Source organism: Harmonia axyridis, chromosome 4 (assembly GCF_914767665.1).
Source record: "Harmonia axyridis chromosome 4, icHarAxyr1.1, whole genome shotgun sequence".
Lineage (NCBI taxonomy): Eukaryota > Metazoa > Arthropoda > Insecta > Coleoptera > Coccinellidae > Harmonia > Harmonia axyridis.
In genome coordinates this window covers 6895595-7039773 of record NC_059504.1, presented here as the reverse complement: position 1 = coordinate 7039773, position 144179 = coordinate 6895595, and the positions used below count along the sequence as shown (strand labels likewise).

At 33.7% G+C, this 144179-nt stretch overlaps 11 protein-coding genes across 27 annotated transcripts in view; 5 read left to right on the top strand and 6 right to left on the bottom strand.

Annotated features, from left to right (window-relative positions):
• Positions 1-9408, bottom strand: part of LOC123678414 (phosphatidate cytidylyltransferase, photoreceptor-specific-like) — a 9908-nt gene extending 500 nt beyond the window's left edge. The window contains exons 1-3 of one of the 4 annotated variants that reach the window (XM_045615432.1): positions 9389-9408; positions 2193-2363; positions 1-724 (exon numbers count right to left, since the gene is read on the bottom strand). The exon at positions 1-724 is cut by the window's left edge and continues 500 nt beyond it. In XM_045615432.1, coding sequence (XP_045471388.1) covers positions 1-724; positions 2193-2211 — 743 coding nt within the window. In that variant the 5' untranslated portion in view covers positions 2212-2363; positions 9389-9408. Of the gene's footprint in view, positions 725-1149; positions 1325-2192; positions 2364-2422; positions 2573-9388 lie in introns of those variants that run through there. The other 3 variants (XM_045615430.1, XM_045615431.1, XM_045615429.1) reach the window with 3 other exon arrangements.
• A 30341-nt stretch (positions 9409-39749) lies between these two features.
• LOC123677779 (protein Wnt-10a-like) lies at positions 39750-47862 on the top strand. The gene is made up of 4 exons (XM_045614479.1): positions 39750-39837; positions 41780-42054; positions 46794-46972; positions 47066-47862. The coding sequence occupies exons 1-4, from the start codon at positions 39750-39752 to the stop codon at positions 47397-47399; spliced, it is 876 nt and encodes a 291-aa protein (XP_045470435.1). The 3' UTR covers positions 47400-47862.
• A 655-nt stretch (positions 47863-48517) lies between these two features.
• On the top strand, positions 48518-55213 carry LOC123677523 (HEAT repeat-containing protein 1). Its single transcript, XM_045614093.1, has 4 exons — positions 48518-48657; positions 48915-49517; positions 49574-50127; positions 50279-55213. Exons 2-4 carry the CDS (start codon positions 48915-48917, stop codon positions 55122-55124), a joined length of 6003 nt encoding a protein of 2000 aa, XP_045470049.1. The 5' UTR covers positions 48518-48657; the 3' UTR covers positions 55125-55213.
• A 367-nt stretch (positions 55214-55580) lies between these two features.
• Positions 55581-82175, bottom strand: LOC123677524. Its single transcript, XM_045614094.1, has 9 exons — positions 82021-82175; positions 80257-80399; positions 77440-77608; positions 71738-71844; positions 68008-68199; positions 65697-66071; positions 57298-57357; positions 56356-56440; positions 55581-55777 (listed from the first exon to the last, which is right to left on the bottom strand). Exons 2-9 carry the CDS (start codon positions 80318-80320, stop codon positions 55705-55707), a joined length of 1125 nt encoding a protein of 374 aa, XP_045470050.1. The 5' UTR covers positions 80321-80399; positions 82021-82175; the 3' UTR covers positions 55581-55704.
• A 4171-nt stretch (positions 82176-86346) lies between these two features.
• On the bottom strand, positions 86347-95953 carry LOC123677475 (gustatory and odorant receptor 24). The gene is made up of 6 exons (XM_045614010.1): positions 95536-95953; positions 91641-91963; positions 90159-90551; positions 90021-90092; positions 89636-89725; positions 86347-86537 (listed from the first exon to the last, which is right to left on the bottom strand). The coding sequence occupies exons 1-6, from the start codon at positions 95906-95908 to the stop codon at positions 86430-86432; spliced, it is 1359 nt and encodes a 452-aa protein (XP_045469966.1). The 5' UTR covers positions 95909-95953; the 3' UTR covers positions 86347-86429.
• A 1393-nt stretch (positions 95954-97346) lies between these two features.
• Positions 97347-109623, top strand: LOC123677474. Of its 2 annotated transcripts, none has more exons than XM_045614009.1 (14): positions 97347-97499; positions 98872-99057; positions 99114-99189; positions 99248-99493; positions 99646-100148; positions 100917-101158; positions 101471-101732; positions 102761-103060; positions 103316-103567; positions 104242-104556; positions 104646-105183; positions 106746-107085; positions 107147-107307; positions 107363-109623. In XM_045614009.1, exons 2-14 carry the CDS (start codon positions 98878-98880, stop codon positions 109264-109266), a joined length of 5319 nt encoding a protein of 1772 aa, XP_045469965.1. In that variant the 5' UTR covers positions 97347-97499; positions 98872-98877; the 3' UTR covers positions 109267-109623. The 2 variants fall into 2 exon arrangements, with proteins under 2 accessions (XP_045469965.1, XP_045469964.1); XM_045614008.1 differs by lacking the exon at positions 97347-97499 and adding an exon at positions 97636-97821.
• A 1775-nt stretch (positions 109624-111398) lies between these two features.
• LOC123677888 (chromobox protein homolog 3-like) lies at positions 111399-113406 on the bottom strand. The gene is made up of 3 exons (XM_045614618.1): positions 113262-113406; positions 112783-113089; positions 111399-112283 (listed from the first exon to the last, which is right to left on the bottom strand). The coding sequence occupies exons 2-3, from the start codon at positions 113083-113085 to the stop codon at positions 111594-111596; spliced, it is 993 nt and encodes a 330-aa protein (XP_045470574.1). The 5' UTR covers positions 113086-113089; positions 113262-113406; the 3' UTR covers positions 111399-111593.
• A 1314-nt stretch (positions 113407-114720) lies between these two features.
• Positions 114721-117379, bottom strand: LOC123677887 (putative neutral sphingomyelinase). 2 transcript variants are annotated; one of them, XM_045614616.1, is made up of 5 exons: positions 117060-117379; positions 116832-117005; positions 116329-116512; positions 115843-116000; positions 114721-115673 (listed from the first exon to the last, which is right to left on the bottom strand). In XM_045614616.1, exons 1-5 carry the CDS (start codon positions 117095-117097, stop codon positions 115037-115039), a joined length of 1191 nt encoding a protein of 396 aa, XP_045470572.1. In that variant the 5' UTR covers positions 117098-117379; the 3' UTR covers positions 114721-115036. The 2 variants fall into 2 exon arrangements, with proteins under 2 accessions (XP_045470572.1, XP_045470573.1); XM_045614617.1 differs by lacking the exons at positions 116832-117005; positions 117060-117379 and adding an exon at positions 116576-116803.
• Positions 117380-118513: 1134 nt separating this feature from the next.
• LOC123677677 (B-cell receptor-associated protein 31) lies at positions 118514-119618 on the top strand. The gene is made up of 2 exons (XM_045614344.1): positions 118514-118660; positions 118710-119618. The coding sequence occupies exon 2, from the start codon at positions 118753-118755 to the stop codon at positions 119440-119442; it is 690 nt and encodes a 229-aa protein (XP_045470300.1). The 5' UTR covers positions 118514-118660; positions 118710-118752; the 3' UTR covers positions 119443-119618.
• Positions 119619-119709: 91 nt separating this feature from the next.
• On the bottom strand, positions 119710-127087 carry LOC123677676 (protein DDI1 homolog 2). Of its 4 annotated transcripts, none has more exons than XM_045614341.1 (6): positions 126722-127087; positions 125779-125976; positions 123707-123865; positions 123285-123517; positions 123039-123231; positions 119710-120641 (listed from the first exon to the last, which is right to left on the bottom strand). In XM_045614341.1, the coding sequence occupies exons 1-6, from the start codon at positions 126978-126980 to the stop codon at positions 120421-120423; spliced, it is 1263 nt and encodes a 420-aa protein (XP_045470297.1). In that variant the 5' UTR covers positions 126981-127087; the 3' UTR covers positions 119710-120420. The 4 variants fall into 4 exon arrangements, with proteins under 4 accessions (XP_045470297.1, XP_045470296.1, XP_045470299.1 ...); XM_045614340.1 differs by having other exon boundaries at positions 123707-123961; positions 126722-127085; XM_045614343.1 differs by lacking the exon at positions 126722-127087 and adding an exon at positions 126348-126506 and having other exon boundaries at positions 123707-123961; positions 125779-125957.
• A 474-nt stretch (positions 127088-127561) lies between these two features.
• LOC123677561 (protein AF-10) lies at positions 127562-142922 on the top strand. Of its 9 annotated transcripts, none has more exons than XM_045614154.1 (16): positions 127602-127754; positions 128698-128921; positions 129999-130078; positions 130285-130449; positions 130900-131097; positions 132145-132151; positions 132212-132768; positions 134047-134407; positions 135159-135330; positions 136448-136825; positions 137929-138106; positions 138294-138456; positions 138514-138684; positions 139724-139931; positions 140017-140182; positions 141307-142922. In XM_045614154.1, the coding sequence occupies exons 2-16, from the start codon at positions 128813-128815 to the stop codon at positions 141355-141357; spliced, it is 2964 nt and encodes a 987-aa protein (XP_045470110.1). In that variant the 5' UTR covers positions 127602-127754; positions 128698-128812; the 3' UTR covers positions 141358-142922. The 9 variants fall into 9 exon arrangements, with proteins under 9 accessions (XP_045470105.1, XP_045470110.1, XP_045470109.1 ...); XM_045614153.1 differs by having other exon boundaries at positions 132142-132151; XM_045614149.1 differs by having other exon boundaries at positions 127562-127702; positions 132142-132768.
• The last annotated feature ends 1257 nt before the right edge of the window (positions 142923-144179 follow it).

Here is a 144179-nt window from a genome sequence, read left to right as displayed (position 1 = left end):
GGGCAGATGAAATGGTTGTATCTGGACAGGAAGTGAGCCAAGGCTATCGTAGAGATGATGGTCCCAACAATACCTCCAAGAAACCCTTCTCGAGTCTTGTTTGGAGAAAGGTGGATCAAAGGTGTTCTTCCCATAACTTTTCCGAACACATAGGCGAAGATATCGTTCAAGATGACCGAAGCTAGTGGAATAACAGCCCAAACCATACCTTCCAACGAGCACTTCACCAAGAGATACGTAGGCAATGTTATCACCACCAACAAAACGTGAAGTATGGCCAGTAACCTGAATCTCTTAATATCATACTTCCCAGCCAGGTTTATCACGAACATCACTATCCCGCCAAAATACAAACAACACCCTTTGAATCTACTATGGTCGAAGATGAACGAAAGATAACGATCCTTTTCGAAAACACTCTTAAACTGTTCACCAAAAGTTTCTCCGAGTAGGGTGTAGTTCCAAACGATGAAGAAGTACCAGGCTGTCATCCTAAACTTCGGTAGACTCGGGTTCTTGTTGATCGTGTAACATATGGTGAGGATCTCCTTGTAGCACATCAGCTGGACCATGAGGATAGTGGCTGCTACTGCTAGAGAACCTTGGTAGAGGATGAATAGGAAGGAGCTCATCATCAGCAGGCCTGCTTTGACTCTTTGTTTCCAGTTAGGTGTCACCTTCTTTTCTTCAACATATTCTCTTTTCCGGAGTTGGTCATGAACACCTAGAAAAAACATTGTGAGTTTAATTTGGATACTGGTAAGTCCATGGATCAACCTTACTGGTAGATCTATACAGCTGAATAATCAATATGCCAAAAACATTCAGATTAATAAATATCTCTTTTAGTAAAATGATATTTCCAGAATTACATAATCATAAATCTTCATATATTATGTTTTCTTACAGTTTATTTTCTTATTATTATAGGTAGATGAGTTCACCAGAAAGTCTTCAATGTATGTGTGGAAGAATGTATTTAGAAACAATTGAATTAATAATTATCACATGTATTTCGTCTTGACATCATAATATATCGAACTATAACATGGACATATCAAACCAAATATAAAACCATAGAGCCTTATATTTCGAAAACTTACCAACTGTAAAAAAGTTTTTTTCAATTAAATTCGTGATTCTACGTACGTGTCTTTCGCTTTGGCATCATAATTAGCTTCTATCAAACCATCAAACTATAACTCGGACATTTCAAATTAAATATTAAAACCACCATTCCACCTGAACTGAACAAAATTTAAATTCCCTAACTATTAGGATGAAATTTATAATATTCGAATTCTGGCATCGGTCAATTTCATTTTATTCTACCACTTCAGGTAACTCCGTGAATGTGTCAGTTGTTTGTGCATTTCAGATAAAAGACATTAATATATCGCTCCATTTATTCTTATCTAGAAATTGCCATTATAATTTTTGTGTAGGTATCATAGTACGTGTAGGTGAAGCAAAATTGTTCTACGCAAATTAAATAATTTTAAGACCCATTCATCTTGTGTTAGTCGAAATCGCCTAATTATTGAAATGATAATTAATGAAGTGGAAATGGAAGTCAATAAGAATCATAAATCAATTTGGAAAGAATTATATATTTGGGAAGTTATCAATGAGCGGAACAATATGAGAAATATATAGGGCTGGCAAGTCTGTATCCTGGGATGTAATATCAATGTGTTAGAAAGAAATGCATAAAGAAAGTCAAACAGAGAGCGAGAACGTTTTGCCCTTGTCAGTTGGCAGTGAAAATCCAATCAGAAATAAGAGGAGAGTATATCTCTCACCTTTGCATCAGTTCGTAGCATAGCCTCTGCTAGACTGAATCATTTCGAAAACGTCCCTGTCCTCTTAGCGATTTTGGAAAAAGAATTGTTCAAATCACTTCATCATACTAGTATATGTTCCTCGCATTAGATTTATACAATATCAAGACGTATAGCCAATATTGTATAGGGTGTTCTATTGAAAATATGATGATAAAGGACTCAGGATTACTGATTTTTTGATGATTTTTTCAAAAATGTTATCTATACCACCGAATAAGAATTATAAAGATTCCTAATTCCAAAAGCATCAATATATTAGAATTATTAAGAATGATCCCCATCAATTGAAATAGAGTACATAATTAAGAAGGTTCGACCTATATCTTCTAGCGAATATAAATCACTCACTTCTATGTAATGAATCCATAACACAATCTTCATTCTACAGCACTGAACCCATACTCAAGAAATCACAAAATATTGATTGATTCTATTTTACGACATGGCTTCAATAGTAGTAGCAGCGTTATCTGTAATGATCCAAAGCATTCGATAGTGTTCCAAAAGTAGACTGTTTACCTAAAAATTAAAATATATATAGTGATTAGATAATATGGAACACCTTGCAGATGCCAAACCTTTATGATTTCATTGATTACTATTTCGATAAACTACGTATCACGTTTCTAGGAATTATTAAATGACTTGTTTTCTGACTTAAGTCAATACTGAAATAATCATTGTGACATTTTTTTTTTATGATAGACGTTGGAAAACTGTATCAAGTATGGCGATGATGGGCTAGCGAATGAATTGTTCGGTTTTATCAACATTTTAATACATCATTCCGTGTTGATAACACAGATATTAACCTCATATCTACAGGTACTTACACTGTGTAATTATAAGTAACCCTTTTTCGAATATAACATTTTTTGACGTGTTATTTCGAATAGCTTCCGTTCGGAAACCTTTGTGATAACCAATATTGTGAGTTCCGATATCAAAATTTGTTATCACACAGGTTTGGCTTCATGTCAGTCAGTCTGTGTGTCCGCACATTCTTGTGTAAAAAAACAATAATCGCCAGATCTGGACAATAAGGTGGGTGGCCTAGCAGTTGGAAGCGCAATTCGTTCAATTTGACAATTTGGAACAGGGAAAAGTCTTGATGGAAAATAATGATTTTCCTTTGAAATTGAACATGTTCTTTCTTGATTTTTGCACTCAATCATTCCAATAACGTTTTTCCTTCAGTGTTGAAGGTATTACCTTCATCAAGAATGTCGATGTGAATATAACGGGTGTTTTTTTTCGAGGTATATAACTTTAAGTTGGCATTACTATTCAAGATGACTACCGATTCAACAGCTGTCAAGTGATTTATTCTCAGTTTGGTTTGGCAATTCACCATCAATAGACTCACGCCTGAACAACGCTTGCAAATAGTGCAATTTTATTTCTAAAATAATGGTTCCGTGCGGAATACGTATCGCGCACTACGTCCATTTTATTTTGTTTAGCGATGAAGCGCACTTCTGGTTGAATGGCTACGTCAACAAACAAAACTGCCGCATTTGGAGTAGAGCTAATCCTCAAGTGTATGTCGAAACACCGTTACATCCAGAAAAACTGACTGTTTGGTGCGCTTTATGGGCTGGTGGCATCATTGGTCCGTACTTCTTCAAAAACGATGATGGCCAGAACGTTACAGTCAATGGTGATCGGTATAGAGCCATGATTACTAACTTTTTCATTCCTGAATTGAACAACCATGATGTCCAGGAGCTGTGGTTCCAACAAGACGGCGCAACATGTCACTCAGCTCGTGCCACAATCGATTTATTGAAAGACACGTTTGGTGACCGCCTAATTTCACGTTTTGGGCTTGTGAATTGGCCTCCAAGATCTTGTGATTTAACACCGCTAGGCTACTTTCTGTGGGGCTATGTAAAGTCATTGGTCTATGCGGATAAGCCACAAACCCTTGACCATTTGGAAGACAACATTCGCCGTGTTATTGCCGATATACGGCCACAAATGTTGGAAAAGTCATCGAAAATTGGACGTCCAGATTGCACTACATCCGAGCCAGCCGTGGCGGCCATATGCCAGAAATCATATTTGAAATGTAATGCCACAAGATTATCTTGCGGATAAATTAAATTCATGTCAATCGAATAAAATCCATCGTTGTTTTATTGCAATTTAAAGTTCTATAGCTCTAAAAAAAACACATTTTACATTTTCACAATGTATTTCTGCAAAATTTGTCACGAATATTTTTAAAATACTTTAGTGCTTTATAGGGATGCCAATTGTTTCGCGGAAAATGAAAAGTTACCAAATTTGTTTTTCATTCTCAAATTAAAAATAATGAAATACTAGATACCAAGTAGATTATTGTTGTCTTTGGTATCTCTTAAATTGATATCAAATCAGAAAAAATCATATGTACCAAATCAAAGATACGTTTCCCCCACAAGCCCCCTCAATTTTCAATGAATTTCCTTCCACATCCTTCACCGCCTTCCAACCAATGAACCGTACCACAAAATCATTTTTCTCCGAATCTGTCTACTCTAATTCAATCATCACTTTTTCTGAATACCTTTGTCAGCGCGGAAACGACCAGCGAGCAAACAAGAAAAAAGGGCCCCCACCATGTATAAAAGCATAATAAAGAAATCAATGGCTGTGGTAGGTAAGCATATGAAAGAGCCAAATAATAGGCGTTAGAAAATAACATCGAGTCAGAAGAAAGGTCTGGCCACGGTATAAGGCTTATTTGTGAATTATTACCGTGGATATTGGGTTTTGGACGGTTCAATTAACCACGGTGCTGGCCAGTGGCAGAACAAGCGAGGGGTGCCCCTGTCGGATTAAAAGAAATATATCTGACACAAAGCCGAATTATGCAAGTCAGATATTGGGTAGATATGGACCTTGATATTCATTTGGGGGCTATTCTTCATATCCCGAGAACTGTTGGTTCGCTTTGGTTTTGCTTATTATCTATGTTTATATCCTTCATCTAAGAGTTATACCTAAGTATACACTGCTGGACCACAAATTTGGACATTTATATTTTGCATTTTTTTTTATTTTATAGGTGTTGAGGGGCTTTTAATGGGGAGGAAGTTAACTATGATAGTAATAGTATATTATTTCATAAAGAGGAGAAGTGACAGTTTTCATGGCAAGTCTGTGTTTACCCACCGAAAGTAGTGAAATAGAAAACTCCCCGGTCTACCATAGTAAAACACATTTTTTTTGGCAAAATTCGGTTTTATTATTCAACATAGTTGCCTTCGAGGACGATACAGTGATTATAGCGATCTTCCAACTTTTTGATACCATTTTTGTAGTACGATTTGTCTTTCGCTTCAAAATAGGCCTCAGTTTTGGCGATTACTTCTTCATTGGCGCTAAATTTTTTTCCAGCGAGCATTCTTTTGAGATCTGAGAACAGGAAAAAGTCGCTGGGGGCCAGATCTGGCGAATACGGTGGATGCAGAAGCAATTTTTTTCATTGATTTGTGACACGGCGCATTGTCTTGATGAAACAGCACATTTTTTCCTTCAAATGGGGCCTTTTTTAACGATTTCTACCTTTAAACGATCCAATAACGCTATATAATAATCGCTGTTGATGGTCTGCCCCTTTAGGAGGTAATCAATGAATATTATACCTTGCGCATCCCAGAATACTGATGCCATAACCTTGCCAGATGACTGTTGTGTTTTTCCTCGCTTTGGATTCGGTTCAACGTGTGCAGTCCACTCAGCTGACTGTCGATTGGACTACGGAGTGAAATGATGGAGCCTTGTTTCATCCATTGTCACAAATTCACGCAAAAATTCAGGTTTATTCCACTTGAAGAGCTTCAAACTTTGCTCAGAATCATTAACACGTTGTTTGATCAATTGTGAGCTCGCGAAGCACCCATTTTGCAAACAGCTTTCTCATGTACAAAGATTCGGTAATGATGAATGATGATGTACACGTTCAGATGATAACTTCACAATGTCTGCTATCTCGATCAACTCCATTTTACGGTCATTCAAAATTATTTTGTGAACTATTTTGATTTTTTGTCGGTGACAGCCTCTTTTGGGCGTGCACTGCGTTCGCCGTGCTCATTTCACTACGTTTTAACTGTATTTTTTTCCTTCCAAAATCAATATTTCATTCTCACACGAAATTCTTTTTTTTATCTTTTTTCAAATAACTAAAGTTGCTACACTCACAACGCAATATCTCACAAACTGATAGTCGGACTGCTGTCAAATTTTGACACGTATCGTTTGAAGGTTGGTATTAACTAAAAATCATATGGATTTAATATTAACGCCGCCATCTGTGCATCAGACTGGGGACTTTTTAATTGGCCTTATACTTTGCACAAAGCATTGATATATTTTTAAAATATTCGTAAAAAAGAAAAACCTACCAAAATCATTTCAAAAGAGGTAAAAGTATAATTTCGTGAAATTCGTCGTACAGTGCTGCCCTCTACTCAGTTGCTTCGAAGAAAGAAAAAAGGTGCAAAGTTTGGTCATCACAGAAGCGCCAGAAGAGAAATGAATGGGTACCAAAGTTTGTTTGATACGCGAAGAACCACGAAGTGGTAATCCCTCTTAAGCTAAATTATCAATTATGTCAGACGTAAGAAAGATCTTCTCCAGGTACTCAACTAATATATCACACAGAATATAACCCAAATTCAGTCTTGACCTTGCAAATAGCACCTCGTACAACTCCGTTAAAAATCTATAATTATCAATGAAGCTGGAAGATGTGCCAGAGAAATCATTTTCCTGTCTACCTTCATCAAGCGGTCAAAATAATTTCTAAACTTTAGGAAAGACAAGTGAGTAATAGATCATCTGAACCGTGATTATTCGTGAGAAAAATTCTACCAAAAATCATTACAAAAGACGTAAAACCATAATTTCGTGAAAGTCGTTTTACTGTGCTGCCCTCTACTTATTTGCTTCGAACAAAGAAAAAAGGTACAAAGTTTGGTCATCGCATAAGCGCCAGTGGAGAAATGAATGGGTACTAATACGCGAAAAACCAAGTGGTGGTAATCCCTCCCAAGCTAAAATATCAATTATGTCAAACGTAAGAAAGATCTTCTCCAGGTACTCAACCAATAAATCTCATAGAAAATATAACCCAAATTCAGTCTTGACCTTGCAAATAGCACCTCGTACAACTCCGTTAAAAATCTATAATTATCAATGAAGCTGGAAGATGTGCCAGAGAAATCATATTCCTGTCTACCTTCATCAAGCGGTCAAAATAATTTCTAAACTTTAGGAAAGACTGGTGTGTAATAGATCATCTGAACCGTTGCGAAATTCAACAGTTAAACCTCTAATGAAACGGTATTGTGTGAGGTCTTGAAGATTGTTCTCACAACGTGGTGAAGAAGGCACCCATCCACTCGGACATCGTGGACCATACAAAAACGTCGGACCGTGCCTAATCGAACCAACGTCGATAAATTCAGTAGCGGCGCGGTGATTCGCTAATATTAAATCTTAGGTGTTATCAAAGGTTAGACTTTCTGAGTAATGTCATTTTGTGGATAAGAAAATTTCCAAGGATTCGATGGACATAAAATTGAATTTACATGTATGAGGCCAATTGAAAAGTCCCCGGTCTGGTGCCCAGATGGCGGTGCTAGTATTAAATCCATATGATTTTTAGTTAGTACCAACCTTCAAACGATACGAGTCAAAATTTGGCAACAGTCCAACCATTAGTTTTTAAGATATAACGTTTTGAGTGTAGCTACTTTTGTTATTTTAAAAAAAGATGGAAAAAAAAAAGAATTTCGAGTGCTGAAAAATATTGCTTTTCGAAGGGAAAAATAAAGTTGAAGCTGAATCTTGGCTTGATGAAGAGTTTCCGGGGTCTGCACCAGAAAAATTAACCATTATTGATTGGTATGCTAAGTTTAAACGTGGTGCAATGAGCACCGAAGACGCCGAACGCAGTACACGCTCAAAAGAGTCTGTCACCGACGAAAAAATCAAAAAAGTTTACAAAATAATTTTGAATGACCGTAAAGAGAAGTTGATCGAGATAGCAGACATTGTGTAGATATCATCTGAACTTGTACATCATATCATTCACGAATATTTATACATGAGAAAGCCTGGTTCAAAATGGGTACCAAGCGAGCTCACAATCGATCAAAAGTAACAACGTGTTAATGATTCTGAGCAATGTTTGAAGCTATTTAAGTTTCCGGAGTCCAATTGACAGTCAGCTGTCAACCGAAAGGTGGGAAGCAACAAAACCGACAAAGTCAGCTGAGTGGATTGCTCACGATGAACCGAATCCAAAGCGAAGAAAAACAAGCGTCAGCTGGCAAGTTTATGGCATCAGTATTTTAAGATGCGCAAGGTATAATATTCATTGATTACCTCCAAAAGGGCCAGACCATAGAGAGCGATTATTATATAGCGTTATTGGATCGTTTAAAGGATGAAATCGTTAAGAGACGGCCCCATTTGAAGAAAAAGAAGGAGCTGTTTCATCAAGACAATGCGCCGTGTCCCAAATCAATGAAAACAATGGCAAAATTGCATGAATCGGGCTTCGAATTGCTTCTGCATTCACCATATTTGCCAGATCTGGCCCCCATTAGCGACTTTTCCTGTTCTCAGACCTCAATAGAATGCTCGCTGTAGAATGTAGCGCCAATAAAGAAGTAATCGCTGAAACTGAGGCCTATTTTGAAGCGAAAGACAAATCGTACTACAAAAATGGTATCGAAAAGTTGGAAGCAATAATCGCTGTATCGCCCTCGAAGGCAACTATTTTGAATAATAAAATCGGATATTGCCAAATAAATGTGTTTCCCTTTGGTAGACCGGGGACTTTTCAATTGGCCCGTTAGGGTAACAGTTTCAGGTTTCATGTTGATCGCATCTCCAGAACCAGAAAAAATTAAAGGAAAAAATATGAAAAAAAACATTCAATACTCAATGGCAGCAGATCTGACAGAATAGACATTTTGCGTGTATGCACAGGGTGTTCATAAGTTAGAAAATCGATGGGATTGAAGGCCTATGATCATCCGAGTTTCGATCTCGCCAGAAAATTTTCAACTCGAAAAATTTTCCATTAGAAAATAAAAAAAATCTTTCATGAGAATAATATACCTCCTTATTGCTTAATCCTATCACGTAGATCACGAAAGTGTTCGCATTTTGGCGATTAGTCTATCATTTCAGAAATTATAGGTTATAAAATGAAATTTTCAACAAAAATTAATAATTTTTTCGAGGCTACCACCTTCTTTGGATACAATATACGGACTTGAGTACTCCTCACGTTCTAGATCGAAGCTCGATAATGTTTCTGGAAGTTTCCGAAAATAAAAAGATAGTTGTCGAACATTTCTGCAGCTGAAGATTCCGTAGGTTAAAGTTTGGTTACTACAACTTAGAAAATAAGATGTTGACTTCGGTTTTGGATTGGAATTTATTTGAAAATTTGAATATTGCCTTGTAATTTTGATCATTTTCTGATATCATTCTGATTAATCGTTAAAAAAAGTAAGTAAGTAAGTTCGAAAACTCACCAATAAAATTGATCCAAGAATATAGGAAATGCACAAATGTTAACGTAGGTTTATGGATGCAATCTTGCGTGAGTGATGACAAGGAGACTTTGATTACAAGTAACAACAATAAAATTAGTTTGTCCAACAGTAACTTCACAATTATTCTATCTACCACGTTCCATTCGAGAGTTAGGTATCATATATCTACACGGCGGCCGACTGTAATAAAGAATTTTTTTGACATTGAATTCTTCATCGGTCTATTGAACCCGATCATTTGAAACTTTTAGTGACTCAAAATTTAAAAAATGCAGATTTTTGGACAAAAGAATTTACTGTTCACCTGGAACAAAAAATATTTGGCCTCTTTATACTCTAAATCTCAACTCCGATCAAATGCTTTTCAGGTTTTCTGAAAACCCTACCGTCTCTTTTACAAAAACTGTAAGAGCTTTAAGCATGAATTAAGTACAAATATTTGTTGCCACTCTGCATTGATCCTCTTTGTCCAAGAGCATAATTTATGAATGAAAATCCCTGCTATTTCTTAGCAATTTTCAAATAAAGTTGATAATTTTCACGAGGCTGCAACCTTTTCTGGATACAAGAAACGGACTCCAATCCGTATCTTGTTCTAGATAATAGCCCAATCTTCAAAAAACGTTGTTATTTGAGGGGTCTTCAACAAATATTTTAGGAGATATAACGATTTTTGTATGAAGATGCAATTTTGTACGGTTTTTCTTCGAATTCAAATTTCCCTTAAACAATGGGGTTGAGATTGACGGTTTCCTTATTGATTGATCTGATTACGTAGATCAGATATTTGGTATTGCAAAAATCAAATCAAATAAACCATTATTTCACTGAAAAGAGGCTAGAATAACAAATCCCTTCTTACAGAACCGTCAAAACGGAAAAACATCAAGATTGGAAGCTATAAAGATGTCTACAGCTGATTCAAACGAACTCTCGGTTCAAGTATCATGTTATATTGTTTCATGAACATGCAAACAGTGATGTCAGGGGTGGCGGAGGTATTCAAAGGCACGATAACATAAGGACGTATCAAAAAGAATTAAGTGGACGTCTAGAGTCCTGACAGCCCCTCAACTTAGTGGCGGTACAGGATCTACAATCGGGATCGTCGACACAATTATTAGTACAAAAGGATGCTTCTCGTAATTAGCTGGTGTTTCACACGTAGCAGGATTCTGCTTTTATTGGCTAGAAGACAGTCTATTTCACTATGTGGTTTGATGATTTTTTTTGTTGGAAAAATGTTTGGTCTAGGAATTCGAAATTGCAACTGGAAAAATTTATACATTTCTGAACACTCTGTGTTGAGGATTCACGGTTTGGCTTGATTTTCAAGCTACTTGGCTTAAGCATGACTTGATTTCAAGTCTTCAATAAAAAACTGATGAAATGAGAAGGAACCTTGCAAAAAACACTTATTGTATAAGAGAACCGTAAATATCAACTTTTTGAAATAGAAACATAGATTATATCACTATAAATCATAACAAAATAAAAAAATGAAGTTTCTAAATATTGAGAAACCTCCAGGCTTTGTTTGATTTTATAATTTTCCATCCAGGATCTAAGACATATGAGGCATCTTATAGATTTCTCGCCTAACAAATTGCGGGTTTTTGTAACTGTAAGAGCAGCTCTGCAAAATTGTCTTTCAACAGGAGCTGAAGATGCTTGAGTAGATAAAAAATCCTTGGCCATTTTGGCTAAATTTGGAAAGATATTTCTGAAACTACCAAAATCTACCGATAGTTTTCATAGAAATGTGAGAAAACTACTAATGAAGTCACATAATGCTTCAGTCTCTCGGCGCTCGAGGAATCCTCTTATTTAATCTAAGCGCGCACGAGATTGCAGAAATATATGCTGTGCCAAGCGGTCATATCAAACTCAAGTAATATCAAGTCAAGCAATAAATATCTAAAATCAAGTCAAGTTCAGCTCAAGTATGTAATTTTTCACGAGCCTGATTTTCAAGTCGAGTAGTTGGTTAAAATGTCAAGTTACTTGGCTTGATGAATCCCTAGTCTGTGTCTACAAATCCTTATAACAGCCTTAAGGCATCATTCAATAAATCACAGTAAAGAAGGACACTTTTTTCTTGAAAATTCGACTTCATTGGTCTACTACAACACCCCTTTAACATTTCAATACCCTTTTCTGTGGAAATATTCATATTTGTCCCCTTTAAAACCAAATTTATTTCCCTGGATCCCTGGAAAAATGTTTTGAAGTCTTAAAAAACCAGTGATCACCATATCTGCAGAATAGGCTCTGGAGAAACAACAAAGTTGGAAGCGCATTTAATAATTTGACCATGGTTTTCATCGATTTGTAGCAGCATATTTGCCAATAGATTAAACTCATTTTATCCATTTTTCAAACAACAACGAATGTAGAATCACTGAACCTTTAATATTCATACCCAGACTTAAAGTCAAAATTTATATCACTCGCATCTTTTGAAGCTTAGTTCTAACGAGAAACAAAGTAGTATCGCACTGTCAGTGCCATCTGTGCGCTAGGGCCGGAACTTAACTCCTAAAATGGTATGGTTTTTTGTGAATTTCAACTTTTGAAGAGTGAAATCTAAAGTTCCTAGCACGTCATTGCTTTCCTATTTTTTTTTTTTTTTGTTTCATTAGACACTTTCTTTATAGTACCTACTATACTTTTTCAATAGAGACTAGACAAAATTAAATTTGGAATTAACAAATTCAAATTGGTAATAATCAAATTCATATTGGGACTAAACACATTCGAATTGGTGATAATCAATTCGAATTTGGGACGACATTTTTTATTTGGTATTTAATTTGAATTCACGAATCACGCACCCAAAAAAACATATAAAATCGAAAAAATCAAAACTACCCCAAAAAGTGGGTTTTTCTACAGAGACAGATAAAATATACCAATTTTCAACTATCGTTTGAGACAGAACGGTTAGTCGGACAAAAAACCGAATGAGAAAAATTCAAAGGAAATTTTATATAGGTACTTCGTTTTTGTATACGAAGAGCATTCACGAAAAATTGATATTTTCCCAAGAAATGTTTTTTTTTGTTGCTTTTTTCTGAATTTTCTGTCACGAAATTTTGGGGACAAACCATTGATATGCCCAATAGATATATAAAATCGAAGAAATCAAAACTACCCCAAAATTTCTCAGTGGGAGGCCCTTGTGATCACAAATTGACTGGACTAAGTTAGCATACAGGTGGTCCAGATTTTACATAACTTCGGCTCTGGGTAGAACAACTCTTTTTATGCAGAAAAGTTTATATAAACATATATCCTGACAAGCTTCGTTTTCGAGGTACATTGAAGATTGAGAAAAAATAAGTTTTTACTTATGGTAGTAGTATTATTACATTCATTCTTTTAGTTTTGTCTCCTGAAAATATTATGCAGTGACGTAGATATTGGGGTAAGATCATCTTTTTCCTTTTGAAAATCTACACCACTGTCTTCTTTTTTTTTCAACACAACTTCACTAAGAAAAAAATTTCCTGAATTTTATTTATAGAATGTACCATTTTAAGGATAATCGAGTACAAAACAAAAACTATCCTCGAAAATCTAAAAAAATTAATTTTTCAAATTTTCTCATTAGTGAATAAAAGAACAAAAATTAACCTTATGGTGTGAAAAAATTTCCATTTCAAAACACAAAAATTCCCCACATTCTGATGCAACCATAGAACTGATCACTTTAAAGAACGAGCGCTCAATAAAAACACGATGAAGAAAATAACACCAGATTTCAAATAATCCTATATGACATAGTTTCACGAATTGTAATCCGCATAGCAAAACGAGAAGAATCGCCAGCATCCATTTAAACACAGAATGAAAGTGGTATAATTGCCCCTATATGGATAATGAGCTCCTCTCAAGATGACCAGGTAGTAATGGCAGCAATTTCAAATGTACCATTCAGAATTAATGCCAGTTGATGGATTGAAATGGAAGGAAATACCATCAAACAACTATCACATCAGCTGACATTCACTTCAAATCCTAGTGTTCTCGGGGCAAACAAAATAGAGTAAGGTCTACGCCCCCCATGAGTGTAATTCCCCCCCTCCCCCTAAGGTGGGCAGCCACCCCATCTGGATGCGCGAGAGTAACACCCATCCTTCTCTGTTCTGATTACCGACAAAGCTGGTCTCTTGTTTTCCTGTGTCTCTCAGTGAAGTGCCGATACTGTACTCTATGACTTCCGGGTTCAAATCTCGTAGGAAAATCGACCCAAGCGTTTACGAGTTATTGTGAAAACTGTCACTCGATTCTGTGAAAAAAAAATTCCGAACTCGAAAACTCAGTGTTCTACACTCCCGAAAAGGATATACAAAAAACTTCAACGTGTGTTCTAAGAGACGTCAAACTTACCGTTCATCTTAAACACCCACCTACTTGGATAATTATAAGGATACTGTAGACTTTTTACTACATGTTAGTCTTACATGGCACCTAACAATCAATAAAATCCACCTACTCAAATAAGCTTTTCATTAGAAGCTGTAAAATTTAAATACCTACCAACTACAAATACTTACTTGCAATTACAGTATCATTTTCGAGATCCTAAAATTTATAATTGCTGTTTATGCCTACTGACACAATTGAATTAAAAATCTTTTAAGTGAAATTAAGACCTTATTTCCCAATTTTTGAACTGGAAGTAATTTACGCGAATCATGATAAAGGCAACTTTTGATTGCGAAGATGTTAAGGACTAGAAAAAAGGATTTGTTCATCGAAAAGTTTGACGAAATCACAGTGCAATGCAGCAAGGATGTTACTAGATTATTCTGGAGTAATTTATGCGTTTTTGATGTTAATTATCGCTTCATGGTGAGTACCTACATTGTTATTTATGTCTTATGGGATTTTATTATTGAATTTAATAGCTTTTTTGTTTTCTGTAATTGAATAACGGAACAATCATATCATCTTAGGATTAAACTGTATGATAATATGTATACATTTTTACGTTGCAACAATGGAGTTTCTTAATTGAAATTGTACAAGTACAAAAACAAGTTATTATTTCGTAAGTTATAATTTTATTTTATATAATAGATGATCAAAACTGACACCAATAGATATGAATATGAATTTCCATTATGTGATTCACTTTCTTGTAAATCATCATTAACTGATGCTGAATAATATTGGAATCAACTTTAGTAACTTGCTGTAGGTAGTTCTTACAGCAATTGTTAATTCAGTCCATGTTATTCAGAATAATCAATATAAATTAATATTCTATGAGGAATCTCCCAGTTTCCAAAAATTAAATAATTCAGTGCATCACTTCATAGAGACTCATATAGACCTGTTTCTAAGCAGAGTTTTCTCTTTTAAAATCTTATTTCGTATGATTTTAATAAGATCCTAAAAAAATGAAAATCTACCACTGTTTTCTGCTCCAAGGCAATATCTAAATTTCAATGAAATATTAAATGTTAATAGTCTTCAGATCTCTACTCACAACTCATTATTTACAAAATGGTGAATGCGATTACAAAATCCACTAACAAGGATTTTTTTTTGCAATTTCGATAATAATTGTTATTTCTCTCACCAAATTCTTCAATCGAAAACTAACTGAACGTACATCAAATGAGGTAGTGTCAAAATTTTTGAAATGATAATCAATGAATAGGTCAAGAATAGCTCTAAACTAAACTATACATACTCTACTGCATGTCTCGAAACATTAATCTGCTACATTATTGCTTTCGAGGACTCAAAGTAAAATACTTTCTGTTGAGGCCGATTACTACTGAACTATGAAGATGCCTTTCTTTTCTATGTTCATTTGATGTTACGTAATCCCTAAAACACCTGCATATTCCTAGAATCTTTTACATCAAGATCGTCCACTTTCAATTGTCGTAATTCTTGCAAAGCAATTATTATCACTACTTTTCATGATTAGAAAGCTCTCATCTGGTTCTCCTCTTACTTTCATGAGTATTTAGCCGTCATTTTGACGCTTCAGGTAATCCAGGAATTTTAATATTTGTAATAAATGTTTCCATTCTAATTCAGTTGAATAGGAGAGAATTTCATCCGATATAAGTCGTAGATATTAGCAAGAGAATGCAATGAATCTTTTGAATGTATTCACTTTTACGTATTTTGAATATTTTCATTAGATCCTGGGATATACAGAGTGACACAACTTGAGTAGACTTGGAAAATTCGATTTTATCCGAGGAACTTTTGAATTGGCATTTCAAATTGGCAATGACATAATCTATAAATTTCGATAATTCAGTATTCTTCTGCTAGAAAAATTGAGTGTACTTATCTAGCTACTATTGTCAAGGAGTTCTTTTCTTGAACAAAATTTCATTGTCCACATTACCAGTACTGCATGTACGAGTACTTATTGGATTCACTCATAGAGATTTACTTGATGGAACTTCATTTCAATCGAAATTATATTCATTCTATTAACTCTATTAACTGAGAAATTTAAGTGGTAAACAGATTCATGTCCAAATTTGAAAAAAATGATTCAGGAGATCTGAAAATATAATATTCTCTATTCAGCCCATGTTTTTTTTAAACATTACCTACGTAGGCTGAGGTTTAAATCGCTATGCTATAAGTTATACAGTCAACGTTCCAAGAATTGTAATAGCAAATTTCATGTATTGAAATGATTCAAATAGTTCATAACTGAAAATATAATAATTTTCAGTTTTATCTAATAGGTATTCGCAAAAAAGTCAGAATTGGTATTTATTTATGATGAGAAATTATGAAACCCCGATTTTTTCTTCATGAAAATGGTTTTTTGTTATTCCTTTAGGTAAAGAAAATTCGAGCTATTTCAATAATAACAATACATTAAAATCAACCGATTCTACAGTCCATCAGATCTGTTTGAATCAATGCAAACTGATGATAACTAGGATTCACAATAATTGTTTACTCTGCATGTCCAAACTGTAATCACCGAATTCTCCTAAAGTTTACTCGAAAAAAAATTGAGAATAACCTGTAAAAAACTGTTTATTTATGTGTGAGTTTTTCGGGTTAAATATTTCATTCACACTTTCACTCAGATTGCAATCTTGGCGAAAGAATGTTATCGAAGAATTCGAAAACAAATCTTGCAATTTTGAGACTGCTGGACGAGTACAAATCGACTTTTGATAACTGGGGCAAAAGTGCAATGCACACCATTCATTTTTAATTATATTTCTTCATAAATATAGATTTATGCTGCAATAAAAGAATTTTTTTGGATGACACTCTTTTTTCTGTCAATTAATTTCATGAATGCACCCTAAAATTTTTTACATTTTTTTATGATATTGATATTTCTTGGATCACTTGCAATAATCGATGATCAATCCATTAGATTCAAGAATATAAATTTCGGAATTGTCATCATTTTCATTTCAACACCTTCGAATTACCAGTTAATTCTTCATATTCATAAAGACGTCAATAGTTGACAAATATTCAAAGAGCCATAAAAACATTTAAATGATTGATGAATGATTCAACAGTTTATATGACTATCGGCTCATCGATGTAAACAATATTATTTTATGGGTGATTGTAAATATCATTGGGAAGCAAATCATAGAATACCATCTTCAACAGATCGATTTTATCAACAAGAAATTTGGACCCAGAACTTATACACAATTTCCAGAAAAATCTTTTTTTCTCTCTTGCAACGAAGCTATTATTCTGAAATATTTCAGACCCTATGAATTTTTGCAAAAATTCTTATTCTAAACTTTTCATAGCACCTTCCCTTCATAAGATATCCAACTTAAAATTTTCAACATGTGATATGCTAATTTTGAATGAAATCTATAGGGTGATCTTTTTTTGTACAGTGCCCGCTTCTTTCCTTCTAAACATTTTTTTTTTGTTGGACCACTGGTAGTTTAAAAAAATGTAAAAAGAAACGTTGGTTCCGTACTACACTTTATCGCAAGAGAATGCAATGAATCTTTTGTTTTTTTTAGAGCTATAGAACTTTAAATTGCAATAAGACAACGATGGATTATTCGATTAACATGAATTTTATTTATCCGCAAGATAATCTTGTGGCATTACATTTTAAATATGATTTCTGGCATATGACCGCCACGACTGGCTCGGATGTAGTCCAATCTGGACGTCCAATTTTCGATGACTTTTTCCAACATTTGTGGCCGTATATCGGCAATAACACGGCGAATGTTGTCTTCCAAATGGTCAAGGGTTTGTGGCTTATCCGCATAGACCAATGACTTTACATAGCCCCACAGAAAGTAGTCTAGCGGTGTTAAATCACAAGATATTACAGGCCAATTCACAGGTCCAAAACGTGAAATTAGACGGTCACCAAACGTGTCTTTCAATAAATCCATTGTGGCACGAGCTGTGTGACATGTTGTTGTCTTGTGTTGACATGTCTTGTTGGAACCACAGCTCCTGGACATCATGGTTGTTCAATTCAGGAATGAAAAAGTTAGTAATCATGGTTCTATACCGATCACCATTGACTGTAACGTTCTGGCTATCATCGTTTTTGAAGAAATACGGACCAATGATTCCACCAGCCCATAAAGCGCACCAAACAGTCAGTTTCTGGATGTAACGGTGTTTCGACATACACTTGAGGATTAGCTTCACTCCAAATGCGGCAGTGTTGTTTGTTAACGTAGCCATTCAACCAGAAGTGCGCTTCATCGCTATACAAAATAAAATGGACGTAGTGCGCGATACGTATTTCGCACAGAACCATTATTTTCGAAATGAAATTTCACTATTTGCAAGCGTTGTTCAGGCATGAGTCTATTCATGATGAATTGCCAAACCAAACTGAAAATAAATCATGCTGTCAAATCGGTCGCCATCTTGAACAGTAATACCAACTTAAAGTTATATACCTCGAAAAAAACACCCGTTATGTTCATAAGATCCTGGGATATACTGAATATACAGAGTGACACAACTTGAGTAGACATGGAAAATTCGATTTGAACCGAGGAATTTGTTAGAATTTTCATTCCACCAATGATTTCGAGAAAGCTTAGTGATTTTCTTTATCTCAAAAGTCTCAGTGTTTTTCACCAACTTCAGTAGACTTAAAATCGAAATCAATCATGATCCCACAAGAAAGCAAGAAAGAATTTTAAATTTTCGAACGACCCTAAAACCTCCAATAATATCCCACGAGTAATTAATTGAAAATTATCTCCCAATCAAAATACGAAATGAGATCAGATAAAATGATGTAGGGTAGCTCCACCAATCCATCCTCTCCCTATCTACGTCTTCCCAAGAACAAGTTTTATCAATTATCACATTCAAACTATTGCACATAGCACATCGACCGAGAATAATTGAGCAAAGGCCGTTTTTTCGGATATTCCATTAAATCAAACCAGTATTAAATGGTCCTTCTCCTCTCGGATCGGCAGCAGAACTCTTAACGCGGCCGATGCATCGGCATTCCATCCTGTACATTCCATTCTTGCCCGTAAAATGTGTAGACAGATGTGGGAAAATGCCCGAGACCGAGCGCACTCGGTCTCTGGTGTCGATTGTGATGAAAACTCGTAAAATACTGACCCTGAATGGTCTCTGCGGTAGGAACGATCTCACACTGTTCGAGGTTTTAATGCGAAATTGACAGCAACATTATTATCGGCCGATTTTTAAAAGTGACTGTATTGCCGATAAACAAGCAGAATATGGAAGAAAAATTCAGGTCGCGGAGTCTGGAGCTTTTTAGCCTTAGTTCAATCATGCATTAACTGCACCCTTAGGGATCAGTAGATAGGAATATATATGGTGTCCAAGAGTGTAAACGGAGAAGGAATAGACGAGCACTCAGAAGCTTCTTCCTTCACATAATTTTTTGTCTTCTTTTTTTTTCTATATTCTTTTCTATGGTTCTGAGGACGCTATTGACTCGAAATTATGCACGAAGCTTGATATGATTACCTATTTTATTCAGAGTATCAATTTGGAAAGGTACCATCTTTAATATCTCGGCCCCTATGCAAAATCAGAAAAAAATACAATTCATGATTGAATGGCATAACCTAGTGAACAAAAATTCACAAAGAATTAACGAAATATTACACATAATTACCATTTATTGTGTCACTCCACTTCTATTCGAAAACCCTTTGAATACAATTTGGAAAGGTATCATCCAGTTCAAGATTCCATTGGCGTTTATTCTGCAAAAAGGCGTAAACCTTTGGGAGGCGTTCCAAAAAGCATAATTCTATTTGAGAATCATCAATAACTAGAGCAAATCAAGCAATTTTGAAAAATGTTTGCACCAATTCAAAACTCATAATATCATTGAACATTTAACAATGAGTTACTTGAAATAAGAAGTCTCTCTAAAGCTGAACAGTTGAAGAATGTGTTTAATTTCAAAGTTCAATTTGCGGAATACTATCGATATATTTTTAAAAATGGAGACGATACGTTCAAGTTCACTATCACGTCATTGTTCACTCATAAAATGAAATGAATCCGACCTGTATTTTGGAATTCAAAAATACAGTTGATTAGCACTGAAATAGCAGTGGTATTGAACACCCTTAATCCTTACTCTAACTACGGTAGGCTCTGAAGCGATCTGAATCAATAATATAATAAGTGCATGTTTGATTTTCCCCTTCAGATATACAAGGTGTTCCTTAATTGAAGGTGCAAAGGAAAATGAGAGATTCCTTGGAAAGCTTGAAAGCTGGAAATTGGAATATCTATGTTAAATTTGAGTTGATATCTTATCAAGGGAAGGTGCTTCGAGGAAGAATCAAACATTAACACCCTGTATCTCGAAAACAAAGCGTTTGCAAGCCTATATGTTGATAGGACTTTTTTCTAAAAAGCATGAGCTCGGAACCGTGAATATTCGGTTTGGTCGTCGACGTGAAAGCATGGACGGAATATCCCCATGATTTTCTGCGCTTGGGATTATCTTAATGAACCCATTTTTCGTCTCCAGTCACAATGCGATGCAGAAATCCCTTCCGTTTCTGACTTGCAAGCAGCTGTTCAGAAGCAAACAAACGCCGTTCAACATCTCTCGGCTTCAACTCGTATGGCACCCAATTTCCTTGTTTTTGAATCATTCCCATGACTTTCAGGCGTTTTGAAATGGTTTGCGTCACTCTCAATGATCCTGCCAATTCTTGTTGCGTTTGACCCGAGTCTTGATCAAGTAATACCACCAATTCTGCATCTTCGAAAACCCTCTCTCTTCCACCGTCATGCTGATCTTCGAAGTCGAAATCACCGTTTTTGAAGCGTTGAAACCACTTCCGGCACATTCTTTCACTAATAGCTGCCTCACCATAGGTATTTGAGAGCACTGGATGAGGTTCAGCCGCAGATTTCTTCATATTAAACCAGAAAATTAAAACCACCCACAAATGACGAGAATTTGGCTCGTAAGCTGACATGTTCAATCGAGAATAACTTTATGATGCAGACCCAAATCGACTTATATTTCGATGGCTTTCTGTTTACAAACACCTAAGCTTATTGTATGACATCTACGATCTATTTATTTCGACTACAACTTACAGCCATTCATTTCAAAACGGCGGAAGCAAAGTTGTACACCTTAAAGATGGACTGTTTCATATGATCCACCTTGTATAACTCAGCAAAAACCTTACACGACTAAAGTAGATCAATATAATTCTAAAGAAAAAGTCCGTTTTTATCATCGTCTTTCAACCTTTATGACAATATATGGACCGTTCGCATGAAAATGACCAGAGCAACCCTGATTTTTATGACGAAATAAAGGGAAAGGCATTGCACGCAAACATAGTTACCAAAGAATCCGCTTCATACACTATTTACATACATTATGCCATTACCTCTACCATAATAATTGTAATTCAGGGAATAGTAATTAGATATGTAAGCGATATTCAGCAAATACGGTGATTTTCAACAACAAATGTATCTTGTGCCTATATTTATTATTGCTCCGTGTTAACTAGAACGTTTCACGAATTAACATTTTATACAAGTTACTCCTGGAATTGATGGTTTCAAATGAAAGGTAAGGAAATAAGCTATTCGTGTCCTTTATTTTTACTACACTACAGCAAATTGAATAACAAGAAAACTATCGGTAATATATTCACACAAAATTTTTCATACTCTGATCATCACAATTCAACGGGATATTATTATACTTCCTTGGTTATTTAAAAATGTTTTATAATTCTGGATTGCATTCATCAAAACGTAAAACTTGCAATTAAGAGGGAATACCATCATGTGACTGCTCTGAAACGAAATTCGTAAAAATATCTAACAAAATCTTTACAAAAAACAATCAAAGTTCGTATAGTGCTGCCCCTACTGAATTAATTCGCGAATGGGTGCTTCTGTTAATATTCACATTATTATTCTATTCAAGTAAAATCTTTTTCAGTGAGCAGCTACAACATAAATTGTCTTCAGTGGTCTCTAGAATGAATTATACACTGTGTCCGTAAAGTATGGAACAAATTAATTCTTAGCTAAACAGACCATTTTAATGAAAAATCCTGAAACACGTCGATTTTTTATTTTAATTTACCGTATTTTAAAATAATAATCTAATATACAGGGTGAATTACTTTCGAGTAATGACGTCACCGTCATTTTTTTTTTAAATAGAAACCCCCATTTTGTCTCAATATTCCGATTACTCTAGCTGAGCTGATTCCAAAAATGTATCACATGTTGATTCCAATTGGTACAGGGTGGACAAAAATACAATAGTTTTGTGTATGCTCATAAAGTAACGCGTAACATTCTTTATTAGTTATATTAACAATATTATCAAAAATACTTATTGTCTAGCAGCAATAAACAAATAATGACATTTCACAAAAAAAACAGACGACTATGTTTTTTTTAAATTGATAAGAAATAATTTCTTTCATATTCTGTCTGCTAGACCACAAGTACCAAACATGTTTGGAAACAGCTCATTTTTAATAGTCTAAAAATGTAACAAACTACAGGGTTTACATTCAAACCAATTGCCGCTAGACAATAAGTATTTTTGATAATATTGTTAATTTAACTAATAAAGAATGTTACGCGTTACTTTATCAGCACACACAAAACTATTGTATTTTTGTCCATCCTGTACCTATTGGAATCAACATGTGATACATTTTTGTAATCAGCTCAGCGAGAGTAATCAGAAAATTGAGACAAAATAGGGATGTTCCATTAAAAAAATGACGGTGACGTCATTACTCGAAAGTAATTCACCCTGTATATTAGATTATTATTTTGAAATACGGTAAATTAAAATCAAAAATCGATGTATTTCAGGATTATTTCTTAAAATGGTCTGTTTAGCTAAAAATGAATTTGTTTCATACTTTACGGACACAATGTATTGTTTCAATTTATTCAATACCCTTCATAAATAATGAAGGCTATCAACAATCAACAAATCAGAACAATTTCGAGACGAATCAATCTCAGTGATCTGAGGAGCTTTGATATTATTATTATTATTATTAAGGTCAAGACGGCCTTGACCTCAGTATCCATTGTTTCTATTGGAATTCAATTAAATCTTTCAAATTGCCTGCATAAGTTGTAAATTGTTATTATCTTTTCAGTGTCAACGCCAAAATTCATAAGCAAATTTTTTATCATCAATACATCGACAAGACGATATGCTGGACTATTCCAGGGTTGACCAAACAGCAAGTAGAGTTATGTCACAAAGAGCCGGATACCACTCTAGCAGCAATGAAGGGTCTTCAGCAAGCAGTCAGTGAGTGTCAGCATCAGTTCAAGTCACAACGATGGAACTGCTCATCGTTGGTAACCAAAGCGAAATATCCATTCACAAGTCCACTCTTCAGAAAAGGTAAATATACCTATCTTTCTTTTTTTGTTGCAGAGAAATCCCCTTTGTTTAAAATGATTCAAATTTTGTAATTTTGTTACGTCAGAAATTGATTTCTCCCATAAAGTAATAAACTCAGATAGAGGGAGTATATGCAATTTTTACATGTTCCCAACATGGTTAGATTACGTTGTCGGATTGTGATATATTTTCAAATCCACAATTTTACTATATCGTTATGAATGTATATTATATCGAATGAATTATATTTATTCGAGTAATTACCGATTGAATATGCAAATTTGAATATTTGGAATCCGAACTTTTCCTAATTGTCGAATTTATGATAAGCAGAATATTCATCATTTTCTGTATGTACCTGCTGAAATCCAAGGTTTGGCAACTTTTGCTCTCCTAGTGTCATAGGTTGTTTCACATCGTTTGGTGCGCTTGAAGTTTGTTTTCTGAATTTCTGATATATTCAGGTATATATATTTCAATATATTTTGAGTAAATATGAAACGTTGATTCACTATGGGACATAAGAAGTGCGTTCTTTGTGGAGAAACTCGCGAGTTGAGTGAAATATCGTATCACTGATATGGTTTCATTTCCGCGCGCTTCATGTCAAATTTGAGAGTTCAGGTTGGGGACAAAACTCGCTCACTGAAAATGACATATGCTTCCTCTATCTATGTTTATTACTCTGAGCTCATCACCAATCGTTATATCTGTCAAGCTGACGTCAACTGATAACATTTAGACATTGAGCGATTTCGAGCGAATGACCCCTTTTGATCGTGGTTATTGTTGGTTTTGCCCTTGGATTTGGTCTTTTAGGAATAACCAACTTAGGCTTGAATACAGTGTGAGTTATAGTCCACCATTCCGTTAATGTAGGTCAGGGTTCTCTGTAATCAAAACAAATATCACCAACTTTTATTTCAACATCATCCTTCTGTTAGTTAGTTAGGAATATTTCAATAGTTCCAACTTTCGTCTAAAGGTTGTATTTTACGAAACTTCAAGAAACTGTACTTTTTTGAAAATTTCAAGCGTTATCGAGGAAGAACTTGAAATAAGGAATAACCGCAATTTATAACTCAGTTGAAGTAGTCTGTGACTTCCGGGAAACATAGGAAGAAATTGATATTCGGTGTTTCGATAACTGAATTTGACTTTTCATGAATTGTAATTAGTTGTTCGTTGGATTGACTACTCCACTTAGTTAGAAATTTCAGTTCTTCTTCGATAACTCTTAGTGTTTTCATTTTAGGTATTGGGTTTGCTTGAGTTAGTACCCTCTTTTTTTTACGTAGAACGTAGAACTGACTGAAAGAATAAAAATTATAGGTTGTGATTCGAAAATCTTGAGTTTTGATAAATTTGAGTTGTCCAAGTTCATGATCTTCTTATAAACACCCTGCATATTTTTCGTCCAATCCAAAAACAAACTTATAATACTACGTATTGGTTTGTTCTGCAGAAATTGTCAAAAAAAATTTGTGTGTGCTATTCGCCAACATTTTTTCAAAATAATAACATAAGCACATGAACCATTGAGTTTTTACCCAAGATATGGCATATTACTGAAATTGTTATCAAAAATGCTATCTAATGATGCAATAATATACTGGTTGCGCAATTTGAAATAAAAAAGTGGTAGTCTGTTTGCGGTATAACAGGAAGTTGTAGAGGTCTAAAAATAGTTCAGGGAAAAATATAATTGTCTCAAAACCCAATATGCAAATTTTCAGCACCAAATTACGATAAATTTTCCATGTAGTCACCCTTCATAGGTATCTACATATAGATTGAGGTCGATATAGTTGAAATATTAGAATACTATGACGTAAAAAATATTCCATGGCTCTCCGCAATTCTGAAATCAGCTTCATTCAACCTCCAGAGCCCCAAGAAGAGCGAAAAGGATCGAAAATCGCTCCTTCAGAGACATCGAACCTAAATCAATGTGATTTCGATCGACGTTGACATTGACATATTCAAAATCTCGAACGATCGCTGAAGGATTTATGAAATTTCAACCTGGTCACACGATTGAAATTTAAAGTGGACGTCCCTCCCGAGACATTCTGATTAAAATTGCTATGGTAATAGGTTGCAATTTATTTCGAATATAGAATGGCTTTGACGTTTGTCCAGCAGCAGCCATGCATAAATACATGTGCGATCAGTTTTGAATAGGATCGCAAACTACTCTTGGTGATGAGAGAAAGAGCAGGCCAGACAGGTGCAGGGGCGTAGGAAGAGAGAACGTGCCCTGGCTGCCCCATTGATTTGGGGCACTTTGATTGTTCAACCATCTACCCTTTCACTCACAACCCCGTTATCTAATAAGTAATAACAAGATTATTTGAACACATCAGTTGGTATCTTGTCTGCCTGTTTCGATTTTGGATTATGATTAACAGAGCGCGAATAAAAAAGCATCAGATTGAAGATTAAAGCTCAGCAATTCCTCAGAAGGAGAGCCAATTTAATTATTTCAAAAATAGAGAATCTAATAATTTTCTTGAGGCTGCCACATCTTTTGGGCTCAAGATACAGACTTGAAACTTCAACATGTTTTATATCAGAGCTCGAACTAATATTTCAGGAAATATAACGATTTTTGTAAAGACAATCAAATTTTAACCAAAAATAAAATAAAATAAATACATGTGCGATTAGTTTTGAATAGGATCGCAAACTACTCTTGGTGATGAGAGAAAGAGCAGGCCAGACAGGTGCAGGGGCGTAGGAAGAGAGAACGCGCCCTGGCTGCCCCATCGATTTGGGGCACTTTGATTGTTCAACCATCTACCCTTCACTCAAAACCCCGTTATCTAATAAGTAATAACAAGATTATTTGAACACATCAGTTGGTACCTTGTCTGTCTGTTTCCATTTTGGAGCATGATCAACAGAGCGCGAATAAAAAAGCATCAGATTGAAGATTAAAGCTTAGCAATTCCTCAGAAAGGGAGCCAATTTAATTATTTAAAAATAGAAAATCTATTAATTTTCTTGAGGCTGCCACATCTCTTGGGCTCAAGATACAGACTTGAAACTTCAACATGTTTTATATCAGAGCTCGATCAAAAAAAAACGTTTTTATTTGAGGGGTCTGTGACCAATATTTCAGGAAATATAACGATTTTTGTATAGACATTCAAATTTTTACCAAAAATAAAATAAATACATGTGCGATCAGTTTTGAATAGGATCGCAAACTACTCTTGGTGATGAGAGAAAGAGCAGGCCAGACAGGTGCAGGGGCGTAGGAAGAGGGAACGTGCCCTGGCTGCCCCATCGATTTGGGGCACTTTGATTGTTCAACCATCTACCCTTCCACTCACAACCCCGTTATCTAATAAGTAATAACAAGACTATTTGAACACATCAGTTGGTATCTTGTCTGCCTGTTTCGATTTTGGATTATGATTAACAGAGCGCGAATAAAAAAGCATCAGATTGAAGATTGAAGCTCAGCAATTCCTCAGAAAGTGAGCGAATTCAATAATTTCAAAAATAGAAAATCTATTAATTTTTTTGAGGCTGCCACATCTCTTGGGCTTAAGATACAGACTTGAAACTTCGACATGTTTTATATCAGAGCTCGATTAAAAATAAACGTTTTTATTTGAGGAGCCTGTGACAGGAAATATAACGATTTTTGTATAGATATTCAAATTTTTACCAAAAATAAAATGAAATAAATACATGTGCGATCAGTTTTGAACAGGATCGCAAACTACTCTTGGTTATGAGAGAAAGAGCAGGCCAGACAAGTGCAGGGACGTAGGAAGAGAGAACGTGCCCTGGCTGCCCCATCGATTTGGGGCACTTTGATTGTTCAACCATCTACCCTTTCACTGACAACTCCGTTATCTAATGAGTAATAACAAGATTATTTGAACACATCAGTTGGTATCTTGTCTGCCTGCTTCGATTTTGGATTATGATTAACAGAGCGCGAATAAAAAAGCATTAGATTCAAGATTAAAGCTCAGCAATTCCTCAGAAAGGGAGCCAATTTACTTATTTCAAAAATAGAAAATCTATTAATTTTCTTGAGGCTGCCACATCTCTTGGGCTCAAGATACAGACTTGAAACTTCAACATGTTTTATATCAGAGCTCGATCAAAAAGAAAAGTTTTTATTTGAGGAGCCTGTGACAGGAAATATAACGATTTTTGTATAGATATTCAAATTCTTACCAAAAATAAAATTAATACATGTGCGATCAGTTTTGAATAGGATCCCAAACTACTCTTTGGTGATGAGAGAAAGAGCAGGCCAGACAGGTGCAGGGGCGAAGGAAGAGAGAACGTGCCCTGGCTACCCCATCGATTTGGGGCACTTTGATTGTTCAACCATCTACCCTTCCACTGACAACCCCGTTATCTAATAAGTAATAACAAGACTATTTGAACACATCAGTTGGTATCTTGTCTGCCTGTTTTGATTTTGGATCATGATCAACAGAGCGCGAATAAAAAAGCATCAGATTGAAGATTAAAGCTCAGCAATTCCTCAGAAGGGAGCCAATTTAATTATTTAAAAAATAGAAAATCTTTCAATTCTCTTAATGCTGCCACATCTCTTGGGCTCAAGATACAGACTTGAAACTTCAACATGTTTTATATCAGAGCTCGATCAAAAAGAAACATTTTTATTTGAGGAGTCTGTGACAAATATTTCAGGAAATATAACAATTTTTGTATAGATATTCAAATTTTTACCAAAAACAAAGTAAAATAAATACATGTGCGATCAGTTTTGAAAAGGATCGCAAACTACTCTTGGTGATGAGAGAAAGAGCAGGCCAGACAGGTGCAGGGGCGTAGGAAGAGAGAACGTGCCCTGGCTGCCCCATCGATTTGGGGCACTTTGATTGTTCAACCATCTACCCTACCACTGACAACCTCGTTATCTAATAAGTAATAACAAGATTATTTGAACACTTCAGTTGGTATCTTGTCTGTCCGTTTCGATTTAGGATCATGATCAACAGAGCGCGAATAAAAAAGCATCAGATTGAAGATTAAAGCTCAGTAATTCCTCAGAAAGGGAGCCAATTTAATTATTTCAAAAATAGAAAATCTATTAATTTTCTTGAGGCTGCCACATCTCTTGGGCTGAAGATACAGACTTGAAACTTCAACATGTTTTATATCAGAGCTCGATCAAAAAGAAATGTTTTTATTTGAGGAGCCTGTGACAGGAAATATAACGATTTTTGTATAGATATTCAAATTTTTACCAAAAATAAAATAAAATAAATACATGTGCGATCAGTTTTGAAGAGGATCGCAAACTACTCTTGGTGATGAGAGAAAGAGCAGGCCAGACAGGTGCAGGGGCGTAGGAAAAGAGAACGTGCCCTGGCTGCCCCATCGATTTGGGGCACTTTGATTCTTCAACCATCTACTCTTTCACTGACAACCCTGTTATCTAATAAGTAATAACAAGATTATTTGAACACATCAGTTGGTATTTTGTCTGCCTGTTTCGATTTTGGATCATGATCAACAGAACGCGAATAAAAAAGCATCAGATTGAAGATTAAAGCTCAGCAATTCCTCAGAAAGGGAGCCAATTTACTTATTTCAAAAATAGAAAATCTATTAATTTTCTTGAGGCTGCCACATCTCTTGGGCTCAAGATACAGACTTGAAACTTCAACATGTTTTATATCAGAGCTCGATCAAAAAGAAACGTTTTTATTTGAGGGGTCTGTGACAAATATTTCAGGAAATATAACGATTTTTATATAGATATTCAAATTTTTACCAAAAATAAAATGAAAAAAAAAACATGTGCGATCAGTTTTGAATAGGATCGCAAACTACTCTTGGTGATGAGGGAAAGAGCAATCCAGACAGGTGCAGGGGGGTAGGAAGAGAGAACGTGCCCTGGCTACCCCATCGATTTGGGGCACTTTGATTGTTCAACCATCTACCCTTCCACTCACAACCCCGTTATCTAATAAGTAATAACAAGATTATTTGAACACTTCAGTTGGTACCTTGTCTGCCTGTTTCGATTTTGGATCATGATCAACAGAGCGCGAATAAAAAAAAGCATCAGATTGCAGATTAAAGCTCAGTAATTCCTCAAAAAGGGAGCCAATTCAATTATTTCAAAAATAGAAAATCTATTAATTTTCTTGAGGCTGCCACATCACTTTGGCTCAAGATACAGACTTGAAACTTCATCATGTTTTATATCAGAGCTCGATCAATAAAAACCGTTTTTATTTGAGGGGTCTGTGACAAATATTTCAGGAGATATAACGATTTTTGTATAGAAATTCAAATTTTTACCGATTTTTCCAAAATTTAAAGTTGAAATTTTCTTAAACTGTGTTGGAATTAACGATACCTAATCAGCCTTATTTTGAACTCACCCGAAAATTTTATAAATGAAAAATTATGCTCAAATTTTCAATACCTAACCCTTGAAAAATTTTGTTTCGACGAAAAATTAAAAGTTCCTACATGGGAATTATTCTTTCAATTGATACGATATCGTAGATCACGAAAATGCTAGCAGTTGGGCGATCATCCATTGTTTTGGAAATAATAGGCTATGAACTGAAATTTTTGAAAAAAAAATGTATTAACTTTCTTGAGGCTTCCACATCTCTTTGGCTCAAGATACAGACTTGAAACTTCATTATGTTTTATATCAGAGCTCAATCGATAAAAAACGCCTGCGTTTGAGGGGTCTGCGACAAATATTTCAGGAGATATAACGATTTTTGTATAGAAATTCTAATTTTTCCAAAATTTCGAGTTGAAATTTTCGTGAGATTGATTGAAACCTCAGAGTTATAATCATTGATAGAGGGAGTATACGGTATACGTCATTTTCAGTAAGCGCATTTGACCCCAACATGGAAATTTGACATGAAGAGGGAAATGAAAACATCTCACTGATACTATATTTCACGGATTTCTCCACAAATAACACACTTCTTATGTCTGATAGTAAATCAAAGTTTCTTATTAGCTCGAAATATATTGAAGTATATACCTCAAAATATCAGAAATCTTTCAAACCACATGAAACAAGTTTTGAACTGAGCAGTCGCGTGGTGGTGTTCACTCTTAAAGTTCTTCTTCTTTACTCAGTAGGTATCTCGTAAAACTGCCATTATTTCATCATGCAGAATCACCCCCTGAAGTTAATCTCTTCGGCTGATACCTTGGAAACGCCACTGTTTGACGCCACACAGGGTCCAGTTCAGCATCTCCTCAGGATCTCCAGAAAAGACATTCAAATATCTACCTGACAATTGAACGTTGGCTCTTAAATAACGCGTACTTTATTCCATCGATAAATCTGAAAGGAACGCACACGTAAAGGCAGCTACAAACAAGGCCTGGCGGAGATAAAAATTTTGAGGACAAGCACTATATAGGGTATTGGCTACTGTTTTATAATGCGGCATTGAGAAGGAGGGAATCGTAAATCTCGAAACCTCAGCCCGCGATGCGCCTGTCGAGAAACCTACAGCTCGCAATTGCACTTCGAGAAGCCAAGGAAGATGGATTGCGATCGGTTTGGAGATGCTAGTAGGCTGAGGGAGATGTGCTACTGTCACTTATATTGAGCAAAATCCCACATTACGAATATTACCTAAAAATCCCTGAGAAGCAATCTATTGAAATGTTAGAAGCTCAATTTCCCCAGCTGAAATCCAGCGACAATAAGTCTTAAAGACTTAAAAAATATCAATGGCGAAGTGGGGATAGTAACAGGGATGCACTGCGGCTTGATTTGATAGTCGAATTAATGAATAGAAGTGTATTATACAGATTTCAAGTCTTTTTTCATAAAAGAATGGCAAACAATTCGGGAAAAATACTACAAAATTGAGAAAAATGAAAACATTAGTACCTACATTTAGGGATATGTGCTTCTGTCACTCATATTGAGCAAAATCTCACATTACGAATATTACCTGAAAACCCCTGAGAAGCAATCTATTGGGATGTTAGAAGCTCAATTTCCCCAGCTGAAATCCAGCGACAATATTAGTATTAGTCTTAAAGACTTAAAAAATATCAATGGTGAAGTGGGGATAGTAACAGGGATGCACTGCAGCTTGATTTGATCGTCGAATTAATGAATACAAGTGTATCATGCAGATTTCAAGTGTTTTTTCATAAAAGAATGGCAAACAATTTGGGAAAAAGTACTACAAAATTGAGAGAAATAAAAACAACTGAGGGATATGTGCTACTATCACTCATATTGAGCGAAATCTCCCATTATGAATATTATCAGAAAACCTCTGAGAATCAGTCTATTGAGATATTAGAAGCTGAATTTCCATGAAACCCAGCAACAATATTAGTATTAGTCTTAAAGACTTAAAGAATATCAATGGTCAAGTGGGGATGTACACAGAGCTGCGCTGCGGCTTGATTAAGTAGTCGAATTAATGAATAGAAGTGTATTATACAGATTTCCAGTCTTTTTCCATAAAGGAATGGCAAACAATTTGGGAAAAAGTACTACAAATTGAGAGAAATAAAAACATCAGTACACTGAGGGATATGTGCTACTGTCAGTCATATTGAGCAAAATCCCTCATTATGGACATTATCAGAAAACCTCTGAGAAGCAATCTATTGACATATTGGAAGCTTAATATCCATGAAACCCAGCGACAATATTAGTCTTAAAGACTTAAAGAATATCAATGGCCAAGTGGGGATGGGCACAGAGCTGCGCTGCGGCTTGATTTAGTAGTCGAATTCATGAATAGAAGTGTATAATACAGATTTTAAGTCTTTTTTCATAAAAGAATGGCAAACAATCTGAGCAAAAGTACTACAAAACTGAGATAAATACAAACATCAGTACACTGAGGGATATATGCTGCTGTCACTCCTATTGAGCAAAATCCCTCATTATGAATATTATCAGAAAACCTCTGAGAAGCAATCTATTGAGATATTAGAAGCTGAATTTCCATGAAACCGAGCGACAATATTAGTATTAGTCTTAAAGACTTGAAGAATATCAATGGCCCAGTGGGGATGGACACAGAGCTGCACTGCGGCTTGCTTTAGTAGTAAAATTAATGAATAGAAGTGTACTATACAGATTCCAAGTCTTTTTTCAGGAGAAAATGACAAACAATTTGAGAAATAATACTGCAAAATTGAGAAAAATAAAAATAGCAATATACTGAGGCATATGTGCTCCTGTCACTCATATTGAGCCAAATTTCTCATTACGACTATTTCCTGAAAAACCCTGAGAAGTAATCTATTGTAATGTTAGAAGCTCAATTTCTATGAAACCCAGCAGCCATGAAAGTATTAGTATTAGTCTTAAAGACTAAAATAATATGGAAAACACCTTTCCTTTAGATTCCCTATCAAGTCAGGTTCAAGCAAAAATCACATGTTGGAGGCAAAAACAATTAGATTTATATGGACACCAACACATTGTGGTGTGAATGGAAACTTATGGACAGATCAGCAAAAGAAGCAAGTCTTGAAGAACCTCATTGTATGTACAAGTTTGGAAAATACATTTGGAAATATCAAATATACCGTCTCCATTTCGGAGATTGGCTATCATCATTGCTATTTTAACCTTGGAAGCTACGGCTTTGAATATGAAAATATAGGATAACCACAAATTATTCCAGAGATCAATCATGGTCCAGTGGAACAGTGCTACAATCAAAATATCTGCGTGATACGATATCCAATGAACGACTGTTCTGAATGGCAAAGTGGGGATGGTCACAGGGCTTGGAAGAACCTCATTGTATATCGGGTGTCCCAAGGTGAGTGGCCTATTAGATTATTATGGAAACTATTGATGGTGAAGATTTCAAATTTTGTGGATAGATATTTGGCCATGTAAGGTACATTTTTGAAATAATTTCACATTTCCAGTGTTGCCGGATGTACGACAATTTGGCAATAACTTTGTTATTTTAAATGGGATATCCGGTATTTCTATTTTTTTATGATACTCCATAAAATATTAAATCTATTCACTCTTACTTTTTCATCCCTATCTTTAACGGTTTTTGAGTTATTAATTATTTTTCGAAATTTTAGATCAAATTGGCGTATTACAAAAATGACTCTAGTTCGCTCAATATTTTAGATTTAAGTCAGAAATTTTGCAAGTCGCTAGATATTGATCTGATCTGTGTTACTGCTTTTGAATTATGGTTGTCAATAATACAGGACGGACCAAAAAAAATCATCATTTGCCAAGTTACAAAATTGTAAAAAAGTCTATTTTTTCAAATTAGACACCTAGTATATTTTTCAATTTTCGGAATCAGTACAACACACTCTACAATTTTTCTATTCACGTCCCTATACCTATCTCAACTGGAGTCCGAGTTATATGCGTTATATGTGTATATCTTTCTTGAGCCATTATTTATAGAAAAACCTCGGAACAATACACCTGTTAGTCAATAATTGTTTATTTTAACACTTATGGATTTAACTGATTCATTGATATATCCATCTATGAACGACATAGAGAAAATAACAATACAAAAGAAATTAACGCTTATTGAATCAATGTGAAATCTAATAAACGCATATAACTCGGAATCCAGTTGAGATAGGTATAGGGACGTGAATAGAAAAATTGTAGAGTGTGTTCTACTGATTCCAAAAATTGAAAAATATACTAGGTGTCTAATTTGAAAAAATAGACTTTTTTACAATTTTGTAACTTGGCAAATGATGATTTTTTTTGGTCCGTCCTGTATTATTGACAACCATAATTCGAAAGCAGTAACACAGATCAGATCAATATCTAGCGACTTGCAAAATTTCTGACTTAAATTTCAAATATTGAGCGAACTAGAGTCATTTTTGTAATACGCCAATTTGATCTAAAATTTCGAAAAATAATTAATAACTCAAAAACCGTTAAAGATAGGGATGGAAAAGTAAGAGTGAATAGATTTAATATTTTATGGAGTATCATAAAAAAATAGAAATACCGGATGTCCCATTTAAAATAACAAAGTTGTTGCCAAATTGTCGTACATCCGGCAACACTGGAAATGTGAAATTATTTCAAAAATGTACCTTACATGGCCAAATATCTATCCACAAAATTTGAAATCTTCACCATCAATAGTTTCCATAATAATCTAATAGGCCACTCACCTTGGGACACCCGATATATGTATATTAAAATGGATTTTACAGATGCCAAGTGATATTTTTTTTCGTAAAGGAATGGCAAACAATTTTGGAACAGATGGGTACGGTAAAATTCAGAGAAATAAAAACATCAGTACCAAAGATACAGACGTATACGCAATCATGAAATCGAAAAAACGTAGCAGTCACCAGACTGAGAATTCAGGGAAAAAAAAGGATAATTTTTCCCTGAATTCATATAAATACTCTGTATCATTTGTAGAGCCATCAGTGTCTGAAGATGCACTTAATATAAGTACGAAACTGCGCTTTTAAACAATGTAATCCTCATACTGTCAAAACCTATTTTATTTGTAGTGAAAACATAGAAAGTATAAAACTTCTTTTAATCAATTCATAGAAAATTTCTATCAATTAACAGTAACGTTATTCCATAGAGAATATAGAGTAAAAAAGTTGTTCTTTATAGTGTACAATTTTCCGCCTCATCCAAACCATTACCGTATTCCTCCGAGAAGGCACATCTCAAATAGAAAACAGTATTCGATAAACTTGAAATGGACGGTTTACAACTTCAATTTGTTACCGACAATTTGCAAGCGTTCAGTAGTACGTCGACTCATTTTTCCGCCTTTTGCGGTGTTTGTCTCATGTTTTTTCCCGCCAAGCGTGTAGAATCTAAATAAGAGAACCTCACATTTCGTATATCACTACAGAGCCTTTTACGATCTACGCAGCACACAAGAACCGTATCATTTGAATTGGTTTAGTGGTAATGGCTTGTCTATGGTCGAATGTCTATGGTCGACCACCAGCACTGATTATATAATATATCCCTCTATGGTATTGTCTCCGACAGTGTTTCCAACTGAGAGGATGCGATCTGCTATTTGTCATTCTAATCTATCAGAACTTATGTTACGAGTTTTGTTTTTACTTGTTGCTCCTTACAGGACTCTGTCAGTCAATGTTTAAATTATTTGTTATTTAACGTGAGAAGCCGATATTTACCCGATTTGGTACTGCGAAACGGATGGTACTCATAAGAAGGTTACTGCAACAAGCAAAAATATTCCACCATCATTCTACTATTCAGTTATTCAATTTTTTTTGTGAGTGCGTCCCGTTATTCTCACTAAAAAAGCATATAGTTTTTTCGTGGTGAGACTGAAACTGGTGAGACTAAATTTAAGCAATTTTAGTCTAATCAGAAATGCGCTATTGTTTGTTTTAATACATAAATTTCTTATCAAACTAAGAAATTCATCGAAAGTTTCAGTTTCAACGGCAAATCAAACAAGTGCCCATCTATAATAATCTGAGAACTTCAGATGATGAAAATATTCGGTGGCCACCAAAGTCTCCGGATTTAACACCGTTAGATTTTTTCCTTTGATCAAATTTAAAGAATAAAATTTATTAATATCAAAACATTATCTATTACATTTTTTCCCTGAAACAACAGCAGGATTTTATTTGAATAGGTACGTGTATATTCGAAAGAAATCAAGATATCAAGGAGATATAAAAACTGAAAGATGGCGAAAAGGATGGTGTAATGAATTTTCAGAAAATTGAAGAATAAAATGAATTAAAGTTCTTTCATAGGAATATTGTATCATTTTATTGATTGATTCGAAGGTAGAACATGAAAATACTTGCAGTTGGGCGATCAGTACATTATTTCAGAAATTATAGGTAAAAATCCGAAATTTTCGAGACAAAAATTGATAATATTCCCGAAGCTGCAACTTCTCCTGGACTCAAGCTACGCCCTTGAAACCTCAGTATGTTTTAGATGATTTTTAGAGACAAATTCAATTTTTTCCCAAATTTCGAGTTCAAATTTCATTTTATTGATTGATTCGACTATGTAGATTACGGAAATGCTTGCAGTTGGGCGATCAGTATATAATTTCATAAATTATAGGCAAAAATCTGAAATTTTCAAAGAAAAAATTGATAATTTTCTCGAAACTACCACTTCTTCTGGACATGGGCTATGCACTTGAAACCTCACTATGTTTCAGAGCGGAACTTGAAGTTTGAAAAACGTTTTTATTTGAGGAATCTGTGACAAATAATTCAGGAGATTTAACGATTTTCAGAGGCAAATTCAATTTTTTTCCAAATTTCGAGTTCGAATTTCCTCAAAACCTAACCTGGAATTTTTTTGTCGAAAATTTTCGTGAAATTTAGAATTAAGAAAATTTAAAGAAATTAATAGTTCCTTCATGGAAAATTTTACCCTTTCATTGAATCATTCGGTTACTTAGATCACGAAAATGCTTGCTGTTGGGCAATTAGTCCATTATTTTTTGAATTATAGATATTTTCGAATAAAAAATTGATAATTTTCCCGAGGCTGCCACTTCTCCTGGACGTGAACTACGCTTTTGAAATGTCACTATGTATAAGATCAGAACTCGATCTTCGAGAAACGTTCTTATTCGAGAGGTCTATGACAAGTATTTTAGGAAATATAACGATTTTTGGATAGATATTCAACTTGTATAAACAAGCTATCAACATTTCTGGAAAACTTTTCTAGTGTTTGTTTTAATACCAATGAAATTGTCTTCAATTCAGCGTAAAAACAATCGAAATCGATGAAAAATTACGAAAGTTCTTGGTCAACGTACTTCAGCAAAATTTTTAGGTGATCGAGTTTTTCACCGGTGAGTGTAGTTTGTACAAAAATGATGAAATTTCTAAAATGCATATTTTATTTCAAAGATGAACGGAAGCACAGTGCGTATTTACATCCTGAAACATATTCAGAGCCTCTTAAATAGACAGCTCGATGTAATTAGTTGGCATTTCCCAATTAAGTATCTCTTTTATCGATCATTTATCGAAAGGCCAAACGAACGTACGCAATTTGGTTTACATAGTAATTGATTTTTTCGTATCTACTCTGCATTGTGATGCCTTGTAAAAATGTCAAATATGCCCGTAACACCAAAAAGGAGCCTTTAATTAATTGTTTCGCAAAAATCAGACGCAATCGGGCACCAATCAAAATGCTTCGCCTTTGTGAAATACAAAATGGCAATAAGAATGGGTGTCACGTTTGGCGTCTTTCGAGGAAACCCGGTGACAATTAACGAATTATAAAGAGCCTCAACAAGTGCTGGACACTTTGTTATGTAATCGCTTCTCGTCTTTTTATATCTTTGCTTGAACAGGTGGATTGATAGCTTTTGACGGTTATGCTTTTGTCGCATCGGGCCTTAAGAGTAATTATCACTCCGTTTATGCGTTAGATTTCTTTTTGACATCTGATTGACATATGCTGTTTTCTACAACTGCTATGAAAAGTAGCGTATTCTTCATAGCTTACTCAATTTAAAAAGTATGTATTGCTCATACTGTGGGAAATATTATTTCTCACGGCACTTTGCCCACACCTCGCTTGGTAGACCAATGAAATTGGGCTTTTGAGTCGTTTCTATGGAAACGCAATAAATTGGCACATACTGTCAACGAAGGCCATTTTGATATGAATCAAGTCCATTACTTGATTTATTGAAATTTGTGTAGTTGAAGGAAATGTTTCTTGTGCAACAAGTGGGAAAAGTTCAACTTTGTTGTGGCACGAGCCTGAAAGGTGAGTGCCGCAAACACACGAGCGAGAAAAGGACTTTCGCCACATGTTGCACACTATACTTTTCCTACAACTGCACAAATTTCAATAATTCAAGTAATGGACTTGATTCAAATCAAAATGGCCTTCGTTGACAGTAGGTGCTAATTTATTGCGTTTCCATAGAAACGACTCAAAAGCCCAATTTCATTGGTTTATCAAGCGAGGTGTGGGCAAAGTGCCGTGAGAAATAATATTTCCCACAGTGCGAGCAATACATAGTTTTGAAATTGAGTAAGCTATGAAGAATACGCTTCTTTTCATAGCAGTTTTAGGAAAAGTATAGTGTGCAACATGTGGAGAAAGTCCTTTTCTCGCTCGTGTGTTTGCGGCACTCGCCTTTCAGGCACAAACTTCCACACTCGCGAGAAAAAATGGACTTTTCCCACTTGTTGCACAATTTACTATTTTTTATAACCATGCCTAAATATACAGGGTGTCCGAGAAAATGTTGAAAATCTCTCGGATTCAGATAAAACATAAAAAAAATAAGATGACAAGTTCCCATCATTTTTTTTCCTAGCGGCCCTCCCTACGGAGATACGGCCTCCTGAATGACGTCACTGGAAATCCATTTTAGTGGAATACATTTCAAACTACTTAATATAATTAAAAGCAAATTTTAAATGCTGAACAGTAGTAAAGACCTCTTAAAATACTGCCCTTAAATTTAAATTAGCTCTTCCCGCACTTGTGTGGTAATAATGCAGTTATTTACATAAGCGTACAACTTTGCTTCCGCCGTTTTTTTTCCGAAATTCGAGACTTTATTGTAAAAAAAACTGGTTTTACATTTATGATTCAAAGTATCGTCCATCGCTGGCCACTACTTTCTCACATCTTTCGGGCAGCGTACGAAACCCGCGTTGAAAAAACTGGTCATCTTTCGAAGCGATCTACGAATCGATCCAATTTGTTACTTCTTCATAAGACCGGAAGTGCTGGTCAGCCAGGTCGTGTGCCATTGATCGAAACAAGTGATAGTCTGAGGGAGCAACGTCTGGAGATTATGACGGGTAGGCTAGGACTGCCCATTCCAACGTTTTCAAGTATGTCTTGACCACTTTCGCAACATGGGGTCGAGCATTGTCATGCTGTGAAATCACTTTATCATGTCTCTCATTGTATTCCGGCCGTTTGTCTTTCAACGCTCGGCTCAAGCGCATTAATTGTATTCAATAACTATCGCCTGTGATTGTTTCAGTTGGTTTTAACCATTCTCAATACACTGCGCCGAGCTGGTCCCACAAAATACTGAGCATGATCTTGGAACCGTGAATATTCGGTTTGACCGTCGATGTGAAAGCATGGCCGGGATATCCCTATGATTTTCTGCGCTTGGGATTATCGTAATGAACCCATTTTTCGTCTTCAGTCACAAAAGATTGATGCAGAAATCCCTTCCGTATTCACCTTGCAAGCAGCTATGCACAAGCAAACAAACGCCCTTCAACATCTCTCGACTTCAACTCGTACGGCACCCAATTTCCTTGTTTCTGAATCTTTCCCATGACTTTCAGGCGTTTTGAAATGGCTTGCTGCGTCACTGCCAATGATCCTGCCAATTCTTGTTGCGTTTGACATGAGTCTTGATCAAGTAATGCCTCCAATTCTGCATCTTCGAAAACCCTCTCTCTTCCATCGTTATGCTGGTCTACGACATCGAAATCACCGTTCTTGAAGCTTTGAAACCGCTCTCGGCACATTATATCACTGATAGCGGCCTCACCATAGGTATTTGACAGCATTCGATGAGCCTCAACCACAGATCTCTTCATATTAAAGCAGAAAATTAAATAATCCCGCAAATGTGGAGAATTTGGCTCATAAGCTGACATGTTTAATCGAGAATAACTTTAGGATGCAGACACGAATCGACTAATATTTTGATGGCGTTATGTTTACAAATACCTTAGCTTATTGTATGACATCAACGATCTTTTTTTAATGCCAGGACATTTTCTGAACATTAGTGTTTATGACGTATCCAAATAAAATCTGCTATTTTACAAATACCGGGTATAGCAATTATAGCCTGTTTTTTCATAAAATTTGTAACATTCTGTGGTGTGTACAAAAAAGCAATAAGACATTTTTTATAGAATCCCAATTTCAGTACAGGTTATTGTTTCACCCTACGGACCATAAACAAAAATCATATACCCGATTATTTGATCTATAAAAAATCTTCAATACCAATTTAACAGTCCCCAACAATAATGAATTCCCAGTGCTCTCATAAACAGATGAATAGATAATAATGAGGCATAGAAAAAAATGCAAACGAGAATATAGGGTGGCACCCACTGTCATTTGTTGGAAGAGTAGCATTCTATTTGCAAACAATAGAAGATCGGTATATCCAGGTGTCACCGGTGGTAGGTAGTGATGACAGCTTCATTATAATGACGTCAGATCCGAACACTAAGTATCCGTGACAAATTACGATTTATTTGTGCTCAGGTAAGGTGACAGATATCGTTCGTTCTGAACCTGGATTTCTGAGATCCGTGGTAATTTGTGATATGCGGAACTCAGGGTATTAAGGAAAAGTTCTCCTTCAGAATCTTGGTCTTGACATTTATATCTATAACGGACAGATGTTTCGTGAAAATAAGACGTTCAAAACATATCGTTGACGTGGATAGGACCCACAGAAAAAAATCTGTCCTGACATTCGTTTCAGTCATAGAGTAATAAGCATAGGTAGAGGAAGTATACGCAATTTTTACATGTCACCAACATGGTTAGATTACGTTGTCGGATTGTGATATATTTTCAAATCCACAATTTTACTATGTCATTATGAATGTATATTATATTGAATGAATTATATTTATTTGAGTGATTCCCGATTAAATATGCAAATTTGAATATTTGGAATCCGCTATTTTTCCTAATTGTCGAATTTATAATGAGCAGAATATTTATTATTTTCTGTACCTACCTGCTGAAATCCAAGGTTTGGCAACTTTTGCTCTCTCAGTGTCATCGGTTGTTTCACGTCTTTTGTCGCGCTTGAAGTTTGTTTTCTGAATTTCTGATATATTGAGGTATTTATTCCAATATATTTTGAGTTGATATGAAACGTTGATTCAATATGAGACATGAGAAGTGCGTTCTTTGTGGAGAAACTCGCTAATTGAGTGAAATATCGTATCACTGATATGTTTTCATTTCCGCGCGCCTCTTGTCAAATTTGATATTTCATGTTGGGGACAAAATATGCGCCCTCTAATTATGTTTATTACTTTGAGGCTTCAATAATAGTTATTTATCTACGAATTCTTCATTTTGATCCATAAGAACATATAATTAACCAATAACCGGCACTGCTTCTTCTATATAGGATGGAAGTCTTTTTGAATCACTCATTTCGACCAAACCCATCAAATACCATCCGAGAATTTCACTTGAAAGGCATTGTTCACAAACCAACTTGATAGACGTCAAGTGGTTGTCAATGTAATAAACATATTTCTATGATCTCAATTCTCAAGGCACTTGGTATCAACTAGGATATTTTCAGGCTTTTCGAAGACCAGTGCTGTGTTGGTGAAACCAAAATATCGTATGAGGGCCATCTTAAGCTTTCAAAATGTCTCTCAAATTCAACTTGCATGTAATCATCTCTTCAAATGGATATAGAATAAAATTTTGTCATTACTTTTTTCAGGCTACAAGGAAACGTCCTTCGCACAAGCGATTTCCGCTGCCAGTATAGCCATCTCTATAGCCAGAGAATGTAGTCAGGGTTCTTTGTTGAACTGTGGTTGTGACTCAAGGAAATACCAAGGGATGATGAGGGAAACACCAAATTGGAAATGGAACGGATGTTCTCACAACATCAATTATGGATCCAAATTCTCAAGGACGTTTCTAGATAGGAGAGAGAAGGCTAAAGATATTCATGCTAATGTTAATCATCACAACAATCGCCTAGGCCTTATGGTAAGAGAAAGAAGAGCAATGTCGATGAAATACAAATTTTTGCGCTATCGTCTTACGACATATCAAAGAATATCATAGTTCCAATTTGCAGAATTCATGTAGACCTAGTTACCCAGAAACGTCTAACCTGCAATTGAACACTCTGTATATTATATTTTACTGATTGAAAAACGTCAAGGATATTGTAAGCTAGGCTTTCACTTAGTGTCAGCATCACCACTGTTTCCTCTTCAAAATTTGTACACTATTCAATTCTAAAAGTATATTTGGAGAAATACATGGGTTTTTCAATAAGTTTTGCGGTTCGATAAAGTTTAATTCAAACCATAAAATTGTATTTATTGAAAAACCTAGTGAATCAAAATTCAAAAACACACCTTCCTGTATATGTATATTATGTTAAACTTGTTCATTGAATTAAATAACTTTCAAGCCTGATTTCGTTGCAATTGAGCAATTTGTACCAAAATAATAATTACAATTTCCCCCTCACAGTAATAAACATAGATAGAGGGAGCATATGTCATTTTCAGTAAGCAAATTTTGTCCCCAACATGAACTATCAAATTTGGCATGAAGCGCGCGGAAATGAAAACATATCAGTGATACGATATTTCACTCAATTCGCGAGTTTCTCCACAAAGAACGCACTTCTTATGTCCCATAGTGAATCAACGTTTCATAACAACTCAAAATATATTGAAATAAATATACCAGAAATTCAGAAAACAAACTTCAAGCACGCCAAATGACGTGAAACAACATTTGACAATAGGAGAGCAACAGTTCCAAACCTTGAATGTCAGCAGGTAGATACAGAAAATAATAAATATTCTGCTTATTATAAATTCGACAATTAGGAAAAATATCGGATTCCAAATATTCAAATTTGCATATTTAATCGGAAATCACTCAAATGAATATATTTCATTCAATATAGATTAAAGGGTGTTTTTTTAGAGCTATAGAACTTTGAATTGCAATAAAACAACGATGGATTATTCGATTGACATGAATTTTATTTATCCGCAAGGCAATCTTGTGGCATTACATTTTAAATATATGATTTCTGGCATATGACCGCCACGGCTGGCTCGGATGTAGTCCAATCTGGACGTCCAATTTTCGATGACTTTTTCCAACATTTGTGGCCGTATATCGACAATAACACGGCGAATGTTGTCTTCCAAATGGTCAAGGGTTTGTGGCTTATCCGCATAGACCAATGACTTTACATAGCCCCACAGAAAGTAGTCTAGCGGTGTTAAATCACAAGATCTTGGAGGCCAATTCACAGGTCCAAAACGTGAAATTAGGCGGTCACCAAACGTGTCTTTCAATAAATCGATTGTGGCACGAGCTGTGTAACATGTTGCGCCGTCTTGTTGGAACCACAGCTTCTGGACATCATGGTTGTTCAATTCAGGAATGAAAACGTTAATAATCATGGCTCTATACCGATCACCTTTGACTGTAACGTTCTGGCCATCATCGTTTTCGAAGAAGTACGTCCAATGATTCCACCAGCCCATAAAGCGCACCAAACAGTCAGTTTTTCTGGATGTAACGGTGTTTCGACATACACTTGAGGATTAGCTTCACTCCAAATGCGGCAGTTTTGTTTGTTGACGTAGCCATTCAACCAGAAGTGCGCTTCATCGCTAAACAAAATAAAATGGACGTAGTGCGCGATACGTATTCCGCACAGAATCATTATTTTAGAAATGAAATTGCACTATTTACAAGCTTTGTTCAGGCGTGTGTCTATTCATGATGAATTGCCAAACCGAACTGAGAATAAATCACTTGACAGCTGTTAAATCGGTCGCCATCCTGAACAGTAATGCCAACTTAAAGTTATATACCTCGAAAAAAACATACTATACATTCATAACGTTATAGTAAAATTGTGGATTTGAAAATATATCACAATCCGACAACGTAATCTAACAATGTTGGGGACATGTAAAAATTGCGTTAACTCTCTCTTTCTACGTATGTTTATTACTCAATTCTGACACAGAAAAAATGACATGACGATATAGTTTCTTGACATTTATAAAAACACACATTACCTGATGCGTCTGTTTCATAATGAAATATCTCGAATAGAAGGTTCGGGCCTCATTCCATATTTTATTCTTTTTCTGGTATATTTTAATTATATTGGCACGAATCCAAAGGCCCCTATGGGGTCTTCGAGACCACTGGGCCCGCCTCTCGTCGTGTCAAAGAACCGCCATTACAGCTTTCGTGTTATTGTAATTACCTAGGTATGGACCACACGCGCCGAAAACATATATTGGGCATTTTTTTAGCTTCCCTTGTTCCCTGTCCGGTGTTTATTAATGGAAATTTACGTTACTAAAGTGGTGATGGCGATCATTGATTTCTACCATCTTTGGCTCGGCGTTTTCGATGATCTCGACAAGGTGGAGTCTCTGACTTCACGGACGTATTTCAATCGATTCGAATTACGTAATTAGTTTTGAGCGTTTGTATCTCGTTCTCGATATAGAAACAAGCTGGTCCAAATTTTTCTCAAATCCTGTGGTTATTCTGTTCATTCTTCCACATCTTGTAGAACAAAATCGTGCGAGAATACCTATATCAGAAACGCACAGTTTTCATGGTTATATTTTATTATTCTATGTTGGTTCTCTGAACTTTCCGCCACGGCTTTATCTGTCAATTCATCAAATTGCCTTAAAGAAATCAGTTCTGCCAACCAACATTTTTCAATGCAAAAATCACTAAATTATATTTATGGAAATATTTCATTAATTTCAATGAAAATGCAATGAATTAGAGAAAATAATGTATAATACTCTTACAGAAGGCTCATTCTACCACTCGTTCATTCCAAAATTTGCCACTTCGTGGCTCGTTTTTGAATTTTGAACTCGTGGAAGAATATCAATGCCTTCTGCACTTGTATTATAAATAACTATTATGCAATCACTTTGGCGTCGGATAGAACAACTCTTTTCATGAAAAAGAGTTTATAAAAACATAACAGACCAATTGAAAAGTCCCCGGTCTAACATAGTAAAACACTTTCTTGCAAAATTCGATTTTATTATTCAACATAGTTTCCTTCGAGGGCGATACAGCGATTATAGCGATCTTCAAACTTTTCGATTCCATTTTTGTAATACGATTTGTCTTTCGCTTCAAAATAGGTCTCAGTTTCGGCGATTACTTCTTCATTGGCGCTAAATTTCCTTCCAGCGGGCATTCTTTTGAGGTCTGAGAACAGGAAAAAGACGCTAGGGACCAGATCTGGCGAATACGGTTTAACAATTTTGCCATTGTTTTCATTGATTTGTGACACGGCGCATTGTTTTGATGGAACAGCACCTTTTTTTTCTTCAAATGAGGTCATTTTTTAACGATTTCATCCTTTAAACGATCCAATAACGCTATATAATAATCGCTGTTGATGGTCTGGCCCTTTTGTAGGTAATCAATGAATATTATACCTTGCGCATCCCAGAATACTGATGCCATAACCTTGCCAGCTGACTGTTGTATTTTTCATCGCTTTGGATTTGGTTCATCGTGTGCAGTTCACTCAGCTGACTGTCGATTGGACTCCGGAGTGAAATGATGTAGCCATGTTTCATCCATTGTCACATATCGACGCAAAAATTCAGATTTATTGCACTTAAACAGCTTCAAACACTGCTCAGAATCATTAACACGTTGTTGCTTTTGATCGATTTTGATCTCGCACGGCACCCATTTTGCACACAGCTTTCTCATGTACAAATATTCGTGAATGATATGATGTACACAATCAGATGATATATTCACAATGTCTGCTATCTCAATCAACTCCACTTTACGGTCATTCAAAATTATTTTGTAACTTTTTTTTATTTTTTCGTCGGTGACAGCCTCTTTTGGGCGTCCACTGCGTTCGCCGTCTTCGGTGCTCATTTTACCATTTCCCCTCTCTTTTTAATGAAGCTCTGTTGATTTCAGAAATTATATAAATTTTTGGAAACAACAGGGGTGTAGGTTTTATATCTACGCCACCGGATAAGTTGCAGGAGACACTAACTCAATTCGAAACATTACATTATTAAGACTTCAGTATCTAAAAATAAAAACAATGAATGCAATAATACTAAAGTTATAAGTGAAAAATTGATATTTTTTTCAAACTTTAACACCCTGTATCTCGCAAACGGAGCTTCCGTTTTTTTTCAGTTTTTCTCAATTGAAAACTACATTTTTGGATTCACAACTGTTGAAATGGGAAGTAATTAAAAATGAAGAAAAAAAAATTATTTTATTTCTCTGTATGACCAGCAGTTCAGAAATTTCATAATCAGAATAAAATTGGCTAATCAAGTGACATCTATACGCAGAATATTTAATCTTTTCATCAATTGCAACAGAAATCTTTTCCAACGACAATTACTAGCGACACCTATGAAAAATCTGCAATTTCTATACAGTTTTCTACATCTACACCTACGAGTAGTTGGCACTCGGAGCAATAGATGGCGTTTCCAATAGTTTTCTTTTTTCATCGACCAGTAATTCAAATTTTGCGAGTCTCAAATTATTAACAACCTCAATGATTAATTAATTAAAAATACGCAAGAACAATTATTTTCACCTGCCTTGTAGATTTCGACGATAATAAAGTGTCCCATACTCCCATACAAACACCTATAGAAAAATTTCAGAAACTATTATTTATCAACTGATGCCTATTTCATTTTCAGGTTGTGAAGAATAATATGCGAATTAAATGCAAGTGCCATGGCATGTCAGGGAGTTGTGAATTCAAGACATGTTGGAGAATAATCCCAGATATGAGAGTTGTGGGCGATATTTTGAATGAAAAATATCAAAACGCTATGCTCTACAGCTTGAACAATAGAGGTTCTAGAAAATCAAGAATGTAAGTAACAACAATAGTGGTGCTCATGTCTTTTTTAAAACACCACTGTTGCGATAATTTAATAAATTAATGATATAAATAAAAATTTTACAGTAAAGACGAAAATCAACTTTTTGAATCAGCCCAACGTAAAAGAAGACGAAGTAGCTACAAAGACAAGAAAAAACATCACAACAACATGATATACTACCAAAAATCGCCGAGCTATTGTGAAGCTGATACTTCTGTAGATTTTCCTGGAACCACTGGAAGATTTTGCAACAGAACTGGCGATGGCCCAGACAATTGTTCATCTTTGTGCTGTGGTCGTGGTTACAATTTGTTGAGGAGAGTACATACTGAACTCTGTAAATGTAAATTTCATTGGTGCTGTGAAGTGCAGTGTCAAAATTGTACTATTGATGAGTGGATCAGTGTATGCAAGTAGTCGAAAAATGTTGAATTTTTAAGCCAAAGCTGAAAGAGATGTACCTAAATACTTTCTTGCCTGAATAATTTTTTAGATTAAAAAAAAGGGACATGACGAGTATCAAAAATTCTTAGTTATTGAATATATCTCATAACCGAATACATCTATTAATCGATTACAGAATATAAAAAACATAATCAATATTTGTTTCAAAACCTCGCATCTTTTAAGTACATAAATCTCACTTAGTTGACTCAGTTAAAAATATTTATTCTATAACTACTGTAATGAATTGCATACCTAGATTTTTTTCATCTTAAAAAATGAACAGAACTGATCCAGAAAAATTTTACTTAAGGATTGATTTTACCGAATGTACCTATTTTATTTATTCATTTAATATTGTTTTCTCTAACTTATTTATGTATCAGTATTAAATCAGAAATATGAAGTGAATATTTCTTTATATTTCGCAACTATGTTAACGTTTTTTTATATCCTGATATCACTCTACCATTATACCTATTTCCGATTCTAAGAAGTTTTACGAAACTTCTTTGTGACTTTTCATTAAGTCACTAAATTTATCCATATTTAAAAAAATATATTATTTCAATGAAAGTTATCGAAGTATTCTTTATTGAAAAATATAGCGATTGTTCGAACACTAGCAGAAGATAGGCAATGAACTCCCTAAAGTATTCTTTTGCTCACTTCATGCAGCGTTCAATCAAAAAAATGAGCAACGTCTGGAAAGTACTGACATGAATCGTGGTCTTCAAGGGTGCAATTGACGCATGAATGAACCAACGCTCAACCATAGACCTAATATCATGATATATATGATATGATATTAGGTCTATGCGCTCAACAAGTCATCATGCTCATTTTTTTCTATGGTTCTGATCATAGATTTACAATTAATCTATGGTTCTGATGAGGCTATCAACTCAAAATTTTGCAAGAAGCTTGAAATAGGATAGTTCGGAAAATTCACTATCTTCCTAATTTTTGTTTGATCAAGAATTTTCCATTCAGATTTCAGACGATAAAATCTCGGGATTGCCGAGAAAAAGAAGACAAGATTCGTATTCTGTGACAATCAAGTTAACGTTCATCATTTAGGTTAACATAAATCTAACCTTCAATTGTAAAATTTTATCACACGTGAATAGTGAATACAGAGTGCCGGTTGCAATTATTAATTTGTTTAATAACTTGCAACATGAGTTGGATTTTATAAACCGAATCAATCAAGTGAAATTCTTACTACAAGGTGAGTTCGAAATATTATAAAATATCATTCAACATAAACCGTCCTTTCAGCTTCATTATTCAAATTTTACATAATCGTATATAATGCACATTTCAATGTTTTCAATGGAAGAAAGTTAAATCTCAACTAGAAATTAACATTTCAAATTTTGACATTCTGGTCTCTTAATCTATCCACAATTTCTACAACAATATATATATTTTTTCTTTGATGAAACAAGTTGACATATTTGAGAATCATTTTGATGAATTTTTCAGATGGCTACGTCGTTAGCTGAACAGCTTAAGAGTTATGCTAAACCCCAAACCTCAAATTTAAAAAGAAGCAATGCTCGCCCTTCACTTCTTTTTGACCACAAGGAAGCTGCTGGCTTTAGGAAAGAAGTCTTCTATGAAATTGGATTGCGTGGTCTTGAGGAATTGATCACAAAAGATGAAATATTTGAGCAATTCACTGGAACATTGTTTTCCTTGGAATCAAGAGAGTTTGAGAGAAGTATTGAATCAACATCTGCCAATGTGAAGCTAAACAAACATATCAATAAGTTTTTGCTTCTGCTCTCTCCGTATTTATCATTTCAGTGCTCTATTAAAGCACTAGAATGGTTAATATATCGTTATTCAATCCATCAATATAATAAAGAGGATTTGTTAATGCTCGTCCTGCCATATCACAATCACAAGATTTTTCAGAAAACAGTGAGTTTAATGAAATTTGATGAAGTGAATGATCCCTGGGTATTTCTAAAAAGTTCACAGAAAGCTGGTACACCCGTAACAAAACTACAATTAATAAATCATGCTTCAAGTGATCCTTACTTCATACAATTTATTTCAAACTTTATATTGAAAGTTATCAAGGTAAGTTCTAAATATTTGATGGTGTTGATGTGTACTAAATTCGAAAATTTTTTCAGGTTCGTGAAAATCCAAATATCTTTATAGATGTTTTCAGCTTCTATGGTGATATATTCATGGGAGCCATTGAATTTTCTAAAGAAACCCCATCAGAATCCATCATTATACAAATGTTTCCAGCCATTCTGAAGGGTTTGAGTTCACAAGTATTAAACTTCCGAGCAGCAACTTATGCCATAGTTGCTTCAATGATGAAACATTGTACCCTCTCAGAAGCTGTGCTTGATAAATTTGTTCAGAAAACAACTAGCAATGATGGTACCCATTTGAGCAAAGAAACTGTTTTTCTTATAGTGATTATTTATCAAGGACAAAGTCATTATAAAAGTATACCAGAAGATGCGCTCGCAGAGATAATTGCACATGTATGGTTTCCGAAGACGCTACAAGAACTGAATAGTTGGGGTACTTATATTTATCCTTTTTTGGAAGTCCTGATCAGAGAAGTAATGGAAAATGTCATAAAAAGTGAAACAGATCATTATAAAACATTTTTAATGGATTTACTAGATCAAATTAATATAAATGAAGAAAACATTTCAAGTACTTTGATGTAAGTATCTATATTTCTCACTCATTACGTCCGCCTTGTAGTATAACCTGTCTTTTTCGACTGTCTTTCACTTCACTACTGTGGAATTTTAATTAATAACAAGAGCTTAATATTAACAAATTTATTAATTATGATATTACAAATTTTTCAGTACAATCGTAGATTCAATTCCGTTGAAAATAAAAGAGTCAGGAGTGAAAATCTGGATATCGGAATTGATTGGAAAGATTGAGAAACAATATCCAACCCATTTTGACCAAGAAGTGTATAAGATTTTGACGTCGACTGAAAATGAAGTTAGGAAGAATCGTCTTCAAAAAATTTTCAAAGGAGGAAAACTACAGAAAAAATTTGATATTTTCAATAAGTTATACGATTCAAATGCATTGATAAGAATTGAGGCCATCAAATACATATCGAAGAATTTTGATGATTTGAAGAATGAAGAAAAGGAAAACTTGAGGATCTCTTTGGAGCACAGGCTTTCAGATGATAATCTCGATGTGTTAAAAGAAGCACTAGGAATTATTCAAAATACGAAAATTATACAAGGTGTTGGATTGAACAAAATTCTATTCGATCTGCTATTTAGATGCCATAAGGATAAGCTTTGTCGGGGTAAGATATTAGTTAAATGTTTAAAACTTTTATGTGTCTCTGAGAACGCTAATAATTTGAATGTTATTTCAATGATAATTCCTTTCCTTCTGCCAAAAACCAGTGAGGAAATAACGATAGCTAGGAGAGTAATTTCATCTGATTTATTTTTGAATTGTCCTCTATTTAAAACATTCAATTCAAAGACGTCCTTAGATACAGCTGGCGATTTCCCGAATGAACTCTTTAGATGCTTGAAAGCACCTGGAAATGATAAAACTATTATCGACTTCTTCCGTAATACTGACAGTGAAACTGTATTTAAGTTTTCCTCAATTCAGAAATATAGCGTTTCCATTCTGATAAGCAATATTGTTCACGAAAATTTTACCTTGGATGATGTATTACCGCTTATAGAAATTTTAGAGAAATTATCTCCAACCAATGATCATACATCAACAAAAGTCGAATGTTCTGTATTAGGAAATCTTAAAATAGCCAAAAAAGGGCATTTTCCAATATTTGGTTATTTAGAATGCATTTTAAATGTTATTACAAATATTGGTAAATTGGATATCATAAATTTGGATTTCTCATCATCGAGTCCTGTCAGTAAATTTCTACTTTCTACTTCGTCCATTTTTTATCATGAGGGTGAAGTGTATCAAGATTTTATTGCTAAATTTCACAATTCTCTATTCCATAGTTTTGATGCTAAAGTTGACATCTTATTGCATTTGGTAGTTTATAAGGAGAATAATTTTATTTTGAATATACTCCAAAAGAAATTGAAGTGTCATACAATATCAGGATTTTTCGATCTTTCAAACAGATATGTGGTGTATTTACTGATTTTGTTGACATCTGTCGATGAAGAAATACGGAAAAAAGTTTTTGAAATCGGAAAAATCATAATGGAATATCCTAGTGAAAAAAAATCGTACCTTACTCTATTTAAATATTTAATGGAACATCAAGAAGAAATAGTTTTAGATCCAAACCAGCTGCCTATTATGGTTTCAAACACATTGAATTCTAAAGAAAATATGGTTATCAATAAAGATATAACCAATGCTTTGGTTAACTTCTGTTATAACCTTGAAAACCCATTATACTTAGTGGCAGGTATGACCAAGGTATTATCAGGAGTCAATAATATCGGTGTTTTGGAGAAATTATCAAGTATGGCAAATTTAATTTTGGAAAAAAGATCCATTTTATACAGCGAGCCTGAATCTAACATTATCTTAAATTGCATCCATAGATTCGAGTCAAGTATCGCAAAGAAAATCAAGAAAGATAGTGAACCATCCAAATTTTTACTATCCGCTCTCAATAATGATAAAGATTGTTTAAGCATTAGTGGTGATTCGATTTCGCCTTCTCTGTTGGCCATGAAGTTTCTGAGTGAATCATTCTTCTCGTCATTGTCTAAGGAAATAGAATCAAGTGTTCTAGATTCAATCATTGAAGTTTCAACAATTCCTCAAAATCCAAACGTATTATTGGCATCCAACAAAATTTTCAAACATATCAATTTGAATGTCAATCTCGTTATTCCTCAACTCGTCCGTATGGTAAATGTTCAGTCGCTAAATGTCAGTTCAAGCAAAAAAAGAAAACGTACTTCTCTTGTTAACGTGCCTACGATTGATATTTTGGAAACTTTAGAGTGGAAAAAAGGCATAAGAGTACTTGAATTACTTCAAGATAAGAAAAAAATATTCAATGTAGAATCTTTGTTACCGGAATTGTTCAGTATTCTCAGAAAATGTTTACAATTTGATGAACAAGCCGCTGTAGAATATCCGAAACAACTTGTTCTCTCACTCATTTTGAATTGTTTCCAGAAGTTGGAAAGCGTTCGATTACCTGAAAATAGTTTTGATATGGAATTGATTGTACAATGTTTTAATGCTTCTCCAAATCCTCAAACTCATCATCATGCTCTATTAGTTTTAACTTATTATGCTTCAGAATTTCCCGCGCCAGTTTTAAGTAATATCATGGCAATATTTACCTTTATGGGAAATTCTTCCGTTTTGAGACATGATGATAATTACAGTTTCCAATTAATTTTCAGCATTATAGACTCGGTTATACCTAAATTAGTTAAAGATGGAAGCATCCCAACTATCATATCAGTTTTGAGAGTATTTGTTGATGCTCTTCTAGACGTGCCCGAACATAGACGCTTAAAACTTTATAAAAGACTCCTTCAGAAAATCGATGCAGATCAACACATGTATTATTTCTTGATTCTGATATGTTTGTCTGCAAATAGTTCGAAGAAAAATAACTCTGACGATAATCCTACTGTCAAACTGCTGAATGTAGCTGTTGAAGTGGTGATGGAATTCCATCCTTCTGTCGGTTTGAACTCTTGCAAAACATTGATTCAGAATTTGAAAAGGTTGCCAATAAATAAAGATGATATGCGAAATGTTAAATTTGATATTAATATTACCCATTTATCTGAAAAACAGTTCAGGCATTTCAAATATACAATATTGTCCTTAATACACAGCCTTATATCTACTAAAGAGTTCATAGCCAAAATTGCTGTACTTCCCGATGAAGACCTTGAGATCCTTGAACCTCATTATGGTGATATCATCGTTGAAATCTTGTCATATATACAGAAGACGCATATTATCGTTGATAAAAATACGAATACCTCTCTCGCCCATTACTGGAAAACTATATTACTTCGAAGTTTCGAAATTTTGGATTATACCATTGCGCTTTTAACCCCGGAAATGTTCTTGTTGGTCATGAAAGGTTTGATGTGCCATAATCTGAGCACGATCAAAAAGAGATCCTTGGATATTTTAAATTCTAAATTGCAAGATAATTCATTCATCCAAGAATGCGACCATAAAGCTCTACACTCTACTACAAACTCATTAATCGATATGATTAAAACGATAAACACTGATATTAATGAAGATGAAATGATAGTTATTCAAACAGCACTGTTATCGTTGAAATTAATAGTTAAAGCTGTAGCTTCGGAAGACATGGAAAAATATGTTATGGTCTTAGAATTCGTAACAAATACAATTAAATCACACAGGGCCGAAGGATATCTCCTATCCTCATTAATATTATGTTTGGCTGAGTTATGCGTTACTTTGAGAGCAAGAGCCATTGAACATCTTCCTAATTTTATGCCTGTTTTATTGAAAATTTTGAAACAAGAGAAGAATCAAGATTATCCTACCTTATTGTGTCTTAGTTTATTAACAACTATTCAGAAAATATTTGAAGTGTTGCCACTTTTCATCAGTCCGTATTTGAAGAAACTATTATTCGAAATATCTCAACTCAATGGAAAATGGACTGACGCAACTGACGATCCAAAATTATCACCATTCGTGCAAAAATTGAAAATAATTAAACTTAAACTTGCTGAGAATATACCATCTAGAATTCTGATCCCAGCAATTGAAGAAGTTTACTCAGACATAATTCAAAAGAATAAACTAGAATCTATTGGTCCTATTATGGGAATCTTATCGGAAAATTTGAAACATTTGTGTGATGGATTTGATTTAACACCTCAAATACCTATGCTTAAACAATTCTTTATTAACGCTTTAGAATTTAGAAATTTGGATTTGTGCGATATGGATAAAATTAATGTGATCGAGAACCATATTATTGATGCGCTAATCACTTTTGTACTCAAATTATCTGATTCAACTTTCAAACCATTCTTCAATTCGATATTCCGTTGGGCTGAAGATGGTGATGATAAAAATAATAGAATTATCACATTTTATAAGGTGGCATGTGGTTTAGCTGAGCATTTAAAGAGTTTGTTCGTATTATTCGCTGGCATGTTTGTGGATAATGCTGCTAAAATTCTTGACGCTTGTAATAAAAAGAAATCTACATCCTTGTATTATGAGGATGAAACCAAGAATACATTACTATTGGACAATGTTTTACGAACCCTTAAACTTGTTTTTGAACATACAACTAGAAAATTCATTACTAAAGAAAGGTTCAATATTCTTATGCAACCTATTGTGGACAATTTAGAGAACGACTTTAATGGTATAGCAGATTTAGAATCTAGAAATAACGAAATCCTAACACCTTGTATAGTTCATTTTGCTGTGGCTGCAGCAGATGATTCATTATGGAAGCAATTAAATTATCAAATATTGATGAAGTTGCGAAACTCTAACTATAAAATAAGGATATTAAGTCTGAAATGTTTAACAGAAGTTGTTAAGAAATTAGGTGAAGATTTCTTATCTTTATTACCGGAAACAATTCCGTTCTTATCTGAACTTCTTGAAGATGATCATGAAGTTGTTCAAGAATGTTGTAAAAAATCTATACAAGAACTTGAAGACGTTTTAGGAGATAATTTGTCTAAGTACTTTTAAAGATAATGTTCAATGTTGTTATAAATACTTGTAAATATTTCAAATGTACAAAATGGATTTGTAAAATAAATATAATCATTCCAAAATAATTCTTTATTTATCGAAACTTCCCTTCTTCAATTCCATAGGATTAACCGCAAAAATGCATCATGAATCGGTAGACAATCACCGTTCTTTCTTGGATTAAAAATGTTTAACAACCTTAACAAGGATTTGAAATATTCATGTAATTATAAAGATTCGAAAATAATTTAAAACAGTTTCTACTGGAAAGATGTTACTATAAGGCTGAGAAATATTTTGCAACTGATTTATATGTATATTGTATTTCTTTGAATTTTTTTATAATGATTAATCATTTGTGGAGAAATGAAGTACTTTTTTTTTGTTAAATCGATCAGAATTTGATGATTTATTCATTTAAGGTTAGGATCAAGGTTGTGGAATAGTCACTAATAGTTTGCAAGTTTTTTTAATTTTATTTTTGGTTTAACACTGAGAAAATATAAAAAATGTATATGTATTCTAGAACATTTATGAGCATATTAAATTAATAATTGAGATTGATTTCTAGTATGTACTACGTTACAACGGCAGATAATTCTGCAGAATTTAAGGCTCCTAGCTCTTCATTTTCGTGCTTGATTTCATTTCTGAAAGAAAAATAATTAGGTTTCTATTGGATTATATAATAGTAGGATTTCGAGTTTATTATAAACACAACCCTCAACTAATATTTCACAAAAGTACTTTGTTTTTCCAAATAGACATTTTTAATATCTCAAAATATTCAGTTTTTTTTCAGTCGATGATTGAAAGAGTAATTCTGAACATTCAAGAGATTTCGAAAAATGTCAATTCAAAAAGCCGTTATTCAGTTTTTTATATTGATTAACCTGAACATTTGAAAGAAGGAAACAAAAATTTTATAAGTGAAATCATATTATGAACTATACAGGCTATCCCAAAATCAGAGGTTTAAATTTAAACATTTTTTAGAGTTATGTGAAAAAACTGTTAACATAATATTAATTCATTAGTAACATAGAATCTGATTTACTTGGTGGGAATTTATCAAATTCAATTTGAATACACGAGATATTTTAATTTCCACTATTTATTGTTCAAAATGAAAAAAGAAGCTACTGTGTAGGGAAACAATTGTTATTTACATAATAAAATACTGTAAATTAGAATAACTTGTATTCAGTATCAAAACAAAGAATCTCACCTTTTTCTCGCTTTGTTGATGAAGAATAGTACGACGCTGTTAATGACGAAAAGTGCTACTATGATGATAGCAGGTATGATCAATTCTGAAATAACACAAAATGATGTAATTGTATTATTTTATCTCATCCGACAGTTTTATATGCTGCTTCAAGTCTATCGAAGTTAGAGAAAGCTTTATAAATCATCTTTAGTCTCCGATATGAAAATTCAGTCACAAAAATATAATTTAAACCATTCCAAACAACTTGATAAGTAATAAGTGTAAATTCACTGAAAATCGTTTTATATATACATATATAGAAAAGAGGATCTATGGATATTTTGTGAAGGCAGCACGTTCAAACGACTGCTCCAAATTGGATAATTTTTTTTGTTGTGTTCATTACTGTCATGAATAAGGTTTATACAACAAAATATTTTCGAAAAAATCGTACGGAAAAGAAAGAAGGCTTTCCTTTTTCCTCCGACCAAGCGAACAATCATAGAGTATAATTTGACACTTCGAAGGATGTATTTTGGGTTGCTTGATAGAACGTGCCAAGCCGGGGCGGGAAGAGTATAATTTGACACTTCGAAGAATGTATTTTGGGTTGCCTGAAAGAACGTGCGATTCCAAGGCGGACAGCTAGTATAAAATAAATGATAAACCAATAGCCATATTGCCGGTTTACGCGCTCAAAACATTTGTGCAAACTAAGTTGATCCTGTGAACGTAGACACTAGTCAAATGTTTGGCTTGTACAGAGGTTTTTTGTGAGGAAGAAATTCTATTTGAAAGGCAGAGTTTAAAACAGATACCGCTAAACGATGAATTGAAGAATTGACAGATGAAGTTCAAATTCTTCTTGAGTATGGTCTGTATGGATGAAAGTATTGCTAACTTTACGATAAAAAAAGACGGTATTTTTTTAACATGAAATATTCAGATGGTTCAACATACCTGTGGCCATGATTTCTGGATATCTCGGTAATGGTTCAGCTACACCAGCAACTTCCAATTCTGCAAGAAAAAATCAATGAGAGTACACTGTTATGATAGGATTGCACCGCTTTGATATCCTATAAATTTGTACTGACTGATAAAATGAATGGAATCACTATCTTCCGACTGGTTAAATTCTGATAAGGGTAAACCTCCGAGATGATAACAGTCATATCTGCAATTGATATTTGTTTTCAATTGCCGTTTATCCATTCCGACATTAACATTTCATTAACAAAATTAAAATGACCCCGTTTCTCGATATTTACAAAAATAATAGAAGTGTTGTTGTTTTGAAGAAAACCTAAATATGTTGCTATTATGCTATTTGCTATATGAAGAAAAGGAAGGTAATCAAGAGATTAACCAAAAATTTTGCATATTAACCTTCAACGTAAAAATGCCAATTTTCGAATAGAAATTGTAAAAACATAAAGAATTATTGAGAAAATCAAAATCCATATTTGAACTTCAAACACCCGGTATCTCAATTTTATTTCTATCTATACAGGGTGATTCATTTATGGATGTCCTATCTCCGAATTGTAGATTTAAGACCTAAAAAAGTGATGATTCTGCTCAACATGCTTAATACACTGATATAACTATCAGGCCAATTGAAAAGTCCCCGATCTGATGCACAGATGGCGGTGCTAGTAATAAATCCATATGATTTTTAGTTAGAACCAACCTTCAAACGATACGTGTCAGAATTTGACAGCAGTCCGACCATTAGTTTGTGAGATATTGCGATGTGAGTGTAGCTACTTATGTTATTTGAAAAAAGATGGAAAAAAAGAATTTCGTGTGCTGATAAAATAATGCTTTTTGAAGGGAAAAAATCCAGTTTAAGCAAAATCTTGGCTTGATGAAGAGTTTCCGGGGTCTGCACCAGGAAAATCAACCATCATTGATTGGTATGCTAAGTTTAAACGTGATGAAATGAGTACCGAAGACGGCGAACGCAGTGGACACCCAAAAGAGGCTGTCACCGACGAAAAAATCAAAAATGTTCACAAAATAATTTTGAATGATCGTAAAGTGAAGTTGATCGAGATAACAGACATTGTGAAGATATCATCTGAACGTGTACATCACATCATTCACGAATATTTGTACATGCGAAAGCTTTGTGCAAAATGGGTGCCGCGCGAGCTCACAATCGATCAAAAGCAACAACGTGCTAATTCAATTATAAATGTTAAAAACATGAAAAATCATAACGAAAATCGAAATCCACATTTAAACTTTAAACACCCAGTATTTATGAAACTACTGTAATGAGTGTATAAAGCATGTTGGGCAGAACCATCATATTTTAAGGTCTCGAATCTACAATTCGGAGATTGGACATTCATAATGAATCACCCTGTATAGACAGAAATAAAATTGAGAGATACTGGATGTTTAAAGTTCAAACATGGATTTAGAATTTCGCAATAATTTTTCATGTTTTTACAATATCCATTTGAAAACTGGCAATTTTACGTTTTATTCTAGCCAAATTATGTAAATTTGCTAATTTTCAAATAAAACTTTCAGAAACATGAGAAATTATTGCTAAAATCAAAATCCAGCAATATTTGTATATGGCTTGTTGAGCATAATCATCATATTTTGAGATCTACAATTCGCAGATTGTATATTCTTATAATGAATCATCGTGTATAAATGAATGACAACAATTGTATGTGAAAAACAGATGAATACTCACTAGTACAGTCAATTCCGAAGCACGTGAAACCTACTGTGTGACTTGAATTTTTGACCTGAAGGATATATTTTAAAGAAAAATTTTATGGGTCAAAGATAGAACCCTACATTCCTTTCCTTTCAATGTTAGGAAGCAACTGATGACTACTGATTCATACACTTGTCGCAACTTTACAATTTATTATTTATTGTCTGACTAGACAAATTGAGGAGGTACCTACTTATTTACTTCCAACGCCTCATTGTCTTCTCGAACATGGATCATCGAACTTATGAAGATTGTTTATGATTTTTAAGATACTTCAATTCTAAATTAATCAATCAATTGATTTGCTCGTTTGATTAAATCACTATAACTTTGAAAATAAATCATATCATCGAGTTAATGATGTGATTTAGTGATGAAATACTGAACAAACTATCATAAGAATAAGAATTCGTTATAGCAGAATAGTTACATTGAAACATTTTTACCTTGAACGATTGAAAAGGTTTATTGTGGTAAATAAATTATGAAACTAATGTGGATGTGTGAAACAAATTCAATTCGATACCTTTCTAGGTAGTATTATACAATAAACACCTTTACCACGAGCGCATTGATTTTTGAGTTACGAAAATAATGGAATAACTAAATTTTTAGATAACGTTTGAACACTTTGATTGATTTTGATGGAAATACAGCGATAGGCGCAACTTTCCACGGAAAATCTATATGCTGATTATATTTTCTTCACGAAAATATATAAATTTTAGGTGTAGCATTTTACGAAAAATTGAGAGGTAATACCTAAAACTACCATTTACTATTTGTTCTGAAATCCGAGGAAAATTTCGATAGTTTTTTCTCAAAATCCGATACATTTTACGTAAAAAATGTATTCTGTGTTTTTTCGATAAGATGAGCCATTCTCGGCAAATAGACTTCTGAAAAATTAATGCCATTTTTAATTCACTGAAAAATGTGTAACTTTAAAAATCACTGAAAAAAACGTTTTAGAATTTTTTTAATATCTCGAACAGAAACCAAGATATAGCAAAATATTTGATACAGTCATTTTTCAGAAATTCAAAAACGAATCAAATCTTCTTCGATCTGCTGCTTCTCTAAGTCTTATAGTTCTCGAGAGGTTTTCAGTGAGCATTAAATTTGGAACAGCCTGTACAGAATTGCATTGACTCGGTCTAGACTTGTTGGAAACTTATTTTAAATCGAAAATAAAACGACGGTTATTATATTTCTATTTTTCAGTTCTAAAAACTACAATTGTTTCGCAGCACAGTAGCTTCTTCAGATTTCACATTTAACTGTTACTAAAACTGTTATTGAAAATGTGAAATTTGAAGAAGCTACTAATAACTGTTATTGAAAATGTAAATTTTGAAAAGCTACTAATAACTGTTACGAAAACTGTTACTTAAAATGTAAATTCCGACGGAGCTACTAATAACTGTCACTAAAACTATTATTAAAAATGTAAAATCTGAAATAGCAACTGTGTAGCGGAACAATTGTAATTTAAGAATTAAAAAGTGCAAATATAATAACTATCATCTTATTTTCGATTCAAAGCGAACAAATATCAATGAAAAAATTGTGAATACACTTCTACATACCAAATCAATAACACCAGTTGCGAAACAAATTTCGTTCCACATCTATAACGAATATAACGAAAAATGAATAGTACAACTTTGCATTTCCCCCTTCAACGGAAATACATATATGTCTTTATGCAAAACAGCAAACAAAGTAAACTGGTTTTTTCTTAAAATCCGATACATTTTACGTAAACAATGTATCTTGTGTTTTTTCGATAAGATATAATAGGCTTCTGAAAAAATGCCATGTTTAATTTACTGAAGAAGTTAACTATAAAAATTACTGAAAAAAAAACGTTTCAGAATTAGAATATCCCGAACAGAAACCAAGATATAGCGAAATATTTGAAACAGTCATTTTTCAAAAAACTCGAGAATGAATCAAGATATCTTTGCACTACTTTCCGATATCTTATTATTCCGAAAAAAGAGATCGGGAATCCCTGAAAAATTTTTCTCTAAGTCTTATAGTTCTCGAGAGGCTTTCAGTGAGCATTAAATTTGGAACAGCCTGTACAAAATTGCATTTACTCGGTCTAAACTTGTTGGAAACTTATTTTAAATCGAAAATAAAACGACAGTTCTTCTATTTCCACTTTTCAAATCTAAAAATTATAATTATTTCGCTACACAGTAGCTTCTTCAGATTTCACATTAAAAAAACTGTTACTAAAACTGTTATTAAAAATCTAAAATTTCATGAAGCTACTGATAACTGTTACTAAAACTGTTATTAAAAATGTAAAATCCGAAGAAGCTACTAATAACTGTTACTAAAACTGTTATTAAAAATGTAAAGTCTGAAATAACTATTTGGTAGCGAAAAAATTGTTATTTTAAAATCAAAAAGTGCAAATATAATAACTATTATCTTATTTTCGATTCAAAGCGAACAAACATCAATTAAAAAGTTGTGAATACACATCTACATACCAAATCAATAGGACCAGTTGCCAAACAAATTTCGTTCCACATCTATAACGAATATAACGAAAAATGAATATAGTTCAACCTTGCATTTCCCCTTCAACGGAAATACATGTCTTTATGCAAAACAGCGAACAAAGTAAACTGGTTCACAGTCTTCCCGCCACGTGGTCCTGGATCGTACAAAATATCTAGGGACACACTGCGGACCAAAGGAAAGACGTATTTTATGAGTCACCAGGAATTCCTGGATGTCTGGACTGGGAGTCGGCAAATTGGGAGAGCAAACATGAAGGAGCCAAGCGGTGGTTTTTGGAGGAAGTGTGGATCCTTTTGATGCGAAGTTTCTTTCGTTATTCAGCGGAATATACAGGAGGTCCTAAATTTTTTCGGTTATGAATAGGGATAAAATGATGCGGTTTTCGCTACACCGTGATACTTTTTGATGAAACCAAAAATATCACAGACAGGTTTGTACTATATCTTATATTTTCTGATGGGGTAGATACAGGGTGTTTCACGTAAGCGGGTCACTGGATTTTGTGGCTTATCCTTTGAGCAATATTGAAAAGTGACCCATCACAATAATAGTATTTTTCACGGGCTATCCAAATATGTTATGGGAAAAACTATAGAACGAAAGCATGAAAAGTTATTGAGGAAAAACCATTTTTTCAAAATAATTTTTTTTTTGCAAATTTGTCTGGTTTTCAGAAAAAGAAGGTCCAGAAACGATTTCTCAGCAATTTTTTCTTCATTTTCACTTCCAGTTTTCTAGAAAACAGAAAATGTTTCCTCGCAAATTATACGTAAGTAATACTATTTTCCCAAATTTTCTGAATGCTCAATCGATTCTGAATCGAAATAGGTAAATATAGTGTTAGTTTTATATTTATATAATATTAGCCACAAAATCCAGTGACCCGCTTACGTGAAACACCCTGTACAAGGCGATTCCCAAATTTTGCCGTTTTCAGACATCGGCTATATCTCGACTATTGGAGAACATATTGGAAGTGTTGGAACGGCTATTTATAGATATTCTGCGTAAAATCCAGTGGCGTGCTCATTATTTTTCCGGGTGTCACAGATTTTAAGATATTGGTAAAACATATAATTTTTTCAATGAAACACGATATACCGGCTGATTTCTTAAGTTGAATCAGTTGAAAATCTCGAAAAGGAAACATCTTATTGAAAAATTACCCGGTATACCTATCTATTGTAGTGTAGTCTATAGTCTTCAAGGGAGCAATTACAGGTGCATGAATAGGCCAGCGCTCAAAAGCTCCTAAATTCACGTTAGTGATTTCGTAATGTTTTCCTTATGACCTGTGGGTGGCTTTGATAATTTGAAAAAAGATTTCTTCTTTCACCCTTACCTTGGCTACTATAGGGCTTAGAGTCCTTAACCATAGAGTAATACACATAGATAGAGGGAGTATAAGCAATTTTTACATGTCCCCAACATGGTAAGATTATGTTGTCGGATTGTGATATATTTTCAAATCCACAATTTTACTATATCACTATGAATGTATATTATATCGAATGAAATATATTTATTTGTGTGATTTCCGATTAAATATGCAAATTTGCATATTTGGAACCCGAAATTTTTCCTAATTGTCGAATTTGTAGTAAGCAGAATATTTATTATTTTCTGTATCAACCTGCTGAAATTCAAGGTTTGGCAACTTTTGCTCTCCTAGTGTCATCGGTAGTTTCACGTCGTTTGGCGCGCTTGAAGTTTGTTTTCTGAATTTCTGATATTTTTAGGTATCTACTTCAGTATATTTTGCGTTAATATGAAACGTTGATTCAATATGGGACATAAGAAGTGCATTCTGTGTGGAGAAACTCGCGAATTGAGTGAAATATCGTATCACTGATATGTTTTCATTTCCGCGCGCTTCTTGTCAAATTTGATAGTTCATGTTGGGGACAAAATTTGCTTACTGAAAATGACATATGCTCTCTCTATCTATGTTTATTACTCTGAGACAAAATGTAGTTACATTTGTGTATATTGTGGCGTCGTTAGTTGTATAAATTAGCGTGGACGTTATAAAAACAGTAACATAAGACAAAACAGTATCATATTCTTTAAGTTAATCATGATTCAACTAGTGAATAAGCGCACGAAAACTTTTGTGCTGACGTTCGTGCTCTTCAGCAATTTTCCTCTTACATAATCCAAAAACTTGTTTCCTGAAATTTAGGTTAATTAACTTTCGAAAAGTATATAGAATACTTCTATCGAAACTTGAATTTTTCCATTTGAAGCGATTCTCACAAAACAGTGTCAAAAAAGAAGACATATAGTGTCGACAATTCGCCATAATTAAAGAATGAAAAAAACCTTCATATACGAGGGCTGATTAAGACTCATTTAAATTCATTTATTCAACCATTATTTCGAATAGCCCTCGCGAATATCACGCTTGGGGCAACTTTCCTTCTGAATAGAATGCAAAACATAATTATTTTATATGATTCAGTTGAAAGGCGTATAGTATTTATCGCGAAAATTGTTTTGGATGTTCAAGAAAATTTTCGCAAATACGTTATTTGAGAATCGAAACCTAACATCTATACAGAGTGGTCCAGATTTAAGTTCAATGACTTTGACGTTAGACAGAACAACTATTTTCATGAAAAAACTTCATTTAAACATAGAAGTTTGGGAAAAAAATCAATTTTACTTATATTAGGCCAATTGAAAAGTCCCCGGTCTGATGCACAGATGGCGGTGCTAGTATTAAATCTATACTACCAACTTTCAACGATACGTGTCAAAATTTGACAGCGATCCGACCATTAGTTTGTGAGATATTGCGTTGTGAGTGTAGCTACTTTTGTTATTTGAAAAAAAATGGAAAAAAAGAATTTCGTGTGCTGATAAAATATTGCTTTTTGAAGAAAAAAATACTGTTGAAGCAAAATCTTGGCTTGATGGAGAGTTTCCGGGGTCTGCACCAGGAAAATCAACCATAATTGATTGGTATGCACCGAAGACGCCCAAAAGAGGCTGTGACCGACGAAAAAATCAAAAAAGTTCACAAAATAATTTTGAATGACCGTCAAGTGAAGTTGATCGAGATAGCAGACATTGTGAAGATATCATCTGAACTAATACATCATATCAATCACGAATATTTGTACATGAGAAATCTGTGTGTAAAATGGGTGCCGTACGAGCTCACAATCGATGAAAAGCTGTTAATGATTCTGAGCAGTGTTTGAAGCTGTTTAAGTGCAATAAACCTGAATTTTTGAGTCGATATGTGACAATGGATGAAACATGGCTCCATCATTTCACTCCGGAGTCCAATCTACAGTCAGCTGGCAAAGTTATAGCATCAGTACTCTGGATGCGCAATTCATAATATTCATTGATTACTTCCAAAAGGGACAGACCATCTACAGCGATTATTATAAAGAGTTATTGGATCGTTTGAAGGATGAAATCGTTAAAAAACGGCCCCATTTGAAGAAACAGAAGGTGCTGTTTCATCAAGACAATGCGCTGTGTCACAAATCAATGAAAACAATGGCAAAATTGCATGAATTGGGCTTCGAATTGCTTCTGCATCCTCCTTATTCGCCAGATCTGATCCTCAGCGACTTTTTCCAGTTCTCAGACCTCGAAAGAATGCTCGCTGGAAAGAAATTAAGCGCCAATGAAGAAGTAATCGCCGAAACTGAGGCCTATTTTGAAGCGAAGACAAATCGTACTACAAAAATGGTATCGAAAAGTTGGAAGATCGCTATGATCGCTGTATCGCCCTCGAAGGCAACTACGTTGAATAATAAAATCGAATTTTGCCAAAAAAATGTGTTTTACTATGGTAGACCGGGGACTTTTCAATTGGCCTGTTATTTATATGAACTTTTGTTCTATCTAACGCCAAAGTTATCGAACTAAAATCTGGACCACCCTGTATATTCCAAGTTGCGAACGTCCAATCACAAAGTCATATGGCACTTCAAGCACGAATGACAACGACCGCCGGCCACGTCAGGATTATAAATCCAGGGTTAACCACAGAACTTAACCTGAGCTAACCTAATTCTGGCAGATCTCAGCTTTATCGATACTAAATTCAACTCACGTTCGCAATTGGGCAAAGGCATAGTCTCGCTCCAGCTCGACCCTTCGCAGATCAATTCCCTGCTCCTAGATCCGGTGTCTGGAAAAACGTATCCAACACAACAGGAAAACGTTGCGGAAGTGTCATCTATATGCACCAGATAGCTGTCTGCTGGCGGTATGATAGTTGGGCACCCAACGGCAGTGTAGTGTAACAATATACCCCTAAGGGGTGTCAGTCTTTGGGAGGAGTAGAGCACTATCTCCAAAGTTTCTGATATGGATAGGTATTCCTTTGGTGGCTCCTTCTGGTGACACGTCGAATAAACAACGATGTCCGAGTCTATTATTTCGAGTCTGTCTCCGGTACAGTCATCTTCTGTTTGGGGGTTGTCCACTGGAAAAAAAATATTAATATATATGTATTAAGGTAGGTAAGATCTAGACCACCACTTTATACTTCTTCTTGCTTCGCTCCTAAAATCAGCTCTTTAGGTGAGGTTACGCAAAGAAGCTGAAATTCATTTAGAACCGTTCATGTTAACCCGAATATCAATCCAAATTTCATGAAAATCGACCTCATAAAACGCAAATATTGAGAACCTAAGATTTTCACGTTGGCGTAAATCAGAAAGAGCTGAAATTTCTGCTTCTACTTGTACCGCTCATATCAAATTTTGGACTACTAGAACGCGAAATATTGAATTTCACGTATGCACATAATCAAGGCACAACATTTATTTAAAAAACCTAAATTATTATCGACCGTTTTGAACAAACGTAATTAATTTCATCAAAAAAGCGGAAATTTCACATTTGCTAATGTTTAACGCTTATCCTATATCCATGAGAGCTTAAATTTTCTTTAGATCCAAACTAAACATGTATAGCAAATTTCATCAAAATCGGAAAAGGATAACACAAAATATTGGAATCTCAGGGATGTCAGAAAGCTGAAATTTCTATGGGAACATCTTCAACCGAACCAGAATTTCCACACCAAATTTCATCCAAATCGGATAAGAATTTAGGAGATTACTATTGACCTTTTTGAACTAACATAATAAATTTCATCAAAATCGGAAAAGCAAAACGTGAGATATGAAAATACCGGAAATTTTACGTTTTTTGATGCTCAACGCGTACTCTATATCCATGAGAGCTTAAATTTTCTTTCGATCCAAACTGAACATGTATAGCGAATTTCATCAAAATCGTATAAGGATAACACGAAATATGGAAATCTCAGGGATGTCAGAAAGCTGAAATTCCTATATGGTAACATCTTCAGCCTAAACAGAATTTCCACACCTAATTTCATCAAAATCGGATAAGAATTTAGGAGATTACTATTGACCTTTTTGAACAAACATAATAAATTTCATCAAAATCGGACAAGCAAACCGTGAAATATGGAAATAGCGGGAATTTCACCCACTCTGTTCAATGCGTACACTATATCTATGAGAGCTTAAATTTTCTTTCGGACAAACTGAAAATGTATAGCAAATTTCATCAAAATCGGATAAGGATAACACGAAATATGGAAATCTCAGGAATGTCAGAAATCTGAAATTTCTATAGGAACATCTTCAACCGAACAGAAATTCCACACCAAATTTCATTAAAATCGGATAAGAATTTAGGACTGGAGACTGTTACAAGTGTTAGCGAACATACAGGCCGACATACACGAAAACTTATTTAGAATTATCTTAAATGCCTTATGTGAAAGGAAATTCTGATATCAGAAGCCAATAATACGGAATTATTAAGATCATAATTCCAAAATCTATATTGAATTTCATCAAAATCGAAGTTCAGGACGCGAAATAAATATCAATGCCGAATTCCATAAACAGCGTACTAGTAGATCGCAAAATCTTCAAGTACCAGTTTGCCTATCTTCCAAAAGAGCTCAAATTACTATGGAAATTTCATCAAAATCGGAGCAGTCGAACGAAAGTTTGAAAGGTATTGGAAATTTCACCTTTGCGTTACAGGTACTTTATTCACTGTGGTTTGCTTATGCTCAAAGCGCACCTTATAAGTAGAACTATAAATGATGAAATTCTTACGAGGCCATCAATGTCCCAAACAGAAAAACCATACAAAATTTCATCAAAATCGGATGACAATTGTAAAAGTTAAGGATCCGATTAGAATGCTCTTAAATTTTTTTGCGGGTGAAATTGTCCAAGACGTTGACCAAAACTTGTTTTCTTTTCTAATATGATCTCAAAGTTTTCTGTACTTTCTCGTTTGCCATTTAAAAATTTCAGGTAAGTCTTGTTTCGAATCAGCACTTAGCACTGGAAGATTGAGCAACTCACCTATAACTGAAATATCGAGTATCGTTAGCTGAATCCTTTGTTCACTATGTACTCTAATTTTCCATCTGCATGGCGACTGACCACCGTAGAATCTTGGATAACCGGGATTTCTGATGAAACCTTCGGATATCCCAACATTATTTGGATCTGGAAGAATGATCTCACGATTGCAGTATTTCACCACTCGATCTTCTGTGAACAAAAAATATCTTATAAGCTCTATTTCTCATCTAAATTATATAACCCAAAGGCCAAAAGCACTGCAAACTTCAGATGGTTTATTATTTCCAATTTTGATTCCTTGTTTGTTTGCCTTCGAAATACATGGATCGTTTTTTCAAACTAGGATTATTAATTTAATACACTGTAGCACTATTTTCAAACTCTGCATTGATATAGAGGACAGTTGCACAACTCTTCGACAAAAATCAGATCTTCTTTGTCAAGGTGAAGTTTTGAATATTTATTGTATTCAATAATGAATTCGAATCAAGTAAGGCCGAATGCATCAATTATTTATTTATATTTACTGCCAGTTCTGATTGAGTCAAACTAGAACCGAAGAACCTTCCTCCTTAGAACATTAATAATCTAATATCTATATTCTAAGCCTTCCTCAAGTACAAGTTTAAGTTGAAAATTTTGACTTCTAACTCTAATTTATTTACTGAGAAAAGTTTATGCGACCAAGACAGAGTATATTCTTGAATATTTGATATTTACGAAAGGAATCACGAACTTAACTTCTGCGAGAATCCGATACACAAGAGATTACCTTTCATCCTGATTCTACCAAGGATGTACAGAGTGTCCCAAATTAGTTTTACGAAGTTAAAGGTTAGGAGCAGAAGTAGAACATTTTCGAGAAACCGTAAAAATTCTGATGCTACCTAAAATACTACAAACAAATTTGCCCTAACAGCTATAATTTTTGTGCTACAGGGTGATTTTCAGATTATGCCATTTTCCACAGATGAGAAACAGGTTTCAACAGGTTGGATAAAGCGCATGCGCTTTTACTGTTAAAAAGAAAGGAATCTTATATTCTGGCTATTGCGAAATATATCGAAATAGTTAGTTGAATCATTTATTTATAGATTTTTACGTAGAATCCAGTGGCGTACTTTGAAATTGGAAATAAACAAGTATATTTTGATATTTTTCATCAATTTCTATTTCAAAGGTTCATTATCAGAAGGCTAGTGTATTCGGATTGATGACTAAAATTCAGGGTGAGTGTGTGATATTCGAGTAATCCCAAAGATATTGGAAATCACACTCCCTCTTCCATTCAATAGAAAGCAAGGGAGAAAGTAAAATGGGATAGCGTTCGTTACATCATGAATATAATATTTGTTATTCTCGACGGATATTCCATAAATCATTCATAATATTATGCCTTTTTCTTGTTTCTCTCGTGACCATTATAATAGAAGAAATAACGATTATTGTGTAGAGTTTCAATTTCTACAGTTATTTTTCCAAACTTTGAGTGCAAAATTCTCATAAACTGTGTAGTTGACGAACAATCAGTGAGCGGTGTTATAATGAACCATCCACAATAAGCCAAATTTCGTACTGGCCCGAAAATTTTTGTTTGAAAAATTTCACTAAAATTTTCAAAAAATAAAAAAAAAAATTGAAAATTCCTATATGGGAAATTTATACCATTCTTCCAATTAATACGATGACTTAGATCGCGAAAATGCCTGCATTTAACCTATTTGACCTATGTTTCAGAAATTATAAGCTTTAAACTGAAATTCTTTCAAAATTTGTTATCATTTTCTCGAGGCTGCAAACTCTCTTTGAGGCGAGAGACGGACTTGAAACCTTAATATGTTTTAGATCTTGGCCCGATTCATTTATTACGTTTGTATTCGAGAGAGCTGTTACTAATATTTCAGGAGATATTACGATTATTGTGTAGAGTTTCAATTTTTACGGTTTTTTTTTCCAAATTTCGACTTTAAAATTCTCATAAACTGTGGTGTCTACGGAGAATCGGTGAGCGGTCTTAGAATGAACCATTCCAAATTAGCCGAATTTCGTACAACAAATCGTTTTCTAAAACGGCCAAAATTCAAGAAAAAAATTGTTTTCAAAAGTTCATTACTGGAAATATCGAACCAAAATCAATATATAATTTCAGACCAAAAGGTTTTCTTGCAATTTCCTCATTCAATTAACATCACTCACAATACTTATTAATTTTTACAAGGTTAAAATCTCGCTATTCACATCACATTCCTAATTCTTTAAATGCATCGATCAAACATTAGGTACAATAGTTTTTCATATAAGAGAATCGATATAACCATAAATTAAAGGAAACAGTTATCGTCATTGAAAGGAATATGATTTATGGTCCACTCATATCGTAAGTAATATCATATATCATGGTACTCAAGAATATTGGTTCTGATATTGCTCATGATTCATTTGATGCTACTGCACGCATACTATTAATGGTGCATCTGTTCTTGTCTAGGATAAATCTGTTTTAGTTTATTACTTCCAATAATAAAGTTGTGGAATCGCTTGAAGGAAAAAAATTCAAACCCCCCTGAAATTTTCGTATTTTACGTTTTGGAATATGAAAGTGTCCAAAATTTGTCAGTCCGCTGTCCATTGGTAGAGTTTTGTACCTTTGAATTCGAAAAAATTTTCATTCTTACCCCGGATGTTCATTCAATTTTTTCCGTTGATATTTTCAATTTTTTTCTTCACGAGTCGAGACTCTTTCACGATGAAATAGAAAATAATAAACCATAACATGAAATCTGCACTGCTTTTCCATTTTTGTTATTTCAGATACATGATGATTCATTTTTATTGTTTTTTTTTATTGGTCATCAGAAAAATCCTAGGGGCTCTTGAACCCTAAAGAAATTATTTCTTAGATAGGCATAATTTTTTTGACATACTATACAGAATGTTCCCAAATTGGAGGTACAAACGAAAATTAGAGAATTCTTGAATAAATTTAGGTAAAAAGGGTACATAAATCCCAAACGCTTTGTTTTCGAGATACAGGGTGTTTGTAGTATTCTCATATTTTGTCATTATTATATTAAGAAATCATTAAGTATCTACTACAGATCAGGAAAATAAGCATCAACACTAATATTCAATTTATTCATCACTATCTGGGATTTTTATGATAATTTGGATTTTCCTGAAGTTAATCGAAAAATTATTAGAATTGTTTCTTGAAACCTTTAAGGATACTTTAAAAATACAGGAAACCGAAAAGTTTCATACTAAATCAAAGTTTTTTTTACACTTTCTCAAACTACCAGTAAACCCCCAAAAAAAGTTTTAGAGGAAAAAAGGTATTCTAGAAAAAATATCACCCAGTAGATATGCAATCGTAATAGGTATATCACGTGATGCAGATTCTAAATTGGAATATCCTTGAGCAATTCCAGTCAAATATTATGTGAAGTGCAGATGCTAGGAGAAAAAAACTTGAAGAAAAATTAAACTTCAACACCCTTTATGTCGAAAACAAGGCGTTGTACATGTTCATAAAATATTTTTTCTTAATACTATAATACCATCCAAGAAATCGCTGGTTTCGTTTGTACCTCCAATTTAGGGACACCCTGTATGTAGGTCCAGAAATTTTTATGAATTACGAAACACCTAGTATTTTAGGAATAGGTATCAGTTGAAATAACGAAATTTCAAATCACCTTCATGGTAATTATGTTTTAATGAGACTCACCTGCAATACAAGCGTATTTCACATACAAAGTTCCTTCTCCCAAACTCTCTCTAGCTCCAGGACAGTCTTCATAAAGAATAAAACTACAATGATTATTTCCAGAACATCTGAAAATCATAACCAATATCACCAAATCATATTTCACTTCCTTTTCAAAATAATTATCATAGAAAATACTCGATTTTTTCAAACATGAAATAATAGGTACATACAAAAAATAACGAAATTATTTTTCATGCAATAAAAGACAAGTAGGTACGAAATGTAATTTTTCAATTTCAAACCAACAGCCACCAAGGCTTAAAATTATATTTTTATATTTGATATACAGTTTCCGCTAATGCTTCATAAATTATTCGAACCTGACTCGCACTCGCATAAAAAATTAATAGAAAAAAAGGAAACGAAAACATTTCGTACCCTCAGAAGGTCGAATAAGGTCACTGGTTTGCCATTTTCTTTACACCGTGAACTTCGACGTACTGGCCTAAATAACGTGGCTGGAGACTGGAGGTTCATGGCCTACTATCTCATTACGCATTATATCGATTTTCCTCTCCTGCCTCCTGAATTTGGCAGTATTTTCCCTCTCACTTCAAGGAACACCGTTTTGTTTTTTACACGAAGGAAAACTCAACTGTGAATGGGGGCATATCAGGGAAAATACAGGGTGTTCAAGAAGTTCTATGACAAATTTTGACAGATGATAGTTGTGCTCATTCATTTTTTTCTATGAAGGTAGGACCGATTCGTTTTCGTTTAGAAGTTACAAGAATTTGAAATTTTGACTTCATTGGTGATCTATATAATGGCCAATTGAAAAGTCCCCGGGCTACCATAGTAAAACACATTTTTTTGGCAAAATTCGATTTTATTATCCAACATAGTTGACTTCGCGGGCGATACAGCGATTAAAGCGATCTACCAACTTTTTGATACCATTTTGTAGTACGATTTGTTTTTCGCTTCAAAATAGACCTCAGTTTCGGCGATTATTTCTTCATTGGCGCTAAATTTCTTTCCAGTGAGCATTTTTTTGAGGTCTGAGAACAGGAAAAAGTCGCTGGGGGGCAGATCTGGCGAATACGGTGGATGCAGAAGCAATTCGAAACCCAATTCATGCAATTTTGCCATTGTTTTCATTGGTTTGTGACACGGCGCATTGTCTTGATGAAACAGCACCTTTTTTCTTCAAATGGGGCCGTTTTTCAACGATTTCATCCTTTAAACGATCCAATAACGCTATATAATAATCACTGTTGATGGTCTGGCCCTTTTGGAGGTAATCAATGAATATTATACTTTACGCATCCCAGAATACTGATGCCATAACCTTGCCAACTGAATGTTGTGTTTTTCCTCGCTTTGGCTTCGGTTCATCGTGTGCAGTCCACTCAGCTGACTGTCGAAGTGAAATGATGTAGCCATGTTTCATCCATTGTCACATATCGACGCAAAATTTCAGGTTTATTGCACTTAAACCGCTTCAAACACTACTCAGAATCATTAACACGTTGTTGCTTTTGATCGATTGTGAGCTCAAGTGGCACCCATTTTGCACACAGCTTTCTCATGTACAAATATTCGTGAATGATATGATGTACACGTTCACAATGTCTGCTATCTCGATCAACTTCACTTTACGGTCATTCAAAATTACTTTGTGACCTTTTTTGATTTTTTCGTCGGTGACTGCCTCTTTTGGACGTCCACTGCGTTCGCCGTCTTCTGTGCTCATTTCACTACGTTTAAATCTAGCATAGCAATCAAATGGTTGATTTTCCTGGTGCAGACCCCGGAAACTCGTCATCAAGCCAAGATTTTGCTTCAACTGTATTTTTCCTTCAAAAAACAATATTTCATCAGCACACGAAATTGTTTTTTTTTCAATTAACAAAAGTAGCTACACTCACAACGCAATATCTCAAAAACTAATGGTCGGACTGCTGTCAAATTTTGACACATATCGTTTGAAGGTTGGTACTAACTAAAAATCATATGGATTTAATACTAGCACTGCCATCTATGCATCAGACCGGGGACTTTTCAATTGGCCAAAAAGACATATGACATGGAAATATGTGGTATGTATTAGCAAGATGATGGTCAAACCACACAGTAGAAGGCAAGTAGCTGCTTGGTTGAATGAAAAGACCGACATAGAAAAACGAAACCTACGATTGAAAACTTTGAATACGGAGACATAACATTTCTTCCATCCCAAAACTGATCAAAAAGCTTTCTCCTTTCCTTGGTGGATTATACAGCAAAAAAAAGAAGCGGATTTTAATTTCAACAATCATCGTTTATAGTTGAATAGTGTTTCAAATCTTAGAGCAGTTGGAAGAAATTAAGTATTATAACGTTTACCCCATATCGCAGAAAACGCAACCAACCCTCTATCTGAAATCACCCTTCAAATTGGAAGCCACGTGTTCCAGATATATGGGAGAAAATGAAGATAAATTACCGAGATAAAGTGTAAAAGTTCCACATAAAACGATTTAATGTTTTCCTTGAATAGATTATTTATGAGGGGGGGTTGTCAATAAAGTCAGTCAATGGTACGAGGGTTATTGAAATTTCTTTTTCCCCTTAAAATCTATAGAACTATATCATAAAAATATATTCATAAAAATTTTTCAATGTATTTTCGACAAAAATTAAAAGGCTTGAATAAACTGCAAATTACTATAAAACAGTGAACATTATAAACATAAACATGTGAATTCGAAGTGTTATTATCTTTCCATTTTGTTTGACATAATGAATCATTGGCATATTGATGCAACGTTTCATATCAGGCATTTAATTTTCGTCCTATGTAAATACTCCAAAAAAACATCTGCCCATCGATCTCTCAGTGACACAACACTACTTATTTACACATTTTCTGTATCAATTCAATTCTGAACTGTCATGCGACCAAATCAGCAGGGTGCATATTAAGTTCTCCTGATTGGCGGAATATTTCCAAGGGGGCTAAAACTGCATACGGCCTAAGTCATTGATGCGTTATCTATGCAACGGACTATGCCACGTGCTGCATAATCTATAATTCCCCTCCACAACCATGACCTCACCCTATCTGGCTCTTATCACTGTATAGAATCACCCCCTGATCTACCACAACAAGAAAATCATTTTAGCACGTTTACGTAAACTGGACATATGGGGCTCAATTAAAGCAGTGTGCGCGTAATAATTCTCAGAGCATGCTGTTAACTGTTTGTTCTTTCGAAAACTATTTGCACCATGCCATTTTTCAGGCCTAATTATGTCATCGAGCCTTTTTGAGAAATCGAACAGATCGCTTCCACAGTGTGAACAGATCATTTTGAGCCGGGAATGGTCTCAAACGATAAGGTTCTACTTACATAGCTTTATTTTGTCGAAGTTAACAATATTAGGCCAATTGGAAAGTCCCCGGTCTGATGCTCAGGTGGCGGTGCTAGTATTAAATCCATATGATTTTTAATTAGTACCAACCTTCAAACGATATGTGTCAAAATTTGACAGCAGTCCGACCATTAGTTTGTGAGATATTGCATTGTGAGTGTAGCTACTTTTGTTATTTGGAAAAAGATGGAGAGAAACAATTTCGTGTGATAATAAAATATTGCTTTTTGAAGGGAAAAAAATACGGTTGAAGCAAAATCTAGGCTTGATGAAGAGTTTCCAGGGTCTGCACCAGGAAAATCAACCATCATTGATTGCTATGCTAAGTTTAAATGTGGTGAAATGAGCACCGAAGACGGCGACGGCGAACGCAGTGGAAACCCAAAAGAGGCTGTCACTGACGATAAAATCGAAAAAGTTCACAAAATAATTTTGAATGACCGTAAAGTGAAGTTGATCGAGATAGCAGACATTGTGAAGATATCATCCGAACGTGTACATCATATCATTGACGAATATTTGTACATGAGAAAGCTGTATGCAAAATGAGTGCCGCGCGAGCTCACAATCGATCAAAAGCAACAACGTTTTAATGATTCTGAGCAGTGTTTGAAACTGTTTGAGTGCAATAAACCTGAATTTTTGTGTCGATATGTGACAATGGATGAAACATGGCCCAATCATTTTATTCCAGAGTCCAATCGACAGTCAGCTGAGTGGACTGCACACGATGAACCGAATCCAAAGCGAGGAAAAACACAACAGTCAGCTGGCAAGGTTATGGCATCAGTATTTTTTGATGCGCAAGGAATAATATTCATTTATTACCTCCAAAAGGGTCAGACCATCAACAGCGATTATGATATAGCGTTATAAGATCGTTTAAAGGATGAAATCGTTAAAAAAGGCCCCATTTGAAGAAACAAAAGGTGCTGTTTCATCAAGACAATGCGCCGTGTCACAAATCAATGAGAACAATGGCAAAATTGCATGAATAGGGCTTCGAATTGCCTCTGCGTCCACCGTATTCGCCAGATCTGGCCCCCAGCGACTTTTTCCTCTTCTCAGATCTCAAAAGAATGCTCGCTTGAAAGAAATTTAGCGCCAATGAAGAAGTAATCGCCGAAACTTTGAAGAGAAAGACAAATCGTACTACCAAAATGGTATGGAAAAGCTGGAAGATCGCTATAATCGCTGTATCACCCTCAAAGGCAACTTTGTTGAATAATAACTATGAATTTTGCCAAAAAATTGTATTCATGGTAGACCGGGGACTTCAATTGGCCTGTTACAGTTCCATGAGAATTCTGCAACCTGTAAATTCAACTCAAGAGACTGCCAGAATTTTTTCTATACCATTTTCTTCTGTTTAGTTCATTTCGACAAAAAAAACCTCTAGTAAACGAAAAAACCTCAACAAGCAAAAAGGTCCTGAAGAAAAAATTGTCTAGGAAGTCCTTTTTCCTGTAAGTTTTTTGAGTTAAATTGCCAAGTTACAAACACCGACTTGAAAAAGTCAAGTTTTAAATTATCTATTCAATATCTTCCTTTTTGACCTATTGAAAAAAATGAATGACTATCTGTTATTCAAAGTCCATTACCTCACCTCTTAAAAAATACCCATTCGAACATATATATAACCAGATGGTTTTCAAACATTGCCTTCATTCATACATCTTATTTTTAGTTTGCTATTAATGCTTTCTCTCTGTACAACTGAAATCAATCTAAACTTCAAAGTTGATGCAACATTTTTTTCTTAAGTGGTTCCTTCCAACAGATCTGAACGAGATGAATGTTCAATATGGAACACCCACATACTTCAGCGATAAACTAATATATTGTGGCAGAATTTTTTTCTTGGTGTACCTACATTTAAAATGGTGAATTTTATCGAATATAAGCAAATCATATTAAAGTTTCAAGTATGATTTAACAGGTGTCGAATGAAATATAGATTATATGGAATATTTTCAATTGGAATAACGTGATTTTGTTTCTATCTATACAGGGTGATTCATTATGAACGTCTAATCTCAGAATTGTAGACTCCGACCTGAATATATTATGATTCTGCCCATGATGCATTTAACATATTGATAAAATATCTATTTTCATTTTCGCTATAATTTTTCATGTTTTGACAATTTCTACAATTTGAAAATTGGAAATTTTTCGTTTTTTGGTTGAAAGATAATATAAAATTGTAAAGCAAAATTCATATTGAAACATTTAACACCAGATATCTCGGAGATTAGAAATATTTATTGTATAAGGCATATTTATCGATATTTATAACTTACCTATGGCTAAGGCATTGTCTGGGATTCTCAATAGGAAAAGTTGTTGAAACATCTAACGATGTATTAGCATCAGGAACGAATGTTGTTTCTAATATCCCAATAATTGACGTGAAGCGTTTACAAGTTAAATAAATACTGCAAGATTCACAGCCACTAGCTGAAACCGTTTCTGAAACAAACAAAAAAAATTAATGAAAGAAACAAGCCGAGTTTTCTATGTCATTTCAAAAATATTTCAAATGACTTATTTCAATAATAGAAGAGCCTACAAAATGAAGGAAATACCCATTTCTGAAATTTCTGAGGATCTCCTAGCTTTTGCATGGCTTAGAGATCTTCCCAACTCTAGAATACTGGAGCTTTTGAGCGCTCGTCATCTGCAATCTTGTGCGCACTCAGACTAAATAAGGGGATTCCTCGAGCGCCGAGAGACTAAAGCATTCGCCAGTGTGACTTTATTAGTAGTTTTCTGACATTTCTATGAAATCTATTGATAGATTCAGGAAGTTTCAGAAATCTTTCCAAACTTGGCCAAAATGACCAAGGATTTTTTATCAACGCCAACATCTTCAGCTCCTGTTGAAAGACAATTTTCCAGAGCTGTTCTGCAGTTACAAAAACTCGCAATAGGTTAGGCGATAAATCTATAAGATGCCTCATGTGTCTTAGATCCTGGATGGAAAATTATGAAACCAAACAAAGCCTGGATGTTTCTCAATATTAATAAACTTCTTTTTTATTTTGTTATGATTTATAGTGATTTAATTTATGTTTCTATTTCAAAAAAGTTGATATTTTTGGTTCTCTTATACAATAAATTTAATAAATAACAGTGTTTATTGCAAAGTTCCTTCTCATTTCATCATTTTTTATTGATGTGACACTACACAATAAAACTGCTACAAATTAAGTAGCTTGATATGATCCAAGTAAATAAATAAATAAATACTTGACTCGACTTGAGATTCAAAAACTACTACTTGCTTTGAGCTCGACTTGAAATCAAGTCAAGCTCAAGCCAAGTAGCTTGAAAATCAAGCCAAGCCGTGAACCCCAACTCTTGAAGGTGACAAATAGAGTCGAATTTTTGAGAAATAAATGTGTTTTTATAAGCTAGACCCGGGACCGTTGAGTGAACTGTTAAATTGCAATTTTCAAGCTGCATTTCAGTCTGCCCCCAGCTTTTATCGAACGCATCCAACTAGCCATATAGCCGGTAGGATTCTAATTCGCTTTTGCTATTATCCTCATTCTGAGATAATCCTGTTACTATCCGAAAATTTTTCAGTCGAAATATCTCCCAGCTCAAAGCAAGGATGGGTTTGGAGATAATCTGGTTTGAATTGTAGATTTGAATTTATGGCGGTAAAAATACTGAAAATTTCTACTCCGTGTTTTATTAGTTCCTCCTATCTCATGGAATACCCAAATCATTGGATAAAAACCCACAAGATTAAAAAAAAATAATGTCTTGAATTGGAATTTGCATGCGACATCTAAATTATTCTGACCTACTGCTTTATCCACACAAGCAGTTATACAAAATGTGGTAAGGCACACTTTTTGTGTGCTCTACACTTCGTCACAATGTCTATATTTTGCGATTTGCGATTGCTGGAGTATAAGGTCAATTGAAATGTCCCTGGTCTGATGCACAGATGGCGGTGCTAGTATTAAATCATATGATTTTTGTTAGTAGCAACCTTCAAACGATATGTGTCAAAATTTTACAGCAGTCTGACAATTAGTTTGTGAGATATTGTGTTGTGAGTGTAGCTACTTTTGTTATTTGCAAAAAGATGGAAAAAAAGGATTTCGTGTTCTGATAAAATATTTCTTTTTGAAAGGAAAAAATACAGTTGAAGCAACTATCATTGATTGGTATGCTAAGTTAAAACGTGGTAAAAAGAGCACCGAAGACGGCGAACGTAGAGGAGGCCCAAAAGAGGCTGTCACCGACGAAAAAATCAAAAAAGTTCACAAAATAATTTTGAATGACCGTAAAGTGAAGTTGATCGAGATAGCAAACATTGTGAAGATATCATCTGAAGGATCATTAATGAATATTTGTACATCAACGTATTGATGATTCTGAGAAGTGTTTGGAGTTGTTTAAGTGCAATAAACCTGAATTTTTGAGTCAATATGTGACAATGGATGAAACATGGCTCCATCATTTCACTCCGGAGTCCAATCAACAGTCAGCTGAGTGGAGTGGACACGATGAACCGAATCCAAAGCGAGGAAAAACACAACAGTCAGCTGGCAAGGTTATGGCATCAGTATTCTCGGATGCTCAAGGTATAATATTCATTGAATACCTCCCAAAGGGCCAGACCATCAACAGCGATTATTATATAGCGTAATTGGATCCTTTAAAGGATTAAATGGTTAAAAAACGGCCCCATTTGAAGAAAAAAGGTGCTGTTTCATCAAGACAATGCGCCGTGTCACAAATCAATGAAAACAATGGCAAAATTGCATAAATTGAGCTTCGAATTGCTTCTGCATTCACCGTAGTCGCCAGATCTGGCTCCCAGCGACTTTTTCCTGTTCTCAGACCTCAAAAAAATGCTCACTGGAAAGAAATTTAGCGCCAATGAAGAAGTAATCGCCGAAACTGAGGCCTATTTTGGAGCAAAAGCCAAATCGTAAAAATGGTATCGAAAAGTTGAAAGATCGCTATAATCGCTGTATCGCCCTCGAAGGCAACTATGTTGAATAATAAAATCGAATTTTGCCAAAAAAATGTGTTTTACTATGGTAGACCGGGGACTTTTCAATTGGCCTGTTAGGTCCGAAAATTTTTTAACTCACCTATGTGTCCACCAGAGGTCAAATGCAAAAACCCCAAAATCAAGCCGCATAAAATAATGTACATCTCCTGTAGATAACTCAATGTTTCGGTTCAAAACGCCACTTGAAGTCCATGTTTTCAAAAGCATCACTGTTGTTGGTTTCTGAAATTGAACATATCGAATTAAAACGATGTGATGCAGCTGTGAATGTGAAAACCTATCGAAATTTCCAATATAAACCAATAGAAATAGAGTGTTTACTATCTCCGATATGTTGAAATCGCTTTTGGGTTTATTTCATTCCTGACAAATTAAATAAACTCTCACAAAATCGATTTCAACGAACACTTAATGCATACTGTAATAACTTGTTGTGCTGTTTCGAATGAATTTTCAGTTTCATTTAGATCAGGGGAAAATACTGCAAATTTTACACTGAAATTTGTCATTCAATCTCATGTCACAAAATATCTGAACGCGTTTGAAAAAATCCTAAAATAAAAATAACTCTGAGTGGTTTAAAACCTGAAGTATTCGTTTGTATATCTAAATTGTTTGTGGTCCGATTAAATATTAAAATCGAATTGAAAATTTAAGAATTGAGGAACATATTGACGTGAAGTCTAGAGCTTTTGAGCGTTCGTTCATTCAATAGCTGAAAGCACCCTTGAAGATTTCTGACTTCACTCAGAGCTATCTTCATGTTTTTTTCGATATTCTTCTTGAACTTTTTATGATTCTAATGATGCTATCTGAAAGAAATTTTGCGAGAGGACTAGAAATTGGAATTCTTCTTATAGGTACATGCAAAATTTCAATTATCATTTTAATTAATGCTGGTATACCTCTTTTATTTGAATAAAGGTAATAGAGGTTCTTTTCATGTCATGTGTTGCAGTATAATTGGTTTTCAGCATAGCTACCCTATTTTATCCTGATTTTCTATTTATTTACAGCATTGTTAAGTTTTTTCGCAAACCACAAATAAGTACAGATTCTTCATAAATGATCTTTGAAATATTTTTTATTAACTAATCCCGAATTTTGATACGCAGAATTCACAAAATTTCAATAAGATTGAATGATAAATTGTGGCATTGGTGTCTAAACCAAGCACCAATTGTTCATCTGAAAGTTATCAAAATTTGTAACACAGGTGTATTTGTGATGAACAATAAACTGATTTATTATTATTATTAATACAGAAGTTACGATTGCCAATTTCGAAATTTCATCTACGATGTCACAATGATTTATGAATATCTTGTATTTTTTCATAAACTATTGGTTTCACCCTTGAGAGAATGATTATAAATGCAAATGAATCATACTTGCTAAGGATAAAATAAGTATTAAAACTTTGCATATCTTTAATATGTATAATACAGGAACATATATCTTTTGATGTATTTATTATCTATTTGTTCAAAAATAATTAATCTTCCTCATGACGATTATTGATTAAATCAACAAAAAATATTATGAATATATCAAAAAATAAATCATTTCGAAGTGTACAAGATTTTCTTCCGATGTTTTCTAACTTGAACAAGCTTTGAAATGACTACAGAACCAGAAGTTGATATTTTTCATATTCTTCATTTCCCATAAAAAAAATTGCTAGGTTTATTTCTCCAATCTCTAAATGATCACCTTGAAGTCTGACTAAATTTTTTTTTCAAAGAATCTTGAAATTACACAATATGACATAAATTCTCAGTAAATACAGAAATAGTATAAGAAAAAATTCGGTACCATATCGACAAATAGAAAAGAAGGTTACCTTTTCAATTGACCTTCGATCCTTCAACAACCTTATGATTTTCCACACGTGACGTCACGTATGTTACACGAATTCTACGACATATTCTACCCCGCCAGGAACAGAAGCGTAACTGAGGGAAACCCGACGTCGAGCGTCGATTTCTAGACGCAACTTCTAAGCGATATCCTGAGAGCGTCGTCGCATTCATTCGAAGTTTTTGGTACTTGGAAAACCCACTTTCTGCTTCATTTGGATTCGGAAAGTATGGAAAACCAATAAAACATTGAATTAGGAATTTTGAGCTTTTAATTACGTTTGTACAGGGTGGGCCAAATTGAACACTTTTGAATTATGAGAAGTCGTAGATAGACGAAAACTGAGGTCGGTGACTTAGGGCCAATTTTCATGAGAAACTCATTGGCGAAAACCGCAAATCCATAACATTACAGGGTGTTTTTAGAGAATTTTCATTTTCGGAATGTTGCTGTTACTTTTTTTCTTTTAAAAATTAATCATTTCTGTGAAAACCATCTTGAATTTTCCGCAAACTGATATTTCATGAAATATCGCTATGAAATTTTTTTTTCAAATGGAACACCCCGTTTATTTCTACATATTACGATACAGCTGAAAATTAACATTCAAAAATAGTTAAGGTGTACAACTTTGCTTTCGCCTTTTTGTATACAAAAACAGCCAGTTATTATAATAACTGAATGTAGTGGTAAGTCTAGCCAAAATAAATAGATCGTAGATGTCATACAATAAGCTAAGGTATTCGTAAACATAACGCCATCGAAATATTAGTCAATTTGTGTCTGCATCATGAAGTTAAATTCGATTAAACATGTCAGCTTACGAGCCAAATTATCGTCATTTGCTTGAGGTTTTAACTTTCTGCTTTAATATGAAGAAATCTGTGGTTGAAGCTCATCGAATGCTCTGAAATATCTATGGTGAGGCCGCTATCAGTGAAAAAACGTGCCAAGAGAGGTTTCAACGCTTCAAGAACTGTGATTTTGATGTCGAAGACCAGCATGACGATGGAAGAGAGAGGGTTTTCGAAGTTGCAGAATTGGAGACATCACTTGATCAAGACTCGTGTCAAACGCAACAAGAATTGGCAGGATCATTGGGAGAGACGCAACAAGCCATTTCAAAACGCCTGAAAATCATGGGAATGATTCAGAAACAAGAAAATTGTGTGCCGTATGAGTTGAAGCCGAGAGATGTTGAACGGCGTTTATTTGCTTGTGAACAGCTGCTTGCAAGGCAAAGACGAAAGGAATTTCTGCATCGCATTGTCTCTGGCGAAATGGGTTCATTACGATAATCCCAAGCGCAGAAAATCATGGGAATATACCGGCCATGCTTCCACATCGACGGCCAAACCGAATATTTACGGTTCCAAGGTCAGGCTCAGTATTTGGTGGGACCAGCTCGACGTAGTGTATTATGAGTTGTTAAAACCGACTGAAACAATCACAGGCGATCGTTATCGAACGCAATTTATGCGTTTGAGTTGAGCATTGAAAGACAAACGGCCGCAATACAATGCGAGACATGATAAAGTGATTTTACAGAATGATAATGCTCGACCCCATGTTGCGAAATTGGTATAACCAATTTTTAACAATAAAGCCTCGAATTTCAGGAAAAAACGGAGGAAGCAAAATTGTACGCCTATATAGCATACTCGATATTTTTCTGAAGTCATGTTCGAAGTCCCAACAGGTGGCTGCTAGGTCACCTGACCTAACTTACTTTATACTGTGTTATTACCAAGCTGCAAAAGAGCATGTCAACATTAACATAGATTTAGGTCTGATTTTGTTGTTGTTTCAAAAATGAATATAAACGAGTTTTGTGTGTTGATAAAACTCGGTTTTTGTAGGGAAAAAACTGTGAAAGCAAAGTAATGGCTTAAAAAGTGTTATTTAGACTGCTCCATCGAATACAACGCTCAAACGATGATATGCTGACTTCAAATTTGGCTATAATGAAGAAGTGATTGCCGAGGTATCGAGGAATATTTCGAAAACAAACACAAATCTTTCCAACAGAAAACTTTATTGACTAATAAGTCTAATTTTTAATAAATATGTGTTTTTACTGTTTAGACCCAGGATTTGAGTTAAGTATTAATTCTAGAATTCGCGCCAAAAATTAGAAGATGAATTAAAAAATGATATTTTCGATTTCTGGAACACAAGATGTTGATTATAATTATTTGGTGTTGCATAATAAAATTTCACTGAAAAGATTTATTCCTATCAATTTCGGAAACTAGTTCCAAAAGTTTCAACCCCCAATGCTTTGTTATTGATAGGTTTTTATCATAAATCAGTAAAATTTGCAGTGTTTTCCAAAACAAACAAAAAGTCATTTTAGAAAAAATTTCGAATGGATCTTGTAATAAGTAAATAAATTTGCAATACTCACTTCTTATCACAGCTCTCCTTCAAAATTCACCTCACTAACAAGAAAACAAACTCGAATCGGATACACAATATTACATTACAACATTCAACAACGGAACCCACACCGAAAAACCACAAAGGGTTGACACACACGCGAAGTTTTACAGGACAAGTATTCTCAAATTCAGCAGTCTCGAACATACGGGCTTCAAAATGCTACTATCATTTCATACTCGGCTTACAATGCCTTATACACCCACCCACTCTTATTCATCCCCCAAAACCCAAACCAACCTACTTCCCTTACTATTCAAAGGGAGAGAGGGTGCAAGTTAATTCACGTAAGGTTTCCCAGTGTCCTATTGATCTCGATATGAAAAGAACACAAATACAAATATGCAGTGAAATCTGGCCATATCGAAGGGTAACCCCATGCTATTGGTTTGATTGATTCGTCACCGACGATTTTGCACGGATATCTGCTCACAACAACGTGTACAGGGTGTCCTAAATTTGTTGATTTTATCGGTTATACAGGGTGAGTGAAAAATGTGTATTGAGCTTTCTGGGGGTGATAGTATATAACTTTAAGTTGGCATTACTGTTCAAGATGGCGATCGATTTAACAACTGTCAAGTGATTTATTCTCAGTTTGGTTTGGCAATTCCTCATGAATAGACTCGCGCCTGAACAACGCTTGCAAATAGTGCAATTTCATTTCGAAAATAATGGTTCTGTGCGGAATACGGAATAAGCGAATTTTGTTTAGCGATGAAGCACCCTTCTGGTTGAATGGCTACGTCAACAAACAAAACTGCCGCATTTGGAGTGAAGCTAATCGTCAAGTGTATGTCGAAACACCGTCACATCCAGAAAAACTGACTGTTTGGTGCGCTTTATGGGCTGGTGGAATCATTGGTCCGTACTTCTTCAAAAACGATGATGGCCAGAACGTTACAGTCAATGGTGATCGGTATAGTGCCATGATTACTAACTTTTTCATTCCTGAATTGAACAACCATGATGTTCAGGAGCTGTGGTTTCAACAAGACGGCGCAACATGTCACACAGCTCGTGCCACAATCGATTTATTGAAAGACACGTTTGGTGACCGCCTAATTTCACGTTTTGGACCTGTGAATTGGCCTCCAAGATCTTGTGATTTAACACCGTAGTCTACTTTCTGTGGGGCTATGTAAAGTCATTGGTCTATGCAAATAGGCTACAAACCCTTGGCCATTTGGAAGACAACATTCGCCGTGTTATTGCCGATATACGGCCACAAATGTTGGAAAAAGTCATCGAAAATTGGACGTCCAGATTGGACTACATCCGAGCCAGCCGTGGCGGTCATATGCTAGAAATCATATTTAAAATGTAATGCCACAATATTATCTTGCGGATAAATAAAATTCATGTCAATCGAATAATCTATCGTTGTTTTATTGCAATTTAAAGTTCTATAGCTCTAAAAAAAACACCCTTTACATTGAAAAATGAGTATAGTTTGATAAATAAACTCATGGCCCAAAATGCATTTTAAGGGAGATATATCCTTCCAAAGTTGATGGAATAAAAAAAAATTCTCCTCATAATTTCTAAACGGTTAATACCACCAGATTGAAATTTCCTGCATAAATGTATGTTGTTGAAATAAATTTTTTTATTACACTTCTACATTTCTGATATTGTTATAAAGGGTGTTTTTAGAGGATGAGTCATGACTTTGAGTCAGTTGAAACCAGGAGTTTGGAACAACTTGTACAGGCCGATTCCCTCTATATTTAAATCAATATTTCATCTGAAATACGAAGAATATCATGACTGCTTGCAAAAATATGATTAGCAACAGAAGAATTATTAATTTTTATTTATTAATCTTAATTGTACAAAATTTCTGCAGAGTATTATCTCTAAATAATAAATACACAAAGGATTTTCAATTCACTATCCTTAACTTGAGGCCAGGTGTAGTTCATTTTAGTTCTTAATTATAAAAATAAATACTTAAGACTTAGTCATGTTACTTGATACGTTGGATCCTCCATTATCTTCTGGTATGCTGATTTGAAACTGAAGCAGTACCACCAAATATGTCACCATTGTGGCCAGTAACTGCAAGAGTATTGAAGATACATAAAGTTTTCAAAAAATGGTGATGCAAATTTCAAATCAATAATTATTGAGGTAATAGGGTCAAAGCTTTATAGAAAACTTTTTTATGCAAATAACCCTCATCTTTTTCGATGATGTTTTATACAGATTCCAAGACGCAACAAAAAACTCATTTTATGGGAGAAGACTGTTAGGCCAAAGTCATCTGTAAATGATTTTGTCAACGCCTAAATTACCTACCAACTTCTCAATAACAACACATTCAATTTCCGCAAATATTTAAAACCAAATATAAGAAAATGTCTATACATTTATTAAAATAATTACTTAGACGTGGTAGATATAAATATATAGGTAATAAGTCTGATAGTTTATGGTAATGCCTCTTGTATTATAAGATTTGTTATGCATGCAACAGGTGCAGTAAAAATAATTGATATATTATTTGAGATTCATTTATTTGATTCGAGGAAAACATGATAGGTTGGCACAAAAACCGCTACATCATTTCACTCCGGAGTCCAATCGACAATCAGCTGAGTGGACTGCACCCGATGAACCGAATCCAAAGCGAGGAAAAACACAACAGTCAGCTGGCAAGGTTATGGCATCAGTATTCTGGGATGCGCAAGGTAAAATATTAATTGATTACTTCCAAAAGGGCCAAACCATCAACAGTGATTATTATATAGCGTTATTGGATCGTTTAAAGGATGAAATGGTTAAAAAACGGCCCCATTTGAAGAAAAAAGGTGCTGTTTCATCAAGACACAAATCACATGAATCAAATCAAATCACAAATCAATGGAAACAATGGCAAAATTGCATAAATTGAGCTTCGAATTGCTTCTGCATTCACCGTAGTCGCCAGATCTGGCTCCCAGCGACTTTTTCCTCTTCTCAGACCTCAAAAGAATGCTCGTTGGAAAGAAATTTAGCGCCAATGAAGAAGTAATCGGCCGAAACTGAGGCCTATTTTGAAGCGAAAGACAAATCGTACTACAAAAATGTTATTGAAAAGTTGGAAGATCGCTATAATCGCTGTATCGCCCTCGAAGGCAACTATATTGAATAATAAAATCGAATTTTGCCAAAAAAAAAAGTTTTGCTATGGTAGACCGGGGACTTTTCATTTGGACTGTTATACCCTTTAATGATATATTCCTGGTAGGTACTTTTTTCACCTGATATTTATTCATTCAGACCCACAATATCACCATCTTTTGGAATTGAATGTCTAAAAACACTAATTGCAAAATAAGCGCATAGAATATGAAATCATCGGTGCAGCAATTCATAATAGGTTCTAACTCGAAATCTAAAATGATTTTAATTATTTTTTAACGAGTGTAACATTGCACCAAACAGTTAACATTAATTCGCTGCTTTCACAATATGGCTTCATATTGAATTTCAAACCCTATCAAGAAATCTGGGATAATGCAGAATCGATACGTATATGTATTGTTTCCTTTGAAGGGTTTTATTTATTTCCGGTAACTTTGCAATTAACACGAACTGATGAAGAGGTCATGAAAAAGCCTTACGATACAAGGATTACAAGGAGTTGAATAAGGGACTTTTTCAATATTTTTTTCGAGCCATTCGAAAGTAAACGGTTTTCCAATAAGATGTTTCATTTTTATATTGAAGAGAAAACGAGTATATTTTGGGAGAAATCAATGAATATTCATATCATTGTAAAGAGAAAGATATGCCATTAATGATGGAAAACGATATGAGTCAAATGACCGCTATGGATACGGTTGCAGCACCATATCCTTTCCATGAAATTTTCTATAACCAATTCGCACATTTGCTGGTGTGACGGGTGTTTTTTTTCGAGGTATATAACTTTAAGTTGGCATTAGTGCTCAAGATGACGACCGATTTAACAGCTGTCAAGTGATTTATTCTCAGTTTGGTTTGGCAATTCATCATGAGTAGACTCACGCCTGAACAACGCTTGCAAATAGTGCAATTTTATTTCGAAAATAATGGTTCTGTGCGGAATGCGTATCGCGCACTACGTCCATTTTATTTTGTTTAGCGATGAAGCACACTTCTGGTTGAATGGCTACGTCAACAAACAAAACTGTCGCATTTGGAGTGAAGCTAATCCTCAAGTGTATGTCGAAACACCGTTACATCCAGAAAAACTGACTGTTTAGTGCGCTTTATGGGCTGGTGGAATCATTGGTCCGTACTTCTTCAAAAACGATGATGGCCAGAACGTTACAGTCAATGGTGATCGGTATAGAGCCATGATTACTGACTTTTTCATTCCTGAATTGAACAACCATGATGTCCAGGAGCTGTGGTACCAACAAGACGGCGCAACATGTCACACAGCTCGTGCCACAATCGATTTATTGAAAGACACGTTTGGTGTCCGCCTAATTTCACGTTTTGGACCTGTGAATTGGCCTCCAAGATCTTGTGATTCAACACCGCTAGACTACTTTCTGTGGTGCTATGTAAAGTCATTGGTCTATGCGGATAAGCCACAAACCCTTGACCATTTGGAAGACAAAATTCGTCGTGTTATTGCCGATATACGGCCACAATTGTGTGAAAAAGTCATCGAAAATTGGACTACATCTGAGCCAGCCTTGCCGATCATATGCCAGAAATCATATTTAAAATGTAATGCCACAAGATTATCTTGCGGATAAATACAATTCATGTCGATCGAATAATCCATCGTTGTTTTATTGCAATTTAAAGTTCTATAGCTCTAAAAAAAACACCCTTTACTACGAGCTACAGCAGCAATATTGTCAGTTTTTTTTTTGAGCGACGCATACGGTTTCGATTCTTCACATCACTAATTTGTGCCAGCAGCTCAAAAGTTTCCACCTGTTTCCCTATTGCCGGCCAAAAAGATGCTTCACGATAACCCAAAAGTGCTTTAGCTTTGTGAGAATCAGACGTTCTTAGGAGATGTTACAAGACAGAACACAACGTACTCTTTAGATGTGAGGCATAATGTCATACCTATTTTTAGTATCATTGATGAACTCATTTATATTCCAAAATGAAAATTTTGATTCCTTGCATTATATGGAAGTATCTTTTGAAAGAATGTAATGTCTTACCGATTTAAATAAATTTCTGTTAACATCAAAAAATCCAACCAAGCTCATATTAGTGGGATTCATTTCAGTTGCCCGCAAAAACATGTTAATCTGAAAAAAAGAGAATGATAGTAACAGAATAGATATATACATACCTACATATTTCCATTGAAGATAATAGAAAGATATGATAAACTTCATTCCTCATTATGAAATATCTTTCATGTCTACTCTCGATTGAGAAATTATAGCCTAGAATTGACCTATCATAAGAATATAGCGTATTATAAGAAATGCATCAAAAAGGAGTAAAAAAGAGTCTATCTTAAATAGCGAAAAAAATTCCTACTTTTATGTAAATACCTTTCTTATTTTTTTGACAGAATAGAAAATGTATCCTACTCACTTCTTGTTGTGCATCCTCATTCATCCAAGTAAGTTCCACCAGCAGCAAACGTTTTTGGAAATGAACCTTAACCTGATAATCAAAAACATGGAACCTTTACTCAGTCAGTAAGTAACTTACAGTCAGTAAGTAACTTACACAGTTCGATGCATAATGTGCCTCATCACAGATAAAGTACAGCAGAGCAACTGCAAAAACTGCAGTTATCGTCAATCCTATATCTTTCAATTCAAAACCACCTTGAATCTGGGAAAATAAACCATAAATCGTCAATGTTATGATCAGAAACAGGTACAAGCTCAGAAATATCAGAGTGTGGCCAGATGAGTTCCCACAATCTCTGGTTATCCTAGCTAGCAACATCCATAACGTTCTGAACTCTGCTATTCTTGAGGAGGTACTCATGTTTTTCAATGCGAACTGGAAGTCCTGGGAAATGGTTAATGCTATGTTTCCTATAACATCTGAATAAGCAAACCATAAACCGCCAACAAGATAAGTCACTGTATTTATGTAACAGTATGGTATAACCTGCAACAAAAGTTCAACTCAAGATGGAATTTAGCTCAATTGATTCAAATTCAAACTCTCTCTGCATCCTTGATTTTCCCCTAGATGAACTGAAAATTGAATAGAAGTAAAGGGTGTTTTTTTTAGAGCTATAGAACTTTAAATTGCAATAAAACAACGATGGATTATTCGATTGACATGAATTTCATTTATCCGCAAGATAATCTTGTGGCATTACATTTTAAATATGATTTCTGGCATATGACCGCCACGGCTGGCTCGTATGTAGTCCAATCTGGAAGTCCAATTTTCGATGACTTTTTCCAACATTTGTGGCCGTATATAGGCAATAACACGGCGAATGTTGTCTTCCAAATGGTCAAGGGTTTGTGGCTTATCCGCATAGACCAATGACTTTACATAGCACCACAGAAAGTAGTCTAGCGGTATTAAATCACAAGATCTTGGAGGCCAATTAACAGGTCCAAAACGTGAAATTAGGCGGTCACCAAACGTTTCTTTCAATAAATCGATTGTGCCACGAGCTGTGTGACATGTTGCGCCGTCTTGTTGGAACCACAGCTCCTGGACATCATGGTTGTTCAATTCAGGAATGAAAAAGTTAGTAATCATGGCTCTATAGTCTATAACGATCACCATTAACTGTAACGTTCTAGCCATCATCGTTTTGGAAGAAGTACGGACCAATTATTCCACCAGCCCATAAAGCGCACCAAACAGTCAGTTTTTCTGGATGTAACGGTGTTTCGACATACACTTGAGGATTAGCTTCACTCCAGATGCGGCAGTTTTATTTGTTGACGTAGCAATTCAACCAGAAGTGCCCTTCATCGCTAAACAAAATAAAATGGACGTAGTGCGCGATACGTATTCCGCACAGAACCATTATTTTCGAAATAAAATTGCACTATTTGCAAGCGTTGTTCAGGCATGAGTCTATTCATGATGAATTGCCAAACCAAACTGAGAATAAATCACTTGACAGCTGTTAAATCGGTCGCCATCTTGAACAGTAATTCCAACTTAAAGTTATATACCTCGAAAAAAACACCCGTTATAACTGTAACAGAAAATTTACGAAAAACCTACCTGTACAAAACGAAAATTCACCATTGTTATATGATTGACTACCATCGTTGCACAAGAAACTACTGGCAGAGCAATAGTCAATAGTAAAGATTTATTTCCTACGAATAGGTTCAGCTTCTTTTTCACTACTTTTCTGTAAAATTCCTCAAACTTCTTGAAATCGTTCATAATATTGGCATGATATTTTGCTTCATATAGTGTAATAGGATTCATCACTATCGGGATCAAATAGACCGTGAAAAGATAATCGATTACAGCTTCCTCAAATTTTGCTTCTGTCTCTGATGATCTCACTATTTCTACTTTATCCCATTTGATGTAGCCTGAAAAAAAGAAAACAGTGAATGTAAAACACTTATTTTGCTGTAGATTCAGCATTTTTCCTCAGAAACAATTAGTAAGTCAAGAAGTGAAAACCCGAGAAATCAAAAATATCCTCTGAAACCTATAGGTATAGAAACATTTTATATTTGCAATAATTATATTATTTCTATTTTCAATTACATTTATGTGGTAGTTCATCAGCAATGAATATTTTAATGTTCACCAAAATTCTGGAGATATCTACATTTATTCAACATTCAGATTCTAGAAATTAACGAATTCCAATCAATATGGCAATAGGCTAGATAACAAAATCGAAGATTTTAGATTCAGATTCTAGAAATTCACGAATTCCAATCAATATGGCAATAGGCTAGATAACAAAATCGAAGAATCCTAAAAGTAATGGTAACCCTTAGAAAATTGAAAAAAAACAAAAAGTTCCTTCATGGGACTATTGTACCATTTTATTGATTGATTCGACTATGTAGATCACGAAAATGCTTGCAGTTTGGCGATTAATGCATTATTTCAGAAATTATAGGTAAAAATATGATATTTTCGAAGAAAAAATGGATGAAATTCCAGAAGCTGCAACTTCTTCTGGACGTAAGCTAGGCCCTTGAAACCTTAGTATGTTCTAGATCGGAACTTGATGTTTAAAAAACGTTTTTATTTGAGGGGTCTATGATGAATGATTCGGGAGATATAACGATTTTTGGATGGAAATTCAATTTTTTCCTAAATTTTGAGTTCAAACTTCCACAAAACCGTGAGCCTCGTAATATATGTTAATATGATCTTGAAAAATTGTCTTTTGACATTGAGATTCATAATATTCTCAATGAAATAAAAGAAAAAGTACTGCAAATATAATCCATTGACTTAGGTAATTTCATATTATTTTCTATATCTTCATCGTTTTGAAGTTTTGTTATTACTCTTGATGGTAATATAGGTAAATATCTATGATTCTTTTGAATTTAAAAAAAAGAACACCATTTCGTGAGTTCAAGTGTGCCCCAGTCCTTAAAAATTGCTTATATTTTCCATATTCAGATTCGCTGTAAATCTCATTTCATGCTGATCCTTGCTGAATTATATTTCCTTCACCATTGGTTGAGATCAGATAAATTCCTATTGAATCTAAGTAGGCATACGTACTCTTTGAATTCAAAGAACAAAGAATTCTACCTTTGCTCTCGATCATTGTAGGAAAAAATAGATAGATAATTATCATGTTCAATTCTTTTGACAGCATTTTAAGCACTCAAAACAAGCACCTCCTTCAGATCTGACAGTCATCCGTTTTCCTTAAGGGTCAGAAGATCAGAGGAATTATTTGTTGGTTGAGTGGTTCTTTCTGACTTTGTCGAATCGTATTGTGGAACTGTCAAGTAGGCTTAATATAAATTTAACCAATAACTACTGTTTCACTAACTGGAATGACAAAATGAACGAAATGGAATGAATTTCCAGCATTAAAATAGTTATTTCATGAATTTCAATTAATTGCATCAACAAAATTTGAAACGAATAATTTTTTTGGTGCCCCCCTCGCTGGGTACGCTCATGCTTACAATTTTATGTATGTTTGGCTAGACGTACTCATACAGTTTTTATAATGTGCCTTTTTTTCCTTCAGGGAATTACAGTATATTTCATCTCGAGACCTCTGATGGAAACATCAATATGGCAACTGGGTGGTCCCTGCCATATACACCCTTACATCCAAAACGGAGCGTGGTAACTTTGTAGTGAATGTTTGAGTTTATGTCCAAGTCGTTCTGCCGAGATATGCGCAGCGTGAGGCGCCATCTCTTGAAATAGCGAAAAATCACCACAAATTTTTTATTCGAAGACCATGAAACTACCGAAAGTTGTTGAGAACACTTCTTGAAAATATATTGAAGAAATGAAACTACTGGATATACAGTGTGTCCGTAAAGTATGGAACAAATTCATTTTTAGCTAAACAGACCATTTTAAGAAATTATCCTGAAACACATCGATTTTTTATTTGAATTTACCGTATTTTAAAATAATAATCTAATATACAGGGTGAATTACTTCCAAGTAATTACGTCACCGTCATTTTTTTTTAATGGAACACCCCCATTTTGTCTCAATTTTCCGATTACTCTAGCTGAGCTGATTCCAAAAATGTATCACATGTTGATTCCAATTGGTACAGGGTGGACAAAAATACAATAGATATGTGTGTGCTCATAAAGTAACGCGTAACATTCTTTATTATTTAAACTAACAATATTATCAAAAATACTTATTGTCTAGCGGCAATTGGTTTGAATGTAACACCCTGTAGTTTGTTACATTTTTAGATTAATAAAAATGAGCTGTTTCCAGACATGTTTGGTACTTGTGGTCTAGCAGACCAGGCGCGGATCCACGGGGGGGGAACTGGGAGAACGTTCCCCCCCCCAAATGACCCAGGCACCTCTTAAATTTTGCCGTCCCTCCCAGAATTTGACATACTTAGGCTCAAATAATTACAATATCAGCAAAAATTTCACCTTCAATACATTTTGGGAAGATCCATATCTATGAACGGCAAAAAAAATAACGTCCCAAAATGGCGAAAGTGTCTGGGGTCCACATTTTCAGTATTTTGAGTATCTAAAAGTTCCCCCCCCAAAAGTGGGGCCTGGATCCGCGCCTGTAGCAGACAGAATATGAAAGAAATTATTTCTTATCAATTTAAAAAAGACATAGTCGTCTAGTTTTTTGTGAAATGTCATTATTTGTTTATTGCCGCTAGACAATAAGTATTTTTGATAATATTGTTAATTTAACTAATAAAGAATGTTACGCGTTACTTTATGAGCACACACATATTTATTGTATTTTTGTCTACCCTGTAGCAATTGGAATCAATATGTGATACATTTTTGGAATCAGCTCAGCTAGATTAATCGGAAAATTGAGACTAAATAGGGTGTTCCATTCAAAAAAATTACGGTGACGTCATTACTCGAAAGTAATTCACCCTGTATATCAGATTATCATTTTAAAATACGGTAAGTTAAAATAAAAAATCGACGTGTTTCAGGATTATTTCTTAAAATGGTCTGTTTAGCTAAAAATGAATTTGGTCCATACTTTTCGGACACAGTGTAAATTGAAGAAAGTTGTAATTGGCGCATCCACCAGTATGTTAGTTTAGTTTCAAAAAGTACCTTCCTATATGATGGATTCATTTTAGCAATGTCGTTGCCAGACTATCAAACAATTCTTTTACGGCTGACCAAAAAATTTTCAAGATTCCATCCTGAAGTCTTATTGTATACTGGAAGATTAATTAATTAATTTCAAATTCTTATGAATTCAATATTTTCCTGATAGAAATGAGTTCTTAAGTATATGAGATGAAAATAAGATCAATAGCAACCAAAATAAATTCTTATTACGAATGAGATAAACACGCATAATAAGAATAAGTACATCAGCAGCATTGCAAAAAGGGTTGACAACTCAAACTTCACAACCTGTCCGGTTTTGTCTGAGTAAAAAAATTTTGTTTGTTTGTTTTACTACCCCATTTAGCACTTACCTATAAATGCAACTTCTACAAGAAAAACCAGAGCCGAATACATCAGCAGTTGTGAAGTGACCTCAAATCTTCCACTTTCGCTTATGCTTATAGGATATATTCCCATGTATCTCTGGAGATAAAGAACAGGCTTCAAGACCCTGTAAACCAGCCCACCAGATCCAGTATCTTGGTTTTCGAAAGCCCTGTGGGGTTCCCCAGGGTGGTACCCTGGGGCCGGCGCTACTTTAGTGACGTTACCAGGATTTGTATAAAATGGTGACACTGGCGCATCGAAATATGTGCTTATGTTCGAATTCCTACGATTTCTAGCATGATCACTCATGAAACTTATCGGCAAATTATTGGTGTTGTACGAATTAGGTGAATACATTGTTACTTATGATTTGATTCTGACTGAATGAGGAAAAAAGTGGGTTGATCACCTGAAGGTCAACACTACGTAAACAAGGGGTTATGAATTTTTCGGTGAGTACAAAGCTTACATTTTTTATAGAGGTCAGTAGGAATCGAAGAATTAGAGATGACATTATTTGGTCCAATAAACCTGCATTTAATACCAGCATTAAATACAAGAAAGGAATGCAAGTTTCATTAAAATCGTTTCCCTCTTGTTTTGAGAGAAAGTCAAGAAATTTAAAAAATTTAGTCTTGTCGTTTTCTTTATAATATATCTTGACTCAAGAAATTTCAAGATCTGGTGGTTCCACGATCATTATTTGAAAATTCTAACATTATATATTTGATTGGTGGAGAAGACACGAAAAAATCTACCAGTGTCGTTATCGAAAATGGTGGAGGATTTTCTCAACAACAACATCAATGTCAAGAAATCGGCTAATAGTTGACTCAATAAAAAATCTTCATTCTTAATTCATGGCTTATGAATTTCGGTTTAAAAATGTGTTAAATTTGATTTTTCTTCGAATCTAGTTTGCAATTTTCATTTCGCAGGATTATCATTTATTATTCACATTGAAAATTAATGTTATTTTTTTAATAAAAACATTCAATATTAATCAGGTTATTTCCAGACTTCTTGTTTTATCTTAGTATTGACATGAAATTTCCAGTGTTTTTTTTTAATTCTAAAATTACTTGTTGTAATTTTCAACAACTTAGCTTTTTTTTATATATATGTTGAAAAAAATTATGTTTGATATTCGATTCGGTATAAAAATTATGCGTCAATTATTAGTAGAAATCAATAATATATAATTTTTCGAAGATATCTACTGAATTTTTTTTTACGTAAAATTCTAGCCCCATATTAATTTTGAAATTATTAATTTTTCAAGAATTTAAGTATTCGGCTTTCGAAATGGATCACGGGTTCAAACCCTGCCGCTAGATATTTCATAGTTTTTATGTTTTCATCAATCTCAGCCTTCACGGTTTCTGAGCTATAAATGGAAAAAAATTATTTCATTCAAAATCCGAAACAAGAGAATTAGGTTATTCGTAAGATTTTTATATAAATTGAATTGCCTAGTCTATGAATGAAATATGAGGAAATAACTTGTGCAAAATTACCACTATTTTCCAATGGAAGTCCCTACTAATCAGTCATTACTGTATATAATAATTTAAATTGATAGGCAGATAATTCGAAACTTAACCCAAAGATTATAATCTCGAATTTATTCTATCCAAAATATCTCAATTTACTTTTTTAATGGACAATAATCGAATGGTCAGAAAATAACCACAAATTTCAAAGAGCAAAGCAGTGGCGTAGTAGCTATGATGAATAAGGGGAACAGAACAGCGCAAATATCAACTCAAATTCTTCATCTTTTACGTCATCAGGCCAGGCTTCTACGATAAGTTGAAATTCAAAGTTCCCGCTTTAAAGCGACAGGCGTATTTGTCAAAACGAGTCAGTGACAAACAATATGGCCGACGCATCGAAAAAGTAAGGTTGTTTTATATCTCGATAGTGAAATAATATTGCAGATAAAACTGTGAGTAGCTGTTATTTTTAATCTTAAAATGTAGGTTTTATATTTGAACAAACAAATTCGAAAAGGAAGTACTCATTTTTGCAAGTTTAGGCATTTGTATTATTTTCATTCATTACCTGTCAAATATCATTACTTACCGCCATACTCAACTGTTTTCCAGTGTTTTGTTTATACATATTTCTAAGTTGTATGCTGAATATTTAGATAGACGTTATAACGTTCATAGTGCAATAATGTTTTGGCTCCCCCCTGGAAACTTCGCTGTAAATAAACTTGTTGATCAATCCTGATATTTGTCAGATTTGGGAATGTTTAGATGAAGGTGCGTTCACATTCTCAGAAAGCAGGATTCTCATTGAAGCCATAATATGCTACAAAAGTCTCAAACAACTTGAATATGCCATTAATCCTATTTGAAATAGGTACTTGAGTCATTTCGTTATTTCATTAAAAGCTTATGATTGTTTATCTATATATGTGTCTTAAAACGAAAAATAATTATTATTATTCAATTTATAATGTTTCTTATTTGAGTTAAGCATGTTTTACATTCGTGTCAAAAAATGTTTGACGGACATCACTGTTTCTACTAGTGTCTCGAGCTTTATTGTCATTTGCTATTGTACTCATATATGCCTTATTTTTCGTAAACTATGAATATATTATGGACTCGCTACGTAATTTGTCATCAAATCAATATATGTATACAATTTCTCGCTGCCTGAGAAGTTATAGCTGTATCAGGTTGTTAGGTTAGAAAACTACCAGTGTAGCTATTATTAGAACGCATGCGCATTCATATGCCTTTTTTACACAAACAGTACATGCGCGGTGTAATACATAGTACCATCGGAAATGCTATATCAGTCAACAAAAAGTAAATATAACTTATTTGAATTGATTTCAGACTAACGAAGATTATAAAGAAAACGAAGTGAAGAAGAAATCTGTATACTTTTTTAGTTTTTTCTAATCTTCCTCAGACGAAAAATGATAATAAAAAACCTGTTCCCAAACTTTGAAAATTACGAGATACCTATTTGCACAATCGAATAATTATATTCTGAAAATATGAAAGTAACATGTTTCTCCTAAGCCTCTTATTAATTTACAGTTATTATATAGATTGATAGTTTCCAAGTTATCTTACATTAGTTATGTATATACATTTATACAAAGTACAACAATTCTAAATAAGTCATCGATAAAATTTGAATATTGGCAAAAAAATCAAAATTTAATGAATATTATAATTGTGCCACCACAAATTACTTTCGTGAATATAATCCTAACTTGCCTTAATTCAATGCCTATAATTATTGTTTTTGATGGACTAATACTTTTCTATTGTGAAATGAATTTGTTTTTGCAGATCGCAATGCCTAAACTCAAAAAGCCTTTGGAATCGACAAGGACTTCTTCCAGAAGACAAGCAAGCAAAGAGGCTCTTAAACAGCTCCAATTATTATTGGATGATGAAGATGACGATGCATTTGTAATACCAGAAGAAGAAGATAAAAAGGATATACGTCTGGAACCTACTCCTAAAAAAAGAGTTGTAAGTAATTTTTTCATTCTTCATACATAATATTGAATATTCACATTTTTTTCCAGGTATCGCCAATTATAGATTCGCCACCACCCAAGAAAAAATACAAACTTAGTCATAGAAAATCATCTGATGGGAATGGTCAGTCAAAATTTTTTTGATCTGATGATAAATTCTTACATAAATATATATGTTTCAGATCGAGATGTTATTGTGCTGAAGAGTATATCCAACTCTAATTATGTTCCCAATGAGAATACCTTGGAATTAGAATGTTTCGTTGAAGAACTGTCAGATGTTCAGAAAGAGATGCAAAAAAAAGCAGAATTGGAGGAAAGAGAACTCCAAGCCAAATTAGATGAATTAATAAAAAGCAAAAAGGCAGAAGTTGTTTATCAAGGTGAAATGAGTTCAGCAATAGAAGTTAATGAGCTTATCTCAGCATGTAAGTATGAATTTATAGAATATTTTCAAAATTCAGCATTATCGTTTAAGTTTATACTCAAAACTCCCCCCAAGATTTGAAAAATCAGTATCAAGACCTTGTAGAAGAAGTCTTTAGTTAGAAATTGTATATTGTTCTCATTTATTTTTCAGGTGGTAAAAAATCAGTTTTCAAGCCAAGCGAAATTCCACAACTTAATGAACTGGGCGAACAGTCCGCTCCAACTATCCAATTGGTTATGGATCCTAGGACAGGTATTATTGTCGGGAGTATGCATAGTACAAACCAAGTACAAATTTCTACTCCTCCAATCGCAAAAAATAAACTTCAGATTTCTTCAGCCGTCAAGGCTGTTGCATCGTTACCACAAAATACACCCACTCCAGCCCCAAGAAATATGAGGTCGAGAAGAGGGGGAATATCTACTCCTCCAGCTTTAGTACAATCGAGAACAAATACTTCTACACTTACTAGATCGAACAGTCATGGTGTAATAACAAGAGGAAATTCAAATACCACTAGATCAAATAATTCGGTTAGGGGACTTCCACAGAGTGGAGCGTCTTCTCCAACAATACAAACGAGAGGAATGAAAAGTATACCCACAATTCAGACTAGGAATAATAAAGCAACACCACCAACCACCAGTAAGAGGGTAAGGAAAGCAAAGAAAGTTTTCGATTTGTAGGAATGCTTTTTTGCTCAATGTTTGGAAATAAACCAATTGCACTATGTTCAAATCGGATTATTTGCCAGGAGTAATGATACTCCAAAGAAAACACATTGTAGAGTAATTTTTTCTCAATGTTATCACCTCCCTCTCTATCTTATTAATTATGCAGCCAAAGTAATATTTTTGTAATTTTGTTATTTGTTAAGTGCCATAAGAAAGTCTTCTCTGCTTGAATCTATTGCCTGTTGATGTTTGCTATCAATAGATTTTAGTATTTTTTTGGTACTTGGATCTATTTTATAGTTGCATAGATATTAAGTGGAGAAAGAGCATATTTTTATGTTCTGTATATTTTGATGAAATAAATGTTATTTTTCAAAAAATTATAGTCTTGTTGGCATTCAAGAAAACCTCATTCGAAGAAATACTAAAGCTTTATTTATCAGTTGCCTCAAGTACGTTGCTCGGTGCCAGCAACAGAACTTCATGAAAGTTTCAATTCAAGATATCAGAAATCACAAAGTTAAAATTCCTTTAATTGGTCGAGTTTTTCATTTTATTTTACGTCTCATGATCAGTTCAAATATTTGCCTTAATTTCTGATAATAGCAAAAAAAATTCTAAATACATTACTTAATTTTGTAATAAGAACATTAGTTCTCAAACGATCATTTCTATAAAATTGTTAACTTAGAGGTAATATACTGATAAAAGTACAAAGCAAGTAGGTGAGACATTTTTTGCTTACAGCCTATCATTAATGTTCCTGTTGAAAAACAAAAACAAGTGGTAGATTTGACGTCAGAGGAAAATCGTAATCAGGCAGATAACAGGGAAATTGCATTTAGTAAGCTTCAGGGAAAAACTTATCCATCATTAGTAGTAGTTGCAAGACCGCATCTCAGAGTTACCGATTTATCTATAGACAGACCAAAACTTGATGCTAAGGTGAAAAGTGTTTTAATGCATCCTCCTACTAAATTCACAGAGTGGTAAGTTATAGAAATATACGATAAAAGTGTTTTGGTTGATTATCTATCTTCACTACTTTGTATTCCACAGAATTAATCAGAAATTCGTTTGCGCTTTTTCTGTGAAGGCTGAAACATCTTGAGCCACGCCCTCTATGTGACAATTCAATACCGGATTGGCCACTCTGTGCAGACCCAGCCAATCCAGTATCAAATTGCTGCATAGGGTAACATACCAGATAGAACTTATATTGGATTTGATTTTTTTACGTTTTTCTTATGACCTATGAATTTGCAGAGATTTAAAAATCTGAATATCTTTTGGAATTCTAGGTTGATTCAACAAGGCCTAATTCGTGCTGAACAAAAATGTCCTGTGCACAGTAATACCCAACTTAAATTGGGAATGTACAGTGATGTTGCCAAATTTCCATTTTCGGGTGGTTATGTTTGGATATCCGAGTGCTGTCCTCAAAGATTTGTGTCGGTTTTTAATGGTTCAATCTTTGAAGGATCACCCCATCCACCTGTTGTCATGTTAAAGCTCATTTATCATTGGGCTTGCCAGACAAATATTCAGAATGTCACTCAATGGGTAAGTTTGTTTGAATTTTTTTATTCCAGTCAACTATTCTATTAGGGTAGAGGAGTGTAAAAAATGTTTTCCTAATTTAAAGCCAAAAAATGTAAATGCATGAATTGAAATATTGTATATTGCGAAGAAATAAAAATGGGAAATAATAATAATTTATTCATCCACAGGTAACATACATATATCAGTTCAAGCAAAAATAAATAATTATACACTTATTAATATGTTACTGCAGAAAGGAGTTTGAGACAGTGTGACTGAACTCAAATCAAGCCCAAAAAAATCTCAATACAGAAGAAATGCCCGCATAAAATGTTCTGTACATAAAAAATTCAATATACCCAAATGAAGAAAAAAAACACTCAAATCCATTTATTATGTAGCTATCATAAGCAAGATAGGAGACCATTTTAAATTATTCAGGGTATGGTCCGTATATCGCCGAGAATTTCAGAGCGATTACTAGTGGTTTTCAATGTGTCAGGTAACCTGCTTCATATTTACGGACGTTTGACACTTGTCATTGGTCAACCAAATTTTTCTTTGACAGAATTTTGGAGGTTATAAATTGTTGATCTCTTTTAATTTGTAAACAACTAAATGTTCTTAATGGATCTAAAGGGTATTTGTTTCATAATTAAAATAATGAAGTTCTTGGGTGTTATATCTCATGGAAAATGTTCATAAACAATAATCTGAAAATTAAAATGACAACTGCCAAGCCGAGTGGGCGTGGTTACCGAACCTAACCAAAATAAAAGTACGGTTGCTCTGGTGACAGATAACTCACCAAAGTTTGAGGAAATAGTCACCCGTTTTTGAGGAATTTGACATATACAGACCACCAACTTACTAATCATAGTAAGCAAGGTGATATACGGACCATATCCTCAATGAGTCCAATAGTTAGATTTTTTAATATTCCAAAAGAAAAATCCATTATAAACTACTAGGGCGGTATTGAACATAATCATTCATGCATTATTCAAAATAACTGTTTACATTATACCAACAAATGTCTTGCCTTATAGGTTAAAGTGGATAATCTATATGTGAAAGGTGTATATGTATGGCTCAGAGGTATATGTACAGTTGCTGTACAAAGCCGGCTACGACAGTTGGGTGGCCCCGGATGTCGCATAGAAGTAGGCGTGATTTCATTGGGAACCACATCCCATGATGGAAATCAAAGGCAAGTCAAAGTGGAAGTACTAGGAGTATTGGAGTCGAGCACTAAATACCTTAGACTACGAGCGGTGGAACCCATGCCTGATGGAGACAGAAACTTTAGAAAGAAATTCTTGAAGATTTTAGAACCAATTCTGAGTTGGGTATGTACAGTGATGGACAGTTTCTAGCTTCATGAAAAATTTTTCATTCGAAGTTTGAAAACGAGTAACTATTCGTAATAAATGATAATATGTTTATATATAGTATATTCATCGTGGCAGCGAAATGACTTCATAAAAAAGTTTTCCAGCATCGTTGCATGTTTTACAGTGAAATCATTGAAGTTGGAATTTATTCAGTATCCTTAGACTATAATTTAACAATAATGAATTCGTGAAGAATGTACAATGTTTTAGGTGCACCCTGCCAGTACCATCGTGACTGATTTAACCGTAGATAAAGCTACTTTACATCATATGGGTTTTACGAATGTGATTCAAACTACTTCGAATGATTACAGTCAGAGCAATAGAACTATAATGGAATTTTTGAGAAGGATTGTTCCTAGAATGTTCCAAAATACTTTGTCTCTTTTATCAAGACAAATTATCCAACAATTTCTGGACGAGCTAGTTTGGAGGGAGTGGTTTGGTATAACTTCTCAATTGGTAAGATTGTATTCCATAACGTAACACTAATATTATTATTATTTATTTCAAACAAAAGATACAATGCTAACAAAGTACATATTCTCCAAGATGAAATATGGTCATCATCGTTAACAACATTTACAGCTGATGTTGGACACATGAACTGATTTCTCGTTAGGCTGTATAATGAGTATCCTCAGAAACTGTTAGTTTCTGAAAATGCCAGCAAATGCTTGAAAAGATACACTAAAATAATAAAAAGTGCGTTTTTTCAAATGAAATTGCCTCTATTTGAATTGAAAAGAGATTAAATTTCCTGAATTCTAAAGTTTCCCAATAATTAAAATCATCCCAATGTTCAAATTTTCTTGAAATATTTTGTGATCGGCGGCAGGGTTATCAGACGAAATAGCGATGGTCCCAAAACGGATCCATGCGGTACCCCACTAGTTTTCGAACTGATTAAACAACTGAATTACTGAGGCACATTTCCTGTAATAAACTTAGCTTGTTATTTTGAAAGTCTTGAACAAATTCATTTTTCTTACAGAAAAGTAAGTAAAAACTTAGGCATTTAAAACAACAATGAATTATAACCTCAAACAGATTGATATAGTAAAAATGTAATGAATTGCATGAATTGTAATCTTTACAATGAAATGTATCGACTCATTTTATTGATTTTGTTTCAGGCATTCGACAATATTCTTGCACATCTAGCTGAGCAAACTAGATCGAATACACACACACCTCTTGTGCTCAGATTGAATAAAGTTGCGGCAAACCCGTTCAGATGTTGGAGCAACAATGCTGGAAGTCCGATACCTGGCAACAGTGCAACACCAACTCCTGCACCTCGTGCATCCAAAATCTCTGAAGAGGCATCGTCCACGTCCAAGAACCCCCCTCAAGCATCAGCAGCAGCGGCTGCTACACCTGCCAAGACTCCTGTTCCGGAAGTGAAAAAATACGGAAGAGGAAAAAAGAACAATGCTCCCCAAGTCCAAGTAAGTGATTTTCCTTTACAGCACAACTAGGTTATCGCTAGCAAGCTGAGGATTCTTTGGTGAAAGAGGTACTTATGACAATTTTTCAGGTTGTTCAAGAACGTCCGAACAAGCCCGTATCACCAGACGTTCCCGAGCAAATGGTGCCCCTCGAGAATTACTATTACGGTACAATAGACCCCCTGATCACCTCTTCGTCGAAGGTCACCCTAAACATGAAATGTCCCTTCTGCAAGAGCAGCTTCGACAACAACATCCTCCTTCAGAACCATCTCTTCAAGCATGCACACAACGTTTCCAACGATGCCTACCTGTGCCGTTATTGTTTGACGAGCGTGTCTACGGCCAACGAACTGATCCACCACGTCAACAAGTGCCATCCCGGAGAGACCAAATTCGACTACGGCTTCGTGTGTCTGATTTGCGAGATACATTACATGAATCCGTTTGTGTTGGGCAAGCACATGTCGAAAGAACACATCCCCCACGAATTACCCTACCAGTGTGGAAGCTGCTCGTTCAGGTGCTCGAATCACAAGCAGGTCATCGATCATTTTTATTTGAAACATGACGGTGGAGCCACGATACAATGTCCGTTCTGTCTGAAATCTACAACCGTTTGGTCAAGTGAGTATCATTCAAATTTATTAAGTGCTCGTCGAATTTTGAGAATGTTTTTTCTTCAGAAAATACAATTTTTTCAAGGAATATGCATATGTATAGTATTTTCAAAGAAATGAGAATACACAATAGCAAAAATATACTAACTGACTAAAGAAACTGCAACACCCAGAAGGAGCTGTTTAAATTTTAAATTTTTTCTAGTAAAACATAGATAGTATAGGAGTAAATGATTGAAATTTGGAGAAAAAAAACGAAGGGTTTACAATTTTTTTTAATAAATTTGTTAATAATGTGTTTGTCCACCGCGAATATCTATACACTCCCCAACACCTCTCGGCATGGATGCAATAAGATGGTCTTTTTCTTCTTGAGGGATACTATCCCAAGCTACCTGTACTTCGCGTCTCAGAGCCGCCAAAGTCAGTGGAGGCTGGGGTAAATTTCCAAGCCTTCCACCCATGATGTCCCAAACATGCTCTATGGGCGAAAGATCGGGGAATCTGGGCGGCCATGGCAAAAGATTCACATGGGTCGCTTCGAAAAAGTTTAAACTAACTCTGGCAACATGAGGTCGGGCATTATCTTGCTGAAATATTGGATTCTCAAGCCGGTTAAGATAAGGGAGAACATATGACTTCACTATTTCTTGAAGGTAACGCAGCGCTGTCATGTTACCTCGAATAAAGACTAAAGGTGACCTAATTTCATGTGCAATAGCACCCCATACCATGACGTCTATTATCCGGTGTACATAACGCTCAACATCAAACTGAGGTTCACGTCTTTCTCCTCGACATCGTCTAACCCTTCTTGGGCCATCATGTTCACCCAAGGAGAATCGAGATTCATCAGAAAAGACGACCTGGTGCCATTCCACAGTCCAATGTTGACGTTCTCTGCACCACTGTAATCGTTGCCGGCGATGCTCAACCGTCAGAGGTAACACAAGATGGGATCGATAATGCTGCAGTCCAAAAGACCTTATCCGGCGGTAAACCGTTCGGACAGTTACAGGATGACCTTGTTTTCCTATCCACTCATCAGCCAAAGATCGAGTTGTCGCAAATCGGTCTCAAATGGCCATAAGTCTTAGACGTCGATTTTGAACTTCCTTTGTGCCCTTTCGACGTCCGGTGCCTACTCTTCTTCGATTTTGGGCATTATCAAACCTCGCTTGACAACATCTTATGAGTAGTTGGATTTTTGTTTGTACGGTTAGCGATTTCTCGAAATGACAACCGCGCCTCCCGTAGACCAATAATTCGACCTCTTTCAAATTCACTTACCTGCCGATAAATTCCGCGTACACGTGCTCTAGGCATTTTAACACTAACTAAACATCGACTTTGGATCTCTTTGAACAGCTGGTTTGTTGTGAAATTCAAAAATTGTTTACATGGAGAAACCTTGACGATTTTTTGTCCAAATTTATCATTTACTCCTTGCTATACTATCTATGTTTTACCAAAATAAATTTTAAATTTTAACAGCTCCTTCTGGGTGTTGCAGTTTCTTTGTCAGTTAGTGTACAATATTAAACAATCGATACATTTTCCAATTTTCAGGTGGAAGGAATGTTGCCCAAAATATTCACTACTTCATCCAACATCTTCAAAAACACCAGAAGAAGCAATTCGCTAAAAGATGTGGCAAATGCAATCTCTGGTTCGTTCAAAAGGAAGTCTTGAAAGAGCACCAGCAAAAAATGCATATATCCCTACGTGGCAAAGCGGGACTAGTACCTTACGCTTCGCCTAGGAATGGAGTGATGGTGCCAAAATCGAAAATTGACAAGGATCCATGCGATGCGGAAGTTATCAATTTTTCTTCTCTTTATTATAATGTTTCCAGCGATTCTGTATGCAAGGAATGCAATCAGACTATCTCATCTTCCAAACATTTCCCGTAAGATCAATCAAAATACTTTTTTGGATCAATGATATTAAATTTTAGTTTTTTTTTTTAGATCGTTCGATAACTGTCAGAATCCTAACTGTCAATATTCCACGTGTTGTGCCATTGCCATGATGACTCACAATGCAAAATGTAAAGGACTGAACTCTGTGATACCACCAGAAACACTTCCTTATGAAATGTTTTGTGTCTGTGGCTTCAGAGACGTTGATGGTAAGTTTAATTTTATATTATTGAGTTTTTTTTTCTAATGGTTTTTAAATTCCAGGAAATTCGATGGCGAAGCATTTAGCAATCTGCGAAAAGAAATCAGCCTATCCCTCGGAAGCAGAAGCAAAATCTGCGACAGTAATGCATAGTATGTTAGATATTTTGGGTTTAGTTAGAAAACCTGAAGAAAAGCCATCTGAAACTATTCCCATCGAAGAGAAGACTGAGGACTCGTTGAAAACTACTAAAAAAGCAATAGATTCGACTGAGATAAATATACTTTCTGATGAAGAGGATGAAAGTCCTGTAAGTGTTGAAATTCTGGAAAAAAACAAACCAAATGAAAATGATTCCACATTAGAGAGTACAATTAAAGAAGAAAATACAGCTATTATTGATAAACAAAATTCCAATATCGATGACAAGGTTATTGAAAATAAGAAGGAAAGTGAGGAAGACACGATTATAGATATTGAATCCGATGAAGATATAGTAATCAATGATGAAGTCATAACTAAATCTCCACAAGATATACCAAAAAAAGAGGAAAAACAAAATTTAGAAGTACTTGATGATGACAATGAAAACGAAACTGAAGAAATAAAAATTGACTTGAATAAAGAACAGAAAGAAAATGAATTTGAAATTAATGAAATTCCAGAAGTGAGTAATTCCCCCAGTGAAAAAGGTACCACTGATCATGATATAGAAAAGGATCTCATGACAGAAAAAGAAGAGAATGAAGTAAAATCTACCGAAGTGGAAACTGAGAAGAAGATAGAAGCAGATATCACTGAACAGAAGATGGAAACAGATCAGACTGAAAAAAGTATAGATAGTGATGAGATAGAAACAGATCAGACTGAAAAAAATTTAGATAGTGATGAGATAGAGAATGAACAGATTGAGAAAGAGAATGAAGGAAATCTTAATGAAAAAGAGATTGAAACAGAGAATTCTTCTCAAATAGAACAAATTGAAGGAGAGGTGGAATCTGATAAAATTGAAAAAGAAATAGATGATACAAATATGAACATCGAGATCCATCACACTGAAAAAGAGATGCCAACAGAAAATACGGCAATGGAAGTAGATCATGATGAAAAAGAAATGGAAGTAGATCATGATGATAAAGAAATGGAACTAGATCATGATGATAAAGAAATGGAAGTAGATCATGATGAAAAAGAAATGGAAATAGACCAAGATAAAAAAGAAATGGAAATAGATCATAATGAAAAAGAAATAAAAATAGATCAAAAAGAAATAAGAACAGAGGAGACTCAAAAAGATAATGAAATAGAGAATACTGTGAAGGGAATTGAAGAAAATGATATGGAAGGAAATATTGATACAGTTGAAACAGAAAAAAGTGAATGCCAATCGCCAAAAAATCTTGAGGGAGAGGTTGAAGAAAATCTTACTAAAGAAAAAATCGGAACAAACCATCCTGAAGAACAAATAAATAATGTTGAATTTGAAAGTGATTCAGCAAAACTGGCTGCAAATGAAGAAGAAAATTTGGAATCATTGGTCACGCTTGATGAAGTTCCAATGGAAAAAAATAAGAACGATGAAAAAGTTGATTTGGAAGAAACAAATAATGAAAATGATAATAAAAAAGATAATGAAATTACAGAAATTTCTGGAGATAGCAGTGAAAATGCAACGGAGAATGACCAGCAATTAAATGATGAAAAAGATGGAGATATTCAAGAACAGGAAGTTGTAACACAACAAAATGAATCAAATACAGTTTCTGATCCAAATTCTTGTCAAGAAAAATCTCCAGTATTTGACGAAGTTATTGACGACAAAACGTTAGTTGGTACACCATGCAAAGATAGTGAAAACGAAAATGTGCAAGAAGATAATTTAATTAATGACGTTTTAGCAACTGATAATGTTCCGACTACTAATTTAAATTTGACAGAAGGTTCGGCGAGTATGGATGTGGACTAGATTATTTAAGAGAATAAGGTTAATCATATTTGATTATTATTTTTGTAAATATTTTATTAATGGTATTTTCAACTTGTATAAAGAGAGTGTTTTGTTTATATTTCTGAAAAAATAGTACCACTATTTAATCAGGTATCCTAGAATTGATTTGCTACATGTTATATCGTGGTGTTCGAATTATATACTGTATTTGTTAAATTTTCTTTTCGATATTTTCACTCAGAAGTACTCTATATGTTCAGTTTTGATTTCAGGATACCTGAATATTTTTGTTAAGAGTTTTTATTATGTATAAACACGAATACAATATTTCAATTAAATTTTCTTTCATACTTCTGACATGAATAATGTCTATAATTGAGCTTATTTGATTTCAAATCACTTTCAATAACAAACTCAAACTAGTGGAAAGACTGCCAAAAGGTCAACCCAAAATGATTAGTCTATATATACAAGCTTTTCCTATTAACGAACTGAATCACGATACGAACCTAATAAAAAAATTTCAAGTTTCTAGGTCCTTTCGTTCGGTAGTTATTGTGTTTATGGTTAAATCTTATCGTTTGACACCATTTCCGGCTCAAAATTCAGACATTGTGATTAAATTGATATTTCTTAGAAAAAATCCATAGTTCCATGCGCCTATCTTAAAATTCGGAAAATTTATGCATAAACCAATCTTTTTGCAAAACTCACAATACCTCTTTTTGCAGGAAATTATTAAAATAAAACGTTGACATTGTTACCGTAACATGCTTTCTCTATTGCAGTATCGTAATGAGTTCATTACAGTTCTAAAAACAGTGCTGTAATGAACTCGTTACAGCATTGTTTTCAGTTATATTTTTCGTTTTGTGGTTGTCTAGACTGATTTCCAATCCTATCAAATTTCAACACGCATTAATTGTCAATATAATATAATTTGGATACAGTGAAATGATTTTCAACATTATTCGCAATTTATCTTAATTCTGGTGGTGTTAAATCGATTTCGTCATACATAATTAACGAATTTAATGCGTAATTATAAATTACTTTAAAATTCCGTAATCTGTCAATTTTCGTAACAGTCGCACCAACTGCCAAGATTCAATAAAAAAGTCACTAGGACTTATAATCTGAATTTTTCATTGAATGTCGACAATATTTCACAAAACTTGATTGAAATAGAGAAAATATCGTCTAATACTCGTTGCAGAAGGCAAACTCGTTCTTGAATTTCGCATTCGTGTTTTAATAGTAGCCCATTCTGCAACTTATTTTAGAATATTCAATTATGAAAATTCCATATGTTGAACACTGTCGTTTGCGCTCATCTTGGAAGAGACAAACTGGAATACGTAAAATTGAATAAAATAAAATTATTTCAATTCATTAGAAGAAAAATATGAAATTTTTCAAATGAAGTAATAACGCACAAAATAAATATTGGACTGCTGATTCCCAAGTTATGGGTATCAGAAATTAAGGCCAACACCCTGTATCTTCAAAACTTCAGGATACACAAGCTACTTTTCTGAAAGACCTTCATTCAACACTAAGCTATGGCCACCATCTCATACAACACCCTGTATATTATACCCAAGATTCATATCGCTCACTGTGCTTTTCAATAAAGTCGCATTTTCAGGTATTATAATACCAAAGCCTCGATATTCAGACAGTAACAAATTTGCAGAACGTTCAATTCAGCTACACTAAAATAATTTGAATTTCATCTCAACTCAAATTTTGAGGAAGAACATAGAAGGGCAGCTCAAATTGCATAGCCTAAAAACAACTTCTTTTGCGATCTCTAAGGCATGGGATTCTCTCGACCAAACGATCCAAAAAACAAAAAACCTAATAAATAAAATCACTTTATTGTAATAAAAACCATCAATTCAATTTTCAACTATCCAAGATTTGGACGTATAGGAAATGCTAGGAGGGTCAATATTATATAGTAACTGCATTTATACCAATTCCAATAGTTCACGTCAAAAGCTTTACACTAGGAATAAGACAAAATTTTTATTGAATTTTTTCCTCATTTTCATCAATTTTGTTTCTTTAAGTACCTAATTCAAAAAAAAAAAATTGGAAGTTTATTACGATTTATTATTAATAGAAGCTGAGCAATAAAAACAAAGTAAGATTACTTCAATTATATTAAAGTTTCACATAAAATCTATTTTCAAGTAAATTGATAATTCTGAACTTAATGTAATACTACAAAAATATAAATTTAACTTTGAAAATCATCAGTATGAATTCATAACTTACTGACAAAAGAACAAAAACATCAATATGTCCTTTAAATCTATTTTGATGACAATTTTAGAGATTCAGTCATCAGGGGAATGCCAGGCCAATCTTTCTTCATAAAATTGGATTACAACTTGGGGGCATTTAACATTAGCTATTTTTGCAGGAACCAGGTCTGTGTCGTCAGAGTCCTTGAATTTAATGAGAAACATGAGTTGTCCTGTAGTGTCTGAGGCTCCAATAATTTTTTCAGCTTCTAAACCTTTATCAAAACCTGTTTTTTCTTTATTACTTGACCTATCATTTTTTTTATCAGTTTTTTTTTCTGTCTTCTTTGCTTTGCTTTTTTCATCATCAGACGAATCTGATTGTTCAACTTGTTTTTTACTTACTTTCTTCAATTCAGTTTTCTTTGTTCTTTTCCTATTCACTTTATCATCAACTGAAGAATCAGAATCTGTTAAAACTTTTTTCTTTTCATCCTTATCATTTTTGGCAACCTTATTTCTTTTTTTGGAAGAGTCATCATCTTTCTTAGATTCAGTCTTTTTAGACTTTTTGTCTGTTTCAGATTCAATTACTTCTACTGATTTACCTTTTTTAGTTTTTTTACCCTTTTTATCATCCTCAGATTCTGAATCCACTTTTTTTTCTACAGTTTTCTTCAATTTCTTCTTCCCTTCATCTTCTGAATCAGAATCTACTTTGTTTTTTTTATTTCTCTTTTTTCCATCATCTTCTGATTCTGGAGTAGCCTTTTTTTTCTCATTCTGTAAAAAAATAGAACCAAGAGAAATTAGAACAGGGACATTGATAGATAAAGATGATCTTGAAATTTCAAAAGGGAATTATGAAATATTTAAATACATACATATAAAATGAATAAACACAATTTATTACATTACAATGCATGACATGCTTTGGCAAGTTATTTTGTCATTATTATCATTAACAATAACCTATCAATAGTAATGATGAATAATCAATATTCAAATATGGTGTATATATTCATAACAAATTTGTATTATTGTGGGACCATCATAAGAGCTGTAGTTCTGATTAAACTACAATCTACAATATTTATTATTACTCATGGCACCTGTTGACACTCTGCTAACCGACCCAACATATTTGATTATTTATTTTTAATATAATAAATATGTGGAAATATTCTTAGTATGTTGGCAATCCACCATAGGTATAATTATGAATTGTCGGTAAACTTAACCACTTAAATGAATAAGAATGTGATCAAAACAATTCTATCACCTTTTTTTTTACTTCTGATTCGTCAGATTTATCTGAGGATTCAGAATTGCTTCGTCTTCTCTTCTTGTCCTTAGAAGATTCATCATCTGCTTTTCCTTTAGCTTTACGATTCTTTTCAAAAGCTGCTATTAACTCAGGACAGTCCAAATTGTCTTCCGGCTCCCAAGTATTATCAGCATTGTCATAACCTTTCCATTTTAAAAAATATTCCACTTTGCCATTAACAACTCTTCGGTCAATAATTTTTTCAACAGAGTACTCTTCCTCTTCACTATCACTTTTTTCCACCCTCTTTTTTGCCATTTTGCTAAAAAATTAAAAAAACGGTTGTATTTTAGCGGCCATTGATTTACATCTTGAGAACTGTAAAAACGGCAAATAAGACAATAGTGAAAGGCACAATTCATTGGTAAATATATTTAAATATTTTTAATTATGGGCTTTTCATTAAAATGTAAAAATAATTCCAAATTAAATACCTATAAGAAGAGCAAGCAGTTCTTCACAACGCTATAGTCACTGCCGCTTTTTATTCAATGGCGCGGACGTTATTATTAAATGAATTCAATGGTGGGATAATCTATGGTTGGTTCTTTCGTGTTATGGAATTTAAATTAAATAATTCATTGAATCTACAAAATTATATTATTTTTTTCATTCGAAGGAGTATATATGAGCAATTAAGAGTAAACTTAAATATAATCGGTATTTCGTATGTTATCTACTTAAAGATATGTGTTTCGTGTTCTGTGTGTACACCCATAGAAAGCAAGGTCTATCATTTGGCGCCAAAATTATAATTCTAGTCAAAATTATTAGAAAGAAGTAACGGTTGAGTTGATTTAATATTGGACTTTTTTAGAAATGCGTGTGTCTAGTACATAGTATCTTTTATATAAGGCTTATTATTGTTATTACTAGCACACACTAGTCTTAAATATGGAGTATTCTCTGGTGACCACAGAATGTGTTTTATTACTAATAAGAAAATTTGAAAAAATAACTTTTGTAGATTTATCTGGAAAGTATTTGTTTTGTACTCGAGTATCTTGCAAATGGTACATTCTTTGAAAAAAATTCGAGAGATTTTTTTCTGAAGTTTTGTTGATCTCAGAAATGAAACAATGTTTGAAAAAAACAGTGGTGTAGATTCTCAATAAGAAAAGGATCATCTCACCCCTATATCTACGCCACTGGATCTCAGAAATGAAACAATGTTTTCAAAAAACACAGTGATGTAGATTTTCAATAAGAGAAGGATCATCGCAGTCCCATATCTACGCCACTGGATAAGTTTGGCAAACATTACATTGTCAAGACTTCAATAATACCTAAAAATCAAAACAATGGATGTAATAATACTGGAGTTATAAATAAAAAACTGATTTTTTTTCAAACTTTAACACCCTGTATCTCGATAACAAAGCTTCTTACGATATATGTTTATGGGATTTTTTTTCATGAATAGACGCAAAAGTTAAAGCACTAAAATCTGGACCATACTCTCTGTTTTTTACTCTGAGGTCGTGGCCAGTCACAATAAATGGCTGATTTTTGAAACTAATTGTTTTTGTGTCACAAGAGTGAAAATCAATTTTATCAATAATGATTGAATAATATCGTTAGGTAACTGATATCAAATAACTTGAAATTTATATCGCAAGTTATCCATTCCTCAAATCAGGCAATCAGGACTGTATTGAAAAATTCAATGAAATTATATTTAGTATATCCTCGAACACTTAAAAATGGTAGGAAATAATAAAAATTATTTTCACGGCATTCAGACAATTTTTTAATTTTGGAAAAAGTACCTCCTCGAGCGGGACTCGAACCCGCAACCTCCGATTAACTAGTCCGATGCTCTAAGCCACCGAAGAAGCTGAAGAAAAAAAAATTGTCTGAATGCCGTGAAAATAATCTCATAAATAAAAATTATTCCTTCTTATATTTTTTATTGAATAAAAACTCAATATTCAATTACAATGAGCATGATTTTAACATTTGGATGATGAATCATCAAAAACTAAAAACAATGTTTTTTTGTAATCCAAGTCGACCCAAATATTAGAACTGTTAGAAATAAGTACTCGAATTTATTTTTGGTCCATAATTTTCACATTGGTAATAAATCGAAACGATTTTCAATATATTAGATATATAGATTCTTATTTAGAAAATTTACAATATATTTGCCTACTGTATAAACTTTAAAAATATTTAAGTTTCACATGTCTTAATAATCAGGTGAATATCAACTATTTAAATAATTCCCTGATTTTAAAGTTTTGAGAACAACTTCCATAGATAATAAACAAGAGGTAACACCACTAGTTTCTATCCTATTCCATATTGTTCCCATAATAATATAAAATACGGTAACAACAACAAGAAAACTCCTAAAAATATTGTATGGTAAAGCAAAATTGAAAGGTACATCTATGAAAATGAAAATTATAAATAACAAGAACGGGAAAATACTACACAGAAAATAAAATTTCCTCGTTGACTTCAACTTATCCAGTTCTTCATTCAGTATACACCTACTCTCTTCTAAGAGAGAAATCTTCTCAATAGAATTATCTATGAGACCGTTGGCCTGATCACCATTAATATGAAATATTGCTACAATTGCTTCGTGATCGGAATAACTAAATGGCTGATCAGGCACTCTGTTTTCTAGAGGCATTTCATATTTTTTGAGATATACTTGTAATCTAGATCCAGGATGGTACATTATGTAATCAATACGTTTTCCACATGTTTCCGTTTTCTTCAGTTTTGATGGCGTGTAACTATTCCACATTGATTCATTTGTTGTTGATTTCAAATCTTCCTCTTGTCCAGCAGCCACAAAAGAATCAGTTAAGCTTGGAATTGTAGAGAGTAATCTAAATAAATAATAATAAATAAATGTTATTTTATTCCATTTATTCAAGAATAGAATAGAAACAACTGATATGTGATGAAAATCTATTATTAAACTAATATTTTTTGATGGTAGAGATACTATTTAATCCACTATTGATTGAGAACTTGTGATCCAAGAAGCATATTTACCTGTAAGCCAAATCTCCTGGCTCAGAGTTCAAATCACCTGCAAGAACTATTAAGTCAGCACCTCCTGAGGTGAATTGGATAAATTGAGCAGTATCATAAGCCTGAATTACACGATGAGCTTTGTATTCATCATTCATTCTATCATATTCGGCATGTAGCTGAAAATAAGGCATATTGAACCAATAAAAATAATGTTGAAGTCGACACTTGATAAATGAAGATTTATTTATTAGTATGCCTCAATCTGATTTATCGTGCATCATTGAAAGATGTAAAAAAAGATGAGAAAAGTTATTAATTTCAAGTATCCCAAGAATAAAATATTTATAGTACATATAATGAATGATAATGAATTGTATGTAAATAAAAAAGAATGAATAGAATCAGTTCCCAAATGTTTTAGTTTATTAATCATGACTACTTTTGTTAGTAAACAAATAAAAACATTTTCAGTATAAGACATTGAATATAGAAGTTAAAACTCACATGAGCTGTATATACATTAACTAAGTATTTATCCACACGCAATTTACAGAGACCAACTCCTTTTCCACCAAACCAATCCCCATGATGTACTTTATGTATATAACCGTTCACAGGCCACTGATGAAAATAAACATCCACTATAGGATATTTTGAAAACATACAGATGCCAGAGCCTAATGATCCACTGAAATTTATGTGAAAATTTATCAGTGATTGAAGGAAATACTACTTTTCGAAGCAAACAAACCATTTAGAATAAAATGATTTGATCACTACTACTGACCATGAGGTATCACTTTTTCCTTTCTTATTAGAAACTAGTGCAATAATAATTAATCTTGATATATTATACAAGAGTGGAAATTGTTAATACCGAAGAATTTTTTATTATTTATTAGGAAAAGGAGACCGATTTCAATCTATGTCCAGATATTCACGGAGCGTGTTTTACTTGTATTGACTGGAAATTAAGAAATTATTTCGAAATTCGTGCTCATATTAACCTGAAAAAATAATGTCCATATGGCAGTGTCTTGGATATCTTAGCCTGGATTTGTGAGAATTGTTTTGAAGTCCATACTTCTTGCAGACAAACACAATCATAATCGTTTTTAACTAAAAAATCTCCAATAGCATCAATTCTTTCTTGTAAATTTTTAGATATAAACGGTATTCCCCTGAAATTTTTGAAATGGTGGTAGGTATGCAATGAGATTTTGAAAAATACATACCAGCAATTTAAAGTGAAGATTTTGAACTCTAGCTCCATATTGAACAATTAAAATTAACTCAATATTACCAAATATTATATCAACTTCTCGTTATTATATTTATAAAGAATCAGTTCATTTGGTAAAGGAACACGTCAACACAAAGGTTTTATTAATATTTGCCACTCAATTTAAGTATGTGCTTAAAGGAACATTTTATTCATGTTTGAATACAGAATATGTAATCTATACTACATATATTTTTATTTGATATTTGGCATGATTAGATCATTGTACATAGATTAACTATATACAAATATTAGACTATATATACATAAGTATATATATAAAATAAATATTTGAAACTAATTTGTGGTTGGGTTGAACCATAGACCTCTAGAAAATTAACCTGAATCTTTGATTTAAAAATTGGATAGAAGAAACATTTGAGCACGCAGATTACATCTCTGCAATTAATTTGCTTCTGAAACGTCTCAATCTCAATTCCGAGATATTTTGTGAGAGGAATTATCAGGACGATTTGCTTCGCCCTCTGGTGACCAATTTCTGAGGCTTGTAAAATGGGTATACATGCCCCAAAACTTGAGATATTCCAGTCGTGTGTAAACTGTGCTTTTGCGGTGTAGACAACTTTGAGAATCGATGCCTTATTCGGAATCTAGAAGAAGCATCTAAGTATGCCATATAAAAATCTGCAATCAGTTCGCTTCTAAAAGGTCTCAATTTCGAGATAATTGGTGTTTTGGGGAATTATTTTATGGGTAGTTTATTCTGCCATCTGGTGGATAAAATCTGAGGCTTGTGAATGGGTATGCTTTGATTTATGCAAAATTTTAAACTTTTGAAGTAAATATCTGTTGCTATCTGGTTGACAAAGTCTGAACCTTCCAAATAGTTATGTATAGTGCTGTGTTTGTATGCTATATGATCTAAGTTTTGAAAGAGTTCGGTGCATTTTCGGCAGTTTGGATGCCGAAAATGTTTTTGGTCATAACAACTTATAATATCGGGATAAAATCTTCATGGTGACTATATGGGATATTTGAACTTCTGAAAGGTTTCAATTCCGAGATATTCTGAGTTTTGTGAGTAAATTTTCAGCTCTTTTCCAATGACTTTGATCCTTATGGTCGCGAAAATATAAATCATCATTTTGAATAGGTCAATTCAATCAGATCTAACACAGAAGTTATGGTTCATCTTGAAAAATTTAAAAATATCAATTCATTAGAAAATTAGCTTGCTAGTCATCTATACACTATTTACCGAACTTAACTTTAGAATAGCCAACCAAGTGTAGAATCCTGTAATATATACGGCATTACAAAAGCATAGTTCGAGCTATTTATCTTAGATGTCACCATATAATCAAATCGAATTCATAGACATTATATGTATAATTACAAATTGTGAATTGTTCGGTTTTATCCTTTGAATATAGTTGGATATTAATGTTCAATTATTAATTTTCTAAGAACGGATCCAAAAGTCCAATAAGTTTTGTTTCAAAATTGTGTCTGGAACCGGTACCACAGATTAGTATGACTCATTCACTCATTGACATATCGTAACGTAACGTAAGCTCTCCAAATAAGTCATAGGTCAGTTTCACAGCAACGTAAAACTGGAAAATTAATTTTTTCTTTGTAGTCAAATTGGGCAATAGTGTTATTTTTAGAAATATCATATAAAGATGAGTCTGCAGTGGACGTTGATAGCAGGTGTTCTGTATGCAGAAATAACTGTCGTCCTTCTCTTAGTTTTGCCAATAGCTAGTCCAAGAAAATGGAATTCGCTTTTCAAGTCGAGATTTCTCCAAGGTATAAAAAATCAAGCCGGTATTTATTTTATGATACTTCTCGCAATTTTGGTGTTATTCTGCTTGGATGCTATAAGAGAAATGAGAAAATACTCTAATCCCCAAGGAGACAGAGATGGACATGCCCATTTGGATCTAGAAATGCAGGAAAGTATGAGATTGTTCAGAGCACAAAGAAATTTCTATATATCAGGCTTCTCTCTATTTTTATCTCTTGTAATCAGAAGATTGGTTATGTTAATATCTTCTCAAGCAGCACTATTGGCCCAATCAGAAGCCTCTATGAAACAAGCCCAAAGTGCTTCAGCAGCCGCTAGGACTTTCCTCAAACAGCAAGGAGATGCCAAAGATAATATATCCAATGAAGCTCATGATAAAGAAATTAACGAATTAAAATCTGAAATATCAGAGTTGAAAGAAAAATTGAAAACTGCTGAGGCAAACCAATCAGCTGTAAAAACTCAAGCAAATAATTTGGCCAAGGAATACGATCGCTTAGCTGAAGAGCACAGTAAGCTTCAGAAAAAAATCACAATCAGTTCTGGGGATAAGAAAAGTGAATAATTGTTTTTTTTGATTACCTGCATATATGTTATGGTTAGGTTCCAGCTATATTTATTAACTGACATATAATAAGAATTTCTAATAATTAATATATTGTGCCTTTGTTATGGATTTTATGTTTTAGGGTTTTTTCAATACTCTTTTTTTTTGTTCAAATAAATACCTTGTTTTAAAAATTAGCTTTCATTAATAAAAAATATTTTCACATCTTAATTTGAAATTATGACAACACATGTTGCTACTTAGGTTTGTGATGAAACACCAAAATATTTAAAAAAATGTATTTAATCCTTCAAATGGAACAGTCCAATTCTATAGATAAGCGAAAAATCAATTTTTTTAGTGTACATTTCCATCTGGTTGTTCATTCAGTACATACAACTCATTTAACCTTTACCTCCACCACATCACACAAAAATCTGCATTCATAATGACAAAAGACAGGTTATTTATTATAAAACAATAAAATTTGTGGGCTAATAGTTTTTCTGATGGAAAGTAAGAAGTTGAAGATTCAATTGAGTAACCTTCAATTAAAAATTTAGGGTTGTTATTTCTTTGGTGTCGAATAGAATTAGTTGTTGTCAATATCAGTAAATATAAAAAAATTAATAATTAGAATACCTGAAGTATTGTCATAAATAATAGAACTCATTAGATTTTATAATATCTTGACAATACAAAGTATTTTATTCAAAAGGTTTTTATGAATCTCCTCTGTTTTCTATAAATCCAGATTGTTTCCAATTAGAAGTAAGCAAAAATCATCATTATTGAAATGTGGTCAAAAGACAATTATTAATCAAGTAATTCTCGATCTGTTTATGAATTCACCCAATACATATTAAAAATTTCCGTTAAATTTAAAAGAATCGAAAATCAAACAAATTTCTTATAAGAATTTATGAAATTACCAGTGATAAGTGTCAGCAAATTATATAAATTCGATTCATCTAACTAAAAACCCTTAAATATATTTCAAAATTTAAGTGACTTCGCAAATAAAGCTGCCATCGCTTGAGTTTTATCTCCATTGAACCTTCTGAGTTCGAGTATCGCTTGCTCTCTGGTGAATCCTACTTGTACGATTTCTTGAACACTTTGTTCAGTGAATTTATCGCCCTCAGATATTTGAAAGGAGTTCGATGTTGTACTGGTTATCATTGGTTGAGAACTAGAACTGGAACTAGCTATTTGAGCTGAAAGTATAACAGTTCTTAATGTAAAAGCTGGGATTTTAGGGGTCACAGCACCAAGTTCAGGTAGAAATATTCAGAGCAAGCTAGGCAAAAAATATCCAAATATATTAGCGAGGTTAGGCAGGAATGTTCAATGTTCGTGGGTTTCCCAAGTGATTTTTATATGCTTTGGCAAGTTTAAGACTTAATTCTAATAAAACTTTCTCCAGAAGCTATAATGGACATTTTACAATGACATTGTATATTTTGGTCAGTCGATGAGAAAGTTCATCTTGACATGATTAAAACAGAATTTATTTTGTTAACAAAGGGTTATGGTCCGTATATCACCTTGGTTAGTAAGTTGGTAGTCCGTATATGTCAAATTCCTCAAAAACCGGTGACTATTTCCTCAAGCTTCGGTGAGTTATATGTCACCAGAGCAACCGTACTTTTATTCAGGTTAGGTTTGCTAACCACGCCTACAGTGACTATAACCACGCCCACTCCGGTTGGCTGTTGTCATTTTAATTTTCAGATTATTGTTTATGAATATTTTCCATGAATTCTAACACTCAAAAACTTTATAATTTCAATTATGAAACAAATATCCTTCAGAGACATTAATAACTATTTGTTATTTACAAATTAAAAGAGATCAACCATTTATAACTTCCAAAATTCTGTCAATGAAAAATTTAGTTGACCATTGACAAGTGTCAAGAGATCCGTTAACACGAAGCAGGTTACCTGAAATATTGAAAACCACTCTGAAATTCTCGGCGATATACGGACCATACCCTATATGTTGACTTCATAAGGCAATCTGAAGATTAGTCATAATGATTTCTTCTCATCATTATTATTCTCTATATTTGAAATTCATTTTTGAGAAATAGACTTTGCGTAGAAGCTGAATAGGGTTGGGTAGAACTACTGATTTTAAATTATTTTGAGCCAAAAATGAAATTTAATTCAGTCGTTAAGTATTTTTTATGTGAATTGATTTTTTGTTCAATTTTTAAAAGATTAATATCAGATTTTCAATATTAATACAAGCAACAAAACATATAATAAAATTAAAAGATTGATACTTGAACAGCGGTCAATGTCAATTAACTTATATACCTACACTCCCGCTAAAAATCAGAGAAAAATCTTTTTTTTATGGAGAAATTCTAGCATTATGATTGAGTTTCTTATACCATTAAAAATCAATCCAGGATTAGAAATCGATTTATTTTCAATCTATTGTTTATATTATAACAATTATAAAATAAAGGATATTGAAGGAATAATCTGGGAGTGACAGTTTCATCAGTGATGGGACTTTTTACAAGGAGGGGAACCAGTACCACTTCTATGTGAATGTTTGTCACATCTTCTACTACTGCTATTACCAGCTTCAAAAGAGATATTAAAATATTATTTCAATGCAATGAATTCTCATATAATTTAAATGATAGGTTGAATATATTCATACATGCACCTAATTAGTGAATTCTACAAACAATCTTGAACTTGAGAATATTTCATGTAATGGTTAGTAGGTTACGTTGGAGTCCAATTTACGGGTAAGGACTAACTTAGTTGCATAGAATCCCTGGTGTGTGTACTGATTAATTTTGTTTCAGACTTTTCAAAATATCCACCGGTTGCTTTGGTGTTCTGCTTCACCAGAGTTCTGTAAGGTGGCGCTCTTCAGAAATTTTCGAATTCCCGCTATCTGCCTGGCGCCGTTTAAAAATGAAATACTGATTTTAGAGTTTACAAACTTTCACAATAAATTACAATTCAATTCCTATCGAATTTTTGATGAAATTAATGGAATATAATAACAGAGTATTAAAGGTTGTTACGAGCATAGAATATAAAATATTATTGTTCTATACTATACTCAAAGGTCACGAGAGCTGAGAATCGAGAGAAATGTCAAATATAAACGATGTATGCGCCATCTGAAACAGACGCGATCCTTCGAAATCAAGTAGGAATAAATCTGAAAAATGCCCTGTTTTGTCTGAAAGTTTTACAAGTATAAGTAGACACACCAGGTTTTCTATGCATCTTAGGATTAACCATGTAAAAAGTAAAAACACCAAATTTGTTAGTAGGTTAGTTCATAATTTTTAATCTTTCACTGAAACATTCCCAAGTAGAACTTCTAATGGAAGTTTTAACTTTATAAACATTGTTGCTGAAGTGAGTCGAATCTAATTCTAATGTTTTAAGTAAAACATCATGTTTGAATGATGAAACAATATTGATACATGACAATAATTATTGTTATATCCACTAAACCCTACTTTGAATAATTCCAAATGCAAAATACTAATTGTGAACATGAACTTTATATATTGCTAATTTTTTTTCATAACTGCGATAGCGTTAGGTTAGAGAATATAGACGACTACATACCACTTTGTCTGCTGTTTTGAATAGCATCTTTCAAAGCTTTTTCTTCAGCTTCTTTTCTTGATCTCTCTATAACATCTTCTTCTGATGCCGAACTCAATCTGGCACATTCTGGAAGTTCTCTTTCAGAAAGGAATGGAGTCTCTGTACCAGTTGTTCCAATTCTGAGTACGTTTTTCCTTAAATCTATACAACACTGAAAAAAAGCTTAATTAATCTGAAAACTGCTGATCAATCAAATTTTTATACCTGATGTCTTTTCAACATATCTAATCCCAATAACATATCCATTGGCTGTTCTTCCAAAACGGAAAAACTTGTGATTAAATAGTCATTCTCTATTTGTATTTGCACCATGTGAATTCTGCCTATAATTTTTTGAATACCGACTCCTTTGGCAATACCTGCCCATCTGGTATCTACTAATCTCATAATATTACATCGCTCAGCACAACTGCTTGACATTATTGTGGTTTGAGCACCTGAAACATGCTAATTTGAAATAAACCGCATTTATTTCAAATTCCTGCTCCCATAGGCCTTTAAGATAGCTTAGAAAAAGGCATTAGTACATGCTTGAACGTGATAATTGAAAACATCAAAAAAATGGGATAGGAATGATTGAAAATTCGATATTTCAAAAATTATTCAAATTGAAGTTTATCATTTACCAGAGTCTATAAATGCTTTAACAGGATACCCATTAACTCGACAGTTGATGTACAGCATAACCACGGTTCCGAAGGATTCTGGATTATACTCCATAGCTGCTTCCATATTAGCCTCAATATTCTTCTGTCTAATTTCTTCGGCTATGAGACGTTGGGCCTCTGTATCAAAAGGATCAGCATTAATCATTCTCAGTCTTTGTTGTTCTCTCTCCTGCCTATTTACTACTTGTTCGCGAAGAACACCTGCAAATGCTTCTGCAAAGCAAAAATATGCGCATTAAAATCTATAAATTCGAATTCACATTAATGAATGTGGATGTGGTCCTTTTTCATTCAAGGAGTGTAGATGTTCAATAAAACATAGTTTTCCTACAACTGCTATGAAAAGTAGCGTATTCTTCATAGCTTACTCTATTTCAAAACTATGTATTGCTCATACTGTGGGAAATATTATTTCTCACGGCACTTTACCCACACCTAGCTTGGTAGACCAATGAATTTGGGCTTTTGAGTCGTTTCTATGGAAACGCAATAAATTGGCACATACTGTCAACGAAGGCCATTTTGATTTGAATCAAGTCCATTTCTTGAATTATTGAAATTAGTGCAGTTATAGGAAAAGTATAGTGTGCAACATGTGAAGAAAGTCCTTTTCTCGCTCGTGTGTTTGCGGCACTCGCCTTACAGGCTCGTGCCACAAACTTCCACACTCGCGAGAAAAGTTGGACTTTCCTCATTTGTTGCACAATATACTATTTCTATATTAGTACGAGGTATAAGTAGACCTTTGCGAATAATACATAAAACAACACACCTTGAAAATTATTTTTAACGAATTGGACCTATGTTCATAGAGAAAAAAATGTTCAGAATGAACACAACTATTATCTGCCAAAGTTTGTCAATAACTTGTAGAACACTATGTATTAGCAGATGGTATGACTTCTTGCGTATCATAATATAAGCTGAAAATTACACAAGTGATCTTCAGAGCGCTAATTACATCAATTGATTTACTGATTATCGAAAGAATGAAAATTTGATGAAATGGGAAAATTTTCCTTTTAGATTAAAGTTCTGCAATGAAGTTTGGCTCAATTCTGATTAATTTTGAGATTTTCTTACAAAATTATTTAATGTAGACAAGATAGTATAATAAATGTATTTCTTATAAATAAAATAAAAATATGATTGAAATCGAGAATTATAATCCTATCATTCCAAATAATTTCGAGCGACAGCAAGGTAACTGACAAACTTTTTCTTCCATTTCTGTTTCTATACCATTACAGTTCTTCAAACAGTGTCTCCATCTAATCATTCTTCCTCTACCACAAGATACACTACATGGTGTCCAGGGACTCCATTCACTCCAAACTCTTCTGGTTCTTTTTTTACGGACAAGTGGTTTCAACGACACATTAGAAAGTTTGTTTTCGGCTTTTTCTCGTTTAGAACGATAATCTTTTAACTTGTTTATTAAATCGCCTAATAAATGATTAATAGTTTCTAATCTTTCTTTGCTTGGGAGATTATTCATAGTGCTCACTTCCTTTTTTGCATATGTCTTTGTTGTCATGGGATAAGAAGAAAATGTAGTGCTTTCTATTAGTGGTGCATTTTGCGATGTAGAAATTATTTGAGTAGTATCATCACTATGTCCAGTATGGAGAGAAATTATTAATGCAACTATTAAAACATATATACTTAGCATAACATGAGGAGATTTTTGGAATTTTTTGACTGAATGTCAATGGGATACTGAGCAGAGAAAAACATAAATTATTTAACGTATCATTAATTTAAATATAACAAAATGTTTCAAAGTATTATTTCAGCTTAAAAGAATTCCCAGCTTTTTCAGCAGAAAGTCCAGCCTCAATCAAAAACAATGAATGAATATATTCGAAAAATATAATTCATAAAATAATAGTCACAAATTCTATTACAGATACATATCTGTCAAGTTTTGTCATATTTTTTTTTTATAATTAAAAAATGTATTTTACTCAAATTGAATCAGATATTTTTATGCAGAATTTGCTTGATCAATATTAAAATGATTTTCTTACCAATATTTCCACTTAACAATGCTTCTGCCAATCTTGGATTGTTCTGCTTCAAGAGTGCTAGTTGGTCTGGATTGGCAAGAAACATATCTCTTATCAATTTAGGATCATCTTCTGATGGTCTTCCACTTTGATGGAAATTACCTCCTCTTGAAGTCGAAGATCCAGGTATTTCTATCCCACTGAAGTCAAAAGCAGGAACTGGAAAGATAGAGAGATGAACTCACCATTTTTAATATAATTGAAATCAGAAACTACCAGATGTTATGCAGTAAAAAAGAAAAACCATAATACATCTACTAATTTCAAGCAAAATTAACACTTAATTAGAATCACTTAGCATTTTTTTCTCAGTATACTTTTATTATGATTAGCATAAATCCTTTATTCAACATTTAGAAAACAATCTTCCACTTAATTTTCCAATCTGAATGCATTCAATATTCTTACTGATTCTTATTGATTACTTGGGAAAAAGGCATGCATATTCAGGGAAATATCTGGTAGTGTCTAATTTCAATTATATTCCTTCAATATTTTCCATATGAAAGTTAATTCAAAATTGGTTCTACCGGCTGCAGCGAGACATGACTAAATAATTCCCATTAGGTTGTTCCTCACATTCCAAAAATTCTGATTTTGAAAATGACTATGAGACTTGAACAATTTGGTAAAAGTTTGAATGACAAAATTAAATACTTCAAAATGTCATGGTTTCAATTTTCTTGAAACAAATTCATTTCAAGCCTCTGTTGACAACAATTGATTCCAAAAATACACCTGAAATGAATTCACTTTCACCTTCTAAAAATACTTTTGAAATGGTAAACAAAAGTGCATAAAAATATGACTGCATTTGACCTCCGAGAATAATGAAAACTCATTCAGGTTCAATGAACGCATTTTAATATATTTTACTTCTAATAAGAAAATTTATAATTCTTACCTTGCTCCAGACTACTTTGAGATTGAGTACCAGAACTTAATAAATGCTGTAAAATAACTGCATCTCCATCCCTTATACCAAAGTCTTTTAAAGACATTTTGTTATCCATCAAAGGTCTTCCATTGAAAGCAATAATTATTTCTGATGCAGGAAATCCAGATTCTATTTCACAGAACGCTTTGAAATTCTCTAATTCTAAATCTTCTGATACATCTAACACGAAAATGTAATCAGTTAAAGTTGTAACTGTGACCTTCATTTCAGAAATAAAATAGCGAGAATTTGTAAAATATAAAACCAAACAATTAAAGGAAATATCCACAAAACTGCATAACAAACTTTAACCTATTCCACATCCAACATCATAAACAAAACTGTTTTACGTTAAATGTCAAATATTTCTGTGATTGTGTGATATTTTTATGAAGTAGGGGGTCCAAGAACAAGTAAACAACCATAATATCTCCATTATATATTGAACTTTTTCTTATTAGTTTATTTAATATGTTGCTACATTTTTGTCAACATTTTCATCTCAGGAATTTTTAATTTTTTCAAAAATTCGGGAACAGAAATTTCAAAGAATATCATTATTTATTCTGTGTGAAAAGTACAGTTAATTTTCATAGTAATAATTAATAATATAAATAATATGATAATATAAATCGAACAAATAGAAATGCTTGATTTTATTACATTCTCAAACATACGAAAAATTGGATATATGTTAACAATCGCATTCATTTTGAAACATCTTATAGTTAATAATAACAAATAAAGAAATAAGCGTTATATATATATTGAATTTGTTGTCAGTATTTCGAAAAATTCATTGATGCTTTTCAAAAAATCGATGGTATTTTGAAACTTACGATTGCGCTTGCGCCATGTTGTTATTTCGCAAGACTGCTTGAGAAATACCGTCAAAACAAAATGGTTTCCTCGCTTTAAAATGTGTTTATATTACATTATAATGTTAAAGTAAGTGCTGCGTGAATAAGTAGTGTTTTCCTTTTATGAGCTTTCGTATGAGGTAATGCAATTAATGCTTAGAATCTAATATGATACCTAAAAGAAAGTCTTGTTGAATGGAGGGACGCTCAAAGCACGTTATAGCATGTATTATATTTGGTCTTATAATTGTTTGGAGGAAAACTCTGTTTTTATTTACCTTCGACTTTTATTAATATTACTGTAGAAATTAAGGAATTGTTAAGTATGATTATTTTTTAATTTCACATTATTATATAACTTTAATAGTTACTTAATTGTTTCTCATTGGTACTTATTTTGACTTGTTTTGTTATTTATAATAGCTCTCCTACAGTGAAGTAATTAATTTAGGATCATGTTGTGGATATTCTTAAACCATTTCTCTGTAGAATATAAATTTGTCACTCAAAATTAAAGGTTATTGTTTTGTAACCTGCTGTGAGCTCCGCTTTCCTTTTATGTAAACAAGCAAAAACTGCAATATCTCAGTATAAAATATGATATGACATGAAATTGAAATAGGCAGCAAATTTTAATGAATATACATACACAGACTTCACTCTGCCAACTTGAATCTAGAACAGTGATTCTCTCCAAATTATAACCTGCTTTGTTTATATCTGATAAGAAGTTGGTTATTTCTCAAAAATTGGAATGGTTTTCTAGAAATATAAAAAGAGAATAAAAGTCAGGAAACTTATTTTGATATTCTTCAAACCTTGGTATACCCAAACCTCAACATCTTCACTATTTTGCAATACCCTAGGTGATTGTTATTGTGAATGAAATATCATTTCTTCTGCTCTCTAATAAAATCTAATTGAAATAACTGCGATGGTTTATATTGAAAGTCTCTTAAGATGGGTGCAATTCAATTTCAAATCTATATATATTCTTTGTTTATACATATATTAATCTTAGTAATGACGCTAATATTAAATGCTGAAATGAAATGAATCAACAAAAGTTTTAATTTTTTACAGAGTATCATTGTATGATTAATTCCATCATGTTGTGATGATTATGGTCATATGGACAAAAGATGTGTGGGGTGGGTTTGAAGAATCGCTAGTTTAGCAACAGTCGCTCCTTTACATTATGAGGGAAATGGTAGGAGGTTGTTGCGTTTGTTCTGATGATAGAGGCTGGTCTGAAAATCCTCTTGTTTACTGTGATGGACAGTCATGTACAGTGGCAGTTCACCAAGGTAATATTTTTTGTGTAGTTTAGTGTATTCTGTTTTTATCCAACAGTTTTTCCCAATTTTTTTTTTAATTTGCTGAACATATCGTTGTCATAGTTTATTGAATTATGTGATTGGTTATAATAAAATTATATCTCAAGTTTTGTATTCCAATGTTTTAATGGCTAGATAAAACTGACAGGAAAAACAGCTATTTGTTAAATATTTTGTGAGAAAGTTGTTTATTCATTTTGAGTACTTTGTTTTTGCAAGCTATTGTTATTATTTATGTTTTAGTTATTCTTTTTTCTATCAAGAAGCAGCTATTTTTATCTCTTATATACAAATATTCCTTATAGTTGCGTAAAATTTCTTTCAATTCGATTCATCTTTATACATGCTTAAAATTTTTATCAGCTTTTATTATTTATAATTTTAAAAATTATTGCTGTTGAAATTGGTGATAGTTTGATGAAAAGTTATAACAAAATCAGGAAGATATTCTAAATTTTTAAAAACTGCCCATTGGACCCTGAAATATTCCGTTTATTTTTTGGATAAATTAATCTCATTTTAAAATTACTGAATCATTCCTTCAATATATGTGTTTATGTATAATACCTGTACAAGACATTTTATAGATATTTGGAGGGTTTAATTATGGTAGTACCAGCATCTAGTGGTAGCTTAGTACATATTTACAGACACAAAATAATAGTTCATTGAAAAATTGTGATAAAAAAAGATGTTTTTTGTTCTAATTACTGAATCTATTCCATTTTCATATGGAAGTTCTCTCTGCAACCAATAGTCAACAATTAGCATTTATGTGTGTTCTCTTCATGATCAAATATAATGCAATTTATGTTCTCTTCTTATTTTGGCAAAACATTACGTCTTGTTTTGTATTACATATGGGAACGTTTTTCCTTTGACCAAATTTCTAAAGGAATTTTATATTTTATGGGGATATATGTTATGTATTTATTTATTAGAATTTTGATTAATATTGGTTTGGCATTGTTTTTAAATTGACGATATTTTTTTTCTGGTGGACACACTCGAATTTTTAGATTTTTCTATTAACCAATTGTTTTTCAGCTTGTTATGGAATTGTAAGTGTACCAACAGGACCGTGGTATTGTCGTAAATGTGAAAGTCAAGAAAGGACTTCTAAAGTGGTAAGAAAGGAAATATATTAACCTGACATCACACTAGGCATTTTTTTTTTTAATCTTTAGTTCATACAAGTTAATTTTGAATTACAATTCTCTTCCTATTTATATTCTTATATATTTTATTCTGGAACATCCTAAAATTTTCCTCCCACTTTTTCGAACATCTATTTGAATGTTTTGCCATATCAATATCCATGCTAAATTTTCAGAAGTGTGAATTATGCCCTAGCCGATATGGCGCTCTTAAACGAACTGATAATGCAAAATGGGCCCATGTGGTGTGCGCCTTATACATACCAGAAGTTCGATTCGGGAATGTTACTACTATGGAACCTATTCTGTTGCATTTAATCCCTGCAGAACGTTTCAATAAAGTAAGTTTTCTCTTGATTAATTAATTATAATTTACAATTACTAGTGGAAAGTAGAATTTTTCTTTGAAGTTATTGAAAGTGAGCTATTAATTCCAATAAGTTATTCATGATGATCGGATTAATTTTATAGATTTTTCATGTGTCGATGTGAAATGATTCACTATTAAAAATAATAATGTGTGTATAGTATACTGAAGAAAGTGCATGAAGATCTTTGCAAGAATCCTTGAAGAAATTCAAATTAGTAATGTTTTTTTCAGTTTTGATGCCTATAAAGCAATAAATAAATAACGTCTTACCAAGCATCGATTGGAAAGTAAAGAGACTTGGGAAATTTAGCTTACAAATTTTGTTGTTGAAGACCCAGATTTATAATGTAGCAATATCGCATATTTTGCCTAGCAGTTTGAAAGAATTATTCATGAAAGTATTATTGTACTTTTACCATAGGTGTGTTATATCTGTGAAGAAAAAGGAAAACCATCCACTGCAGCTGTTGGTGCTTGTATGTCATGTAATAGAATAGGTTGCAAGCAACAATTTCACGTTACTTGTGGTCAAAGTCTTGGCCTTCTTTGTGAAGAAGCTGGAAATTATTTGGACAATGTCAAGTACTGTGGATATTGCCAATACCACTATAGCAAATTGGTGAGTGAAATTTTTAAATTCAATTTTCTTCATAATTAAGTATTCAGATACAAGATCTTTTGAATGAAAAAAGGTCTACATTTAATAGAACTTTTTTATTTCAATTGAAGAACGGAAAACACTGATTTGAAAAATTGATATTTATTACACCAGAAAAGCTGACAGGATTGGACTTCAATTTGTGTGAACATATTTGTTTTTTGGATTTTTGTTTCTTTGCAATTAATGTTCTGCGATTCTACAATTAAATATGTTAGTTTTTCTATAGAGAAGCCATTGAAAATCTAAGAGATTTAAAACAACATTAAATTCTAACCTCAAATAGATTGGAATAGTAAGGATTAAGATGCATAGAAAACCTGGTGTGTCTACTTATGCCTGTAATACTTTCAGACAAAACGGGAGATTTTTCAGATTTATACCTACTTGATTTCGAGGGATCGCGTCTGTTTCAGATGGCGCTTTCATCGTTTATATTTGACATTTCTCTCCATTCTCGGCTCTCGTGACCTTTAAGTATAGAATAATAATAATTTATATTCTATGCTCGTAACAATCTTTTATACTCTGTCATTATATTCCATTCATTTCATTGAAAATTCGATAGGAACTGAATTGTAATTTATTGTGAATGTTTGTAAAGTCTAAAATCAAAATTTCATTTTTAAACGGCGCCAGGGAATTCGAAAATTTCTGAATAATGACCTTACAGAACTATGGTGAAACAGAACACCAAAGCAACAGGTGGATATCTCAAAAAGTCTGAAACAAAATCGAATCAGTACACACCAGAGATTCTATGCATCTTAGTAAGGATGTAATGAATCAAAATAACCTAAATAATGAAATAATGTACTATTAAATGATAAAATAATTACATACATGAAAATGACATGATAATTTGAGATGATTGAACAATTTTAACTAATAAAATCTTGTGTTCCTATCGATAGATCGATATGATATTTATTGTGTGTTGTATGATTTTGTTTGTTTTCAATACCATTTTTAATTCATATAAATGATTGCTTGAAATTATTTCAGAAGAAAGGAGGTAATGTTAAAACGATTCCACCATATAAGCCAGTATCAGAAAAGCATTTGTCCGATTCAGGTTCTGAGAAGGAAGCAGAAGCAGTACCATCCACTTCTGCCAAAGCCACATCCTCGTCTACTTCATCAACAAGCTCGGCGAATTCATCAAATAAACGTAGGTCCACGTCCAGCACAAAAACGTCTACATCCTCGAAGACTAGTAGCGGTAACTCGAAAAGTTCCTCCAGCCCAAGTAATTCGAAGACTTCTCATCATAACTCGAAGAGCTCGGACAAAAGCAAAGTGAATAGTTCGTCTAGTGGTTCATCTCGAAGTACCAAAAACTCTGATAATCATTCTGAACACTCAAGTGAAACGAAGACTGACAAAAAAGACTCTAAATCCGAAAATAGTGAAGAAACTAAATCGTCCGAATTGAAGGAAAGTAAGGGATCGAAAAAACGTAAATCGAATTCTAGAACTCCTACGCCTGTTACTACGGTTGTTTCAAGTGAAGTGAATGTGATTAATTCGAACACTGCCAATAGCAATAATGATAGTAGTGTAATTAATAGTTCAGAGAAGAAGGAGGACTTACTTGATACTAGTGGAGAAAGTGTAGATAAAGCTAAGAAGGTAAGCAATTATTGATTGAACATAATATTTTTGATAAATTAAATAACTCATATAATAAATTAATAAATTCACGTTTATAAAAGTTGGAAATGAAGATTATTAATTTATTCTGTTTTTTGAGTATCAAGGAAATCTAAGGGTGGTCTTAAATTAATCCTCTATGAATTTTCATGTGTAATAAAATAACGTTGATTTCTCTGTATATTAGGCCAATTGAAAAGTCCCCGGTCTGATGCACAAATGGCGGTGCTACTATTAAATACATACGATTTTTAGTTAGTACCAACCTTCAAACGATACATGTCAAAATTTGACAGCAGTCCGACTATTAGTTTGTGAGATATTGCGTTGTGAGTGTAGCTACTTTTGTTATTTGAAGAAAGATGGAAAAAAAGAATTTCGTGTGCTGATAAAATATTGCTTTTTTTTTTTAATGGAAAAAATATAGTTGAAGCAAAATCTTGGCTTGATAAAGTGTTTTCGGGGTCTGCATCAGGAAAATCAACCATCATTGATTGGTATGCTGAGTTTAAACGTGGTGAAATGAGCACAGAAGACGGCGAACGCAGTGGACGCCCAAAAGAGGCTGTCACCGACGAAAAAATCAAAAAGTTCACAAAATAATTTTGAATGACTGTGAAGTGAAGTTGATCGAGATAGCAGACATTGTGAAGATATCATCTGAACGTGTTCATCATATCATTCACGAATATTTGTACATAAGAAAGCTGTGTGCAAAATAGGTGCCGCTTGAGCTCACAATCGATCTAAAGCAACAATGTGTTAATGATTCGGAGCAGTGTTTGAAGGATGCGCAAGGTATAACATTCATTGATTACCCTCAAAAAGGCCAGACCGTCAACAGCGATTATTATATAGCGTTATTGGATTGTTCAAAGAATGAAATCGTTAAAAAACGGCCACATTTGGAGAAAAAAAAGGAGCTGTTTCTGCCCCCAGCGACTTTTTCCTGTTCTCAGACCTCAAAAGAAAGCTTGTTGGAAAGAAATTTTATTGCCAAAGAAGAAGTAATCGCCGAAACTGAGGCCTATTTTGAAGCGAAAGACAAATCGTACTACAAAAATGGTATCGAAAAGTTGGAAGATCGCTATAATCGCTGTATCGCCCTCAAAGGCAACTATGTTGAATAATTAAATCGAATATTGCCAATAAAAATGAGTTACTATAGTAGACCGAGGACTTTTCAATTGGCCTGTTACCTGTACAGAATTTTTTTTTTTCTGAATATCGAAATTGTAAGTAGCAAGGATTTTTCAGATAAAAGTAGAAACCACGCAATCAATAATATCTAATCAACCAGTCGTTGCCTTAACTTCGATATCAACTATCAAAGCAACCCCACCTCCCACTACATCGGCTGCGGATCCCCCGGTGGTGCCACCAGAAACAAGTACTGTTGTTTCCGCAACTGCTCAATCCATTATTCAGTCCACAGCCGCTCAGCCCTTGGCGGGTTCTCTGGTGGTTTCATTGCCACTTCCCAGTACGACATTGAGCCCTCAATCTCAAGCAAGTACAAGTGCTCAAGGCAATCTATTAGCGAATATCATTGAATCGCAGCAGGAGAAAACCAACGATTCCCCAAAACCGAGTGGGCCAGATTTACCCAGTAATTTAGGTGAGTATAGATGCAACATATTGTTCATTTGATCAGCGATTTTCGAAAGGTTTGTTTTAACAGAAGTGCGGATTTATTGAGAAACAGATTTCAAGTTTGAACAAATTCGAACTATATGTTTTATTCAGATGTCAAATTTGCCAACTGTCAGAGAAATAAATGTTCAAGCAAACATGAAGTCTAAGATGCATAGAAAACCTAGTGTATCTACTTATACCTGTAAAACTTTCAAACAAAACGGGAGATTTTTCAGATTTATACCTACTTAATTTTGAGGGATCGCGCCTGTTTCAGATGGCGCATATATCGTTTATATTTGACATTACTCTCGATTCTCGGCTCTCGTGACCTTAGAGTATAGAACAATAATATTTTATATTCTATGCTTGTGACAATCTTCTATACTCTGTCATTATATTCCATGGATATCTCAAAAAGTCTGAAACAAAATCTAACCTTCCTAAAAAATTATGCTAAAACAAACCTATTTGTTCAAAAATCTAAATCTTGTATTTCAATACTGAAATGGTACTTGAATTTTATTATTTCTATTATTCCCTCTTATTTTTTTTATGTATGTATATGAATGTGTACATTTAAAATCAAAAAAAAATCTGGTGAATGAAATTTAGTTTTGAAATTTATTGCCCTATAATATTGTTTACTTTGTGTTGAATTTGTGACATTTTATTGTACTCTTTATATGCTGTCTACCAATTTGTTTTTATTTGCCAACATTCATTATTTCAAGAATCATTGAACATTGAAGAAGAGAACGCTCAGTCAAATATGCTCACTTCAGAGAGTGGTGGAGGTTTGAAAATAATATATGAAAAACAAGAAGCAGCAATGAGCACTAACACTACAGAAGAAGACATGGAACTGGAGGAGATTCAGACTGAAGTACCTGCTAAAAGAACTAGGTAATGTTTGCTTATCAATACTTGTTATTCAGAGAAAGGTGTTTTTTTTTTATTGATTGATTTAGACGAAAAGTAGATGGGGGCTCAGTTTGTGAATAGCTTTGATTTGAGAATGTTTGACACTATTTTGAAGAACTGCATGTGCTTTGGTTGATATAAATTTTTTAATATTAATGGAAACTTCTGAACTAGCAGTTGACAAGTATAAAAAGTAGATGTGTAAAAAATTTCAAAGTGTGAAATAGTAGAATAATTTCTGAAAGGTAATTCACAATATCGATAGATATACCTCTAGAAGTAAAGTTTGATGGGATTGGTGTTAAAATAGGATACAATTGGGCTATAAGATTTTGAGGGTTTCAAATTATTATAACTTATGGAATAGACAATGCCGCTGGTAAGAAAACTACCGTTTGAATTAGAATTCTGAAATTTTGAACTGGGAGAAAAACAAACTGAAATTTTATCCTTATAATTCCAATTAATGTTTAATGTTTAGCATTTGTGATTGTTGAACATAGATGTTTTAAAAACTTGCAAATTCAAAGGAATAACACCACTTAACAAAAAGTATTACTTGAAGTCCTAAAAAGTTAGTATTATACTAAGCGTAACAAAATACCTCGAAACAAATTTATCGCCATTTTAACGTTTTTGTTAGAGATAGAATACGTCTAAAAGTTGACTCAGTGTTCTACTCAGGTTGAAGAATTTACACTTCTAAAAGTTACTAACTGAATTCAAAATAAATACAATGCAATTAGGAATTTTGAACTACCCTCACCACTTGATGTATTACAATCGAATTGGGTAGTGAATTATAATAGATCGAATAGTGGGGTTAGTTTAAAATCCTAGTTACATGTTATTTTGAATTTACTCAATAATTTTTAGATTCAAATGATCAACACATCATGACCTTAATGGTCGACCGATAACTTCTATATAGGCGATTTAGTCAACTAGCTCTACAAGACCGCTTGGCTAATACACTTCAAATCGCTGGGTATTATTTTTTTAGAGTGGTGCTATTCCTCAATTGTTAACTGTTATATGTTCTGTTATTGTTTACATTGTGAAGGAATCGATATTTTGCTGAACAAAAGTTCGTCCACAGATCTCAATCAAACGATAAGACTGAAAAAACAGTTACGAATCGCGGGAAGAAACGTAGTAGCGGTGGAGGATTGGGGAGTAATTCAAATAGCTACCAAATTAACAATAATTCGAATTCTAATCTTTCCATGAGAAGATCTAGTCGATCTCAGATGAATATTTCTCCCACACCATCGCTAAGTTCAACGCTAAGTCAACAACCCGGAGCTTTCGCTAGTATAAGTCAGAACCAGTTGAAGAATTCCCCACCTAGCAGTCCGAGCTCTGAGAGTCAGAGCGCTTTACCAACGAGGACAAGTAAAAATAAAACAAAGGGAAGAAAAACTGAACCTGCCGTTATCACTCCGAGTTCTAGTAGAGATAACAAAGATGTTAAATTGTAAGTAAATTTGTTCGTACTCGATGTATGTCTTTAATTAAATCATTCCCCAATTTCAAGGTATTCAGGGTAAGTTATGCGTTGAGGTAATACTTGTAAAAGAGTAGAGCTGGTTAATAGTTGGCAGTTGAATAGAATCGTATTTGAATAATGAAAAAAATTCGGAATTTAAAAAATTAAATGATCATATTATAATTTTTGAAATATTGATATATTCTTCAGAATTCTATGTTATGTATTACAAATCTTAATATTCACTAAATATAAAATTAAATTACTCCAATGTGAAGATGCAATATCAATTAGTGTTTCAAATAATTGTATATTTTTGTAATAAAAAACTATTTTCTAATCATTTTGGAACACCCTTCACACATTTTCATCTTTAGTTTTGAATTGAGACTTATTGATGGTTTTTGGGAGTTGTTTAAATATTAGTTTAGCCTTTTAGTAATGAAAATTTAACTGTTTTTTTATTTCTAATTTTTTTAGTTTTACCAAAACGATTATTAACTTATTGGAATGATTCTAATGAATATATAAATGTGAAACTTCAGCATCAGAATGTCCGTGAATGGATTTAAATTTATTTTGTTTATAATTCTATATTCTAACTAATAATCATTGTTGGATAACCCTACCTTAGCCTTTTTAGACTTGAATCCTGATAATATGTTTTTATTTAGTTTATACATAAAGCTTTATTTACTATGGAATGTTATATCACATATTTTGAACTAAGTATATTCCACTTATAAAACCTTAATATCTAGTTTGGCAGTTTTCAGGTTTTTCAACTAACCTAATACCATGACGCTTACTAGATTAGAGAAAATTTCAATTATGACAATTTAGATCAGAATAATTTTATTTCACTGCTTTGTTCAATAATTGTAGAAGGGTAAATTGGTTTAATTTTCACATGAATTACAGTAGTTTAATGTTTGGTATAATTATTAATGCTTTATTGGTATCAGATGAAGGAAATTCATTTCATGAAAGAATTGATATATGACAAAGTTTAAGATTTTTTTAATTGATGTTGATAAAAGTAAATAATAATTTAATTAATATTTGAATTCCAAAATTTCTGTGTTTTCTAGATTCCAGAATGGTGTTACTGCCCCACATATGTTGGGAAATCAGCTCAATCCAACATCAAATATGGCGCAAAAAATGTCTGACCATTTAAACTCCGAGCTGGAGGCTCATAGTATTTTCAATCCCAATGAAAATTCTAATCTGGTTGGACCCCAATTACATCATAAAGTTGTTGCGACTGTAAGTAGTTTCAACCAAACCAAATATGAGATTGATTATGGTAGTGAGTTTTTATGTCTGGCAAAAAATTCAATAAATAATGCAAGTTTCAACAGTTCAAGTATTTTCTCTTTTTATTCTTGCTCCCGTCAATCAAAAAAAAAAAATTCCTCTGCGTTATACGATATTTGACCGAAATTTATTTTAGGCACGTTCTAACAGCACTGGCAGCACAACTTCAGGTAATAGTGGTTTGACCGGAATGCTTGGAGGAAATACTGGTAATATTCCTCAGACGTTGGACCAACTGTTAGAGAGACAATGGGAGCAGGGATCTCAATTTCTTATGGAGCAGGCTCAACATTTTGACAGTAATTATGGAATTTCTTGAGGGTTTTCAGAAGTGTAATCGAATCCTTTCATTCTAGTTGCATCTCTATTATCGTGCTTACATCAATTGAGAGCTGAGAATCTTAGGTTAGAGGAACACGTCAGTTCATTGCTACAAAGGCGGGATCATTTATTAGCAGTGAATGCAAGACTGGCGATTCCCTTAACAGGACAACCTGCTACACCTCAGACTTCACATCCTCATACAGGTAAATTTTATTTGCTTTTAGGGGTTACAACTAAGATACATAGAAAACCTGGTATGTCTACCAATATCTGTAAAACTTTCAGACAAAACGGGTGATTTTTCAGATTTATACCTACTTGATTTCGAGGGATCGCGTCTGTTTCAGATGGCGCATACATCGTTTATAAAGGGTGTTTTTTTTAGAGCTATAGAACTTTAAATTGCAATAAAACAACGATGGATTATTCGATTGACATGAATTTTATTTATCCGCAGGATAATCTTGTGGCATTACATTTTAAATATGATTTCTGGCATATGACCGCCACGGCTGGCTCGAATATAGTCCAATCTGGATCTGGACGTCCAATTTTCGATGACTTTTTCCAACATTTGTGGCCGTATATCGGCAATAACACGGCGAATGTTGTCTTCCAAATGGTCAAGGGTTTGTGGCTTATCCGCATAGACCAATGACTTTACATAGCCCCGCAGAAAGTAGTCTAGTGGTGTTAAATCACAAGATCTTGGAGGCCAATTCACAGGTCCAAAACGTAAAATTAGGCGGTCACCAATCGTGTCTTTCAATAAATCGATTGTGGTACGAGCTGTGTGACATGTTGCGCCGTCTTGTTGAAACCACAGCTCCTGGACATCATGGTTGTTCAATTCAGGAATGAAAAAGTTAGTAATCATGGTTTTAAACGGCGCCTGGCAGATACCGGGAATTCGAAAATTTCTGAAGAGCGCCACCTAACAGAACTCTGGTGAAGCAGAACACCAAAGCAACAGGTGGATATCTCAAAAAGTCTGAAACAAAATCGAATCAGTCCACACACCAGGTATTCTATGCATCTTAGTTACAACAAAAACTTTTCATTCATGGCGTGTCAAGTAGGAGTTGAATTTTTGGAAACCATTAAAATTCCCGAGAAATTCCAAGTCTACTGTTTTGAAAGTACTAATTTTTTTTTTTTTTTTGAGTATGTTGGTTTATAATTGAGGTTTTTGTTGTGATACTTTTGACAATAGTTTGGATGAACTAGATATGAACTTTTCAGTGAATAATATTCATCCAGCTGTTGCTGCTGGTCACGGTGATGTCCCTCGATCGAGGCACAGTGCTGGCAGTGCAAGTTATCCAGCTCATCCACAAGGAACTAGCGCTGATGTCCCCGTTGAAAATGGTTTACCACCAGATTCGAATCAAACCTATTCTTCCCACAGAAGTCCAGTCACTGGACAACCGCAACGGAGTCCCACTGTGAGGTAGTAAAAATTTCGATTGCCATTTCATTTTCATTTATTTGTCGTTTGTGTTCCACCCCATTTTTATTTGTACCCCCTTCAAAAGATCAAATCATTCGATTGATCTTAGTTCTTATAGATTATCCCCAGCTGGATCCAGTTTCTCTAATAACTCTTTGATTAGGCCAAATCCTGAAGCGAGTGGACGTTCGAACCCCCGTCCTCAGCAATATTCACATTATCAAGGATCCAGTCAGTCTCAACAACAACAGGTATGTTTGAATTCTTGAAATATTCATGATCATCAACTCTATGCACAAAAAAGTGACGTCAATGATTTAAAAAAAAAGGGAGAGTGCTGAATGTATTCCTCTCTCTGTTGTTCTACTTCTTTTTCTAATCTTCTATTATATTCATTTCAATAAGATGAATTTTTTAACTATGTCATTTGGAAAATTGGAACTTTCAATGTATATCAACAACTCGGTAAAATTCAGCAACAGAAAACTGTTATGGTATATAGAACTATTACGACAGCAAAAAAATGAATAATTGAATTTATATACTGAGATTTATTTCATATACTTTGTTAATAGAGGTATGGTCTGTATATCACCTTGGTTACTATGGTTAGTAGGTTGGTGGTCTGTATATGTCAAATTCCTCAAAAACCAGTGACTATTTTCTCAAACTTCGGTGAGTTATCCGTCACCAGAGCAACCGTACTTTTATTCTGGTTAGGTTCGGTAACCACGCCCATTTGGCTTGGCAGTTGTCATTTTAATTTTCAGATTAATGTTTATGAACATTTTCCATGAGATCTAACACTCAAAAATGTTATTATTTTAATTATGAAACAAATACCCTTCAGAGCCATTAAGAACATTTAGTTGTTTACAAATTAAAAGAGATCAACAATTTATAACCTCCAAAATTCTGTCAAAGAAAAATTTGGTTGACTATTGACAAGTGTCAAGCGGTCCGTAAATACGAAGCAGGTTACCTGAAAAATTGAAAACCACTAGTAACCGCTCTGAAATTCTCGGACCATAACCTAAATGTTCAAGATTCATTATTGAATTTCTAAAAAATATCCAAAAGATAACTTTTGGATTATCCTAAAAATTAAGTGGGATTATTTGTTCTTTCTTCTATTTTGCCATGTTATATACATGTTGTGTCACAAATAAACCTTCCTTTCGAAGTTTTTAATTGAATTTGCACAGTCTTATGTCAACTACATGTAAATGAATTTTTTAATCAAGGTTTTGATAAAATTTTATCTAAAAGTAAAAGTAATTTAACAAATTGTTTTTTATTGAAACTTGAATCATAAATACTCAGTATATTTGGAATGAATTTTTGTTTTCATCGAAATTTATCAATTTATTTTCAGATATTAATGCGTAGAGATAATGACCATCATCAGAGTTCTAAGCCCAGCTGAGATTACCTCGATCTTTCATTGACTCTACTGCATTTATTGGATATGAAGTGAAGTACTCAATTCGTCAGAGCCAAAAGAAAATATTATATTTTTTCACTATGAATTTTATTTCATTCATATTCCAATCTGATTCACGGCCATTATTTCACAATATTCGTGAATAAATTATGGAAATTGTAATTAGGAATGTTTATGTACAAAGTCTAAAAAATTTACCCCTATTGACTGAGTTTCATGCAACTTTGTAATACAAATCGTAATTTGTGAACAGAGATATCGCAAGTGTTAATTGGGAAAATATATTTGAATTTCAATCAAACTATTCAAGTATAACTTTATAATTGTGCCATTCTGAACATAATTGTGTATTGATTATTTTCTCATTCTGACATCAACCTTTTTTTAAGTTGATTCCAGTTTTATGGAAAAATACGAGGAAAAAATTTGACTCTGTTCATTCGGCTGTTGCTTTTTAGAAATTCGTTTATAATTTTTTTCCTCTGTCTAATCATTACCTAGTTTATCATCGTTATTGTTTAATTTTTTGTTAAGTATTTTATTATATTTAATTTGACCTGTTAATTTTTCCGCTTTTAAAACGAAGGAGTTTAATTCATCAGAATATTGATGTACTTTTCGAGGCTTCCAATTGAGAGCAATCAAATAAGACTTTAGGTGTATCATTTGTAACAAATAAATTGAGACTGTTTCTTTCCAGAAAAAAAATATGCCAAATTTTAGTTTTTTATACTTGATTCTTCAAGGAAAGAATTATTTTTAGAAAGTATATTGATGCTCAAAAGTCTAAATTTTAGAATTATCCAAAATTTGTAATTTCATGGTTTATTTCATTGAAAATTAAGATTTAACGAAATAGTTGTAGGTGTGAATTTGATAGAAGTAATATTTTTCTCAGGGATACTACTATTCATAAAGATAGGTTATCAACAAGTTAGAATTTAATTGTCACAACTTGAAAGCAACTCAAAAAAAAAGCAACTGAAATATTTATTTGGGTTGTAGTATTACAGGAAGTTAATTCATTGGACCGAATAATATTGTACCTGAAATAGTAGTCAGTGAGAAATATCACTATTTTTTTCAGTAGTATCTTCGTTTATCTTTCAAAAAGATTTTTATGTTACTTCAATTCAAGTTATGATAATATTCAAATTTGCCATATTCAATATCGAGATTCATATGAATATTTGATGATAAATATACCAGTGAAAAGTAATATTTCTGCAATGGAAATATGCTAAAACTTTCTTTGTCTAGACAGAAATAACAATCTGATGAATTTAAGCAAATCAAGAAATCAAGATATTTCTCTGTATAGAATTATATGTAAATGTGTAATTCTGTACAGAGAAATATCTTGGTAAATAACAAGATGATAAATACAGAGGAATCCCTATTTTTAACCGAATATTTTTGGGATTTTTTGTACTTTTATATCATTGAATCTTTTCTAGAAAGAACAGATGCGAAGTAAATGTATTTATATCTTCGAATGTATATTTTGTTTTATTTTCGTTTTGTAATATATATAAATTTGTAGAGTTCTTGTTCATTTCTTCAATCTCCTCCTTACAATCTTTCTTGCATCTGTATCGAAAACACAATTCGATGAATCACATTTCGAAGACAAATTTTTTCTGGGAAAAATTTATTTCACACGGTAATCCTAATTTTCTAATGTCTATCTTTTTTGTGGACATTTGATTTATTATTTTTATATGGGGTGGCATTAAATACAATTTTTTCATCGTGAAAACCTCAAAATAGTTTGGAAGTTATGAATTTTTGAAAAGCTATTTATTACATAATTATTGTAACTACCAGTTCAAAAGGGCAGCTTAGGGTAGCTATTTTGGGTTAAATTGGAAAATCTAGGGTTGAACTGATATTAGTTTGGTAAACTGATTTTTTTCAATTATTTGAGTGATATTTTCTAAGGGAAATAAGGAAAAAATGAATTCTTGAGTAAAATTTGCAATTTTTCTGTACCACTTAGATCCTCCTAGATTGAAAACATGATCCATCAATTTTGTCTAAAAAATCGAAAATAACTCATTAATTCTGGCTGATACAGTTAGTAAATCGGAAATATTTGAAGTAAAAAAATATTCAAGTTTCTCGAATATAACACACACAACTTACATGATTAACCACGAAATTCTAGTACAAGGGAAAAACGAACCTGTTGGAAAGTTATAAATCAATAAACTATACAAAGGCGCAATTTTTCAGACTAGTTCCTCAGCATATCTCCCTTCCTCAATTTGTGTATTTTTAATGTTTTAGGATTAGGGTGATATAAATATACCTGTATTTTAGTTGCGGAAGATTACCTAACTGTCAAAACCGTTCGTTATTATTAATAAAATAAATTGACAGAGGAAATTAGTGTTTTATTTTTGAACACCCATATCCGAACCGAATGGGTTCAACATTGGAATGTGGAATGGCATCAGCTCTTCTTTTCTGATGAATCTCGATTGTCCTTGGGTGCACATAATGGCCGAAGAAGGGTTAGACGACGTCGGGGAGAAAGACGTAAACCTCAGTTTGATGTTGAGCGTCGTGTACATGTAGCCGTTATGGTATGGGGTGCTATTGCACATGCAAGTAGGTCACCTTTAGTCTTTATTCGAGGTAACATGACAGCGCTGCGTTACCTTCAAGAAATAGTGGAGCCATATGTTCTCCGTTACCTTAGCCGGCTCGAGAATCCAATATTTCAGCAAGATAATGCCCGACCTCATGTTGCCAGAGTTAGTTTGAACTTTTTCGAAGCGACCTATGTGAAACTTTTGCCA

Excerpts from the sequence above, each read along its gene's own strand:
- LOC123677779 (XM_045614479.1), top strand. The coding sequence starts at position 39,750 with ATGCTGGTCTACGACATCGAAATCACCGTTCTTGAAGCTTTGAAACCG. Across the intron at positions 39,838-41,779 it reads TGATAGCGGCCTCACCATAG|GCTACAAGGAAACGTCCTTC; the intron begins GTATTTGACAGC and ends TACTTTTTTCAG. Across the intron at positions 42,055-46,793 it reads ACAATCGCCTAGGCCTTATG|GTTGTGAAGAATAATATGCG; the intron begins GTAAGAGAAAGA and ends TTTCATTTTCAG.
- LOC123677523 (XM_045614093.1), top strand. The coding sequence starts at position 48,915 with ATGGCTACGTCGTTAGCTGAACAGCTTAAGAGTTATGCTAAACCCCAA. Across the intron at positions 49,518-49,573 it reads TTATATTGAAAGTTATCAAG|GTTCGTGAAAATCCAAATAT; the intron begins GTAAGTTCTAAA and ends AAATTTTTTCAG. Across the intron at positions 50,128-50,278 it reads AACATTTCAAGTACTTTGAT|TACAATCGTAGATTCAATTC; the intron begins GTAAGTATCTAT and ends CAAATTTTTCAG.
- LOC123677524 (XM_045614094.1), bottom strand. The coding sequence starts at position 80,320 with ATGTACATTATTTTATGCGGCTTGATTTTGGGGTTTTTGCATTTGACC. Across the intron at positions 66,072-68,007 it reads ACTCGATATTTCAGTTATAG|TGGACAACCCCCAAACAGAA; the intron begins GTGAGTTGCTCA and ends TTTTTTTTCCAG. Across the intron at positions 55,778-56,355 it reads ATCAACAAAGCGAGAAAAAG|AAATGAAATCAAGCACGAAA; the intron begins GTGAGATTCTTT and ends TTTTTCTTTCAG.
- LOC123677475 (XM_045614010.1), bottom strand. The coding sequence starts at position 95,908 with ATGTATTCACCTAATTCGTACAACACCAATAATTTGCCGATAAGTTTC. Across the intron at positions 91,964-95,535 it reads TGTAGAAGTTGCATTTATAG|GCTACATCAAATGGGATAAA; the intron begins GTAAGTGCTAAA and ends TCTTTTTTTCAG. Across the intron at positions 90,552-91,640 it reads TGAATTTTCGTTTTGTACAG|GTTATACCATACTGTTACAT; the intron begins GTAGGTTTTTCG and ends CTTTTGTTGCAG.
- LOC123677474 (XM_045614008.1), top strand. Across the intron at positions 99,058-99,113 it reads CTACTCCTAAAAAAAGAGTT|GTATCGCCAATTATAGATTC; the intron begins GTAAGTAATTTT and ends ATTTTTTTCCAG. Across the intron at positions 100,149-100,916 it reads CACCAACCACCAGTAAGAGG|CCTATCATTAATGTTCCTGT; the intron begins GTAAGGAAAGCA and ends TTTTGCTTACAG.
- LOC123677888 (XM_045614618.1), bottom strand. The coding sequence starts at position 113,085 with ATGGCAAAAAAGAGGGTGGAAAAAAGTGATAGTGAAGAGGAAGAGTAC. Across the intron at positions 112,284-112,782 it reads AATCAGAAGTAAAAAAAAAG|AATGAGAAAAAAAAGGCTAC; the intron begins GTGATAGAATTG and ends ATTTTTTTACAG.
- LOC123677887 (XM_045614616.1), bottom strand. The coding sequence starts at position 117,097 with ATGGAGCTAGAGTTCAAAATCTTCACTTTAAATTGCTG. Across the intron at positions 116,001-116,328 it reads TTAATGTATATACAGCTCAT|CTACATGCCGAATATGATAG; the intron begins GTGAGTTTTAAC and ends CCTTATTTTCAG. Across the intron at positions 115,674-115,842 it reads CCAGGAGATTTGGCTTACAG|ATTACTCTCTACAATTCCAA; the intron begins GTAAATATGCTT and ends TTATTTATTTAG.
- LOC123677677 (XM_045614344.1), top strand. The coding sequence starts at position 118,753 with ATGAGTCTGCAGTGGACGTTGATAGCAGGTGTTCTGTATGCAGAAATA.
- LOC123677676 (XM_045614340.1), bottom strand. The coding sequence starts at position 126,980 with ATGAAGGTCACAGTTACAACTTTAACTGATTACATTTTCGTGTTAGAT. Across the intron at positions 123,518-123,706 it reads TAAAGCATTTATAGACTCTG|GTGCTCAAACCACAATAATG; the intron begins GTAAATGATAAA and ends AGCATGTTTCAG. Across the intron at positions 120,642-123,038 it reads TCAAAACAGCAGACAAAGTG|CTCAAATAGCTAGTTCCAGT; the intron begins GTATGTAGTCGT and ends TTATACTTTCAG.
- LOC123677561 (XM_045614149.1), top strand. The coding sequence starts at position 128,813 with ATGAGGGAAATGGTAGGAGGTTGTTGCGTTTGTTCTGATGATAGAGGC. Across the intron at positions 130,079-130,284 it reads AAGAAAGGACTTCTAAAGTG|AAGTGTGAATTATGCCCTAG; the intron begins GTAAGAAAGGAA and ends CTAAATTTTCAG. Across the intron at positions 139,932-140,016 it reads CAACGGAGTCCCACTGTGAG|ATCAAATCATTCGATTGATC; the intron begins GTAGTAAAAATT and ends CCCCTTCAAAAG.